Source organism: Mercenaria mercenaria, chromosome 17 (assembly GCF_021730395.1).
Source record: "Mercenaria mercenaria strain notata chromosome 17, MADL_Memer_1, whole genome shotgun sequence".
NCBI lineage: Eukaryota > Metazoa > Mollusca > Bivalvia > Venerida > Veneridae > Mercenaria > Mercenaria mercenaria.
In genome coordinates, this window is record NC_069377.1 from 35,290,261 (window position 1) to 35,418,430 (window position 128,170).

Sequence of the window (128,170 nt, forward strand, 5' to 3'; positions counted from 1 at the left end):
CTGTATAAAGTCTGTCCGTACTTGGATTTGGTGTTGTTAAATTGTCTGGTCCTTTTGGACTAAGAAATATTCTGAGACTGCCATTGTGTTGCTTGGTTTCTTTTAATGATTCCAAATGGCTCTCTTATGAATTTGTCACTAGTTGCGATTATATGGTTATATTATATAAATATCATATGGCAGCGTGTGTGACATAGATATTGTCAACCCGAGGGCAGAATGTCACCCGAGACGAAAGCCGAGGGGTGACATTCTATTTCGAGGGATGACACTGTCAATGTGACACACGCTGCAATATGATATTTATGTTACTATACCGAACAAAATTTAGTGCATAAAATGTTTTAAAATGTTTTTAATTCATTTAATTTAAATTTCATCTTTAGCGCGGTAATCGCCTGTGTACACGTTGAATAGTGACGTCACTACTATATGTATACAAGGGAGGCAATCATTTGGCTAAAAGATTGAAGCAGTTAATTGCCCTAATATGACATTCAAAATATCAGCGCGGTCACATGACCTGACAGTCACTTTCGCTTGGTCACGTGTGAGAAAGGTTAAAAATGTTTTCGATAGTCAAAATATCTCTTTCTCGGGTAATGGGATTTTATCATTGTAGACAAAAGAGAGGTATAATAAATTACATTACAGCCTTTTTGACAAATTGCAGATACAAATGTGACAAATATACCTTTGTCGGTCATTTTTTCGTTAAAGTCTAAAACAAACTTGGCTGTGCTGTCGCCAAACTGTATTCGATGAGCCTCAAAGCTGGTTATTTTTGCATTGGTTTCCAGTAGTATTTCTTGTGTATCTGCCTCGTCAATATCGGGAATATAATCGCTAATTAGCAAAATACTTCCTAACTCTGGAACGAAATTAATTGCAACATTGATATTCCAGTGCAGATGGTAGACGTTTTCCTGACATCTTTTTAATGAACTAAAACGATTTTCTTTTCTTTTCAGAAATTTCAGAATACATTTTCTAGTTTTCATAATCAGCACAAGACGCACATGATTTTAAGCGCCAATTGAATTGGTTTAAAAGTGTTTGGTTTAGACATAGCGAAGATCAATGGCTTCAAATTATCAGTAACAGTAAACTTGTTTTGGTTAAATATCTTATCAAAATTAACAATATATCTAAAAGCATTGATATTCTGTTTTCGAGGGATGGGGGCAGTGTTGGGATCCGGAGCCAAATAGTTAAGGTCACTTGCCCTTTACCGCTGTGGGTTCGAGAAATCACTTTTTGTATCATTCTTTCATTTGATGATTCAGTAGCTATCGAAGCGACTTGCGGAAGGTATAGATGTTCTATCCAGTGCCCGCTCGTGTAAGAAATAATGCAGGAAGGGGCACCTGGAGTCTTCCTCTAGCATCAAAATATGTAAACTCGCCATAAGACGACTGTGTTGGCGTAACTTTTAACACCCCCACCCACCCCCGCAAAAAAATGAATAAATGAATAAATAAATAAATAACACAACTCTGTTTTCGAAGTCCATTGGTAGCATACCCATCTGCTAAGCACTTCATTGTATTTTGTGACTCAAAAACACAATATCGAGCTAAAATTATAAACACTAGCCATAATAAATAAAAGACTAAAATAGTATCGTATATTCAGTAAATGATAATAGGGTAAAAATCTTACTTAATGCCAAATTTTACCTTGAACCAAAGTGAGTCCCTTTCCATGTATCACTTCGATCTGGCCGCTGCTGAATTCAATCAATAAATAGAGAGATCCAGGTTTGAGTTTAGCTTCGAAATGCTCTTCTTTTGTGGTTCTAACAGGGCTGACAACAAGATTGTGTGAAACCTTTTTTGCTTTGACATTCACACTGAAAGCAATTACAGAACTGAACGGGTATTCTTGTACAGCGCTCTTCCTCTTCCAAAGTGTTACTTCTTTCTCACCTATGTACAAGAATTAAATCTGTTGTATAAACAAGCATATATTGTCGCCTTTAGAACGCTATAATACCCAAATTTTACATTTGAAATTGCCATTTTTGCGTTTATCTCAAAGGAAGAAACTTTATTTATTACATGTTTTGCAGTGAATTATTGAAATATTAGAAAGCATTTTTTTTTTTTTTTTGTAATTTCACAACTTAAAAATAATAGATATACAACAATTGGCTAAAACCATTGAAGAAGTAATTAGATAAAACTCAAATGTGTTTGTTTTAAGCGAAAAATCAACATCTCTTATCGAGACACAACATCTTACAACTTTGATTCATGGCTATGCCACTCATCGAGCATTTTGCACCTGGTGTTCTCTCGGTGAAAGTATACCGATCTTACAATGAAACAAATATAGTCCTCAACGTATTTAAGTACATTCATTCAAGCTACTACCAAAATTACATTTTACATGAATCATACGATTTACCTGTATTCTTCCGAGATAATAGTTTGAGACACATGTAGCCATAAGTTGGTGATTTTCCTGCTATATTTTCATTTTCTATTTTCATGTTCCAGTGACAGTGGTATACTTCTCCGTTAACGATAGGCTCTCTGAAAAAATGAATAACTTTGGTTTTTAATCTATGACAGATACATCCCAAAAGAATTTTAATTCTAATTTAATTTAGTTTCAAATGGAAATTAAAGCAGCTCTCTGCATGTTTGAAAAACCGAACGTTATGGCGTACGGCATTCATCCGTAAAACATACAATTAAGTCCTTATCCGGCAAGCGTAAGCATAAATCAAAACACAAATAAATGACAACGCAAAATAACAACCTTTCTGTCTTTCAACAGATTCGATATATGAACAAATATGTAGACACGAGAAAGATATTTTTTGTTTGAATGTATTTTATCAGTACACCTTGATATTTTGCAATATCGTAGTTTAATTCAATTTTAAGTTTTAAATCGGAGTATGATAACTAACCATAACGCATTAGTAAAGTTTATACAAAAAAGGGTTCAAATTTTGCGCCCTTTGCCATAGCTCTTAAAATCAAATAACACACAAAACAAACAGAATTAACTCAAAATTATTTAGACTTTCATAAGCGTATTTTCGTCATGCTACCTGATAGCCATACGTTCCGTCATGTACAAATCAGAGGAGGCAAGAGGGCGACAAAGTCGTCCTTTTTTGTTTCCGTCTTTTTGGTGTTTTTGTTTCTATTGCCATTGTAATCACCAAAACCATGACATTAAAGTGATTTGATACTGAGTTTCTAGAAAAGGAGCGATACAGTAATAATGCAAATGTATAATAATTATATTTTGGATGTTAATTGCAACCAAAGTCATTCACATCGTCTTATTTGTCAAGGAAATATCAAAAAGCAAAGCAACGCTGTATATTGATGCCTCTACTAAAACTTATTCTGTGCCTGACCCTGGTGAACAAAACGATACAAGATACAGCAAAACCTGCAAAACCATCTGTAGTCTAAACTGCAGCAGCTAAACCAATGGTGCCACCCGTAGTTTAACATGTCCCAAAATATAAAACATATTTCGTCAAAAACGCATGTCAAATTCTAGTAAACATGGGGTGAGTCAAACACTAACTAAAATATTGGGTTGGAAAGGGATCTCATGGTCCCGTATAAACACGTAATCGCTTTATTCTTGACGAAAATCGGTTGACGAGAGAGGATGACGTCCATATTTTTTTTTACCATTTTAAACAAATAATATGAAATATCAGATCAAATTGCCCAGTGGAATGACTGTTGACTTAAAGCTACTTATAATAAAATTCTTATCAATAATTAAATCTAAACTTTATCTTGAAGATTTTGACCATTTTATAAAACAACTACTACAGCAAAACTTTTCTCAAGGGAGATATTAATGGTCAATTATTCTGTTATTTATTAATCATTAATCAAATTTCTATTCGTTTTATCTTCAAAACTTGAAATCCATGAATTCAGCTTCCTTCAAAACAACCGTTTTGGCCTAAACCACGATATTTCAACCAATGAAATAAAATGATTCCACAGTAATTGAATACCACCTTGTTTTGCATGTAGCAGTGTTTGGGTCTATGGCAATCACACCATCCTGATACGTGACTACAGGAAGCAGCATTAACTCTTCGACATCATCTATAAATATTTGGACAAATTTAAATGTAAAACATTCAATTTCATGCATGCATGAATCATTTATTTCTATTTGAAAATGCTCAAGTCAATTCTTCTGGAAAATAATGTGAAGTTGAAACAGTCTTGTGTACTTATAGATTTCATCATTGCCCTCTCTCTTTCTCTACATATAAGGACAATAAAGTTGGTAGTTTTGGTTTCCAAATATTGTTTTTATTCTTTTTTAAAGTATAATTTGCTATATCATTATATTTTCTACCTTAATCATATGATGTATGCACTTGTGTACTCAAATGTCTTCAGACAAATAAGTAAGTATTAAATACCGTTTTCAGTTAGCTTTGTTCTGATTTCTGGAATTCCGTACACATAGATAACATAAAGCCACAGGTTATCTTGTTCTTTAAAATTTCTGTATTCTCTCTCTTCATCTGGTGGCCCATAACATAAATGGTCAAACTCCGACTTGTACAGTATTCGGCTCGTTTCCTCTTGTCCAAGACCTTCTTCTGTCTCAAATACAGAGCCCTACAAGAGATATAATACATTCAGTACACCTAAAATATCGAACTGCCACATTTTCATTTAAGATCATTGTACTGTCAAGCAAGTTTATATTTCTCGGCTAATATATATGAGAAAACCCTGTATTAGTGGCATGATATAAATATTGCATAATCAGTACTTTAAAATACTGGAAAATTACTTCTTTTCTTATATTCATGCAGAAACTAGAAACAAGTATATATAGTAATACAGTTATCTAAGGGAAATCAAATTCTGCCATATTTTACAAAAAAATGTCATTTGTGTTTTCAAGGCAATGGAAATTTCAAAGCACGCATGCGTCATGAAAATACAGAAGTGTGTAGATAAAAAAATGTCCGTGATGAAACCAAAAATATACAGTTAAGTTATTTTTCAGTAAAATCATTTTAAACTGCAAAATATTCAAACGTATGATGTTTAGTAAGTGATATGCAAAATGTGTTAATTTAATGACTTGAAAAAGGCACGCAATTCACGGCGTCGCCATACTGCTTTCATGACGTTCTTAACGTCATGTTTCAAAATGTCTTCGGTGATTTACTTTAAATCATTTTTTCAAGTTTTATGGATCCTGCATTTTCTTGTCATTTAGCAACTCATTTCAATCAAGATGGCCATAGCTTAAATGACTTTAGCTTTATGCCTATTGATGTTATCCATGATGACATGAGGAGGCTTCTTAAAGAAATTTACCGGATTCATAAACTGGATACTGTTTTTCCAAAAGGAATGAATTCAAAAGTAATGTATTTTTTCTAAGTCTCTTCACCATGTTCACTTCACTGTGTTTCCTGTAATGTAACACCATACTGTGGTTTTCTTAATGTCAATAAGTACTGTAACAGTTTGTTCTGGTATTTTCTTCTCTTTTTTTCTTTTTTTTTTTTTTTTGTTTGTTTGTTTATAACACAATTTACCCAGTGATTTCGTATCTTTGTGGTCCTGTATTTGCTGTTAATATTATTATTTATTAACATTATTATTCTAAATAATGTTTATTATCATATTATGTGTTAAGTAAAACCACTATTAATGTTTGTCACAATATACTTCAGTACTTTAGATATATACATTATGTAAGCTATTGTACATTGTAATTTTTACGCCAAAATGTTTGTAACGTTACGTCATCTTTTATGACGTCATATATTCATGACGTTGTTTATTTCATATTATATTTGTTGACTTTCTGATGAAGGCAAAATATATTGTCGAAACGTTGAAGAAAAATAGGGTCTGCCTTGTAATTCTTCTGTTCTTTGGTTACTTAAAATCATTGTAACTCTTGTATAGTGAAGATAATTACTTCAAATTTTCAGATTTGAAAAATGACAGAATGTTCTTTATGAATCGTTTATTATTTCAATTTTGATTTATGTTACTGAAACAGGATTTCTCACGGAACGGACTTACTACATATTTTATCGTATACACGATAAACAACCAAAGTCTACAATTTTCTTCTCTGTATAACATGATGGAGTTTGAACCGAAGTTGTGTCTTTCTATACTTACTGAATATACATGTGTTATATCCGAATTCTACTTATACTTGCACTTTTATCTCCAGCTATGCCACTTATATTTTCAACACCATGCAAATTGAAGGAACTGAAGAAGCAATGGGTAGCTGTCTTAACAAAAGTGCTATTCAAACCTGCAAAATGTTTTCCGTTTCAGATGGATCTGTTGTGGTTAACCCTATCCTGATAACGCCGCCTCCACTACAAGAAATTCTCACTGTTCTTTTCTTGTTTAAAACAATTTTTCGGTTATAAACATATGTATTCGTAGGCACAATAAACTCCGTTGCGACTTTAATTGCTTTTGTGTTTTCTGCGTCAGGTACAATATCTCTTTGTGAAGAAACAATGTCGAGATGCACTGAAATAAAATAAGGTAGTTAACTTTTCTTTTTCGTTGCTTTGTTAGGTTAAATGTAGTTGATCCTTAGTGTCAGTGGGCAATTATCACGTGATAACGTTTCCTGGCATGGAGTTTGTGTATTCTTCGGACGTTAACGTAGCTTTCTTTTCCACAGAATGTCGATTTCGCATAAGGAGAAAAACGTAATCCAACGGACATTCCTTATTGTCATTCACAATTACGACGACAAAATATCTTTAGATCACATGGTGACATTTTCCAGTTTTATGGTGCAAAAGAACGTTACATGCCCCTTCTGGCAATTGTTCATGCTCAGACGGACATCGTTTGTAGAACCACTCATATTCCGTTAAGCAAAGCAGCTTGCTTCCTTACATGAAGAAATTTATATCCAAATAGTGAGGGTCAAGTTATTTGAAGATGGGGGCCTCAACCACTTACTCCAAGTCCAAAAACGTGAAATAACTACAACACATTTTTACACAAAACACGAATGTGCAAATCTATTATTCGATTTTTCAGTAGTAAAACAAAGTTGATAGGTTTAAGTCTTCAAGAATATTTATATATACATTCTTTGTATTTTATCAAAAATATATACTTGTAGAAACTGCATACCGGCTGATATATGCTGTTTTGTAGCAACTGATCCCATTATGACGGCACATTCAGGAGTGATACCGATCCTGTTGGAATAATATATGAATTGCTTACACTGCTGGGGCGTCGATGCAAACAAATAAATACATAACTGACAGGATTGCATTAAAGTAAATCGGTACAATAGAAGAAGTTACATTTGCATTTCTGTGTTTCAACAAAAAAAGGAATATAACTGCCAATATACACGCTTGTTACCTGTTACTTGTTACTTTCTGCTTAATTCCGTCAATAAATTCTGCAAATTACAATTAACACCAATGATGCGATTGGGTCGGAAAACCAACAGTGAAAATGTATCTCAATAAAGATGTTTGGTGGATATTTTACGTTCAAAGTGTTATTGATTAAACGGAACATCCAATGTTTTCTATAAGATCAAATGCAGTAAGACTGAGTCAGTTTATGCAATCATGTAGATTATGATATCATTTGTTAAAGTTCCTAGTATTGGAGTTACGAATACCTTAGTTCAGTTTGAGGTTATGGATACCTTTTGTTGAAGTTATATGTCCTCGTGTTGAGGTTATGAATACATCGTGTTTAGGTACTAATAAATACCTTATGTTGAGGTCATTAATACCACGCTTTGAGGTTATGTATACCTGGATTTGAGGTTGTGAATATCTTTTGTTGAGGGTATGAACACCCCATGTTGAGCTAATAGATACCATGTGATGAGGATGCAACTACACATGTGTACGTGACGCCATCCTATTATTTAACGCTGTAATATCTTAAATAAAAATACATTTCTATAACTATAAACTAACGTTAAATATTGTTCTTCCGCTTTTTTAATGAATTTACTGAAGTCCTTGTCTCGAACATACTTTTTATCAACAATACAAATAGTTTCAGATAAAGTAAAAAAAAGTGCATTGTATCTTAAAATGACATGAAATTGTATTTACCTTTGATTATGATTATGCAAAGCACATCATTGAACAATTCTCCACATCACATAACTGTCCCAATCCTTCAAATTATTTTTCAAATTGAGCAAAATGAAACTGTGCATCATTTATAATTTCAGATGTCAAAGAATAAGCGTTTGCTTAAAGAATAATGATATTTCTATTATGTGGTACTCTCTACAGTTGCGTCTTATTAATGAACAGCTTTTATGTCAGTTTGATAAGTGCATACGAGTGTGACATTTATCAGTAAAACATTAGCTGATGAATAATTTTCAACGGCACAGTTTATATTGTTTCTGTGTTATCTCTTGTATACTTTTTATTCATTTTCAACTGATAAAAGGCTTGAGAACTTCCGTATTAGACAAAACGCGTTGGTCTCTTACAATGATTTATAAAGCATTGTTAATGGTTGATTATAATCATATTTACATAAAAGCGTAATACTTGCACTTATAGCCAAGTCATGGTGTTCAATTATCAATATACTTCCAAATTATACTTAGAAGGGGACTTCGTGTCGTTTTGTTCAGACGGATTAAGATGTCTCCTTCCATATGGGATGACTCAACATTAAGCAAATAAAAGTTTATTTTGAATTATTGCATGATTATGTCTGGCGAAATTTTGTATAACTAGAAAAATGAAGAATAATGTATTTCAAGGTAGTAGACCCGTAATGACACTGCAACTTCTCTGTGACTGAAATTTTCATTCTCCGGCTTAAATTGCAATTCAATTTCCACAACTGTCCGTAAAAAAACAAATGAAGAATCGCAAAATCGAATATGCAGTAGCGTTAACCTCACTAATACCACGTTACCATACAAATCGCACGATCGTTTAAAAGAAATCTTACTTTTAATTTCAAATGTTCATTTTATCACCAACTATAGAGTTAAATCTCTGAGGATTGGTCAAAACAATTTTAATTCTTGAATTCTAATATCAAATGATGAAAAATAATTTATAGTTATCTTGATAAAAATATTCATAGTGGCAGTCTCTGACTTTAAGGGGAGATAACTCTGTTACGAGACTGGCGGATAACTCATGGACGCAACTTCATGCACTCGTCGTAAGCCGAATACTGTAATGAAACAGACGGCGTGTTTACATAGCATTCTTATTACAAAAGAAAGATTGATGTTCGGCGGAAGCTGCAGAGTTGGATTCAGTTGGGGACAGGACGGTTGTATCACCACTTCCGTACAGAACAAAAGACGAATATTGCTGAATATAGGACCTTTCAGTATCTTTGACACTAGAAAAAGTGAGAATCTACATATTTAGTTGCGACGTTTTTGATTAAATTCTTCTTTTCAGTATATCATATGAACTAACATTAACGAAAATAGGGCACAACATATAAGACTTCAGGCATTTATAATTTTACTTCATATTATGTTTTCTCCCCGTAAGGGTACAGCACAGGTGATTAATTCGTAGTTTCTATAAATCATTTTAAGGCTATCATATATTATTATACCTCACATAAAATGTCCAATGCAAATTTCCCATTAGTTTAACTTGAATAATATAACATATTCCCCATGAAATTTTATAACTCATGCGCAAAATCGTTATTTTCAATTTCTGCGCAGGTGATATGATCCGTAATTTCATATCACATGCGCAACAGTGTTATTTAGTTTCTCTTCGCATGTGATATTATTTTTTCTTATCACCCGTTGAGAGATTGATACTTTCGCATTGACTGAAAGACTGAGTCGATAAATGTTTGAACAGACGAGGCGCTTATATAATTATACTTTAGGATTAAATTACGCTTTTCTGGTGCTCTTGCATGTGCGAACCCGGCCGAATTTTCTTTTCTTTTATGCTACGTGCAAAATAGTTCGAAAATAACTTTTCATCCAATATCATCCTCGCCTCGGTCGATATTCATATATCTCGCGGTGAACATTTTTCATATCAACCTCTCAGGAATGCAATATTTATATAATGTTATTAATGAAGTGATTACATACTGGTCTTGTTATTTACCGAGGGTTGTCGTAACGGCCCAAGGCCGAAAGACGAGGTCCAATTCGACCGCTCGAGGACAAGCTGTAAGATTTGCTTTAAGGCAATTTTAAACATTCAGACTAAAATTTAAGGAAATTAAAAGATAGATTTATTTGTAGAAATGTGTGATGAATTTATTGAGATATTGCGATGCCTCCATAAAATAAGCAAGAAGAGGAACTTACCGTATAATTTTGGTATTTGATAGCTTTAATGTAAAACTGTTATAAGTGACTTCTCAGTATTGGTCGTCTTGTTTGAACAAAACGGACAGCTTGAATCCCTCAGTGTTTCTGTTTGTTTTTTTCGTATTTACCTTGACTTTCTCATATTGGTTCGGTTGAATTTTATATTAGTTTAATCTGTTTCATTTTATTTCTTCAATGCACCTTATATGTTGTCCAATACTTCGTAACGAGATTTTTTCCAATTAAATAGGTAGAAAAGGTTTCTCCGGTTTTAGAATCATGAGGCCAGCTGACTAGACTGAAAACTGACTGAGGAAATATGTCATTCCAGTGTTTATCGGTTTTCGGTGTTTTCCGGTGTTTCAATTGACAGCTATATGTAAAAAATATTGAACCAAACCTATTTCATCTTGTTTTTGTTTGTTTTAAGTGTCATGCCGACAACATTAAGGTTATATGGCGTGTTTCCCAGCTTTAAGTGATGCGGAAGACCCCTGGTGCTTCTCAGAACATTGTTTCTGGTATGAACGGGCCGGCTCTTTAGTAGAACCAACGGTCTTCTGTAAGCTAGCCAGATGATTTCCTCACATCAAAACTCCTACATCCCATTCGATGGGACAACTGATTAAAAATCAATTACTTTCACCATCCAGAACGAATACCATGTGTCCTCTTGTGAAAATTCACAAGAAGACCATGTTGATCCTAAATATTTCAACTGGTTGGCTTAACATGATTTTTGTTGCTAAGGTTATGATTTTATTTTAGTAAAGGAAAGCACTAGGAAAGATTGAAATTATTCTCATATTCAACAGTTTTAAACAAGGGAATTTTCAGTGTTCTTTATATAATTGTAAACCCTGCATATGATGGCCAAAGCTTAAATTACCGCCGTCTTTGGCAGACGTTCACATAAGGAACAAGGGAAGAAATTATACATAAATTGACTGTATGTTGTCATGTTACCTATTAAAAGTGTAAAATTACCCAGTTTGTGTTTTTGTGAAAGTTCATGACCTTTCCATCAGCAGAAAGTTAAAATTAATTCATTTTAATGCAGCCGTCCGACATTTCCAGTTAATAAAGATGCCTGTTCGTTTCAAGGTTTTTTCAATAATTTCAACTTCTGTTTCAATTAACTTCAATCTGCAGTTCGCAGAGGAATTATACTAAACTATACTTAGAGATATTAGAGGCTCTTAAAAATCTTACATGTTTTTATCATGTAAGTACAATTAATTTTCAGTACAATGTACTACATTGCATGAATGATAATTGGCTTGAATATTGTAGACAAATACAATAAACAGTTGTACTCAGGCAGTATCAAAAGAAAAATCAAGACATTTAAATGGGGAAAATAAAAGCAAACAACTTTTAGCTAAAAGTAGAAACGAAGTGATTTTGGGGTGAATACTTTTTATCAATCAGATATCAGTATAGTTATAACGTTAACAACAAACTTGACACAGGGCCTTAAAAGGACGATAAAGACCAAGTGTGGTGATGATTCTTCAGACAAATTGTTTAAAAGTGTTATTTATTATTTTTTTTTTAGTTCTTACCGCCCTAAAAATAGTCAAGTGGAACCATTTGAATAAATTTGAGCGAGTGTCCTAGCCTGCTTGTAGCCAACAGATCTTATATTGCCTTTCGAACACTCATCGGTGACTTTGGCTTCTTCCTTAATTCGGGGGCAACAGTTAGTTTTTGATTGTGTGGGCATGAGTCCCATATTTTTGGATGGACAGAAAACTACAAGCAATAAACAATATCCAAGATATAACATATACCGTTTTACTCAACAGTTATATATCACAGCAAAATACAGTGTAGTCACTACGATAAAGCGAAAGCGAATGCGGTGAATAAACATGAAGAAGGTACATGTCAACAATACAATAATATGGTGTAGTCACTACGATAAAGGGAAGGCGAATGCAATGATGCATTGCATTTATCAAAAACGGTAAGGGTCACAGATCAGTAAGAAATAGTCTAATATAATGCAACATACAGATTATTGGAGATACAGGGAATATTGCAGGGGTGTCGGCGATTATTGGGCAGACTGCATTTGTTATTTTCTTTGGACCAGTTACGTATTTATTACAACGGGTTGTAATGGAAGGAAAATCATGTCTGATTAATTTATAACGTTTGATATTAAACTTTGTACATGTAATACGATGACAAGCTTATACATGTATATGAATTAGTATGAGATAACTTGTCTAATGACACGGGGACCTTACAAGGATGCTACAAGGATGCTACAGAGCAGTTTGGTGAATATCTAACATGTGGTTCAAGAGGAAAAGGCGAATAAAGGTTATTCAAACTTAAACAGGTCAAGTGGCACCGCAATTTGAAAACAAAAATAGAGATGACACTACAAGGATGCTGCGACCCAGCAATGTGATGATCCATTAAGTGGTTCATCAGGAGATATCTCTGCTGCGCTTTAAATCAGTCAAGTGGAACCATTTGAAATAAAATTGTAGAATATGGATCTTACTAGGGTACTAGGGTAGTACAGATGAGTTTGATGATGAAATTTTAAATTGTTCTCGAAGAGAAGTCATTTCTTTTCTATTTTTACCTCTGGCGGGCCCTAAATTCAGGCAAGCGGAAATACTTGAACAAATTTAATAGAGGACATTAAAAGAGTGCTATAGATCATATTAGAACAATCCATCAGGTGATTGATGAGAAGTAGTGGTTTATAAAAAATAAATAGCATAATATGTCAGCTGATAATAATACATATTAGCAACAAAGATATAGACATTTCTTTGCCAATGAATCTGTTTTTTACTTAATAAACCTCAATAAAGCAATGACATCTATCCAACCAATTAATGCGAACGTTACTCTAAAAATAACAATCAAATCTTCCTTTTACCGAGGCTGCCAAGTAATGTGTTAATATTTCATTTATATTCAATCAAATATTCAGGGTAAGCCTGAGTGTCGTGAAATATAACAAATATTTCTGATTGTTTCAGTTTGTCCACTGCGCTGTCATAATAAACTTTGATATTATCAACAGTAAGGTCTTTCCTGACGGGAAGTACATGCATGTTGGAGTTGCCAACACAAGGCACTCCTACAAGAACTCTATTAAGAAACATTCTTTTGTTTCCATGCGCATCTGGAACAGCAAACCTATCGTTGTCAGAGTACGAAGAATGTGCAGCAAAGTAGGCTCCTCTCCCATACGCAAAAACTGAAAAATAAGGAAGACTGAGAAATCAATTTCATGGACACGAGATTTCATGGCTTCCGATGGATCTACTTTTCATATTTTATTTACTTCACAACAGCGGGTGTTAAGTGCTGTGTGGCTTCATCTTAGTGTTGTTATATTTTCTGGTCCTTCGGGATAATTGATTTCAACTCATTTAGATTTGAAGATTGAATATTGCTTAAACCAGTGCTAGGAGGCGTGGGCAGAGGCGCTTTTTCTATTACTGCTCATAAACAGACTCAATCAAACCGAGTCTGCAATTTTCACTGTTTGCCTTGTTCTCGGTGCTTCCGAGGGATCTACTTTTCAGATTTTATTTACTTCACAACAGCGAGTGTTAAGTGCTGTATGGCGACCGTAAAAAGTCGCCCCGACTTCATCTCAGTGTTGTTATACTCTATTGTCCTTCGGGATCATTGATTTCAACCCATTTAGATTTGAAGATTGAATACTGCTTAAACCGGTGCTAGGGGGCGTGGGCAGTGTTGCATTTTCCATTACTGCTCATGAAAAGACTTGATCCAACCGAGTCTGCAATTTTCACTGTTTGCCTTGTTCTCGGTGCTTCTGAGGGTTCTACTTTTCAGATTTGTTAAGCAGCTATGCCGTTTATGAATTCGTGCACTCCTATTTGTGAAGACAAAACGAATGGGAATTTTATGTACTTAAAAGGATTTTATTTTGTGGATTAATCCAGCCATGAAAACCATAAAATAGTCCCTTAAAAACTAATCATGATTTCACAGTAGCTCATTTGTGCAGATTACAACTTAAACTTTTATAATATGATTTCATCCTCTTCCATCGAATAGAACTGCTATACATCAACATGTGTCTGGCTTCAAGCAACGAACATGTCTCCTCCGATAATATATATTAAACGTATAAATATGTATGTACATTTCATGAGAAAATTTCTTGAAACTTGTCATTGTTTCCTGAGAAAGGCAGTTTCTGTAACGTCAAAAACCAGTAATCAAATAAGTATGAATTTATGAGACGACAGTTTTGACTGTATTACTAATCTTAAACTACCTTATTTTACTGATTTAATGGAATACTCAGCTATTGCTATAATATCATACATGTTGTAGCTATCGCACTACAATTCTCTTCTTTGTTTCCGTTGTATAAGAATATGACATGTGTGCTTGTTTGTGACTCTATGAAATACTTATTACTTTATTTATGGCATTTGAAATGCAAGCTTTACACAGAGAAATTCGTTTCAGTTAAACAAATACATTACGTGAATATTTGTATATTTATTCAAAGTTATTGCGAGATGAGCAAAAGCCTGCCCTTACATCCGATGAATATTATTTCTTTTTTCTTGACTTACTTAGAATCTCCATTGTGCTGCGTTGTTGCTATATTCATTTTGAATACAATGCTAGGGACATAATTTTTTATATTTTGAACTGTTTATGATGGTTACAAAAGCCATCTATAGCAACAACAAAAGTGCAAACAATTCTTTTAAACGTATATGTTTACATTATCAGAATTTGTGTTTCGTTTTACCTGAGGTAAAGCTTCGGTCATATCCGTTTTTGATAATTTTCGGAACGGTATTAATGTCCGTTCCATGCCACAGACGTCTTTCGTTTTGTGTTTTGAGATTTTGTTTTTGTAACTGTCGCATTTTCGTCTGATACTGCAGCCACAGGAATCTATTTTCCAGTCTAGTTATCTGTAAGTATAAAAATCTATTTGTTACACAATTTATGTGAGGTTCCGAACGAAAATGATCAGTAGTTAAGGAACTTGCTTTAGCTCGATTCTGACGAAAGCTTCAATCTGTTTTGAATCGCTTTAGTGTCTTTCTTGAAACATGAAACCTTGATTGTGACCCGTTGGTGCTCGAACCCACGAACCCCGACTTGAGTGACTGTCACCTCAACCAGACCCCGCTCCCCTTACTCATTCAAAACCAAAACAGAGGTCATTCAGAAACAGACAATGTTGCCTTTTCAAAGCAAAATACTACAGCACTGTATGTATGGATGTGAAAAAGATCGGCCCTTACACAATGTTGCATAGATTAAGTAGACTGAATAATCAACAGCAACAAAAATAAACATGAACAAAAATAAACATGAACAAGGGAACACAGCGGAAAAGTAATTGTCTTGGAACGCAATGCCTAAAAAACTTAATATAATAATCACTTGTTACTTACACTGACAATACTTTTTGATTTGCATCCTCCTTTGATGAACAAAAGTTTAACTTCATTAAATTCTGTTTCGCTCCCTTTCAACTGCACCTCGGCAAAGTCTTCATTTTTTTCTGTAATCGACCAGGTATGTGGCAAGGCAATCTCTGAATGAAAATTTAAAACACAAAACATATCAAATGTAGTAAAAAGGAATAATCTAAATCGTTTTTTACTTAAGTATAGTACAACATATCAGAAGAGGTACTATAAAACCTGTTATAACTCTGCCTGTGTTGAATAGTAACATCTGTAAATTAATGAATATAAGATTTTGTTTCAGTGATAAATGTAGTATCTTCACTAAAATACTGAGTGTTATTTCAATTTATCACGGAATAACTGAATTCTTAACGGTTTTTCTTTCCGTTACGTCCCGATATTTATGTTACTATTTTAAAAGAAATTTCGTTTTTATCGTGTCAGAACACCATTCCATGACCAAAATTTCACCACCTAATTAATGCTGGATTACTATAAATAAGTATGCATCTTCCATATACATAAAAAGAGTACCTACGTTTCCATGTGGTGTAGGCCGTTGACTACGAAACCCTCACCTCTACGGGTTTAACATGTAAGGAAATCCTTCGGCAGCGCAGAACGCAACCACCTCAAAAAATAGCAGACTCGGTTTGACTGCGACAAGACTGGTTAAGAAGCCAACAACTTCCTTGAGGAACGTTAGTATATACTAGCCCTGTCTGGGTATCTAACATTGTTTTAACTAATGCCCAGAAGGGCACCTATGGTATTCTCCCTGAAATGTCGCCATATGAAATTTGTTGTGCTGGTATGACTTAAATCAATAACCTTGATACCTTGCTGGGGTGTAGAGTCTCCTCGTACATAGACTCAGTGGTGTTGTATTTTCTGGTTCTTTGGGATCATGGAGTACATTCAATTTTTCTTTTCTATTAATAGAATTCAATTTAAGCCGGTGTTAGAGGGTGTTCGAGATGCTGTACATTTCATTACATCAGATGAACAAGTTCAGTCGAAACGAGTCTGCTATTATGCTATTTGGCTATATTTTATGCTTCCACAGAACCTTTGCAGAGACTTTGCTTTACATTCTATTTACAAACCATCTATTGACCTCTCCAAAAAGATTTCGTACAAATTTATTTTCAGATGAAATGAATGACTTCCGTTGTCCAGGTTTGAATGAAGTGCAAAACGCATTCTAACGCACAACGCTTTATAAGAAATGTGCATATTAATTTTGAAAAGTTGCAACTTGTATGTATCAAGATCATTTTTTATAATTCCAACACATTCAAATCCGATTTCATAAACTTTATTGTTCGTTACTCAAAACAAAACACTTCGAAAATTTCTGAATTACTGGTCAGGACCACATAAAGTCAGTGTTGCTTTTATACTTTTCTTCTTGAGCAAGAATTATCGCCGTTTTCAATTTAAGCGTGTTTTTTTTTATAAATATCATGATTTTCTGGGATTTCTTTTAATGTAATTTCGATTATGTCATTTGTTTCCGTTCCCAATAAAAACAACTCCAAGTGAAATTTTGATCGTTACTCATAAAATGTAGTAGCATTTCAACTGAAGTGTTTTGGCAATCATGCAAAAATGCTACCAGTGGCTATAGCCGTGGAGTTAATGTAATCATATCTTTCGGCCAATCAAAAGTCTTGTTACCAATAAAGTTGGAATGTATCTATATAAAGTATACGATAATGTCTTTATTATAACCTTGCAATAACTTTTACCTTTATCAATATTAGTTCTAAGATGGAGACGTCTTTTATCCGCTGGATTGTCAACAGGGTGTTCCGACATATCATCTATTATCATTTTATATTCTTTTTTCTTAGTACCATTGTAGTACTGGAAGTCCTGCCCATTAAGATAGCCCTCATGAATCAAGTAGTTGGACTCTGCATCTACCGGATGTGTCTTCCCATCGGCTGAAAAGAAACCGGATTCAGACTTCTTCAAATCCCGAGACCACAGGCAAAAAGCGCACAAGTTAGAAATTCAAACGCATTTAACTAATTTTCGAAATTATGCATGAGTATAATTATACTGTAGTAATGATTCTAGAAGGCATTTGCTGAGTTCATTGTCAACAGATAATAGTAAAACCTGTTTCGAAACCGAAGTTTCAGTTCACATTTCATCTTAATAATATATGGCATGTGTTTACGAATCGGATAGAATTATCCGTCCCGAGGGCACCTGTGCATTGGGCGGTAACGAAGCTATCCAATTCCTAAACACATGACTGACATTTCTTCTTGCATATCGTATACATATCAGCTGTTTATTCATAAGGTATTTTAAATCGAGAAGTATACTATAGAGAACGGAGGGAACTATCAAGGCACCTGGTTTTTTCGTATTTCACATTAACAATATATAATCAATGCATGAATCGCTAGTTGTCATTACCAGCACAAAATTAATCTGGCACGGGTGCCAGATGGGTTTTGCCGTCATGGGTAAAATCACCGGAAACACCAGTCCGGTGTGCAAGAATGTAGCGCAAACATGTAATACTTCTTTCTTACTTGTTTCTCTGATGAAAATTAGTTATTCAGTTTCGACTTTTCAAATTTAAAAGTTAGACATGAGTAAAAACAACACATTTTGTGATAACTTGTTTAGATAAAGAAACTTATTTAGCATGATGATTTTCTTAACAATGCAACTGTGTATACTGATAGCTTTTCCAACTATAAAAAAAGCGTGTGTTTTTTCCAAATCATGATCAGAAAGTAAAACCTTACAGAAGAAATGTATTTAAAATGTTACCGTCATCATATTACTGCAGTACAGATTCACGTTAACAAACTTTACCTTCTTAAATGTACCCCTGTAAAAACTGACAATAGTCAAAACGCTTAACCGTCATCACAGTACTAAAACAGATTAAACACAGACCTACAGAAATTTAAACTTGACCATCATCACTGTTTATACTGACACAATTTAAACTGTGCTCATATTAAATCCGTACAGACCGACGTCATATTAGCACTGCACAGGCTGACAATAATTCTAAACTTCGCTCTCATCACAGTACCGCTGTATAGAATGACATTAATGTTAAACCTAAGCATTACCATGGAAAGATTGTACAAACTGACACAAATTTGAACTTACTGCCATAAAGTGCCACTGTTAAAATTCACAGTCATCATAGTACCAATTTGAAGACTATGCTAATAAATCAACTTTACCGTCATCTTAATCTAACTGTACAATGTCAACTTTACCTACCTACCAGAGAGCTGTATTGGCTTATAATTATTCAAACTTCACCGTGATCATTGTATAACTGTAAAGACTAATAATAATTTAAGTTATATCGCCATAATAGTGCAAAGAATAGACTCACAATTATTAAACCTACACCGTTATCACTGTGGCACTGCAAAGACTGGCAATAATTTAAATTTACCGTCATCATACAGTCAGTGTACGAGGGTCCTACAAAAAGTTCTGTCACTAATGGGTGTCCGTAGTTTTACTTAAACGTGCCCGGGAACCTTTTAAAGCATACAAAGGCTGTGATAGTTATTTCTAACTTGCTAACAGGTAAAGAAACCTGGATGCACATGTTTGAGCCACAAAGAAGAGCTGATAATAAGAGAACCATAAGTTCGAAAAAGATGGTGTATGCAATTTTCTTCAATTTTAGTGGACCAGTCGTTCAAGAGCCTTGTCAATCTGATCATACAGTCACTGGACGATTCTACAAAAACTTTGTACTTGAGAAAGTGAAAAAGTTTTACAATAAGAAACGTCCAAGCAAAGAACGGTCAAAGGTGCATCTTATACACGACAACCCTCCTCTCACAAGAGCGATGTTGGCTTCTGAAAAGGCGGAAGTTGTAAACCGTCCGCCTTATTCAACTGACCTGAGTCCCTGTGACACTTTTAATTTCAAAGGCTTAAGAAAACGCATCCTGGAAAGAAGTTCTCTTGGCAGCGCCATTGATCAGTGTCTCAAACACATACTAAAAGTAAACTATTTATCTGCTTTTCGCGATTGGGTAAAATGGTTACAAAAATATGTTTCGGTACTGGGGGGGGGGGGGGTATACTTTGAAGGTTTGTAATAAAAACTATTTGACAAAATCGTAGCACTTAAGCATTCCAAACCCAATGACAGACCTCGTACATACTGACAATGATTAAAACTTTACCGTCATCATAGTACCACTGTACGTTCGCAGCCACTATCTTTTCATTCCTTTCCTTAAGACGCGACGTTGGAAATTCATGTTCTAATAATTTTACTGCTGCAAATTCACTGTCGTCAACTCGTTTCTTGAGTTCTGTTATTTTTACACATTTAGTTGATTTTTCGATATGTACGCTGACGCCAAATTCTTGCTCTAGTTTTTTCAGAGCCATTTCCTGAAAAGCAATTCATGGACTATAATATCATTCCGTTTTTCTTTTGTTTTCTTTCATTTTGTATCCATAAAGATTAAAATGAGAGTTTACTGAATTTATTGTGCGAAAAAATAAGAAGTATTTACTTGGTACATTTTTAAATTTTTCACAAATTTAGAAAAATATATTGTACATAAATTTAAATTTCACTAAAATCGTGTAATGGCATGGTATCATTTGATTTATTCAACTGCCTCAGCCCAATTCTAAACAGTCACAAAAATACAGATGTATGCCTAGAATTTAAAAATGAGTGGATTTTCTTATAAGGCAGGAAGATGATGATAGTAAACGGATAATTCTATTATCCCGTCATACTGCCGGAATTGAATTAAATTTTGATTTATATTTGAGCATATATCAGTAAAATATATTGTAATACTTTGAGAATTAAATTAAATTTGGTTTGATATTTGAGCATATATCGGTAAAAATTATATTAAAATTTAATCTGGTTTGATATTTGAGCAAGTCAATGTCCACTCTTCTATATCCTTATAAATGATATCTGATCATTTCATGAAAACATGTTTATTTTCGCGACTTTTTAGAATTAGTAGAGGTCGTACATGTATAAGAAATAAAATGATGTCTTTGTACTAATCAACTTGATTGTTTTGTTTGTTATCAACAATATATTGTTAAAATGTGCAATTAATTTGATAAATGTACTATTGAAATTATGACATGGCCACAAATATGCAGTAGACTTTAGAAGCTTCGGTTAGTATATTTTATAGACATTTTATTTGATATTGAAAAGTGGCATATCATATACTAATAAAAAGGACCTTTTACCTCGGAATTTGAAAGCATCTTTTCTCTAGCTAACTCTTTGAAAGAGACTTTCTTTGTAACGTACTCTTTGTCAACAATATCTTCCAGCTTTTTCTGAATGGCAATTCCGTTTGTTTGGGATACTATCTTCACGATCACTACATCATCTACCAGATGATTATGTATGTCAGATGTTGGAGGCGCAGCATTTCCTGCAATATTATTTTTATGAACTGAATTCGAAGCTGGCTGTAACTGTCTAGACAACTTACAAATTTTCATGTTGATTTGACCATAAAATGCTCAGTATTAGTGCACTTAATTATTTAACAAGTTTACACCGGGAAATGCATATGTGTTTAATTGTATTCAGCAGAATCATCTCTGAAAGCCGATATCATTTAGGCTACGCTTATCCATAGGGTGTGATCGTTTTGAAAAAAAAAACGCTGAATTTTACTGATTTTATATGTGACTGTTCACAAATGAAGCTATATGTTTGAAATATTTTGGTAGAACTTTTCTTGCTTGAAACTTATGATGAAATCTAGCAACAAACCTCCGCCATTTCTGTGTGAACTTCCGTTTTTATCATGGCCTGTCTTTTTGAAATATAATGGAACCTCATCTTGAAATATCTGTAAGTACAACATTCACCAGAATTAAAGCTTACGCCCACTTAGTAAGGGACTTAAATTAAATTAAGTTTTAAACTATATTTTTTTAATTAGTTAAAAACTTACATAGTTAAAACAGTTTAAGAAGTATTGAAATACTTGTTTATATCTGTAGAAAACTACTTAAGAATCCTATAGATAATTTTAATTCAACCATGGTGCGAATTATAAATTTCAGTCGTAAAACCAAAATAATTACCCTGCACAGGTTTTCAGCCATTGAATATACCACAATTGTTACATCTGTAAGAGAAGCATTTGTAAAATGACTTCCAATATCACAGACTGCATTTATCATTGAATGAGCAACTCCATCTGGTGGAAATCCCAGTCTACCAGTTCCAATCGTAGGAAAGGCAATCGTAGAGTATCCACTGTTTATAGCCTCAGTTAGACATGAAGTTACCATCTTGTACACGAACTATAAACATTCAATGGAAAGACATTCTTCTACAGTAAAATGTTTGTTTCTATAATTCATGTAACAAGACTGTGGACGAAAGAATTAGAAGCAAAGCAAATTTAAAAAGCATAGTACTAAATTTATTCTATCATTTATTCGTTTTCAAAAGGAACTAACATGTAAATTTGTTCATAGAGTAAAACATTTCTATGTCACTTGTTATACCGTCTAGATATTTTCCAGAATATTGTGACATCCTTATCGTTGACTAAAATGCCAAAATTAATAAATATTTAAAAAAATAAGTGCATATTGATCGTTTAGTAATGAATGCCGAAGTATATTCATAAAGTCACTACGGAATATAAGAGATTTGGGATAATGTATATTTACGCAATTTGTATATGACTACAAAAGATTATCTTTATCATTATTTTTTTTTGCATAATAATTTGATGTTTAAATTATTTTGCATTAAGATGAATGTATAGAAAATAGTTTTACAGATACGGGTTAATATATAAAAGGAATGTTACCTCATCTCCTTTTTTAGAGTCCCATTTGTTTGGTATTAGAACGTGATATATTTTATCACTGTTTAGATTCCCAGCTCCCGTAGCTCCTATCTGACCTTCTGAAATACTTCCGAGAGTTTTGCATTCTTGTAAAATGGTATTTCCTCCGGACTTCATCAAAGCATTCGCAACTGAACCTGTCAGATTTGGAAACTCCGAAGTCGTGCTTACAATAACATTTACCTAAAATAGACAATCTTATGCACAACTTATACTACATTTTCGAGTAAATTGCCTGATCGTGTGATCTTAACATAATGGGTACAAAATTATATTTTGATATTTATTTTGTTGGGCTTGACGAGTCACACCGACACACGCAATTTGGCAGAAGAAGACCATATACAGCTAGTTGCCTCTGGAGACATTTTTCAAACATTGGTGGGGGAGGATAAGTAGAACCATCTTTCCTTGAGATAGGTGAATGGCTTCCTCGCATGAAGAATTCTACCTCCAAGTGAGGTTTCGTACCAATAAGTAATTTGAAGTCAAAGCGAAATTAACGACTCGACCATGGAGGTCTATTTCAGATTTGAAAGTACATAATCTTTCTTTCCAGGCTGAAAAATAACTGCAAATTATATAATGTTCTCTGATGATTGTTTGTTAATCTATCAGCTTATTACAACTAAATACTGGGATATCAATGTATTTCTTTAAGAAAAATATCCATGCACGTGTAACATTTCATTTAGATAATCACATGACAAACATAAAGAAGACGCTTATCCCAAAAAAAGCATGATCATTCAAAATATACAAGCACATAATTTTAATAAAAGGTTATTGTTATAAAAAAAACTCAGAATATCAACCGATTGATGCGTTATATCCCCTTTCACAACATGCAGAGTGAGTCTATTTGTAAGTGGAATGTGGTATGGAAGACCGCCTGTAAACAAAAAGAAAAAATACATTAAGAACGTATTATATAACGTCTTTGTAAGTCTTAATATTATTCTTATTAATATGAAAGCAAAAAATGTAATATTTTATCGCAATATAGCCAATGCAATATAATCATTGCTGCGAGCTGCGGATCATTTGGTCATTAGTTGGTGCTACTGCTACTTCAGAAAATTATACACATAAAACCTAATAGTTCAACTGCCTGTTTTACTTGTTCAAACGCAACTCAATTTTTCGTTCTCTTTTTCCCCGTTTCCTGTTAAATTAAAGACTGAAACTATGACGTTAATAAAACAACAAAATCACAGTCTGCAAGTCAAGACTATTACGTCATAGCGTCAAACAACAAAGCGACGCGCTGGAAAAAAGGCAAATATTTGGTAGACGTCGTCATGTACGTATGGTTAAGAATCGGTTAAATATATATCAGACCGTAAAAATCAATGTCGTTTAGATACGTATAATTATATCGATCACTGCGGCATGAACTCAGAAAAAAAATTATTCAACAACAAAGTCACTGTTATTGGATATGCTATTTCTCCAATAGAGCAATTGTGGGGAATATCGACCCTTTAACCGATATTTGACTACTGTTATATAACACTTTATATTTTGCTATATGTAATACAAGAATATGAAAGAGGACTGTTCATTGGTTACTTTCATCAAATAGAATTAGTTGTAACAGGCATCCTGTAGGCATCATTTTAAGTGTTTGTCAACTACGTTTCGGGTGCTAATGTCGACTCTTTGCTTGTAATTTCGACCCCTTTGAAGATTTTTTTAAAAAAAAATAGAGCACAGAACAAAGAAACAACAAGGAAAAACATTTGAATCATTTGTTTTTAATTTACTACCTTGACGATCATAAATATCATTATTTCATTGTATATAAATCATCGGTATAAATATGATTTTAATTGTGATCCATAACATCATATCACCGTAGGGACATAATTGATAAGATTTTCGATTCTCATGGTTTCAGAGTGTATCTATCAGCCACAGACCTAACTTTATGAAGTGTGAATCATGAGTATATGGCCATAAATCCTAAAGGATCACGTCATACATTTTGGACACACGGAAATAAAGAGCTCCCGATCGATTGCGGGCATGTTCACAACCTCTGGATATTCAGTACATTTTATATGGTACCATGTACAACAAGATTCACATTCCATCCAAAGAGGTTTCTGGCCATTCTCAGATTTGCACACAGGACACAAGTTGGGGATGTCGTTCTCATCATCTAAGTCATCACTGTCATCATTACAATAAATGACAGTGTCTGACTCGGACGAACAGCTTGCTTTACGTTTCCTTGACTTTTTAGACTTTTCTATCCCGACGTGGACTAAATTGTAAAAATGGACGACGCTCTGCCATGCTTTCAGACAAACTTGCAACATGTACAGACGGACGGCACTCACCCACGCTTTCTGGCAAACTTGCAGCTTGTACAGACGGATGACACTCACTCACGCTTTCTGGCAAACTTGCAGCTTGTACAGACGGACGACACTCACTCGTGCTTTCTGGCAAACTTGCAGCTGGTACAGACGGACGACACTCACTCACGCTTTCTGGCAAACTTGCAGCTGGTACAGATGGACGACACTCACTCACGCCTTCTGGCAAACTTACAACTGGTAAAGACGGACGACGATCAGCCACGCTTTCTGACGAACTTGTTACCGGTAAAGTCGGACAACGTTCACTCACGCTTTCTGACGAACTTGCAAATGGTAACGACGGACTTGTAGTAGTGACAGTAGACGGACTTTTACATTTGCATTCGTGGTAGCCGCGGTTGCAACGGGTAAAGAGGGACTTATTTGAATTATACTTGGAATGGATCCCTCTCCTGCCTGTACACCTGGAGTATTGGCAGTAAAGGGAGTGACTACATTTACATACCTCCGAAATCAAGACTGGCTTCTGGTTGACTGTGGTCTGTTTCCTGCTCTTCTTCCTCATCTTGTACAATTTGTGCACGCTAGAAATGATTTAAACCATGTTAACATTGTATGCATTTTAACGATAATTATACTACATGCATTACATAGAATTACAAGTATATGTGTTAAAGTGTATTTTGCATTCGGCTTAAAACAGTACACAAATTAATACATATATAGCTTTACACAATTAAATGTGTACCACCCCGAAAAGCTGGAAGTGTTTTAACAGTTCACTGTTACTGCATTATATTTAAGTACATACACAATAAATGTATATACTTAGCAAAATTAAATACATTTGATTAAGATTTGGAGATAAAATATTTTATTTAGAAATGGACATCGGGTATCTCCAAAAAGTGAAAAATTACATTTTATGTTATAATCTAAGGTTTACCTTACATTGGCTGTTTACTACATATGCTTATCAAGTTTTGATTGCTGTAATCTTATAACTTACTCGTCTTCCCCATCTTAATCCCGGAGTGTATGGACGGGAAAGTTCCGAGCTCGAGTTGGGTCGTTTACTTTGGTCTTCTGTTTCATCTTTCACTATGTAATACAAAGCACAAAAAAAGCATTAACTAAGTTATAATACTTCTATCTGACCTTCTGATCCATCTAATCCGAAACCGGATTTTCTGCGAACTACGTCTGAACTGTTGTAAGATCCAAATATAAACATATATCAGTCTGAAGTTCTGTGAGGTTGGTATTGGGATCTTGGGACTCATGGTTTCAAAGTCTATCATACCTTCAATTTTCTGTCCATGTCTGAAGACAAACCATGGATCTTTCAAGGTCCCCAACGCTTCTGTGAACTTATCTACCACTGTCTTGGAACTGTCACATAGGACTACCTCCTTTATGACAGAACCTTTGGTCTTTATGAAATAAAAAAAGAAACACTTTTCACCTGTTTACTTCAGATTACTGAGCGCAATATCAATAACATTTTATGACATTTCCGATTGCCTTAAAGCAAGCGTATTATGTTATACTCAGTAAGGAATAAATATTACTGTACATCATAGATACAAATATATTCAGTACACAACCAAAAATGCATTTGACGAAGGGAATAATATCTTAATCATCCGGAGAATTCAGATATATCTAAGAATGATAATGTGCAAATAATTATTGTCTTCAATGATATTATTATATAACAGTAGCTCGATCTGGGATGCTGTATTCGGCTCGAGTGGATTTTGCCAGATCGGATCTCACGAGACGTGCATGCGCCGAGTGTGATCCGTCCTTGCAAAATCCGCGAGAGCCGAGTACAAAATCCTAGATCTAACTACTGTTGTAATGACCCTTTATTATATACCTCCATCTTTTTGTTTGCTTATTTGTATTCGAACGAAATGTTAAATGTTTTTGATGTTAAAATGAAATGAGTGATAGTTTTGAGTGCGCTATTTATATAACTGTGCCAGCTCATGCATATTAATGAAAGTCGTCCGGCAACATACAATACAGAAGGTACAATACCCGATTTTGGAAGGTACAATACGCGATTTTTTCAGCCTGTTCGTATTTCCTTGTGAATGCAGGCTGATTTTTGACAGAATTTATACAGATATATAATAAAACTATTTACATCTTTAACAAATTCTGTGACAGCTTCTACCATGTGTAACGTAACGTTTAGGTTCGATTGTTTTTCAGCACCACAAGCAATAGCCGACAGAGCTATTGTTGCCATTCCTTTATCGTGACATGTCTGAAACATGAAATCGTGAGAAAAAGTAACAACTGGCACGATATGTAATTAAGGCCTGAGTTTTTCGTGGACTTAGAAAACAAAAGAATTACAATAATTACTAAACAACCACAAAATTAAAATTCTATTTGCAAATACATGTGCTAGTGTAAAGAAATTTGCTGAGACGGGCGTATATTGAGATATTCTGGCACTCTTGTTCTCGTTGTTTTAAAAATGGTAAGTCACAGGAAACAGAAGTATTTATATTTCTTTAATCCCAGACAAAATATGATCGCAAATTCGACAAATAAGTAATAGTAATTTGTACGCCAATCGGAAGCTTTTTATTGTTTTTCATGTTGTTTTTCAACGGGACTGATGAATTGAAATAACAAACTTATTTTTGCTTAAAATTCGTTTACTGCTTGAGTAATAAATAACGGAACTACCGGAAATCGCTGTTAATATGCATCGAACCGAAAAAAACAACGAAAAAATACAAAAACATTTTTTTGAATTCATCCTCCCTTTCTTAAAGATAAAATATAGTCTTCTGGCTCATTGTAAATACCGTTCTCAGTATTCATATTGATTACCGGTTACTGGACCTCTAGACTCCGGGTCTAGAGGTCCGGTTACAGGACACCCTAGCCACTCCATTTTGTTATCTGTAAGCAATGTGAATTTTAGGATGTATAAAAATCTTATATTTCTTTTCAGAGTTGGCGGTATTAGCTGGGACAGGGGTGGCAAAATCAATTGTCTGACTTGCGCAGCTTTACCCAGAGCCAATAGGGACAAACAGAAGTTCATCACATTTTACAATATAACCATAAATATAACAATTTGAAAATCTTTGAGAAAACAGACGAATATATATGTCAAAAGATCAGATTGCACCATCCCTGCAGGGGCAGGAATTACTTAAAGGTATTTCCCGGTAATTTGTGTCCTTTATGATACTCTTATATTTGCAAAAAAAAAGAAAAATAGGTAGAATAACTGTTCAAATGATACCAGTTCAAAAGATATGGCTGTTTAATATGAGGAAACATTAAATATTAACTAAGTGATAATTAGTATTTGAATGCACACATGTATATGGGACATACTGTACACATACTTAGCACATATTATTTCACTGTTGAGGAATAGAATTTATATTAATTTCAAGATTCTCATTTTTATGCCCCCTTCGAGTTTGAAGAAGGTGGGGTATATTGTTTTGCAGGTGTCAGTCGGTCGGTCTGTCTGTCCGTAGATTAATCCATTTCCGGATGATAACTCTAGAATGCTTGGGCCTAGGATTATGGAAGTTGATAGAGAGGTTGGTCATGACAAGCAGATGACCCCTATTTATTTTGAGGTCAGTATGACAAAGGTCACTTTGACCCTGAACAGTTAATTGGTTTCCGGATGATAACTCATGAACGCTTGGGCCTAGGATCATGAAAGTGATAACTTGAGAACGATTAGGCCTAAGATCACAAAACTTAATAGGGAGGTTGATCATGATCAGCAGATGACTCCTACTGATTGCATCAATGGGGGCGTTTCGTGTTCTACGAGCTCTTGTTTTAAAATAAAATGGTTGGAGAAAAATAGGTATAACCATACATTTTCACTTTGTCATTTATAATGTATATAAATTTATTCTAATTACAGATAGATAAGCTAAAATATTGTATTTTCCAGTTCTACAACATGTCATTTAGTTTGCCTCTCCATAGTTTAATGTAAGAATGCTTCTTACATCATGTAGGAAGAGGTATGGGTTAAAGTTCCAGTGGAGAGTATTTTACTATAAAAAAGTTGTAGACTGGACCAAACATACCTGCTCAGCAAAAAAGTTACAACAGATGGAATGTAGAATTTATAGTCTTATCCAGAGATAAATAAATGCTGTCACTTTAAATAGATTTCCTAAAACAAAACAAATTAAAGACTTCAATATACCTATTTGACTGCAACCATGGTGATGTGCAGATAGAATTAAGACCTTATTCGCACAGATTATTTCCATAACAGATTTAACACATTTTCACTTAAACATCTACTGTTTAGAAACTACAAGTCGGAATCACACTAAACTTGGTTTGTTTGTAGAATCCTTATGTTATTACAGATAAGATATATCAAATTTTACCAAAAAATACAATGTACTACATGTATTTTCATTTAATAGGAAATACACGGTGCCTTTATACAGAGAAATTGTAGTACATTGCAAATTCATTGTTTAATTACCAGAAATTATATAGCAGATCTTAAGGTTATGCTTAGACATCGTCCATAATAACAGAACCTGTTCTGTATTTTTTTCTTGTTTGTATTATTGTTGTCTTTTTTAACATATTAATTTTGTTTCTTTCGTGTTTTTTTTCTTTGTGTACGGGGTGGGGTTGAGGGAAGTTCCAAGGTACACACCCAAAGAGTGATATCAACCCACATCACTGAAGGGCAAGTGATCCGTAACTACCCGCGAATAGAAGTCCTTTGCAGTCCACTATTTCAAACGTTATGCAAGACAATGAAACCGTGTGTAAAATTTGGATGGCATACCGGTATATACAATCACTGGAAGTTAGAATTACAAAAAGGATATTCAATATATTGACACGGTGAAATAGCCAAATATACACAATGAGCAGATGCAAAAGAAGATCTTTCGGCGACAAGGCATTAAATTTACTGCTATTTTCTGAAATCCTATGGATCAGCATGTTTGATAAAAACGAAGATACGGGTATTTTTATTACTATAGAAAATACACAAAAACGTTAAGTTTTGTTTTCAGATTATTTATTATAATATTACTATTGTAAATGTGTGTATCATAATATTCTTTTGTAAAAGATTTTATTGTACTTTTAAACAACAACGACATATAACTCTAAAACAAAATACCTGTAATATTTTCCTTAAAAGATTTTTGTGCTCTACTTCTTCTGACTTGCCACTGTCAATCTTAGGAGCAAAAGCATGCAAGACCTTTACACATCGAAGCTGGCCAGATCCAGTCATAATCACATCTCCGGCTATAAATCCACTGTCTAGATCATCTTCCGTGGCGAGTAAATTATCAGACCTATTATCTAACTGCTTCTTTAAACTTTTGCGTTTATGTAATTCTTGTAATAGTTGTTCTCTAATTTCCTCTCCACCTTAAGCAACAAGAATATACCAGTTAACTATAAATAAGCAACTTGCAGTTGTTTGTATGTGTTTTGGACTTCTCCGTCTTAAACAACAAGACGAAACCGGTTAACTATAAATAAGCGAAATGCAGTTGTTTTATGTGTTTGATACATGTATTGAACTGCAGTAATAATCTGTTCGATGAAATTGGATAAAGTTCATTAATAAATTAAGATATTGTAGGTATAAATAATTATCCAGATATTTGATCATTTGGACTAATTTTCTGTGCACATTCTAATTTAGGAAATTGGTCCTTACCAAATTCTATCACACGTTTTCCAAGGCCTCTTTCAAACGCAGTTTTATATCCGTTCGTGCTATGAACGATAGCAGCTGTTGTCTCTAATATGACATCACCTTGTTTTACCTGAATGGCTGTTCCTGATCGAGGCAAAATAGCTACGCCCGAAATTCTCTTAACAGCAAGACTATGCCCTATATCTAATTGTAACAGAAACTTTTCCTTGTTGGATAGGATTTTTAAGTCAACAAGATTTTGGACGACACTGGCAATCCAACTTTTCTTAATGTAAAACCAATGGCTACTAATATTCTTTATATCTTTTTCAATTTTCTCTTTCATCTGAGCAATATCTTCGGCTTTACCATGAAAGGTAAGTTCGCCAGTGACACATCCGTTACTGTCTTTCACAAATTCGACTTTGCCGCTGTACAGTTCTCTCTGGAATTCGTCAAGGTACTCAGCAATTTCTACTGGTAACCGGGGAATTACTGCATCATTTCCAAAATGTTTCAAGAAATTTTCGACTTCCAGTTTAGCAAATTTGGTCGTTACAGTTGTACCAATAATTCTAATGATTTGTTTGTTCTTCTGTTCTGAAATAATCGCTGTATCGGGATCTACAATGATCAAATGCTCATTTGCCCTTTTCACAAGTTCCTGCTTGAAATGTTTCCATTCATCTGTTTGCAACGCCGAGACAGAATCTTTGTTGACTGGTACTAAACATGTGTTGATGAGCTTTTCAACAATACCTAACATTTCCCTTTTTCTCTTGTCTTCAGTGACACCATTCCCTGTGAAGATCACCACAATGACGTTATTTTCAGATATTGAGAAGTTAGGATTCATCCGTACTTTACGAAATTCGTTCCTTAATAAATCTTGGCCACCTCTTTGCATGAATTCTGTTTGTTCTACACTTAAAGGCAGTTCTATAGTGCTAGTGTCAATGGCTAGTTTAAGTATTTTCCTATTCGCATCATGAACTTCATCTTTAGGGCCTTTGAGAGTGACCATTTCAGTATCCCTGTTCACTTTGAAAGACGTATATGGGCACTCAATTTTAACTTGGTCGAGTATTCCTTCTGCGTCTAACGCAAGGTACTTTTCCATTGCAACTTTAACTAGTTCCTGAATGTGTTCTTGAACCACAATAGGTTTTCTAGCTATGTCTGCGACATGTTGTAGTTTGTGAGAATCGGATCCAAATAATTTCACCTTCTTCTTTCTAAGGTTTTCTTCAAATTCAAATAAATACTCTTTTTGTAGGTTGCTTAATACATCAAGAATCGTTTCAACAGCATCATCACCTACATTAAAAGTTACCTCATGTATACATGTTCTAAAGTAGTTCAACACAAATGTCTTTGTTTTATCTTTCCAAACAGCTAGCTCTATCCCCTCCGATTTAGGGACACGACATTCCAAGGTTATCACTCCAATCTTATCATCTTCACTTTCAGCTTCTTCTTCTTCAAACTCGTCCACAAAGCTATCATCTTTGGTATTTGCTGCCCAATTTACATCTACTTCAACTGTTCTGTTTAAGCTAGCAATGAAAGCGTTCTTTTCCGAGTCCCTTTTCCGTATGAAGCTGTAAACCAAGCGTGCAATTAATATGCATTTATCTTTGAAAATATAGGTATATTGTATATCTACACAATGCATGTAGCTGCTACAACACCATTCGTCCTTTCTGATTAAATTTTCAACACCTACATTTGAAGTCTTCACGGCCGAGTGGTTTTGAATCACTAGCCCCTTACTACTGTTTAAAACGCTTGTTGCTTAGAGTGTAGAGGAAGTCATCTACATGGCCATCTAGTTAGAAGGTCTAACCCATGTAACTCCACGTGTCTGAAATAAGCTACTGGGGCACCTGGGGTCCTCTTCCACCTTTAAAAGCTTGAATGCCGTCATATGTCGAAGATGAATTGTGTCGATGTAAAACACTACCTCGATATCAAAAAGGGAAAGTTTCAACTAAAGCTAAATTTTAAATATTCAAACAATAAGCCAACTTTAGATAAGCTATTCAAGAAATGAGAAAAATAATGTAAACAACCTTTCGACGTCATTAGATTACAGAAATTAATAAAATCGTTAATGAAAAGGAAACGTTCTTACCGAAGTTTGTCCTTGTCCACTTTAAGTACTAAAGCAGATGTATCAAACACTGGTTTTTCGCCATTATTTACAGTTAAACCAAGTTCCTTAAACACTGGGAAAACATGAGCTTTTACATGTTCCCCACCTACGATGAAACTATGTGTCTTCATAGTCCAGATTTTTCTAGCGGCTGCAATTTATAAACATACTCATAACTAAGGAACAAAACTGATTATTGACATAGAAAACCTCTTTTTCACCTATCACGTAAAGAAAAGACGAACATTTATGATGTGTTGGTGTTAATGCTAAAGTATATTCAAACAAGTTTAGCTATTTGTAAAATCTAGTCAGAGGCCCGTCTCTGATGCTAATGTACAACATAACAAAGAATGAAAGGTTTTTGAAATACGTATAGGTATACAAGTTACTCAAAAAGAAAACAATTTTCATTTAGAAAGAGTCTCTTTGGCTTTATATATTGCAAAAGCTGGTTCTCAGCTTGCAAATGGATTGCAATTGCTCGCACAGAAAGCAAGGTAAACAAAGCCTCCATGGTATTCGAAAGCTATGGTCTTTCTCGTTGTTTTTAAAACAAACGTCTTATCCAAATACAGACACGTCGAGACGGGCAGGAAGAATCACCTTAAACAATCACTTTCTCATATTAGCGTTTAATTAAGTGTCAATCTTTTTATTAAGTCGTCTGTAATCATAATATATTTGATATGAGATCTTACTAACTTTCCTTGCTCCTATACTGAACAAGCCAACACCCTGGAATGATTTTGTCTTTTACTGTACTAACAATAACTCCTCCTCCTGCTTTTGTCCAAGAGAAATGTGATTCTATATCAAATTTCACAAGGTCTTCATCTATACCCTCGATATCATTAACCACTAGTTGAACTGTATCAGTCTCTTGTAACTGTTTAACTGGACAACTCAACTTTCGTTGCACAAGTGTTATGTCTGAGAAACAAACAAACATATTCTTCATTGATATGGCGGTACAAAGAATTGAAGACTATTTTTCGCTCAAGTTTTATTTGAACTAAAGAAGAAAAGTGCGCTCCAGAATACAAAGTGACATTGATGCACTATTTGTTGTGATAATGATTAACAAATAACTAATAGCATTGTTTTTGAACTTAAGTGTTACAAAGATACCTCTATCCGTCAGTTTTTCGTTAAACTCTAGTGCAAACTTGCCAGTGCTGTCACCAAATTGTATCCGATGAGGCTGAAAGCAGACAAGTTTTGAACTTGTTTCCAGTAATATTTCCCGAGCGTCTGCCTCGTCAATATCTGTCTTATAATCGCTAATCAGCAAAATACTTCCGACCTCTGAAACGAAATGATGTGAAAACAATTGATATTCTAATGTATAAGGTATACGTATTGCTGAAATCTCATTACTGAATTGGAAGTTTTTCTTCAGAAACTTTAGAATACATCTGCTACTTATTAATTGTATTGATAAATTTATATTTCTACATAATGGTAACCAATCAAACCATAACGGTTACCGTAAGGCAATTCAAATATAACTTTTAATATTATATTTGAAGGCAGGTAAAATCTGTCAAACGATTTCTTTTGGAAGCATAGAATAGAGATGGTAACTACCCAAGACAATCTAAGGGGAACAACTCTGAATTGACCAATAAAGTGAAGCTAACATAAATCATTGGTCAAAAGTTAAGGAAATATTAAATAGGTTCTTTTCCCCAACAACTGATCAGGCAGACAAAGCATGACCTACATTTGTTTAAAACATTTTCTTGTGGCTTAAACTGATAATAATTTTACAAGTTGTGCTGAGGCTCTGCTAGGAAGTTAAGTAGTGCATCAAAACAAAATAAAATAAAATAATGCATAAATTTCTTTCAAGAAATTTTACGACATTAAGAAACGTTAACTCAGATATTTAAGTTCTGGATTTTTAGCTAAAGTTATTTTTTGTTCTCAAAACTTGGTTTACACAAAATTAGATAATTAAAATGTAAAATGTATATCCAACAATTAGAACTTACATAAAAAAGTTAAATTGGTATCACATATATGTGTAATAACATAGGTAGACTGTTGTTATATTAATATCAATTAATCATTTTAGAAGTGTTTTTTACGCTTTACTCATTTTGAAGAATTTCTCTGACTGATCATGAGTGCTTTGCTGCAAATAGTGTGACACAAAAAGTTACTGTCATCAAATGTAGTTATCACGTTTTTTATTCAGGGTTGTTCCCTTTAGCTATAGGTTTTCTTGGGTAGGTACCATCTCTATATTATAGAACTTTAGGCAACATTAATTCAATATTTGCAATAGTATTTAGATATAAATAGTCCACTCAGCTTGTATAAACAATGATAGATAATTTAGATAATTTTTTTTTATTCTTTTACCTTGCGCTACTCTAAGTCCTTTCCCGTGGGTAACTTCAAGCTGACCACTACTAAATTCAATCACAAAGTACAGAGATTCAGGTTGGACTTCTTTTTCGAAATAATCTTTCTGCGTAGTACCAACAGAATTGATGAGTAGATTGTGTTCAACCTCATTTTCTTGGATGTTCAGACGAAAAGCAATTACAGAACTAAACGGGTACTCTAGGACAGCGCTCTTCCTCTCCCATAGTGTTTCTTCTTTCTCTACTGTACGCAAGAAAGTGTTTTGGTGAATGAAACAAACGCTAGTTAAAGCCTTAACACACTGAAATTCTCAAATTGTAACTAAAAGCGTATTCCATACGCAAAAAAAATCTCTTTTTTGACAGTAAAATGTATCTAAAACTTAGACGGACACATTAGACTAAATCGATCAGAGTTAAAATGTGTGTCAGTCCGCCGCTTAGCTCTGTGGGGAGAGCGCAGATTTACAGACCGCAGGATCAAGAGTCCGATGCCCGAGTGAGTCGTATGTTCTCCGTGTTATTTGATAAAAGGCATTGTGCCTGAAATCATTCGGTCTCTACCTACTGGTACTTTTTTTTGTTTCGTTTAACGTCGCGCCGACACAATCATAGGCCATATGGCGAGTTTCAGGCTTTGATGGTGGAGGAAGACCCCATGTGCCCCTCCGTGCATTATTTCATCACGAGCGGGCACCTGGATGGAACCACCGACCTTTCGTAAGCCAGTTGGATGGCTTCCTTACATGAAGAATTATACGCCCCAAGGCTCGAACCTCCTACTGGTATTGGTACAGAATTCAGGAATATTTGGAAATCCACCCGCCCTTACGTAACTGAAATAACATCAAAAACGGCGTTCAACCCAAAACAAACAAACATTTAAATGTATGCCAGATTCTAGCCTGGGAAGCCGTTGATAATATTTGTGCTTTGTCAGAAGAAATCATACATAATATGAAAACAAAATACAATAATTTACGAATATTCGAATTTGATTTTCATATTCGAATATTCGACCGATTTTCGAATATTCGAATATTCGAACATTCGTTCCCATCCCTAATAATATCTATGCATTAAAGATCGCACTTAATTTGCGCTAATTAGTGTTAATTGGCATTCATCGAGTTTCTGATATTGTCAATTTGCAGGTAGAAAAAAAGTTAGAAATTGTCAGACTGGATTCCCAGGCTAGCCAGATTCATAGATTTACCTGTGTCATTCTTCATTGATACTAGTCTTAGGCACATATAGCCATAAGTGGGTGCTTTCCCTGTGATATTTTCATTTTCCAATTTCATATTCCATCGGCAGTGGTAGATATCTCCTTTAACAACGGACTCCCTGAAAAAAGTAACCTCAAGTCAATTCAGAAAACGTTGACATTTCAACATTGCTGTCTCGTGTTTGGTATCTGAAAACAAAATGCCGTCAGAATTTACGCGAGAAAAGCGACAGCATGTGACGCGGGAGCCATCCGGTTATGGCAAATTGATGCAACTGTAGAAAACGTACATCTAGCTGATATTAAAAGTAATTTCCAAGTCATGCAAATAGGTTCATAAGCATAACATGCACACATTTGTATAAAAAATCTTCATATTAATACAATAACTTTTTCTATAATTATGCCATCTTGCAAGTATGATAAAACTAAATATTTAAATGAATGAATTAATAAATAAATAAAACTAACACGATTCTATTAGTTCATTCATTATTCATAAAGTCAAATGTCATAGCAGAGCGTAGGGAAAAAACACACACAAACAGGCAGTATTTAGTGAATATCGTGATAAATTGTCTTTCCTATGCCTATTACTTATCATATCACTCGGGCTGCCCCCTCATATCCCTCGGGATTCCTTCACATCTAAACTCGGAACAGTGATTTTGTTTTAGATATCACCTTATTTTGCAGACAGCAGTATTTGGGTTTATTGCAGTCGCTCTACTCTGATCTGTGACTAGAGGACACAGCTGTAAGTCCATGGCTTTATCTGTAATGAAAATGTAGTACATTAACAAACTCAAAAGTTCAAGCTCTTGCATGCATGGATCAATCTAGTACATGAATATTCACCATTCTGAACTTTATCACAATTACACCATTCTGAACTTTATCACAATTACACCATTCTAAACTTTATCACAATTACACCATTCTGAACTTTATGACAACTACACATTTCTGAACTTTATTACATATTACAGTTTAATAATTTTAAAAAGTTATGGAAGGAAGTCCCTAGGTGTCCCTTTGAGGCATTATTTCAGAAACCGAGCTGGCACGTGGGTAGAACCAAGAACATTTCTAAAAACAACTGGATGGCTTTTCCACTTGAAAGAATTTTACATTCTCAGGGACGTTTTGAACCCACAGCGGCTGAGAGCAATTTATTCGAAGTCAGCAGCCAAGGATGTCATTGTTATCAATGCGTATGGATTTAAGCTATATATACCACACTGGATAACCGGCTATCCTGACGCCCGCTGGAAATGTAACCCAGCTGTAAATCGGTAGGTAAAGTTTTTCATTTATTTCTATTAAAACGAAGCCAAGTCTTACAAATCAACTTGACAGTTTTGTCAAGGAATGACCATGGCTTACATTTACAATTTCTGGGCCAAATACGATTGTTATGTTTTGAGGTATTCGGTAACAATTTCTTCTGTTTGAAAAATCGAGCAAAAATCCAAAGTTTTGCGCTAATTGTTTTGTTTATGAACAACCTGTGAAAACTTTTATCACCTAGTTTAACAGATATGTCCTTTCGGAACACCTGTGTGAAGTTTCCGGCTTCTACGTTATTCCTGAAAAAGTATATTAGCCGTTAAATAGGCATGGTCGAGAAAAAAAGACTGTCGAAAACGGCCGCTGTATTTGAAATAGGCAGTCGTTGAAGTCAGCTGTCGGCTATCCGAGGTGAAATTACTATCTGTAGTAGCCCGGAGGCACCTGTAGTGGTTTTCTTCCACCATTCAAAAGCTGGCAAAATGGCAATATGTACTATATTGCTTCGGTGTAACTGCCAAAAAATATATGGTTGGCTTTCGCATGGCGGAAAAATGGCAAGAACTAGGTTAAAATTCAGCCCGGGCGTGAAGGAATGTAGTCCTAAAGCCTCTTGAAATGAAAGTACCATTTTTAAAAATAATTACGTTTCCGTCAAATCACTGCCAGTAATATTTTTACATACAAAAGTATTCAAAATCATCGGAGTTAATGGATAGTCTATAAATGTTAACATCCGAGTTCAGCGACAGCACTAGCGGCCGTTTTCGACAGTCCTTTTTTTTTTCGACCATGCCTATTTAACGGCGTGTATATTTTTTCAGGAATAACGTAGAACACGGATACTTCACACAGGTGTTCCGAAAGGACACATCTGTTAAACCAGATGATAAAAGTTTTCACAGGTTGTTCTTAAACAAAACAATTTGCATAAAACTTTGGAATTTTGCTCGATTTTTTCAAACTGAAGAAATTATTAGCGGATATCTCAAAACGTAACGATCGTATTTGGCCCAGAAATTGTAAATGTAAGCCATGGTCATTCCTTGACAAAACTGTCAAGTTGATTTGCAAGAATTGGCTTCGTTTTAATAGAAATAAATGAAAAACTTTACCTACCGATTTACAGCTGGGTTACATTTCCAGCTGGGTTACATTTCCAGCGGGCGTCAGGATAGCCGTTATCCAGTGTGTATACCACTTTCTATCAGTTGTGCCTTAATGTCGAGAACTCCGTACACATGGATAACATAAAGCCACAGGCTGTCTTGTTCACTACAACTTCCGTATTCCCTCTCTTCATTTGGTGGACCGTACCAGAAATGATCAAACTCGGACTTGTACAGTATTCGGCTAGTTTCCTCTTGTCCAAAACCCTCTTCTTTCTCAAATACAGAGCCCTGCAGAACATACTTTGTACATCTTAAAACTCGCAAATTGCGATCTGCAATATTGTTGTTAAGACCTTCCACAAAATAATTATATGCTTTTGAGTTTCCATGAGAGTTTTAATATATAATTTGCATGAAAACAAAAAGAGAAATACAACTATTTTGTTATAAATTGACAGCGGCATATATTAGTATAAGGTCAAGATAATTTGTTTAATGTCTAAAACATTTTATTACGTTAATACCTGATGTATTCAGTTACGTTCATATGGCATTTTTAAAAATTTGTAAGACAGTTACTTTATCTATGTTTTAAGTACTGCACTGAAAATTGATTGACTGAATAAGCTGATAGATGTAGTGTTGAAAAGACATTGATCAGAAAAGGCCTAAATTTTATTATACCTGTATATTATTATCAGAATGATTTTCATGAAGTTTATGTCTAAGGGGAAGGGGGAGGGATGTTGTGGTTGGTCATTATTTGCGTCATTCTGTTGCAAACAAGTTCCATTTGCGGAGCTAGTATACATGTTTTTTAATGTCGCATGCATAGGAGTAAATTTGAACTAACCTTCGTGTAAAGTTTGATGAAATCTGAGAACTCAGTCGTATGTATACATTTGTTATATCAAAAAAAAAACAATCAAAAAAAAAAGGATGCTATTCGATTAAAGATAACAGAGTATTTACAAAACATACCGTCACATCTGCGAAAAAAAAAGTGAATAGCTGCATTGACATAGAGAAACGCTAACTAATATCCAGTTTCAGCACCGATGTTACGAGTCTGTACAACCTATCTTCTACAAACATGCTAGCTTTTTTCAAACAGAGAGTAAAAAATATAGATCTGGAAAGTGAAACGAGAAATGGGCAGAGCTTTCTTTTAAATTAAACAAATTATCAAATGCTTACACAAACCTGTAAAATGTTAACAGTGTCAGATGGATTTGTCGTAGTTAACCCTATCCTGATAACGCCGCCTCCGCTGCAAGAAATGTCTATTTTCATATTCTTGTTTAAAACAGTTTTTGTGTTAGACACGTATGTATTTGTTGCCACATTAAACTCCGTGTTGTTTTTTATGACCTTTGTGTTTTCTGTGTCCTGTACAATATTGCTTTGTGACGGATCAAAATCCAGATGTGCTGAAAGAAAATGTGCTGATGGTTATTTTTTTTTTGTCGGCTTTGTCATGTTTGGTTGTGTTTGAGGTGCTCTGTGTTTCCGATAAATCTACCTTTACCTTTCACTTTAAAAAGTCAAGCCGTCACAACATATTTAGATCATATGGCGACTTCATTTCAACTTTTCCATTGTGGAGAAACCCTATGTGCCCTGCCGGGCTAATGTTCAAGCTCAGATGTTGGTAAAACCACCGACATTTCCGTAAGCAAGCTAGCTGGCCTCTTCACATGTAGAATGCTTATGCCGTTCTGTCCCTTCGACACTGAGGGCAAAGTGCTTTTAAATGTAGCGACCTTTACCACCCGAACTCAATTAATTTTAACGAGTAAAACTGAAGTGTGTCCGCATATCCATTTTAAAAGAAAAAAAATTTAATATAACACAAATGAGCACATGGTTACGGATTGTTCAGGAATAAAACAATTATTTGGTATAATTAAATTTGTGAAAAGATCTTTTAGAACGCAACCAAGGAACATAATAGTAGACTTGGTTTGACCGAGACTGCTCATGAGAGGAAATGAATTGTTAAACCACCACCACCACCACCGCTCTTCAGTCAGTAGCTTTTCAGTGAATACCCATTCGAATAATAAATGGTATTGCTCAAACTGAATGATGGACCAGTCTATTTTAGAAACTTAGCAGGCTACGGGTTGAAAGAAATTTATTCAAAACGGAAAAACTTATCACAAAAGTAAAACCTTCATACCTATTGATTTACCGGGTTTTGCTGCACCAGATCCCATTTTAAACCTTCGGAAGTTATGTGCACACCACACTTAGCCAGGTATGATTAGCAGTCTCCAGTCCGTCAGCTGAACTCGCTCATGACTCTAGTCTTGGTGGAATAATGTCTACACCATCTGGAGTGGACACAGAAGCAGAAATGCATTTTTTTTTGCATATTAGACAGGATTTTCTTAAGCTTTTGACGCTGCTGGAGAAATTAGTTTTACACCCCGTGGTGTAACAGGACTCTCTCGGGCTGTAATTTATGAATGAAAGTGTTAATTTATACGCTACTATAACAAAATAGTGCCTAACAAAAAGGCGTTCGTTTTACTCCAGTTAATTGAAAATTTATAAGTATCCTAATAATCATCGTGCAACTTTTGTAAAACATTTTTGTGACTATGCTTAATTTAGGTAAAGGTTATTAAAGGTTTAAACTTCATTTTATTTAAATATGAACTGAAACTGAACTTACCATCGATTATGGTTACGCCAGTTGGTACCATTTCGCAATTCGATACCTAACTGTCTCAGTTATGCAAACTATGATTCAACACCAGCTAAACAATAATTACCTATCAATTAAAATTTAAAATGCGTATGCTTCAAAAGGAGGTCAAATATACTATGTAATACAATGTACAGTTGCGTGTAAATATTGAATAGCTTGTTTTTGTTAGTTCGATGTTTAAATATATCTGTAACAATAAACCGTTGACAAACTTCCAAATGCACAGTTCATATTGTATTGGGGTTATTAGTAGACAAAGAAGTTTCAAAACTTCCGTATTAGACAAAGCGCATCGATCTTCTGTATTGACAGGGACTATTGGTTCTCCTATCAAACATTGTTAGCTGCCAATTAGCCTGTTTACACACACAAAAAAAACGATATATTAGTACGTAATGTCCCAATTGTTGCAATCAATACACAATGCACTGCCAAAATATACTTGTAGGGGGATTTTGAGCTGAATTAAGATGCGTTAGGATATCTCCTTGTGCACGCAATCATTAAAAAGCAGTGAAATTAAGTTAAAATTTATCTTGAACAATTGCAGAAAGTTCGGGGAAAATATTGTATAAGTAATGTTTAGGTTATGTCAAGTCAAATAAATGAGGTATACTAAGTTTACGGACCCGTAATGTCAGGCTCATCAACTTCCGCGTGACTGTGTTCTTGTAAAAATCATACGCAACAGTCACATGCCATCAACCGGATACTGTAATGGAAATTTATAACTGAAGCTCTCTATACATATCAACCGGATACTGTAAAGGAAATTTATAACTGAAGCTCTCTTTACATATTTAAAAAAAGAGGGATATAGAGCAGAATGTTAGGGGTAGGGACAAAGAGTAGTATAAACATGAACACACAAAACAAAAGACATTACATATAGTATATAATGCACTCTGCTTTGTTTTTCCCCTGAAGGGCGTGTCATACACGTAACATGTGACAGACAAGATTTCTGTAGCTAGCATGTTGTTTTTTATTGTTTTACATCGACTTTCCAGCTTTCGGTAGTGGAAGATGACCATAGGTGCTCCACAGCGCATTATTTCATCATAGGCGGGCACATGGGTAGAACCACCAACTTCTGTAAGCCAGCTGGATGGCTTCGTCACATGAAGAATTCAACGCCCAGAGCGAGGCTCTAACCCAGATCAGTGCGGAACAAGCGATTTAAAGTCACACTCCTAAATCACTCGGCCACGAAGGCCCCTTACGAATTTTGTAACAGTAATTTTGTCAAAATTTTTCATGCATACTTGATCGTGAATACTTGAACGTCATGTGCACTCTGTTGCTGGAAGGTAGCTGTCTCTAAGAACTCTATTCTATGTCATTTTATGTTGATTTAACATGTCAGTATTTTAAGCAAGTTTATTTATTCACGTCTTAAAATTATGTTTGTCTTAGAATGTGCTATTACGTTATTTATATTTGCAACCAATGTTTCATATGTCCGTTAAAAGCTAAACATACCTTAGGTCCCTTTTACCCAACCGGACCTAAATTTAACCCGTACGAAACTTCATGGAGACAAATATTCTGACCAATTTTCTTTAAGATTGGACCAAAAATGTAGCCCGAGTGTAAACAAGCATTTCTTTGATTTGACCTAGTGACCTAGTTTTTGACCCAACATGACCCAGATTACAACCCGTACATGATATCACAAAAACACACATTCTGACTAAGTTTCTTAAAGATTGGAGCAAAAAAGTGGCCTCTAGAGTGTAAACAAGCTTTTCCTTTGATTTTACGAAGTGACCTAGTTTTTGAACCTACATGACCCTGATTCGAAATCATAAAATACTTCATGATACCAAACATTCTGAACAATTTTTATGAAGACTGAATCAAAAATGTGGCCCATAGAATGTAAACTTTTTCTTTGATTTGACCTGGTGACCTAGTTTTTGATCCAACGTAACCCAGATAAAAATTCATCCAAGATTTCACGGAGACAAACATTCTGACCAAGTTTCATGCACATCCAGTGAAAAATGCAGCCCCTATTGCATACACAAGGTTTATCTTTGATTTGACCAGGTGACCTAGTTTTTGATCCAAGATGATCCATAATCAAACCTAACCTAAGATTTCATCAAGAAGATCAATCTGATCAAATTTCACAAATATCCACTGAAAAATGCAGCCTCTATTGCACACACAAAGTTTTTCTTTGATTTGACCTGGTGACCTAGTTTTTGATCCAACGTAACCCAGATAAAAATTCATCCAAGATTTCACGGAGACAAACATTCTGACCAAGTTTCATGCACATCCAGTGAAAAATGCAGCCCCTATTGCATACACAAGGTTTATCTTTGATTTGACCAGGTGACCTAGTTTTTGATCCAAGATGATCCATAATCAAACCTAACCTAAGATTTCATCAAGAAGATCAATCTGATCAAATTTCACAAATATCCACTGAAAAATGCAGCCTCTATTGCACAAAGTTTTTCTTTGATTTGACCGAGTGACCTAGTTTTTGATCCCAGATGACCCATATTCGAACTTACCTAGAGTTGATCAAGACAAACATTCTGACCAATTCTCATGAGTTTCAAACTTAAAATGTGGTCTCTTAGAGTGTTAACAAGCTTTTCCTTTGATCTGGCCTAATGACCTAGTTTATGATCTCACATGACCCAATTCGATCTTGGCCTAAAGATCATCAAAATAAACATTCTGATCATGTTTCATGAAGATAGGGTCATAAATGTGGCCTCTGAAGTGTTAACAAGCTTTTCCTTTGATTTGACCAGGCGACCTAGTTTTTGACCCCACATAACCCAGATTCAAACTTGGCCTAAAGATCATCAAGATAAACATTCTGACAAAGTTTCAAGAAGATAGGGTCATCAATGTGGCCTTTACAGACTAGAGTGTTAAGATTTTCCTTTATTCTGGCCTCATGACCCAGTTTCGAACTTAACCTAGAGATCATCAAGACAAATATTCTGACCAAGTTTCATAAAGATTGGGTCATAACTGTGGTCTCTAGAGTGTTAACAAGGCAAATGTTGACGGACAACGGACGACGCATGACAACGGACAATGACTGGTCACAGTAGCTCACCTTGAGCACTTCATGCTCTAGTGAGCTAAAAAAAGTATTGCTAAAAATCGTTTAGCTTTATACAAAACTGTTGAAACTGACAATCTCGCAGAGAAATTTCGTAACCGTAATTTTAATGGTCAAAGTGAAATTTTGGGTTTTCTGACGTTCCAATGCAACATTTTCTGAATAAAGCTCATTTTATAATAAAGTAAGAGTTGGATAAAACATCAAAGAAAATCTATCATTAATTGCAATTAACCCCTATAAACACACAAAGACATGCATACTTGAAATCATTTATTGTTTGCTTTAAGACATTTAAAGGAGGTCCATAATCAAATCTATTACAATCTGATTTTGAGTTGAGACGACACAATTTAGGTCAAATGGGGACCTTTCATGCTTTCATGATGGCGAAAGACCCATGTGCCCCTCCAAGCATTGTTTCAGGCTTGCGTGGGTACCTAGGTAGAACCAACGACCTCCCGTGAGACAGCTGGATAACTTGACACCCCAAATTAGGTTTCGAACTCACAGAAGTGCGGGGCATGTGATTCGAAAGCAACGACCTTAACCATTCAGCATTTGTGTCAGGCCTGTGAAAATAAAACTCACGACTAAGCTTTAGTCTGTGTGTCAGAGGTAAACAAAAGTTCAGCAGCTCTTATTCTGAAATAACACTGAACGAGTTCCATGTTACAAAAGGTCAATTTGCGGTAACAACAAAGAAGTACAAATACTGACAGCTTTTTACAGCCAATTCATGGCATTTAAAGACTTCAGTTGTGAAAGCTGATCATATCTATTTAAAACCCTTCACATGTAACCATTTTTTAAACTTATACATGTAATATGTACCTCTAGCAAAAACTATCTACATTCTACTCCTGATTTTCTGAGAAGTTCAGAAGAGACAAAAGATAATACTGAAAGAAGCATATTTTATACAACTGAATGAAATTAATTCCTGTAATAAAGGCATCTGGACATTTGACATTATATTAGTGTTTCCTTATATAGAATCATGTGCCCAGTGGTAACGTCATATATGACCTAAAAGTATAACACATATACTTTTCATGAAGGCCTGCCAGAGTTACTACTGTGAGAAATTTTAGTCCCCAGTATGCTGCAATCTTGACCTTTATCCTAATAACCCTAAAATCAACATGAGTGATCTATTGGCCACAGAAATTTATTTTACGAAGGCTGAAGGCTGTAGGCTCAAGCAATATTCAGTTACTAATCAGAAACTATTTTCAAATGCATTGTGACCTGACATTTATTGTACTGATACATGACAGCCATAGGTCCAAGCATTCTCTAGTAACTGACTGGAGACAAAGTAGTGAAAGACCAAAGGCCTGTCTAAAGGCCATGAGCAACCCAATATAATCTTTTTATCCAATATTGTCAGGGTTGGAGTAAAAATGTTCTCAAGTACAAAAAAACAATGGGAAAATCTAGGTAAATTAACACTACAACCAATGGTAAAAATATTTCAAATACATAACAATGAAATTCATTCACAAATCTTTCAATGTAATTCAACCATTTCCATCATCCTTTCTTCACACACATTTAAATGAAATTCAAATAAATAAATCGCATTTCAGAATTTTCAGGATATAGATTTATGTGTCATCAACATATAATTTCATGTGTCATCATTCGAAGCAGCCTGATAAGCTCTTTCTTGTGCAAGTTTTCTCGCCAAGTACCTGGCTCTTGCATCGTTCACTTGGCCATCAGTTGTCTTTCTAGCATATTTAGATTTTGGTTCCTCATTAGATATATCAGGCTTTGGATTTCCAGACTTTTTAAGGTCACCATCACTATTATCAATCCTGTCTCTCACTTTATCCCTTCCAGATCTAGACAAATTTTTGTCATGTTCATGTTGAGATCTTTCTTTTCCTTTGTCTGAATCGCTTCTGTCTGAACGTTTATCTCTATGTCGTTCTCTTGACTTTGACCTTTGTTTTGACCTCTCTCTTGATCTTGACCTTGGTTTCTTTCTTTCCCTTGACCTTGACCTATGTCTTCTTCTCTCTGGTGACTTGCGGTTTTCTTCTCTTCTTTCCCTTGACCTTGACCTTTTCCTATGTTTTTCATCTCTTTTTCTTATATCATTGGTTCTGTCTTTATTGCGTAAATCCTTTTCACTTTTGTCCCTGCCATCTGATTTGGACCCTTTTCTGTCACTTGAAGTTGACATATCTTTGTCTTTTCTATTGTCATTTTCAACACTGCTGTCACTACTATCACTTTCCTTTCTTTTCCGGTAATGTTTCTTTTTATGATCAGGTGACCTTGACCTATGCTTGTCATGTGATCTTGATGATTTTGCAGTTTTTGACCTTTGTTCAAGGTCACTGTCCGAGTCTGCTGATGAAGACGAAGATTTTGGTTCCTTTTTTACCTTAACTTTCTCTTCACTGAAATATAAATAAAAAAGTGTAACTTACATCATTCACTGTCTATTAAAATTAACTGTTAACAATTTCTAATGGCAGTGCTAAGGAAGTGGTAAAGTGCATGTCCGACCATAATACTTAGCTGACAGCTTATGGCATAATCACAACATCGTAAGCAAGTGTAAAACCTTTTGACCTTGTTTCTGACCATGTTTGATGGAGTGAAACCAAAATCGAAGTCACAAATGAACGAAAATGATATAAACCTTTGATAAAAGTGAAAAAGAAAATTGTGTAAAAATGTTTACAAAAATATTCATTTTGCAGGTTGTCACTGCAAAAATCTCAGTATCCTCACTTCAAGGTTTTTTATCCTCTCTTGAAGTGGATTTCTTTTTTATTTTGCAAGTTCCACATCAGTTTACAGGTCTTTAGGGAAGTAGTAGGAGGTTTGACAGAAAATTTAAAGATATTTGGAATTATCTCAGATCTGTCTACAAAACTGAATATTTCACTGGAAAACTGTATTGTAAATTTATTACTAAATATTTTCAAAAAAAAAAAAATATTAAAAAAATATGTGTGGATGTTACTTTTATGAATACTAAAACATATTTACATGGATTCAGCAACATATGGATTCAAAGCTGCATTTTTTCTCCAATTCTATGGCCCTGAATGGCTGGTTTCAATAGAAGATACTCTATCAAAATTGTATGTTTTTTAACAGGAATTATTTTTCGGCTAAAATATGCAGGGTAGTCCCATTAAAAATCTTCAGATTCCTAAACTTGAAGACCATTCTTGAAGTTCTACACATGATAACAAGAAGGTCTAAGTGGCTCACCTAAGGCGGACTTTGATCTCTTAACCTTGCTTCTGAGCAAGTTTGGAGAACGTCCATTAAACAGTCCATTTCTATTTTTTGCTATGATGACCCCAAAAAGCGTAACTGATTAGAGCATACTGGAAAGATACCCAACCAAGGGTGCTAAAGATCAACTATGGTCACTCCAACTTTTTTTCGAAACAAAAAGACAAAAGACAAAGACAAAACCGCACCTGTCATCCTCAGTTTTACTGACATCTTTGGTCTTCTCATGTAACAGATATCTATAGAATCCTGTCAAATCACTTTGCTTTGTGACATCCTGTTTTGCTGAAAAATTCATAGATTTATTAAATTTTCAATTGAAATATTTCATATCATGGGTTTTCAGTATTTTTTAAATATTATAATGATAATTTTGGTTTTATACATATCAAGTCGAGGGAGAAAGTTTTTCTAATTAGAAAGAAAGCATCTAAACTTCTACATCAAATTCTGTGTATCAAGGAGCATAATACTGGTGTGAGATTTATAAACCATGTAAGTTTGAAGCAAATTTATCATGTTTATTAAAAAATTTCAAAGAGTCAAGAAATCATAAGTGTATCAGAACTTAACTAAAAACCAGTTTTAAGGACACTAGGCAGGAGTAAAATGACTTTTTTGCAGTTTTTTGTTTTTAGTTGAATTCAACCCATGAGACCTGGTCTTCTATCACATGGCAAAAAAATGGATTTAAATGTTCAAATATAACATCTTTATCTGATGATTTTTTAGAATAAACAGTAACCCTTTGATTATGTTTACAATAGCACATTCTTAATAGAAACAGATGAGCTATAAAATTATTCATGTGTTAGTAATTTCCTTTTAAGTTTGAGGATACTGGGGTCACCCAAGGCTCTGTAGGGAGCGTTAATGGGAGTTTTATTGCCTTGATGTAACCCAGAATTAAATGGCTGATTTTCACCAGGTAAATATAACGGATTCTGACTGGCTGTCTTGGTCTGGAGGCGTAAATATTTGTTAGTAAGTGTGAATAATGAATAAACTGTCGACCAATTATTACATGAATTTGTACAATGAAATAGTCTGGTTTGCTGGCAGAAAAATAAGGGAAGTTCATGCTTTGATGAAGGTGGGGCCTAAGGATTTAATTCATATAATACATTTTCTTCTTTTTTTCGAAATAGAAATTCACAACTTAGTGGAGTGTTTGTGATTCAACTCCTTTATTTATGAAGGAAATTGCATTAAAATTGGCAGTCTGTTCTTTTGAAGGGTGTTCTATAAAAGTGTATCACAGATTTTTTATAAATGAACCCATTCTTGAATTATATCACTTTTAATTTATTGGAGAAGGAAACAGATACCCAAAATAATTGATTTGTCTGTAACTTTTTTTCTGACAATTTAATAGGGAAAATTTGTGATTCACTTTTAAAGTAGTTGTTTATTGGCCTCCCATATTGCACACAAAATTTTGGCTCATTTGAAGTAACGATGAGAGATTTGAACCTGTTTGAAGATAACAATTGACTTTTACATATTTTGTTTACCTTTAAAGAATCATGATGCATAAAATGCTATTAAAATAGTACCATGGTATAGTTCAATCTTTCATTTTCATTTTGGTATGCTACACATCATGTTTATTCTTAAGAAATGTGGAGAAAAATCATGTTAAAGCAGGTTACCCCTCTACTCGTGCTAGTGTCCTTAAACTTGACATCAAACTCTTGGTAAGTAGATAAGATTCTCCATAATCCTTTAGTGTAAAATCTTTCAATTTTATAGGCAGAAAAGTTCATGGTTTTGCCCAAAATGGCTATTTCATGGGAATATGAGTGGATTTAAATATACAAGAGGACCATGATGGTCCTGAATCGCTATCCTGTCCCCACATGAACTGAGTATGACGTCGTTTTTTCTATTATTTGACATAGTGACCTAGTTTTAGAGCTCATGTGACCTAGTTCTGAACTTGACCTAGATATCATCAAGGTGAACATTCTCACCAATTTTCATGAAAATCCATTGAAAAATATGGCCTCTAGAGAGGTCACAAGGTTTTTCTATGTTTAGACCTAGTGACCTAGTTTTTGACCGCAGTTGACCCGGTTTCAAACTTGATCTAGATATCATCAAGATGAACACTCAGACCAACTTTCATGCAGATCCCATGAAAAATATGGCCTCTACAGAGGTCACAAGGTTTTTCTATTATCTGACCAACTGACCTAGTTTTTGATCGCATGTAACCCAGTGTCGAAGTAGATCTAGATATCATCAAGATGAACATTCTGACCAATTTTCATGCAGATCCCATGAAAAATATGACCTCTACAGAGGTCACAAGGTTTTTCTATTATCTGACCTAATGACCTAGTTTTGGACCGCACGTGACCCAGTTTCAAACTTGACTTAGATATTATCAAGGTGAACATTCTGACCAATTTTCATGAAGATCCATTGAAAAATATGGCCTCTAGGGAGGTCACAAGGATTTTCTATTTTTAGATCTACTGACCTAGTTTTGGACCGCAGTTGACCCAGTTTCGAACTTGACCTAGATATCATCAAGATGAACATTCTGACCAATTTTCATGCAGATCCCATGAAAAATATGGCCTCTACAGAGGTCACAAGGTTTTTCTATTATTTGACCTACTGACCTAGTTTTGGATCGGACGTGACCCAGTTTCAAACTTGACCTAGACATCATCAAGATGAACATTCTAACCAATTTTCATGAAGATCCCATGAAAAATATGACCTCTAGAGAGGTCACAAGGATTTTCTATTATTTGACCTACTGACCTAGTTTTTGCATGCAGCTGACCCAGTTTTGAACTTGACCTAGATATTATCAAGGTGAACATTCTGACCAATTTTCATGAAGATCCATTGAAAAATATGGCCTCTAGAGAGGTCACAAGGATTTTCTATTATTTGACCTACTGACCTAGTTTTTGACCGCATGTGACCCAGTTTCGAACTTGACCTAGATATCATCAAGATGAATATTCTCACCAATTTTCATAAAGATCCAATGAAAAATGTGACCTCTAGAGTGGTCACAAGCAAAAGTTTACGCACGCACGGACGGGCGTTCCATGGACGCGGACCTTATCACACTCACCTTGTCCACTATGTGACATTAGCTAAAAATGGGAATCAATGATCCAATGAAAAATGTGACCTCTAGAGTGGTCACAAGCAAAAGTTTACGCACGCACGGACGGGCGGACGCATGGACGCCGGACGCTGCGCGATCACAAAAGCTCACCTTGTCACTATGTGACATGTGAGCTAAAAATGGGAATCATGTGTATTTATGGGGATTTATAAAACCACTAATTCCCCACAAATATTAATGATTTCATTGTAGCTGGGTTAACTTTATCAAGACTACAGCTGCATTTTGCATGAAGAACAAATGATAACTTGGTTGTGGTCCAGTTGTAACACTGTCTGACTACAAAACCAGGCATCTTGAGCTCAATCCCCATTCCTTCAACTTGAAAAATATCTAACATTTAGACAAAGGTCCCATATATGGGTGATTTAAACCTGGCATGCTAAAGAACCTGGGAAGCTTCTGGACTTGAATGTTTGGTTGTTTTCTTTTTAATGCCGATTTTCAACAGTATTTCAGTTATGTAACGGCGGACAGTTAACCTAACCAGTGTTCCTGGACTCTGTACCAGTACAAACCTGTTCTCAGTAAGTAACTGCCAACTTCCCCACATGAATCAGAGGTGGAGGACAAATGATTTCAAACACAATGTCTTTTATCAAATTGTCACAGAGAACATACACCTAGCCCAGCAAACTCATGAACCCGAAACCCGTAGATCTGTGCTCTCACTACTGAGCTAAGCAGGTTGGCATTTTTGAATTTGGAGCATCTTCTGTCTCTTTCACTATCCTCCACTGAAAATTACTACATGTAGCAGTCTTCTGAAGGAGTCCCCCATATGGGTTACAAGTGATGACTGTATATAAATTCAAACAAATATTCACTATAATACAATGTGGACAAACCTTCTAACTCAGCTTCTCGTCTTTCCCTCTCTTCCTCTGCCTGACGTTCCTCCATCTTCTTCTTGTATGCCGAGGTGACAAACACCTCTTTATCGGCAAACTCTTCTCCCTCGGCCTCCCGTTCCTTCTGTATCTTTCTCTCCTGTCTTCTCTCCTCATCTTTCTTTCTCTTCTCACTGGCTACAAGTAGCTGCTCTATGTAGCGTGGCTAGAAAATAAGGCATCCAGTTTCTACTTATCTGAACAGAAGCAAAATTTACTGACAAATTAATTTACCCCTTTTAATCATGCCATTATTTTACTTTATACAGGGATAAAAAAGAAAAAAAAGATAAAAAGAAAATTCTTTGCTTCACAATAAACTCTGAATACAATACGTACTCTAAAAACAGAATTATGCAAACTTTTATTAACCTAAATTTCTTAATACTAATGGACACACATTAAGACAGTACAAAATTAGCAAGATTGATACTAGATGCATAACATTTCTTACAATTTTACTACTATCAGAGTGGAATAAGGAAGTTGAAACCTACTGACTATCCAACTCTTCTTTACAATGACTATAATTGAGCCGCACCATGAGAAAACCAACATAGTGGATTTGCAACCAGCATGGATCCAGACCAGCCTGCACATCCGTGCAGTCTGGTCAGGCTCCATGCTGTTCACTTTCAAAGCCTATAGTAATTAGAGAAACTGTTAGCGAACAGCATGGATCCTGATCCGCGCAGTCTGGTATGGATCCATGCTGGTCGCAAACTCACTATGTTGGTTTTCTCATGGCACGGCTCAATTATGATTTGTTTGGATCTGTTTTGGGTTAAGCATTTTCAATATTAGTTCAGTTATGTTACGCCAGGCAGTAAACCTAGTCAGTGTTCCTGGATTCTGTATCAGTACCAAGCTGCTCTCTGCAAGTAACTTCTAACTTCTCCACACGAATCAGAGGTGGAGGACAAAATGACTTGCGACACAATGTTTTTTAACAAATCCTAATGGAGAACATACACCTCACGCAGTGATCAACCTCATGACCCTTGTAGATCTGCCCTTTCCCTACTGAGCTAAGCTGGTGGGCTATGACAACAGATACAAATTTTGAATAAAATGTGATTTACAATTACTAGAGAAAATTTCTTGACTGCCTGGATAGCAAATGTTATCAAGATGGATTCCACATCATAAGGGATATAAATAAGGAGCTGTTTTTTCAAAACACAAAAATTCTTTGCTTCACAATAAACTCTGAATACAATACGTACTCTAAAAACAGAATTATGCAAACTTTTATTAACCTAAATTTCTTAATACTAATGGACACACATTAAGACAGTACAAAATTAGCAAGATTGATACTAGATGCATAACATTTCTTACAATTTTACTACTATCAGAGTGGAATAAGGAAGTTGAAACCTACTGACTATCCAACTCTTCTTTACAATGACTATAATTGAGCCGCACCATGAGAAAACCAACATAGTGGATTTGCAACCAGCATGGATCCAGACCAGCCTGCACATCCGTGCAGTCTGGTCAGGCTCCATGCTGTTCACTTTCAAAGCCTATAGTAATTAGAGAAACTGTTAGCGAACAGCATGGATCCTGATCCGCGCAGTCTGGTATGGATCCATGCTGGTCGCAAACTCACTATGTTGGTTTTCTCATGGCACGGCTCAATTATGATTTGTTTGGATCTGTTTTGGGTTAAGCATTTTCAATATTAGTTCAGTTATGTTACGCCAGGCAGTAAACCTAGACAGTGTTCCTGGATTCTGTATCAGTACCAAGCTGCTCTCTGTAAGTAACTTCTAACTTCTCCACACGAATCAGAGGTGGAGGACAAAATGACTTGCGACACAATGTTTTTTAACAAATCCTAATGGAGAACATACACCTCACGCAGTGATCAACCTCATGACCCTTGTAGATCTGCCCTTTCCCTACTGAGCTAAGCTGGTGGGCTATGACAACAGATACAAATTTTGAATAAAATGTGATTTACAATTACTAGAGAAAATTTCTTGACTGCCTGGATAGCAAATGTTATCAAGATGGATTCCACATCATAAGGGATATAAATAAGGAGCTGTTTTTTCAAAACACAAAATCATTTGTTTACCATAATGAGACGACGTCTCAAGCGCAAGATCCAGACCCCTACCTCCAAGGTCAAGGTCACACTTAGAAGTCAAAGGTTAACAGGGTCTGTTTCGTGTCTGGTCCATAAGTCTGCCATTCATCAAGGGATTTTGAAATTACTTGGCATAAATGTTCTTCATAATGAGACGACATGTCTTGCGCAAGATGCAGACCCATAGCTCTAAGGTCAAGGTCACAATTAGAGGTAAAACGTTAACAGGGTCTGTTGCTTGTACAGTCCACAACTCTGACATCGATGAAGGGATTTTGAAATTACTTGGCATAAATGTTCCCTATAATGAGATGAGATGTCCCCTAGCTCCAAAGTCAAGGTCACACTGACAAGTCAAAGGTTTTTCTTGTCTGGTTCATATATCTGCCATTTATCAGGGGATTTGAAAATAATTTTAAATAAATGTTAATCATATCGAGAATGTCTCTCTCTTCGGTCAAGGTCACGAAATGATGTGTGATTTTTTACGCATACAGCTGCATCATTCTTGGGAATGCTTGGGGGGCATTCGTCACCAATAGTGACAGCTCTTGTTTAATATAAGGTTTTAAATTTGAAAGTGAAGTATATGAGCTTCAAAGTCATCTATATTTCAGTCAACCTGAGGTCTTGCCACAGATTGTTCCGAGTATGAACTAAATCCGGTCATTAATGTGGGCTGTAGGCAAGACAGTAAAATCTCATTCATAAAGATGGACAGAGAAACGGATGGACAGATCAGTCGCTGTACATGCATTCAAAGAAACTGAGTCTGCTTTTATTTTGCTTGATTCTGTTCCATGCTTCCAAAGGATCTTTTTATAGATTGTATTAAAATTTTACCTTGTTATCGATAACCTTCTTTGCTTTAGATTTCTCCTCTTTCTTCCCTGCCATTTGATCATATACACTGTCATACTCAAACACACTGGGGTCTTCTGCCAGGGCTTTATCAATGTCCAACTGGGTCTGAAATAATAGCAATGAATACTGTCATACTCAAACACACTGGGGTCTTCTGCCAGGGCTTTATCTATGTCTAGCTTGGTCTGAAATAATAGTAGTGAATACTGTCATACTCAAACACACTGGGGTCTTCTGCCAGAGCTTTATCTATGTCTAGCTGGGTCTGAAATTAGAAATAATAGTAATGAACACTGTCATACTCAAACACACTGGGGCTCTATCATGATAGAGATTTATCTATATTTAACCTTGAGCCTGTTGGCGGTAAATGATTCTGCCTTTGCAACCAGTGCTGACATAATTCATTGAAAATCTCTGCAAGAGTAATGCACGATGTGTCACACAATGTCATTGTGGCTAATGATGTAGAACAACTACTTTAAGTTTGACCCATATAAATTTAATAATAACTGAGATACTGTGAAAGTGCACAAACTTTAACCTAAAAAAATTCTATTAAAAGAAAAAAGGGGAAAAATTCATAAAAGTATTGGTGTGAGAATTAAGATCTTTGTGCCATATGATGTGGGTGATGTTGAGGAATAACTATTTGAAGTTTGAAGCAAATTCATCAAGTAATTACAGTGATAAAGAGAAAGTTCATAAAATGAAAGTGAACAAGCAAATTCGATGAATTGGTATCCCCCGCCGAAAGGGTTTGTGGTGAGGAATGGCAAAAAAAATATATCCGGCAAAAAGTTAAGGATGTTAATAAGAAGCAAATAATTTCATTTGTCAAAATCAATTTAACAGAAAACAAATGTTTAATTAAAGAGTACATAATAAATGTATGATACTTTGATCCTGACTAAAGAATTTATTTTGAATGGGATATGCTTACTGTAATAAGCTTAGCTTTTAAACTTAAATGCAGTTAATTGAAATATGAGCTTGAAGTTTAACTGGAACGAAATATTGTCTTTGAGTGGTTTGGCACCAGGTGTTGTTGTTTAACATGTACATTTGAACTTAAAAAAACAGATGTCCTTATGAGAACACTGGTAAGATATCTTGAACATGACTGAGGGCAAGGTTTGTGCAGTCACAACTTAACATGTTGAAGGTTTGAACATTTAAAAAAAAAAAAAAAAAAAAGGAATGGAAATATATATATGTATATATATTTATTTTTTAAGGGTGTGGGGGTGCGGGGGAACGGGAGAGGAAACAAAATTTCACATGTTGATTATAAATATTGATGGAAAATTAAAAATGAAAAACAAGAGGGTCATGATGACCCTGGATCGCTCACCAGAGTAATATGAGCTACATGTTTCTAATGTCAAACTGATGATTTTTAGAAATTTTTTGGAAGATTTTCCGATGTACAATCAAGTAACCCCTGGGGCGGGGCGAATTTTACCCCGGGGGTCATGATTTGAACAAAATTTGTAGAAGTCTACTAGGAAATGTTACATATCAAATATGTAAGATCTAGGCCTTCTGGTTTATTTTTAGCAAATTTATGAAGATTTCCCTATGTACAATCAAGTAACCCCTGGGGCTGGGTCAATTTGACCCTGGGGGGTCAAGATTTGAACCAGTTTGGTAGAGGTCCACTAGGCAATGCTACATGTCAAATATCTAAGCTCTAGGCCTTCTGGTTTATTTTTAGAAAATTTTGAAGATTTTTCTATGTACAATCAAGTAACCCCATGGGGCGGGGTCAATTTGACCCTGGGGGTCATGATTTGAACAAATTTTGTAGAAGTCTACTAGGCAATGCTACAAATCAAATATCTAAGATCTAGGCCTTCTAGTTTATTTTTAGAAATTTTTTGAAGATTTTCCTATGTAAAATCAAGTGACCCCTGGAGCGGGGTCAATTTTGACCCAGGGGTCATGATTTGAACAAATTTTGTAGAGGTCCACAAGCAATGCTACATGTGAAATATCTAAGCTCTAGGCCTTCTGGTTTATTTTAAGAAATTTTTTAATGATTTTCCAAAGTAAAATCAAGTGACCCCTGGGGCGGGGTCAATTTTGACCCCAGGGTTCATGATTTGAACAAATTTTGTAGAGGTCCACTAGGCAATACTACATGTGAAATATCTAAGCTCTAGGCCTTCTGGTTTATTTTTAGAAAATTTTGAAGATTTTTCTATGTACAATGAAGTAACCCCATGGGGCGGGGTCATTTTGACCCTGGGGGGTCATGATTGAAAATTTTTTGTAGAAGTCTATTAGGCAATGCTACAGGTCAAATACCTAAGATCTAGGCCTTCCGGTTTATTTTTAGAAAAATTTTGAAGATTTTCCTATGTAAAATCAAGTGACCCCTGGGGCAGGGTCAATTTTGACCCAAATAAATTTAATAATAACTGAGATAAATGGGGTCAAGATTTGAAAAAATTTTGTAGAGGTCCACTAGGCAATGCTACAGGTGAAATATCTAAGCTCTAGGCCTTCTGGTTTATTTTTAGAAAATTTTTGAAGATTTTCCTATGTAAAATCAAGTGACCCCTGGGGCGGGGTCAATTTTGACCCTGGGGTCATGATTTGAACAAATTTTGTAGAGGTCTACTAGGCAATGCTGCATGTGAAATACCTAAGCTCTAGGCCTTCTGGTTTATTTTTAGAAAATTTTTGAAGATTTTCCTATGTAAAATCAAGTGACCCATGGGGCGGGGTCAATTTTGACCCCGGGGTCATGATTTGAACAACTTTAGTAGAGGTCCACTAGGCAATGCTACAAGTCAAATATCTAAGCTCTAGGGCTTCTGGTTTTTGAGAAGAAGATTTTTAAAGATTTTCCTATGTAAAATCAAGTGACCCCTGGGGCGGGGTCAATTTTGACCCCGGGGTCACCCCGGGTGACCAAGGCAAGTGGGCGACCAGGTGTGGGTGCGCAACTTTGCATGTTTATAATAAATGTTCACAGAAAAGAATGAAAGAAATTTAATGAAATTCTGCCAAATGGCAAGTTTGTTATGTACAAATATGTGGATTTTTAGACAATTAAAGGGCAATAACTCTGCAGTTACAAAAGAAATCCATACGAAATTGTGTGTGCACAACCACATTATAGTGCTCTAAATTCTGTTAAAGTTTCATAGTTCAAGGTCAAATATATCAAAAGTTATGATGCAGAAATTGCCATATTTATAGTACCCTATATAGTTAACACTAGAAACTTCTAAGGGCCATAACTCTGGTGTTACTTGGGCAATCTGACTGAAACTTGACGGGCCGCAAGAACTCATAGTGGTGAACATGTTTATGAAGTTTTAAATAAATATTCCCAACCATTTCCTAGATATGGCTCCGGACGGACGGACGGACGGAAGGACGGACAGACGGACGGAAGGACGGACGGACAACGCCAAAACTATATCCCTCCGACTTTCGTCGGGGGATAATAAAAACTTTAATCAATGTGTGGACTTGAAAGAATGATAACACCTGGTCGAGTAGGAGTGGTCAAGCTAAAAATAAATCTGAAGTTTATCCTCAGACTATGCCACATCTCTGAAGAATGAGTATAGTTCAATATGAATGACACCTTAACTGCTTTTTCTGTTACTCCTTTCCATATGTCACGCCACCTAAACTGATATGATATCAAGATGTAATGACTTTTTGTTTGAACTGATTGAAATTCATACCTGTCTTTTAATGACATTTTTGCTGTTTGAGGTTGTCCCATACTTTGATGTAACACCTTGCTTTACTGATACCTACAAAGAAAACAAGAGGGCCATGATGGCCCTATATCGCTCACCTGTTATCATTGCACTTGAGGACAAGAAGGTCCTCAGAAAAAATATCTAAGTCCAAAGGACAGGAATGAAATTAAACCAAAAAGAAAAAAGAATTCTTACAAGGTACAGATATGTTAAAATACACCTAAAAATTGGACATACCATCCATGTTGTACCACAGAAAAGTGGTCTCAATTTTTCCCTACAGCCAATAATAAAAAAGTTACTAAAAACAAGCTATTTATAGTAATGTAAAATTTAATGGGAAGTAATTAAAAAAAAAAATGATTGTAAGTTAACATAAGAAGAATCTGCCAAATAAATCTGTTGACAAAAATGAAATTTCTGATCCGTATCTTCATTAGTTACGGAGATATACCCATTTTAATTTGAAATAAAGGGAGGTAATTTGACATAAAATCAGTCCACAGTTATTTACCCTCATTGACTCAGTCCAACTAATGACAATAATGAAATTTCAAATAAGTCCTATAAGTACTTACTGATATAAATCCATTTTGATTACAATCAGGGGAGGTAATCAGATATAAAATAACTCTGGAACTTACGAATGGATCTGATTTGTCATGGAATCCAAGATTTATTGTTGTTGAAGATATTTTGGAAGTTTGTATCAAATAAAACCATAAATGAAGTCTCTATATGGCTGCAAAAGCCAAAATAGCCAATTTTGGACCTTTAAGGGGCCATAACTCTGGAACCCATGAAGGAATCTGGCCAGTTCAAGAAAGGAACCAAGATCTTGTGGTGATATAAGTTTTGTGCAAGTTTGGTTAAAATCAAATCATAAATGAAGCTGCTATTGCGCAGACAAGGTCAAAATAGCTAATTCTGGCCCTTTCAGGGGCAATTACTCTGGAATTCATTACGGGATCTGGCCGGTTCAAGAAAGGAACCTAGATCTTATGGTGACACAAGTTTTGTGCAAGTTTGATTAAATTCAAATCATAAATGAAGCTGCTATTGTGCAGACAAGGTCAAAATAGCTAATTCTGGCCCTTTCAGGGGCCATCATTCTGGAACCCATAATGGAATCTGGCCAGTTCAAGAAAAGAATCAAGATCATATGGTGATACAAGTTGTGTGCAAGTTTGGTTAAAATAAAATCATAATTGAAGCTGCTACTGTGCAGACAAGGTCAAAATAGCTAATTCTGGCCCTTTCAGGGGCCATAACTCTGGAACCCATAATGGAATCTGACCAGTTCAAGAAAGGAATCAAGATCATATGGTGATACAAGTTGTGTGCCAGTTTGGTAAAAATCAAATTATAAATAAAGCTGCTATTGTGCAGACAAGGTCAAAATAGCTAATTTTGGCTCTTTCAGGGGCCATAACTCTGGAACCTGTAATGGGATCTGGCCAGTTCAAGAAAGGAACTGAGATCTTATGGTGATACAAGTTTTGTGGAAGTTTGGTTAAAATCAAATCATAAATGAAACCACTATCGTGCAGACAAGAAATTGTGGACGGACGACGGACGAAGGGCGATCACAAAAGCTCACCCTGTCACTATGTGACAGGTGAGCTAAAAAGTGTGTAAAAATGTTGAATACATGTACATTGAAAATAATTGCTTAACAAATTAACAGAAATACATTAACTACTGATGTTATACTCTATGCCATTTGGGAGTACCCCAACTGAGCATAATATGGCCTATAATATGAAGGCAAACTTACCACTCATTTACAGTAAATACTAGAATAAATTAAAACAAGAGCACCGCCTTGCGGGTGCTGACGCTCATCTGATTTTTTTTGTATAATAGAAATATTGTCCTACCCATGATTTTCTAAGTCTAAAAAGGGCCATCATTCTTGCAAAAAGCAGGATAGAGTTATGTTTCTTGATGTACAGTGTCCACTTATGATGGTGAAAAACTGTTGCAAGTTTTAAAGCAATAGCTTTGATAGTTTATGAGAAAAGTTGACTTAAACATAATATTCAACCAAGAAAATGATTTTTCTAAGTCCAAAAGGGGCAATAATTATTGCAAAATGCAGGATGGAGTTATGTTGCTTGCTGTACCGGGTCAGCTTATGATGGTGAACAAGAGTTGCAAGTTTTAATGCAATAGCTTTGATGGTTTAAGAGAAAAAGTTGACCTAAACATAAAACTTAACCAAGAAATCTGATATTTTCTAAGTACAAAAGGGGCCATAAATCTTGCAAAAAGCAGGATGGTGTTATGTTTCTTGCTGTACAGGGTCAGCTTATGATGGTGAACAAGTGTTGCAAGTTTTAAAGCAATAGCTTTGATAGTTTAGGATAAAAGCTGACCTAAACATAAAATTTAACCAAGAAAACAGATTTTCTAAGTCCAAAAGGGGCAATAATTCTTGCAAAAAGCAAGATGGAGTTATGTTTCTTGATGTACAGGGTCTGCTTATGATGGTGAACAAGTATTCCAAGTTTCAAAGCAATAGCTTTGATAGTTTAGGAGAAAAGTTGACCTAAACATAAAACTTAACCAAGAAATCTGATATTTTCTAAGTACAAAAGGGGCCATAAATCTTGCAGAAAGCAAGATGGAGTTATGTTTCTTGCTATACAGGGTCAGCTTATGATGGTGAACAACTATTCCAAGATCAAAGCAATAGCTTTGATAGTTTAGGAGAAAAGCTGACCTAAACATAAAACTTAACCAGGCAACGCCGACGCAGACGCCGACGCCGACGCCGACAACCGCTCAAGTGATGACAATAACTCATCATTTTTTTTCAAAAAATCAGATGAGCTAATAAGACATGTATGATGACTAAGACAGTCTTTACTGAAATAAGCTTAACATACTTAAGTTGGACATTCTATCTGCTTACATTATTCACTGTACAATATCTAGTGGATTAGCAAATTAATATTATTATTATTATACCAGATTTATATAGCACCCTTTTCATGATAAACACATTCAAAGACACTTTACATAGTGCAAAGGCAGCCACTCAGTGCGCCAAATTCAACCTCTACTAGTACAGACATAGAGTCACCGTGGTCTGACCAGAGGGACAGAGTGAGACAAAGCCCCCAGAACAGAGAGGGAGAAACCCTTTCAGATACAGGCCTGTCTGGCTAACTTAGCCTAACTCTTTGCGAAAAGACCTTTTGGTTTTTTAAGGTACCCAGTGTATAGCACTGATACACACGAAGCCATCTTTCCTGGGAAGAACCAATACTGGCCTCTTAGTTAGAGCATCTCAGAAATTTTCAATGCCTGGACCGGGATTCAAATCCCAGACCTCTGGATTGATAGTGAAGTGTGTTAAAGCTAGACCACCGGGCCACCCATGGCAACAGTAAATGTTTGGAATATATGCGTCGCTCTGACCATGAAGATATGGAAAACAAAACCCTTACTGAATACTACCCAACCTACTGTTTTAGAGCTTCTTATATAAAATGTACAGAAAATAACATAAATTTGAGCTCACTGACCTGTTCTATTTCCTCTGAATCATCACCAAATATGTTAGCGGCCTTGATTTCTGTTTTTTTCTTTACATTCCTTGGAATAAATAATCCATACCTGTAAATAAGAAATAAACGAGTCTGTAAATTTATACAGAAAAAAGATGACAGAGCTCTCTGAACATTATATATTACTTTAAGATGTTTGATCATACAAAAGGCTACTCTTTAGTGCCACTAATATACAGCCTAGTTATACAGGGTTTATATCTGGATTTGTGTTGTTGAAATAATGCACGGAGGGGCATCTGGGGTCTTCCTCCAACAACAAAGCTGGAAAGTCGTCATATGACCTATAGTTGTGTCGGTGTGACGTTAAACCCAAGAAAAATAAAATTTAAATAAAAATAAAAAGTTCCGGTTGTCCCATACGCACATATGTCCCCAAAACTTTTGTAACGTGACAACTGACATTTCTAGACCAATTTTAGTGCGACATTCACAAATTTTACGCGAGATTCCCATGATATCGCGGCCTCTGCAGAACCCTGGTGCCCATTTGATTTCGCATGATTTATTTGGATTTCTTCGGTCATTTACCTTTTGGAAAAAAGTGAATGTGTAAACACAGAATGAATGCTGTTATCTGTGAACCATTTAGATTCAAGTCTTACGAAGGTGAATATTGATAATAACAAGAGCTGTCTGATGACAGCGCGCTCAACTTCTCTCAGTGTTTGCCTCTGAATTAGAGCTTTGCCAGTAAAAACTTTATCCAAAATTTTAACATAAAAATTCTAAGTTAAAAAGGGGCATAAATCTGTCAAAATTCAAATCAGAGTTATGTGGATTGTTTCTCCTGGTGTAGACTGTGATAGTAAATAACTATTTTAAGTTTCAAGTCAATATCTCTGATAGTAAATAAATATTTTCACCTGAATATGTTTATTTTCTTTATTAACTAAGTTTCAAGTCAATAGCTTTGATAGTAACAGAGATTTAACTTCATGAAAGTTATCAAAAACTTTAACAAATGGCAATGCCGATGCAAGGGCAATAGCTAAAAATCTTACTTGATATCTAATTTACAACAAAGTTAACCCACAATATCTGGTAAAAAGAGGTCCCTACTCCTAGCCAATCCCTTACAGGCTTGTCTAGCAGTACTGATCCATACCAGCTGATTCTTAGAGGTACGGATCTGTCCGAGAGATACTTCCTTGCACAAAATCTAGTGGACCGACGACAAGACAATTGTAGATAAATGGCAGATCAACGTATTATAAGCTTAAAGACTATGGGTTGGCAAGCATGTTTTACCATCACATTATTTTATAAATTCATCATGTGATTTCCTCTATGAGACTATGTGTTGAATTGACAATTTCAAGAGTCTGCTACCCACATAAAATAAAAATCCTTGTAACCTTATTCTATCAATACTTCACATTTCACAGATGCTACACACATTTTCTGTAAATGACAATTTTTCTGTCATGCAGATGCCAGTGTTGTTTGTTTGTTCTTTTTTTTTACCATTACCCCACCCACATACACTAAAGTGCTTTACGTATCGTTTTCGTTTGTTGACACTACTGAAACGTTATATTCATTCATTATAAGCATATTCATGTGATTGAATTACGTAACATTATTTTGCATGAATATCTTTTTAAAAATATAACGCCAGAAAATTTGTAAAGTCGAGGAAAATAGAAATTTAAATCAAAACACAAACTTTTTATCGGGCGCAGCCATTTTGAAGGTACGGTGTAAACTTTATGCTGAATATTGATTGGCTTAAATAAAAACCAAAACAAACACGCCCACTTCGCAGAAAAAAAAGATGACAGAAGATAGCCCAACAACAGTAGTGAAACAACAGGATCTTGGTAAAATATTGTTATTGTACATGTTCTCTTAAAGGACTTTTTGGTGGATTTGATTTCAATCTTATATATCGACTGTAAATAACAGTGATAGAATCTACTCGGTGATTTTCCGGACAGCGTGATAACTTCACAGGTGGCAGTAACGTACCTAGGATACAGTATGGATCCGTGAGCCATATGCACTTAAATTTACTACAATTATAATGTTTTCATAGGGAAAAAAATGACAAAAAGCCATTTTGAAAAAAATTTTGCTCCTGTGACAATGAGCATGGGCTGGCTCATTGTCACAGGAGCAAAATTTTTTTCAAAATGGCTTTTTGTCATTTTTTTCCTATGAAAACATTATAATTGTAGTAAACTTAAGTGCATATGGCTCATGGATCCATACTGTATCCTAGGTACGTTACTGCCACCTGTGGATAACTTTTGACTGTCGCTGTCTCCGTCAGAGGGATGACAACTATAAAATAACAGATCGTAAAATAAGTCATCCCGATAAGCCAAATGAGTAAGGCTAACTCGGTGCATGATGTGCTCAAACAAGCCTTATTTGGCTTATCGTGATGACTTATTTTATGATCTGTTATTTTATATTTTCAGTATTTGCATATCATTTTAATATCATAATATTCAATTCCCTAAGAAGATATCTAAAATTGAAATTACCTTTGGTAACAAATCAGCAAAGATCGAAGTATAAAAAATATATTACATATTAAAAATCCTAGTTGAAATTAATAACTTCGTATATACTTTATTTCAGTTAGTACTACAAAAGTTTCCATTTTGAATTAGTTCACCTACCTGTGAACTGTATCCCAGTTTCATTTCGGAATCCAGTAAACGATGCTTTGAGGTACTGTAAATTGGGAAAATAATCGCGGGGGTTTATTTTCGTCATCAAAGCGACGAGTTGATTCAAAACTTGTGGCGTTATTTCCAATAAAATAATTAACTATGAAACGCGAAAGTAAGTTAGATATCTATCATATCGTGAAATGAAAATGGCACGAAAGTTACAGTCTACGTTATATACCATGACGTACGCAAAACGAAACTGCTAAGGTCCCTATCAATCTTTTTTGCAAAATGTTTTATATTACAAAAAGTATATTTTTAAAATTTTGCACATGTTGAGAAAATACATTTAAAATAATATATTTGTAAGCGATTGCTCGGGAGTAACATGTAGATGTATTCAACTTTCAATGAAATTGCCAAAGGCTATGTAATATTTTCATTCATTTTTCAACATTATACAAATATTCTAAATTAAGAAACGAATAAATTTCGTTGTAATTCAGGAAAATCGTGTCAATGAGCAAAATTACTTCTTTATCACACCATGTCTTAAATGTGCTAAATATTTCATCATGCATGTACACTGGCACGACTAATACGACGTATTAGACCTTCCTGAACATGAAGAAATAATTCAATATTAACCTTATAATGTATACTCGCACGTAACAATGCATGTGTAATTTTGTATTTTTTTCAAGAACGGATAGAGTTCGTAAAATGAATAAAATGATATCATCGCTTCATTCCATTTTGTAGAATTTTCAATACGTTATTAAAAACATTTCGTTCTGAACAGTAGTATAGGGGCCACTTTGGGGGCAAACAAACGGGCGCCATCTTGGATGACCTAGTTACTATAATTAGTAACTCATTTGCATATAAGAATTCATAATAAGTGCGCGTGTGCGGCGGCCATTTTGAATTCTAATGACGTATTTATGAAAATGCTTAGGAATGTCCTGTATACTTATCTAGGGCGTGTTCGCGCACATCGAGGGTCAGCCCTACAGGTCACAATAGCCTAAATAGTTTTCCCTACATATTCTATATAAAACTGACTTTTTTTCAAAGAGCTAGCAAACATAGCTAGACCCATTTCAGAGAACAAATCCTTTCCTCATTTTAAAAAGTTATGATAAAACTGATATAAAATGAAGAGAAAAGTAGGGGTCATGTATCTTCTAAGAGAGATTTCTCTGGTCACATTACTGTAAACTGACATCAAAATCACACTTCTGTGACCCGGAAGTACTACTCATACTAAAATTGAGCTTGACTTCACCGAATACAACCTGCTCTCCCACGTTTCCTACCAAAATGTCAACAATACATCCACAGTGAAATTTAAACAAAAACTAGCCTCAATTTAGACCTCTGTTAAGTGAAAAATTAGTATTCAAATACTTGACAGCCATTACGCGACTAGACCAGATGGCTCACACGCTGGTTCCTTTTAGTTTAGTTAGGCTCGGAGATAACACGAAAACAAAGCTATACGCATGCGTTATAAAGAACCTCTAGTATAAAAATCATTCGAAAGAAAATGTATAAAATAATTACGTACTGCTGACCAGTCATTAAAGCTATACGAGAATACCTATTTATAAATTGAAGTTATAAGACAAACTATTACCTACTCAACGGATGTAAACCCGTCGATATCCCACGCTAAAATGAACCAACGCTTTTAGAATACAGATTAATACCGTCGTTTCTAAACATAAAATAGCCAATCAGAAGGCAGGAAAACGAACCAATAAAACATCTCCAATAAAGTCGTTTTGACCAATGAAAACGTCGAAATTTTAACCAATCGACGCTCAATATTATTAACGAATGACATCGCGAATTCAGAAAGCGAATCGTATATAAGAGAGTGCACAGCCGTCATCCATTGGAATTCATACGGGTGACATGGAAAACTTTACCGTTAACACTTTCACCGGCGCAGACGAATTTTGCGGGGATACAGGATTTCAGACAGGCGTTCTCTTCCGCATCTTACCGTCAAATGACAGTAAGGTCTCCTCCTCATCCACTTCTCCTCCTCCTCCTCCTTCTCCTCCACTCCTCCTCCTCCTCATCCACTCCTCCTCCTCCGCTTCCTCCTTCCCCTCCTCCACTCCTCCTTCTCTCCTCCTCCTCCTCCTCCACTCCTCATCCACTTCTCCTCCTCCTCCTCCTCCTCCACTCCTCCTCCTCCTCTTCCTCCTCCTCCTCCTCCTCCTCCTCATCCTCCACTCATCCTCCACTCCTCCTCGTCCTTCACTCCCCTCCACTCCTCCTCCTCTACTCCTCCTCCTCCTCCACTCCTCCTCCTCCTCCTCCTCCTCTTCCCCCTCCTCCTCCTCCTCCTCCACTCCTCCTCCTCCTTCACTCCTCTTCCTCCTCCTCCTCCTTCACTCCTCCTCCTCCTTCACTCCTCCTCCTCCTCCACACCTCCTCCTCCTCCTCCTCCCTCCTCCTTCACTCCTCCTCCTCCTTCACTCCTCCTCCTCCTCCACACCTCCTCCTCCTCCCCTCCTCCTCCTCCTCCACACCTCCTCCTCCTCCTCCTCCCTCCTCCTTCACTCCTCCTCCTCCTTCACTCCTCCTCCTCCTCCACACCTCCTCCTCCTCCACTCCTCCTCCTCCTCATCCTCCACTCCTCCTCATCCTCCACTCCTCCTCCTCCACTTCCTCCTCCTCCTCCTCCTCCTCCATTCCTCCTCCTCCACTCCTCCTCCTCCTCCTCCTCTTCCTTCTCCTCTGCCCCAAGAAAGCGTAAGAATGGCAAATGGAATAAAGCAGTGTCTTTCTGATAAAAGATACTTACATCGGTTTCACAAATGCATCAGTGTCCTGTTTGCCATCAGTCTTTCTCTAGGATCGACAACATGCGGAGACATCAACGTTATGTCCACGGAAATGACGAAGCCACTGACAGTTTTTCACCGCCATTACAAGCATGGGACATCTCAAGAGAGACCACGTTTCAACATCCATTTTCTATGGTCGTTTCAGGACCAAGTGGTAGTGGAAAAACTGAATGGACAAGACAACTGTTATCATCAAGTCTTGTAAGACCTCAGCCTCAGCGTATCATATGGTGTTTTGGACAATGGCAACCATTGTATGATGAACTTCAGCGTGAAATTCCCCGGGATCGAATTTGTACACGGTATTCCAGACTACCTAAACGATTCCCAATATATAAATGTCAATCGAAGGAACCTGCTGGTCTTTGACGACTTGATGACTGAAGCTAAATGCGATCAAAGAATTGCTGATCTCTTTACCAAGGGCAGTCACCACAGGAACATATCTGTCCTATATCTCACCCAAAATTTGTTCCCTCAAGGTAAAGCTTGCAGAGATATCGCTTTGAATACGCAGTATCTGGTGCTATTTAATAATCCTATTGACAGACAACAAGTTGCTACATTGGCAAGAAGAATTTACCCTTCGTCTAGTAACATCTTTATGAAACGGTTTGAACGAGCGACATCAAGACCGCACGGTTATTTGGTAATAGACTTAAAATCGAGCACCCCAGAACAACACCGTTTACGCGATAACATTTTCGAGGCGAACAATCCAGAAAAGAGAAAACGAACGAATGATGAATATAAACAAGAAGACTATTTCAATGGAGAAGGATACTTATCTGACAAAAATGATGACAAGGATAAAGATGAGGAGGAGGATCATGATGACCATGATGATGATAGTGATGATGAAACAGAAAATAGAAATAATGACACAAGCTTTGTAAAGAAACGATCTTTGATCAAGGGACCTCCCGGTAAACGTAGAAAAGTTGAGATTATAGAAGAGCGATCACGCCGTGAGATATGGGATAAGCGTTTTCAGGGTCCTCTCAGACAATCTATTAAAGAACAATTCACAGCTAAAGTTAAAAACTATACGGAACAAGGGCTCTCTTTCGAAGAAGCTTACCGTCGCACCGCTAAGGACAAATTGCCTCAACTAAGAAAGAGACTGAGACAAAATTATGCCCGATTTCTAATTGATTTTTATGAGCTACAAAACGATCCTACTCAGCAGCAGATTCTACAGTCGGCTAAAAAACTAAGAAGTCAGCACGACATGACTGTCAAAGAATCTATTCGACAAGCCATTGCGCTTAGAAAAGACCTTTTTGTTGAGTTGTGGCCCGATCATGAAAGCAAAGAAGAATATTCAATGGATGATAATAAAGAAGCTAATGACGATCAGGAATCGGGCATAATTTTGTCTCAGTCTCTTTCTTAGTTGAGGCAATTTGTCCTTAGCGGTGCGACGGTAAGCTTCTTCGAAAGAGAGCCCTTGTTCCGTATAGTTTTTAACTTTAGCTCTGAATTGTTCTTTAATAGATTGTCTGAGAGGACCCTGAAAACGCTTATCCCATATCTCACGGCGTGATCGCTCTTCTATAATCTCAACTTTTCTACGTTTACCGGGAGGTCCCTCGATCAAAGATCGTTTCTTTACAAAGCTTGTGTCATTATTTCTATTTTCTGTTTCATCATCACTATCATCATCATGGTCATCATAATCCTCCTCCTCATCTTTATCCTTGTCATCATTTTTGTCAGATAAGTATCCTTCTCCATTGAAATAGTCTTCTTGTTTATATTCATCATTCGTTCGTTTTCTCTTTTCTGGATTGTTCGCCGCGAAAATGTTATCGCGTAAACGGTGTTGTTCTGGGGTGCTCGATTTTAAGTCTATTACCAAATAACCGTGCGGTCTTGATGTCGCTCGTTCAAACCGTTTCATAAAGATGTTACTAGACGAAGGGTAAATTCTTCTTGCCAATGTAGCAACTTGTTGTCTGTCAATAGGATTATTAAACAGCACCAGATACTGCGTATTCAAAGCGATATCTCTGCAAGCTTTACCTTGAGGGAACAAATTTTGGGTGAGATATAGGACAGATATGTTCCTGTGGTGACTGCCCTTGGTAAAGAGATCAGCAATTCTTTGATCGCATTTAGCTTCAGTCATCAAGTCGTCAAAGACCAGCAGGTTCCTTCGATTGACATTTATATATTGGGATTCGTTTAGGTAGTCTGGAATACCGTGTACAAATTCGATCCCGGGAATTTCACGCTGAAGTTCATCATACAATGGTTGCCATTGTCCAAAACACCATATGATACGCTGAGGCTGAGGTCTTACAAGACTTGATGATAACAGTTGTCTTGTCCATTCAGTTTTTCCACTACCACTTGGTCCTGAAACGACCATAGAAAATGGATGTTGAAACGTGGTCTCTCTTGAGATGTCCCATGCTTGTAATGGCGGTGAAAAACTGTCAGTGGCTTCGTCATTTCCGTGGACATAACGTTGATGTCTCCGCATGTTGTCGATCCTAGAGAAAGACTGATGGCAAACAGGACACTGATGCATTTGTGAAACCGATGTAAGTATCTTTTATCAGAAAGACACTGCTTTATTCCATTTGCCATTCTTACGCTTTCTTGGGGCAGAGGAGAAGGAAGAGGAGGAGGAGGAGGAGGAGGAGTGGAGGAGGAGGAATGGAGGAGGAGGAGGAGGAGGAGGAAGTGGAGGAGGAGGAGTGGAGGATGAGGAGGAGTGGAGGATGAGGAGGAGGAGGAGGTGTGGAGGAGGAGGAGGAGGAGGAGGAGTGAAGGAGTAGGAGGAGTGAAGGAGGAGGGAGGAGGAGGAGTGAAGGAGGAGGAGGAGGAGGAGGAGTGAAGGAGGAGGAGGAGTGGAGGAGGAGGAGGAGGAGGGGGAAGAGGAGGAGGAGGAGGAGGAGTGGGAGGAGGAGGAGGAGGAGGAGGAGGAGGAGGAGTGGAGGAGGAGGAGGAGTGGAGGAGGAGGAGGAGTGGAAAAGGAGAAGGAGGAGTGGAGGAGGAGGAGGAGGAGGAAGAGGAGGAGAAGGAGGAGGAGTGGATGAGGAGTGGAGGAGGAGGAGAGGAGGAGGAGGAGGAGAGAAGGAGGAGTGGAGGAGGGGGAGGAGGAAGCGGAGGAGGAGGAGTGGAGGAGGAGGAGGAGGAGTGGAGGAGAAGGAGGAGGAGGAGGAGAAGTGGATGAGGAGGAGACCTTACTGTCATTTGACGGTAAGATGCGGAAGAGAACGCCTGACTGAAATCCTGTATCCCCGCAAAATTCGTCTGCGCCGGTGAAAGTGTTAACGGTAAAGTTTTCCATGTCACCCGTATGAATTCCAATGGATGACGGCTGTGCACTCTCTTATATACGATTCGCTTTCTGAATTCGCGATGTCATTCGTTAATAATATTGAGTGTCGATTGGTTAAAATTTCGACGTTTTCATTGGTCAAAACGACTTTATTGGAGATGTTTTATTGGTTCGTTTTCCTGCCTTCTGATTGGCTATTTTATGTTTAGAAACGACGGTATTAATCTGTATTCTAAAAGCGTTGGTTCATTTTAGCGTGGGATATCGACGGGTTTACATCCGTTGAGTAGGTAATAGTTTGTCTTATAACTTCAATTTATAAATAGGTATTCTCGTATAGCTTTAATGACTGGTCAGCAGTACGTAATTATATAATACATTTTCTTTCGAATGATTTTTATACTAGAGGTTCTTTATAACGCATGCGTATAGCTTTGTTTTCGTGTTATCTCCGGGCCTAACTAAACTAAAAGGAACCAGCGTGTGAGCCATCTGGTCTAGTCGCGTAATGGCTGTCAAGTATTTGAATACTAATTTTTCGCTTAACAGAGGTCTAAATTGAGGCTAGTTTTTGTTTAAATTTCACTGTGGATGTATTGTTGACATTTTGGTAGGAAACATGGGAGAGCAGGTTGTATTCGGTGAAGTCAAGCTCAATTTTAGTATGAGTAGTACTTCCGGGTCACAGAAGTGTGATTTTGATGTCAGTTTACAGTAATGTGACCAGAGAAATCTCTCTTAGAAGATACATGACCCCTACTTTTCTCTTCATTTTATATCAGTTTTATCATAACTTTTTAAAATGAGGAAAGGATTTGTTCTCTGAAATGGGTCTAGCTATGTTTGCTAGCTCTTTGAAAAAAAGTCAGTTTTATATAGAATATGTAGGGAAAACTATTTAGGCTATTGTGACCTGTAGGGCTGACCCTCGATGTGCGCGAACACGCCCTAGATAAGTATACAGGACATTCCTAAGCATTTTCATAAATACGTCATTAGAATTCAAAATGGCCGCCGCACACGCGCACTTATTATGAATTCTTATATGCAAATGAGTTACTAATTATAGTAACTAGGTCATCCAAGATGGCGCCCGTTTGTTTGCCCCCAAAGTGGCCCCTATACTACTCTGAACGTTTAACAACATATAAAGGATTTTAAGAATGCTCTATTTGTAGGATGAAAGGCATTGCAAAACATATCGAAAGGGTGGAGGGTGGTTGTAGATGTTTCAATGTATATGTAGGGGTATCCGTGGTCGAGCGATTTAGGTCGCTGACCTCGAATCTCTTGTCTCTCACCATTGTGGTTTAGGGACCTCGCTTGGGGCGTTGAAGTATTTACTTTAGGAAGCCATCCATCCGGCTTATCGAAGGTCAGTGATTCTAAGAAGATGCCTGCACTGGACGAAATAATGCACGGAGGGGGCACCTGGGGTCATCCTCCACTACCTAAAGCTTGGACTGTAACTGTGTCGGTGTGACATTAAACCCCACAAAAAGTCTGCTTCCCTCCGACCTCTGACCGGACAGTTTTTCTTTTACACGGAGTTTCTTGTCTTGCGAAGGCACACTCACGGGAAAACTGCTGGCAATATAAAAATAAAAGCAGTATAATTATCATTTTCAGGTTTAACAATCGGTATCTCCTGCGCTCTCTTGCTGGTGTACTTGACTTTAGCTGTGATCGTGTACCGACCACGACGGAGACGCACAGAAGATCGAGCGCATTCTACATCCGACGATATATAGACGCTTACACCATGTACCAACCTTGAATAGGATATAAATGTCTGTCAAAGCCTGAAAGAACATCCTACCCATCCATCTTTCTGTGTGGCATATTGTGATGTTCAAATACTGAGGAGTTTGGATCGAATGATATACTAGTAATATTTAATCAAATTATGTGTTCATTGTCTTAAAGAACAAGTATGTGCATAAGGAATGGACTTCTAATCAACTTATTTAATTGCACGTGTATTCTATATACTATGCTGTCCATGGAATGAAATGACTATATTGGTATCGTTCTCATATCATGTATTTGCATCAAAAACATGCTGGTAGTATCTAACTGTGTATCTATCAAATGTTTGAATACTTCATGAAGAACATTGTCAGAAAGAATCGTTCTACTGCCATTTTTATTAAATTTAAGTTGCATGATGCACGCTTATGTTTTGAAACGAATGGAAAGAATCTGTACATATGGTAACTGTATTTTGTGCATTTGTAAATGACATTAAGCCGTTTCGCTTGAGGTAACAATATAGCGTTAGATTTTTTATAAAAGAGTTTTAACAAAATGTAACTTCTGCATAGTATATCTCCTGTGGCATTGACTTACTGGCTGCTGCGCGGAGAGAATACTTAGATTTAATTTGTAGAGACATTATACAGTTGCGAATTGTACAAAAGTATGACAGTGATAAAAATAATCATGTTTTAATATATATTTCGAATAACAGACATTAATGTATATGTACACTTTAAATATACAGAGTAAATCGTTTAATAAGTTATTTTGATTTTATTTCAGTCAATACTTTTTAAGAAATAACACGAAAATATACAATACAAAACACATATGAAACATAAACACGACCAGAACAACAATTTCAGGCCTGGTGAATTCCTTACAGCAGCCTAGGAGCACGTACACGAACGGAAGCCCCCTGTCCCCACTCCCCCCACCCCCACACACACACATTTGGCAACAAAAATGATTTTGCACAGAAATCTCAGCAATAAGGGAGGAAAACCTATTTCAGAGGGCATTCAGACGTACTGGTAAGAGTTGTATACGATTTCTAATTGTCAAGGGCGTTTTTGTTTTTGGCTGTCCAAATATTTTGTAGGAAAATAGGGTAAGGTTTGACTGGTCGCCCATCCTCCTAATCCCATCCACTTCAATTTTGAAATCGCCCTACGCCAGTGTCCTCCTTCAACATTAGGTGACTGAATTACAAAGCGAAATCCCTATAGTTTACACCATGAATCATTCAAGAATACATTTGTATTTTCATTTCAAATAACATATAAAAACAAGGCAAGGCAAAAATAACAGCTTTTGGGATAAATCCCATTGTTTGGTGATTAGAAGATAGAGAGAAATCCGCATATGTTACATGATGATACATTCGATCACCTTTTCGTGTTTTGATGTCAATTAATATTTCAGGGTTTACTTGAAAATGTTAATAGACAAAAATAAAAAAGGACAAAAATAATAACTGTTTGGCTTATTCCTAATTAGCCATTTGATACAAAATTTACAGAGTGAAGTCCACATCATTTAGAAAATTTAATTTTAGGGCGAAGTCCCTGGCCACTTATGGTAATTTGTTTACAAAGAAAATGCCAGGCAATTTGTTGATCAAATAACCATTTGTAATCAAACTACAGAGCGAAGTCCTTGCATATTGGTTATCGATTTGCCATTTTATGGTTAAAAATACATCTAGCAAAATCCTCGCAATATGGTTTTCAAATTGCTATTCTGAAATTAAATTACAGATGTGAAGTTCTTGCAATACGGTTATGAAATTGTTATTTTGAAATTAAAATACATCTAGCAAAGTCCTCGCAATTTGGATATAGAACTGCCAGTTTTTGATTTGATTACAGAGCGAAGTACTTGCAATATGGTTATCAAATTGATATTTTGTAATTTCAAAAATTAGAGCGAAGTTCTTGTAGCTTGATGATCATAATACTCAGCAAAGCCTGCTGCCAATTAAATTATAGTGCAAAGTCCTCGTAGTCTTCCCTACGTCTGTCTACTGCCCTCTTAACATGTGGCCTTGGTTTGTTCTGTACAGGGTCCTGATTCTCTTCCGCTTCTTCATCTTCACTTTCATGTTTACTATCTTCCTCTTCGTCAACGTCCTCGTACACTACTGCACTTGGTGGTCTTGACTGTTCATCGCCAGGCTCGTCACATTCTTCATACACTATTTCAGTTATACTTGTAGTATTACTTTCCGATTCAACAACAGACTCGGGAATCAATTTACTCCTCTCACTGTTGTGTTCTTCAGCCATGTCATCTAAATCACATTCGTCGTAAATCACTTCCGTTATGTCTTCTTCTAGCATTTCACCTGCTTTAGACTTAGTTTTATTCTCAGTCAAGTTAATCTCTGCTGCCATCTCTTCCTCTTCATGTTCTTCATGTATCGCATCAGAGTCTTGTAAGCTTCTCTGTTTGGATAATTTTTTACCAGAACTTATTTGCCTCTGAGTACTACACCTATCATGGGGCGCGACAACTGTGAAGGTTTTGCCATCAATCGTTTTATCCTTTAAGCTAATATGGTGATATTGACTGTCATTAACCAGTGCTGATCTGTGTTCTGAAAGATGTTCATTCAAAGCATTATACGTCTCCTCTTCATCCAGACTGTCCTGTCGGGTTAGTTTTCTCACTTGTTCAAAACTAGAATAGTGTTCAAGATCTTCTGGTTTCGTTTTGTGTGATTCAGTACGAGTTATGACGTCATAGTCCTCCTCGGAATCAGATTCCTTCCTCGTTGCTTCTTGCTGAAGTTTAATAACATCTTGAAAAGTGTTATATTCATTTGGAGCGGTTTCCGTTGTTATGACGTTATCTTGAGTAGAGTCATACAACTCTTCCGTTTGATGTGGTTTTCCTCCTTTTAAATGTTCACCATCGTTTGTATGTTCCTTTTTATCAGTGCCTTTGTCTGGAACACTGTACTCATCTTCTATATTGTCAGGCGTCATGTTTATTTCTGCGCATGCATGGGCACTATTTTCTACCATATGATTGCTATTCATGTTTTCCGGCGCTTTATTTACCTGTAAAACGTTGTTACTGGTCTGTCCACTGCTAGTTTCGTTTTCGAGTACGGCGTCTTCGTACATATTGACTTTTTGCTCAGATTTTTCAAGGGGTATAGTTTCCTTGTTACCTGAAATTCAAGGTTTTATTATATTCATTTCTGCTATTCATTCAAGTATTTGTAAAACTTCTGCTTTTTATTATGGAAAAAAGGGGGGAAACATTATTAATGACGGGTTAGATTCAAAAATGTTAAATCGGTAATTTTAACACCGTGATACTACTGTACATATATCACACACCAATCTCTGTGATAACAGACATACGAGCAATCTGACTGAAATACAGCTCCAATTAACGCTACGCACATAGGATCTGAAGACGTGCTATTGATAGCCTCGTTCTGACGACCCTTACGGTAGCCAGTCAAAGCCTACTTACAACATCCATTGACATCGTAGAAGTTTTAAAAAAATCTATATTTAGCCTGGGTTTTTCATATTTACAATTCTTATGGCGACCACATCGCGACTACGCCCGTGTTTTGAGAGAAAACATTTGTCATGGTTCGGACGTGGTCACGTAAGGTGTCAGACAGCCGGTTAACTCAGTCGGTAGGGCACTCGCCCTGTAAGTGAGACGTCCCATGTTCGAGCCCCGGACTGACTGCACATTTTTCGCACCCTTCGACATTCGACGCTATTTTGATGGTTCAGCCTTTGCTGAAAAAAATTGTCTGATTGGTTCAAATAAAAATAGATTTGCGAAAATAAAAATAGCAATATCGGAAATCCAAAATATACAGAAGACGAATGTGAATGTGTCATTCTCAGATCTTCGTTTAGAAGATCAAATACTTTAGTCAGATTGGACATAATAATAAATAATGATACTCCGTGTGTAGTTCCGTAATGTGGTTTTCAGCACATTATACAGCAACTTATTAGGAAAAAAATACCACATGAATGATAAAAATCGGTAGATTCAAAGTAAATATATAATCATTTGAGTGAGGTGTACTCAGGTATACTGGACCATAGCAAAAATAATTATAACTTAGGTTGTCCTGGGCATCCAGGGTCTCAGAATAATAGCATAACTTGACATGTAAAATAAAAAAAAATCTATCATTTTTCTATGAGGTACAGCAATTTGTGATGAGTTTGAGTTTGTTTTTAACTACTTATTGCGTTTTTCATTTTACAACACAACTAAACATCTAAACTCGAGGTTGATTCCATCTGGAATGAGTCTCGAGAGTGATTAATCTAAGTTGTAAGAACTTGTTTCGCAATGGAGAATTAAGAAATAAGTATCAATTTAAAATACAAGATTTTTTTTAACGATGAACGTCACACCTGACAAAATTGCAGTTTTATTGTACTCAATTTTCATTTTTCGAGTAAAAATATACACACTCCATTTAACACAGTTATCAATTTTTATCATTTTTTAAATTTTAGTTTTCAAATGTTTATGTGAAGATGATGATTTGTTTAAACTGAAAATTGAATCACAGTTCTAGCTGTTGAATAGCAGAATCAAAGAATTGCATAAATGTATTACAATCACGGGCACCACGCCATTAAAATACCTACTTTCCGCAGCGTTTTCTTTTTACTTTTTTTTTGTTATTGATGGCATGACACAGATAGGCAATAAAATAGTTTTGTCATAACACAAGAACTAGAAAAGTTATGAAGCATGGTATGGGAATTACATACACGAGCTGTAGCTGGGGTTTTCTTGAACACTGGCGTTGAGTAATTCTCTGTTCTTTTTGTCTCTAAAATAAAAATGAACGGACATTATACTTTTATTTGAAAACGTATTTTATTGTTTTTCTGTGTTAAATAATTGAAACAACAAACTTCCTCAACTTCCTCTGTCTTGTATATTGAATTTCCCTATATATATATATAGACCCCAACCTATATTTTCCTTTATATCGTTTATATACATTTTTATTTAGCTATATTTATGAATATGTAAAAATTGCCACCAAAAGAAATTGCACAATTTATCAAATTACCTCGTTGTTTTTTTTTAAATAGATAAGCCTGCGTTACGTAAGGCCAACAGAAATTGGAAATTCCAAATACAGATTTGTATTAGTTAAAGAACGATGTGCATATTCTTTTAACTTAAATCAGCTGTAACGTGTATCAAAATTCCTATACTAGTATATAAGAGAAAAAAACCTGCCGTCCCTTAAACCTTATGTTAGAATGACAGTTCAGAAAGCTTATGTATTACAAGAAATGCTGTTGTTTCAATCTCTAATAGCTCATTATTCAAGACAAGAATATTGTGTCAGATTCACATGTTTTACGGTAATATTAACATTTTACTGAGAAGTTTGTCAGTTTTAAGTTTACCTTTTTTGCGAAGTAATTCTCCGGCAGCAAAATGCTATAACAAGGGCGACAACCAGCAGCAACACAGATATCACTGCTATAACTATATACAATAAATTCTGTTCTATGAAGCTTTTTGGTTCCTTTATCTGTTTTACCGTCGCTGTTTCCTTGTTTTCTTAAATTTATAACCACACAGATTAATTTTTATAAAAAACGTAATGAAATGTGAAAATAGCAGAGCTTCTATGTATATTTTTACACGAGCTTTTTATCAAAAGAAACACATTTATATGAACGGTTACTTCAAAATCCTTGCTTATAGCCCGTTGTATAAGAACTGACAGTTTTCGTTTTTGTTAGAGTTTAATTAAACTGTTATAATTTATTATTCAACATAATATTTGTAACGAAAATAATAAAAAGTCTATTTAGAACAACAGAACAACACTTCTGTTCGAATTAGTTTCATCAGAGATCTTTAATTGGTTTCATTCATGAATATAAGTAGTTGAAAATCGGTGATTAAACCACAGTTTCTCCTCCGAAAATTTGAATAAAAGAACTACTTGATAAATTAATCATAGACTATTCTTTGATCTATGGTAGAAACAGTAAAATTTCTTTAACAAACCGTTTTCGCACGTTGGTCCTTCCCAGCCGTATTTGCACAGACAATTACCAGAGCTATCGCATGAACCATTACTGTTGCTATAGTTACCACACTGACATATCGACATGCAGTCGTTCCCGTAATACCCTTTGTCACATTCTAAACAAAACAAAATCGGAGAAATTTAAAAAAATCTAAATCTTTCCTTGGCTGAAAATATATCGAAAGGTTGAGAAAGGGTGTGTATTCTTTAACCATGTGTATCTGGCTTTTTCGCAGTTGCCAGAGATTGATTTTAAACGTTTAGGCTATGCGTAAGAGACCGTAACAAAATAAGGAGTGGCTGTGGATGAAATGTATTGCTTGTATATTGTAAGACCGCCGGGACACCACGGGGAAAACTCGTGCTGACTATGCAACTTCATTTGAAATACGTCATGTGACATATTTACACGACAAAAACTGCAAACTTTTTTTTAACTGGACACAATAGAGCTAAATACCCTCAGCACTATACATAAAAGTAGACAGACTACCCACCATCTGCATTTACCTTTTTACCATGCACGAAATCTACAGTTTTATTTACATACCTTCGGTACAGTTAACGCCTTTGCTATGGACACAGATGCACGTGCCATTAAAACGATCACAGTGTGTGGTTCCCGTGCACTTCTCGGAACAATTTTCTTCACAGTTTGGACCAAACAATCCAGGCGGGCATTCTGTAAAATATCAACATTTTTTATATATACAGAAATGATATTTTTCACAGTTGTTATCTCTTAGCACACTGTCGTTAATTGTTCGATAGTTCAAAATAACATGTTTATTAAAGGACTTTAAAGGTATACCAGACCTAAATTTAACGCAAACATGTAATTAACAAATTTATTGTGTATTAACAATTCTATGCATTATGCTTAAAATAATAAAAACTTATACATTTAAAGCTAATTGTATACTATCACTAAAAACTGAAAGTTTTTTTTATTAAATTAACAAACAACTATTACTAACTTGTATTTAGGAATACATCTCAGAAGAAACTACAGGATGAGATAGCTTCTTTCGTGTTTATGATAGCATGCTCACACTTATTTTGCAAGTCCTCGTGAATTAGTCGATGCATATCGTGTATTTTAGTACCCTGTTTATATTGGGAATCAAAAATTTCTTATTTGAAATTTTTGGTTTTTATTTCATCGGTGACAATTATCTGTAAAGTTTCTAACACAAGTGTACTATGATGTTATATTAGTACCTAAAACAAAACTGAATTTTTGTGAATGGGTAAATATCAAGTTGAACACTAAAAATGAATATATATCACGTACAAATATTCACAGATATACCAGAATTGACCTGAATGATTAGAACAAACCTTGTTCACATGTACTATTTGTCCAACCAGCCGGACACACGCACTGACCACTGGTACTACAAGACCTATTACTGTGACTAGTGTTACACTGGCAGTCCATTTCACAGTTCGGTCCATAATAGCCATCGTCACATTCTGAAAAAACCATCTACACCATTATTATGTAGCTTTGACATTTCTTTACTTTCGCATCAGCGTCTATGTATAGAACTCATTTCTGTCTTTTCATTAAAACATATTGAACTGATCGTTCTGTAGATAATTTAAGTTCAGCACTTACTGGTCCGAGAGCTCACGGACTTTTATTGCAACAATTGAGGCCAAAAGAAGTTTATACATTTTTGGGGGTAGGGTAAAGTTAACGACTAATAGTTTTTTCACTGATTAATTGCAGTAACTATCTGATTGTCAGCAAATGTATATATGTCAACCAATGTCAGCAAAATGAAATTCATCAAAAAGGAATGAAGGGCAAACTTGATATTTAAGGTCAAAGGTCAAATTTATGTACAAATCACAAAAATTGGCATATTTGGAATATATTTTTATTCGTAACAATTAGTTTGTTATCATAAGTCACTCAGTTTTACTTATGTAATGTGTATATAACAGCCGAAGTCAGAAATGCAAATCTTATTGCAAAACGTCAAAGTCAATCCTGATAATTGAAGGTCAAAGTTCATTTTCATGCAAAAATGTGAAAAATGTTACCTTTACTTTTTTTAATCTGTTTTATATGTATTCACATTATTAGTCACTGAAGTTAATTTGTTTTAATGTCTGTATGCCAGGCAAATGCAGCAGTGCAGATGTAACCCCAAAACTGCCAAGGGTAAAGCTTATATCAAAGGTCAAAGGTAAAATTTGTTTGAAAAATTGCATGAATAACTTCCTGTTTGACATATAAATGCTATTTCTAATCATTATTAGTAATTGCTCGTGATTTATTTTAATGTATATATGTCCCACAATATCAGTAATAAAGATACCGTCTGAAATCAGACAAGTTCAAATGTGATATTAAGGGTCAAAGGTCATTTTCATGTTAAAGAATGAAAAAATAGCTCCTTAACTATTCTTCTTGTTGATAATATTTCGTTGATATTTGTCATCGATATCAGTTCATTTTAATGTATAAATGTTAGGCGATGTCAAGTATGCACATATAATTTAAAAACATTCAAGGTCAACCATAATATCAAAGGTCAAAGTTAAAAAAGTGAGTAAAATGTTGCAATAATATCACCTGTTTGCAATAACTTTTATTGTTTAAGAGTTTTTGTTTTGTCATTTTAGTAACTGATTGTTGTTCATTTTAATGTATCTATGTCAGACGAAGTCATGGAAGAGAAAATAAGTCAAGGTCAAACCTGGTATTGGAGGTCAAGGGTCATTGTTTCTATAAAAATTCACAAAATTTACCATACTTACTCATTACTTTGATCAAAAATAGCTTGTTGTTATAATTCACTGTTAGCAATTTACTTTAATGTATACACGTCAAGCAAGGTCAGCAATGTAGGTCTTATTCTTATAAGTCAAAGGCAAACCTATTATCAAAGGTCAAAGGTCAAATTTGTGTAAGAATTCGCAAAATAACAACAATTTTGCAATGATTTTTCTTTATTGTGTAGGTTATTTTTGTGACTACTAGTAAAACTGATCAGTATTCATTTTAAAGTATATACAACTGACAATATTACTGATGAAATAATAATGAAAAATAAGTCAAGGTCAAACCTGACATTAAAGGTCAAAAGTCATTTTCATGTAAAAATTCAAAATACAGTATTTTTAATTTCTTCTTCGTTACAAATTATCTTGTCATTTTGTTCATTGAAAATAATTTTGTCTTATGTTTATTTGTAAATCAATGTCAGCAACGCAGATCTAAAAAACAGTGATTGGTAAAGGATATCAAAGGTTAAAGATGAAATTTGCGTGAAAGATCACAGAAAAAGCATTTTTGCATTACTTTTCATTGTTTAAAGGTATTTTGTTATTATTAATATTTTATGGTTATTCCTTGAAGTTTCATACATGTATATATATATGGGTCAATGTCAACAATGAAGATATTATAAATCATGAGTCTAGATCGGCCCTGATGTTAAAGTTTAAAATTCAGTTTTGGGTAATAAATTCAAAAGATAGCACTGTTATTTTATTTCTTTATTCAAACATATCTTGTTATAACTTGATGTTAATTCATTTTAATGTTAGCCTTTACTCACTAACGTCCTTACTGCCTTCCATCTTCTTATGCCGTTTTATATCTTATGATTAGATGCGGCAATGGACTGCACCGTATTCTGCAGGTCGCTGGCATCTCTCCACGGCTTGATCTCAAATGGGATGTCTGTTGGCCAAACATTCTGGCGTGCTTCTACCAGACAGGAACAGCTTTGCAGAATGTGAAACGGTGTTTGTTTTTCTGATCCACGCTAACATTTAGCTTTCTCTGCAACTCCCAGCTTCTTCACGTGTTTTCTCAGGCCACAGTCTTCAGTACGCAGACGGAAGAAAGTTAATTGGCTGTTTAGCTTGTGTAGACAGTCCTGTCTTGGCAGGTAACCTCCATGTATGTTCTTCCAGTCTGACGCAAAGCTGTTCTTTCATAGAGTCTGAGCTTCTCTGTATAAAGTTGGAGGTTGGGGCTGTATTTGTCTGGTTGCTGTCTTTGCAAGTTTGGGCGCAGCTTCATTTCTAGCTATGCCCAAATGTGCAGGAATCCATCGAAATGCTACATTGTTGCTCTCAGGCAGGAGATTGATGTTTTTCAACAGCTGTCTGATTAAGTTGTCTGATGGAACTGCTGAGAGAGCCTGAAAAGCTGACTTGGGGTCTGTTAGGAAAATATTGTCCCTTTTCTCCTCGCTCATACAGTTTGAGTGTCGCCGATATGAGGGCTTGCATCTGGATCTGTTGTTGGAGCATCTCTTGCCGACTGGATGAGAGAGTACGAAGGAGGAGCTGTCTGAAAATTTGATGTAGGCACCACTCCCAGTTTTCTGAACTGCCTTTTCCACTGATCCATCGGTATATGCTTGGATCCAAGAGTGTGCTGGATAGCGGTTATTGGTCATTTCTAGTGTAAGAGATTATTGGTAAGCCTGATGTTGCTTTCCCTTTTCTTCTACTACTGGCACCTCCAATCTGATCTGTGGAGCACATTGTCTGGGAACCCATTCATTGGGTTCGAGCGGCTCTGCCTCTGTGTCCAGTGCTGTTGCTTTCCCTTTTTGCGGTTTTTTTGACGATATGGTTAAGACTCTTTTCAGTCTGTTCCTGGTTCTGCTCTTTAGTTTTGAGTGGAGTGGTAGTCTCTTTGCCTTCTCTGCCTGCGCAAAAGCTTTGTACTCTCGTCTTGTCTCTTATGGCTCAGGGTTGACTGTCTTTTCCATTTATTTTATTGGAGTTGTCTCACTGCCCCAGGATTATCCTCAGACCTGAAATTTAACCTTGTCCAGTTTATTGATCGCGGCCGATGAGGAAAATATTTCATGATGGACCTGTCAGTTCTTTACTTATGGGTGAAACAGGTCTCATAAGCGTAAATACGACTAGCTTCTACTGATTATAAAACATACCGTACGATTTGTTGTGAATCAACTGTTGTTGTACTTTTAGTAGTTCAACCGCCACCCTTGTTTAAGAGCAACATTTAAAAAAACACGTTTTTTTTCATCCTCAAGTAATAAGTAAGTAGACTTGCCCAGTTTAATCAATCTAGACGCATAATCTACATAGAGCACTTACTTCACCCGATTTACATTCGGAACATTTTTTTGCGTTTCGGGCTTTATCGTATGTTTAACATGGGATTTTTTAACCGTCCAAAGATGTTGGAAATGTTTGTCTCATTGTTTATTTTTTTTTTTTTAATAAAAATGTTACTGCTTTCAGTGTCTACCACTTTTTTCCACCCTTGCCTGAAAAAAAAGTAATGAGTTTGTACACTGTTCAGACAATTGTGCTCTGTTGAAATTTAACCAAACACAAGTTTACCTGCATAAACAGAAAGCATGATATATCACCATGCGCGGATCCAGATGGGGGGGTGGGGACCGGGAGTCCGGACCCCGTCTGGAAAATCTTTAGAAAGGAAAAAAGACAAGAAGGAAAGAAAATGTTTTTCGAAAAAGGCAACATTAGGACTGCATGTAAAGTATATGCGGCTGCTGCTACATACGACCCCGACATAATTCATATTATTTAAAAGAAACTAAGAATTTTACCTTCAAGAAAGCTTGATTTTATCATTTTCGCAAATTTAACAGGTTAGTCCATAAAACTGTCCCAGAATGCAAAAAATGAAGTGCCAAATTGCAAAATTTCCAGGGCGGGTGGGGGGTGGGGGCAGGGGATCGGACCCCCTCTGAGAAAATTGGCTGTGTCCGTGCATGGTCACTATACCTGTCCAGTACTGGACATTATAGTAAACGCTTCATTCCTGCACAAATGACAATTTCGCAACTTCTGTCCGGTTTGTACAAATTTCTGGCCGCGATAAACCATTTGACTTGTCTTTACTGGTTTTGGAAGCAGTTACCCATGAGGTTGATGCGTACTCTGCTATGGACCGTACGTTGCCTGTGTAGACTTGCAGAGGATCTTTGCATTTACTCCCCAACTTGTTCCAGCCATTTATTTTTCATAATGGCGAGTTTTTTTCAAGGCCCTATACTTTGACCTTCAATGTCAGATTTGACCTTGACTAATTTTTCATTATTATTTCAAGAATGATATCATCTGTTATATATACTTTAAAATGAATAATAATTTGTTAATAATTTTGAAATACCACCAAAAAATAATGAAAAATCATTGCAAAAATACTGTTTTTTTTTTTGGCTAATTTTCACGCAAATTTGACCTTTGACCTTTGATAATAGGTTTGGCTTTGGCTTATTTGGATAAGACCTTCATTCCTGACATTGCTTGACATGTATACATTAAAATGAATTGCTAACAGAAAATTCTAACAAGCGCTATTATTTTTTAACAAAGTAATAAGTAAGTATGCTACAAGTTGATCTTTTACACAAAAATGACCCCTGACCTTTAATACCAGGTTCGACCTTGACTTATTTTCTCTTTCATGACATCGTCTGATATATATATACAGTAAAATGAACAACGATCAGTTACTAAAATGACAAAACAAATACTTTCAAACAATAAAAATTATTACAAACAGGTGATATTATTGCAACATTTTACTCATTTTTTTGACCTTTGACCTTTGAAATTATGGTTGACCTTGAATGTTTTGAAATAATATGTGCATACCAAACATCGCTTACATTTGATACATTAAAATGAACTGATATTGTTAATTAATATCGACAAAATATCATTAACAAGAAGAAAAGTTAAAGAGCTATTTTTTCATTCTTTTACTTGAAAATGACCTTTGACCCTTAATATCACATTTGAACTTGTCTGATTTTTGACGATATCTTTATTGCTGACATTGTTGGACATATATACGTTAAAATAAATCACGAGCAATTAAAAATAATGATCAGAAATAGCATTTATATTTCAAACAGGAAACTATTCATGCAATTTTTCAAACAAATTTGACCTTTGACCTTTGATATATGCTTTACCGTTGGCAGTTTTGGGGTTACCTGTGCACTGCTGACTTTGCCTGACATAGAAACATTAAAATGAATTAACTTCAGTGACTAGCAATGTGAAAACATATTAAAAACGTTAGAAAAAGTAAATGTAACATTTTTCATATTTTTGCATGAAAATGAACTTTGACCTTCAATTATCAGGGTTGACTTTGACGTTTTGCAATAAGATTTGCATTTCTGACTTTGACTGATATATACTCATTACATATATAAAGCTGAGTGACTTATGGTAACAAACTAATTTTTAAGAATAAAAATAAATTCCAAATATGCCAATTTTTGTGATTTGTACATAAATTTGACCTTTGACCTTAAATATCAAGTCTGCCCTTCATTCCTTTTTGATGAATTTCATTTTGCTGACATTGGTTGACATATATATATTTACTGACAATCATATAGCTACTTTAAGTAAACAGTGAAAATACTAATAGACGTAAACTTTACCCTACCCCCTAAATTTTTACAAGTGAGTTTCACCTCCCCTATCACAAACATAAGTGAACAAAATATAGATAGGCACGGCTTTGACACTTAAGAAATGGGTTTTCATGGAGGATATGAAATATTGTTTCAAAAAATGTATAAACTTCTTTTGGCCTCAATTGTTGCAATAAAAGTCCGTGAGCTCTCGGACCATACACATTGCAACATGTTGATATCACAACAGAAAGAAAAGAATTTTGTACCTTCAGAACAGTTTACTCCCTTCCGGCTGATACAAATGCAAGAGCCGTTGAACGGATTACAATACGTGGTACCCGTGCATTTGGCAGAACATTTGTCATTGCAGTTTTTTCCATACCATCCAGCTGGACATTCTGTTAAAATGGAAAAGTCATGGTCCGAGTAATAACAGGTTTACCTTTTTACGGCTTATTCTCGGAAACTGTATTTAAAGGGCCATAACCTCAACATAAAATCAAGTATGTGTGTACCTCACGCCAGTTGTGTAGACCGAAAATGACATTCGTTAAAATATATCACCGACGACCTCTTTTTAGTGAGTTTTAGAAATATCTACATAAGAAACAGATTGTAACTGCAACTTACAATCTTATAAAAGGGCATGGTATATATATGTGCTAGTGGATAAAAATAATCATTTGGCCAAAAAGGTCGTAAGTAGCCGATACCACCTTTTAATTAATATTAAAGCGTTGTACAGTGACGTAACAATCGGTACTGTGAATATTTAAAAACTGAAAGTTGCATTATGGAAACAGTCTGAGCGAGAGCTCTGTTAAACAAAATAAAACATATTTACGGAAGTTCCGAGGGAGTGATCAAGTCGTTGATATTTGTTATCTCGTTGCCACGAGATAATTAACTTGCGGCTGATTTTCCACGAGTTACTGTCGTGGCCACGAGATAAAAAAAAACGCACTCTTTTCCCATTCGGAGCTCTTAACAGTACTCAAAGTATAGCATAGAATATTCAATACCTTCACTACAGTCCCACATGTAACCATTCCGACAGAGGCATTCACCGGTGACTCTATCACATGATTCCGCATGGTCTTTTTTACACGTGCAGTTCTCATTACAGTCAATACCAAACGTGAAGCCTTCGCATTCTGAATAAAGGCAAATGCAGCATAATGTATTACAAAAAAAAAAACAATTTAAATATTAGTTTACATCAGAACGCAATATGATTTCTCGTCATGCATCATGCACACTAGTTGGATTTTAATAGAATAGATCTATATTCTTTTTATTTGTAAAATAAAAGAAAAGTTTCATGATATTTCATACCCTGAGAACAATTGTTCCCTTTCCAGCCAGGTTTGCACGTACACTCTCCAGTCACATGATCACATGTTTCGTTTTCATTACACGAGCACTTTTCTTTGCATTGTAGCCCATATGTCTCATTGGCGCATTCTGTGAATGTAGAACAAATATTTCTTAGGTCGTATCACGTTTTGAATTTCCGGTGAATGATTAAGAACCAAAAAATATTCAGTTCTTTCCAAAATCGGTTATGTTATGATTCAATGGAATAGTTTCCAACATCTACCAGAAAGGAAGAATTCTTATATCTTAATATCAGGTATGAGTTTCATATATTTTTTCTCAATTTAGCATACCTTTATCGCAACTATCGCCTACCCATCCTGGTGATGTACAATTACACAAGCCATTTCTTCTATTGCACGTGCTGTTATTCTTACATGCGCACTCGTTTGTACAATTACTTCCAAAGAAGCCCTCCTCACATTCTGCGTAAGTAATAAGAAGTTATCCATAAAATTATGGTCGTTCATTTAAAGTAAACTAAGTACTCCAAATAATTCGACAACATACTGTATAGTGTTAAACTCTTAAAAATCACCCCCACCCCCTTTCAACAGGGTGGCCCGCTCACGTGACTTCTCGGTATCGCACACACGGGGAGAATCGCTCGATTGCTTTTGTTTCCTTATCTCTTGACAGATTGTAATGAAATAAAAAGCACTGGCGAATTTTGGCGAAGTGTTTGAAGACAGCAATGATATTTGCCAAGGACAGAACTCGTTTTATCTGTCTTCAACGCTTTTTATTTCATATTAAAGTCCGTCATGTAACAAGGTAATTAGAAATCAAAATGTTGTAGTGCATGTCAATTTGTGGGAATATGGGCCGCCGTGAGAAAATTATTGAGAAATATAGAGACCTATCCCACATTGTAGATTGAAGTGAGTTATCGTAATTTCCCATGTATCTCTTTCCAGACACGCGACTGGAAAAAATTATGACGTCATAAATATGGCGGCTTAAGAAAAAATGAAAAAACGTAGGCTGCTGAATAATTACAGGTGACAACGTCTTTGAAAACTATGTTATGATTGCAAAATTGATATATTTAGTGAAGGTAATGTTTATTCTAGCAGATAAAACACTTTTATGGAAAAGGATGGAATTCATATGTTTAAAATGAAAAACAAATATCCATAAATATAAAAAATGACGAAAACGACTGAATAACGATATTAAGTGAGCAAATGTCTGTTTAATGGCGCAGTATGTTCGATTTAAAATAGAAATAGTCTGATAATCTATCACTACAATAGTCGATTAGCATAATTATATGTATCTATATATCCTTGTTATCTGTATCAGTGTGTCAGTTCAGCTTAATGCCCCGACACTGTGGTCAGAACTCAAAATCAATAGAAAAAATACCTGTTACAATTTTAAGAATGCTTTTTCTAATGCATTTACAGCTTGTTGTAAACTATTTTGTAGTGCAAATTCTCCTATTGAAATTGATAAATCCAGTCAATTAATACATACTTCCCAGTAAAACTAAGTTAAAGACATCTACGAAAGGAATCATCAGAAGATTTCTCTAAGAATGTTTTTGTCCAGCATACTAGTGGTCTATGATGTCATCGTCGTTTAGCGCTACAGTATATTTATGTTTTGCAGAAGAAAATTTATAATACTAAAAACTACACCTTGAGTCCTTTCAGTGAACAGGATTTGGTCACTAATCACATCCCTTCATTTGTATTTTCAAGCAAAGCTCGCATATATGATCAGCAATATTATTTTCGATTCCTTAATTGCATATACAATTAGATTATGCTCGTTTCATAGATAATCTAACCTCTAATACATGTACCACTTCTAATTTATTAAATCGTATAACTTCATGTCGAACTGATATTTACCTCATGTAAAAAAAAGATATTGCGACAAAGTATATGCAGATTCTGAAAAAAAAACCTTCCCAGAAAAATTAAAATCCAGCAATTACAGAGTGTGCTTTCCGTCGTTTCATATGATTCCTTTACTCTTTATACCTATTTACCACATAATCCAATGAATTACAAAAAAACTGCTTTCATTAAACGCCTTTTCGTGTGTATTTAATTTCAGTTAAGCCTTTTTCTGCTTGTAACATTGCTAAAAATAAGTTCCATGTGAACGTGTGAGTCAGATTGTCAAAGCATCTCCGTATTAAACGATGTCCGGTAAGGGAATGCAGTTTTCCGAGAGATAATAAGTAATCCATGAGAACTACTTCTACCTAGCTTGTCGTATGATTTAGAAAACGTTAAACATAGTTATATGTGGCTACTATATGAAAAATAATTCACGCATTCTTGATGAAGTTTTCAAATACAAACAATCAGTTGTTGCTCGAATAATTGACATTTTTTTATGTCAGGGAGGTGTAGTTATTAAATGAAACTAACAATTCAAAGACTACAATACTGCATCGCTTGGGATTGATATATCTCCATATCTTAAATTGATTTACACATTCAAGTTTATTTACTGGAGTTTTTCTCTATTCAGATGGGGATGTTCCCCATACAATCTTCTGCAAGTATATCAGCTTAGATAACTATCTGTTACTAGATACGTAGTTTGTCACAATCAGCTAAAGGTCATGTTGTTTGTCGGTTATATGCGACGTTTAATAACTACACTTTCCTTAACTTTTATATAATCTTCATATATTTGCAAGAGCGACTTTCAAGAATTCAATGAACGTTATCAATATGTCCTTTTGCAGATATACTCCTATTATCAAGTGCAAGAATATTCTACTAAATTTCACGATTGTAATTCAGACTTATGTGGGTTATTTTTTTTTAAAGTTTAATAGCAATTTAAAAACACTTCGATTACTAAGTGCATCAAAACAGTAGTTAACACAAGTATCAATTTTAATGAAAATTTTCACAAATGATGAAATGTTTTATCATATGCGGTTCTGACCCTCTTATTTGGAGATATGTTGCATATTCGGTGTTCATTCTTTTGTCAGCTTGATGCTACACTTTCCTCTTTGATCGTGACCAACGAAAGAGGTGGACCACGCCATGACTGGTGGTTCTTAAAGGCCATTGGGACTGAGTTGCTTTGATATTTTTCTACTTTCCTGATTTGTCGGATCCTTAATAATGTTCTGCTGGTATTCTGCTTTCTGTAACGGCATGGAGAACATGCGCAAATGATTTGTTAAAAGCTTTAAAAAGATTCCTTGAATGTATAGAACGCAAATAATCAAGATAATAGAAGACTTGGTTTGACTAAGTTTGTTCCTGAGAGGTTTAGAAAGGTGAAAAAAAAAATCTCATGCCCTTTAGCACCAGCTTAAGCTGAATTGTATTATAATGATATTAAACGAACTTCATAATACTAAAGGACCAGAGGCTATTTACGTATTTAATGTAAATATTTACTCGATCATTTTTTTGTGTTTCAATTAATAGTGTGCCCTCAGTCTGAATAAGACACTCAGCAGTTCGGGGATTAAGTTTACGTATAATGTTCTATAACATTGGAATATGGTGGAGAGATAGAGTGTGAGCATTATTGCCAAACTACTGTTTAAGCACACCAGCATTGCTTTGCAACTGACCGTTCCAAGGCTTTGCCGCACTACGTTCCTTTATATTACGTTTTAAGCTTTCTGTCTATTGGCTTTACTTAGTTCATGTATTTATCATGTTCTTACCTATACATGCATTGCTGCAGAGTTTTACGGTTCAAAGATGCGTTGCATTAAGATGAATCAGAGTTTATCACAAATCGGATCTGTTGAGAAATATTTTCAGTTTCAGAGAAAGAATGATGAAAGAAAGAAAATGAAATGATTATCCCATGCCCCTGATGCCCCTACTCCTACAATTAGCTAAACATAATTACGGAAAGCCCATAATAAACGTTTAAATGCAGGTTTGATAAATAATATTGTTTATAGATACTTTTGTTATCGCGGAGCTGAAGACGAATTAAGTAAAACGCTTTCAGTGTTGATGTCAAGTTTGAATGCATATGATTAACCAGTAATTCTGAGTAATTAAGTCGACTATTATGAATCTAACTTCAAGAAAATATCTGTTAAATTTCCACCGGCATAGTCGTCTTGATCGTACTTAAATCTTGTTTAAATAAAATTGCAAACAATGCATGTAATACGCACATGTTCTAATAATAACAGCATAGACAATTACTTGTGCCGCCATTGATTTGTATTGCATTTTCGACAAAATCCTTTCCTTCTACATGTAGGTACTGATTAAAACCAGATATTAATAACGTATTTTACCTTATTGTATGTTATATTTCTTGTAACGTTTGGAAATAATCTTATTTCAGATTTAACGCCATAAGATTAGTCGAAAATATTTTATTTCAAGAGGTAGAAGCGATATGTAAAAATGCATTGTAAATTAGGTGGGTGGGGTACAAAATAAACAACTAAAATAACTTAAATATACTTTCTACTGAGAAAGTGCAAAAATAATATATTTGATATGTCCAACTGCCTTGTTTAATAACATCATATTCGATATTATAAGCAATTTTACTAATATTTTCAATCATTATTCAGCAGTATTATTTTCGTAAACGGTCGCCATATTGATGACGTCATTTCCTGATCCAGTCGCAGTCCCCAGAAGAGATACATACATATTATTTTGTCTTGGACCAAGGAATAATTTGGTATACCTAGCTATATTTCTCAACTACTTTCGAGCGGGATTACGGATGGCCATGGACTATTGCACGGACAGAGCGATTTTCCACACGTGTAAGAAAACCGGAAAGTCACGTGGGTTCGCCATCCTGTTTAAACCACATATTAGATACAACAGTGTTATTATAATAGTAACTCGATCTGGGATGCTGTATTCGGCTCTTGTGGATTTTTGACAGACCGGATCTCACGAGGCGCGCAAACGCCGAGTGTGATCAGACCTTGCAAAATCCGCGAGAGCTGAATACAAAATCCCAGATCTAGCTACTGTTAAAATAAACCTTTTATTATATACCTCCACCTTATTTTTTGTTGTTTTGTTGTTGAACGAAACTTTAATGTTTATTGACGTTAAAATGGAACTAAGTGAAGTTTTTACTTGCCCTAGAACTGTGTCAGGTCATGCATATTAATGAAAGTAGTCCGGCAACATACTTTTTTACTGCCTTTTCATATTTAATTGTGAAATTTGTACATAATGCTACGGAAGGGCATTAATGCCAGGAGCGTTTTATTTATTAACTCGAAATTTCGAGATACCAACTCGAAATTTCGACTAAGTAACTCGGAATTTTGAGATACTTTACTCGAAATTCCGAAATATTTACCCGAAATTTTGACTTAGTAACTCGAAATTTCCAGTTAACATACACCTTTCACTAACGCTCTGCCGCAGAATGCAAATAGGCATAAAATAAACATTTATAAATGCCGTTCTTTCCGGTGTATAAACATATTAAATTAAGTTCAAATATCAGAATTATTAAAAGTTAAATCAAATTAGGTACGTACCGTCCGTACAATTCTTTCCAGTAAAACCTGCAGGGCACAGACACGTGCCAGAGTTTTTATCACAAAACAGTTCTTGGTTAGAACAGAGGCAATTCTGTGTGCAATTTTCGCCGTATTTACCCTTTTTACAGCCTGAAATTTAGAAACGAAATGAAAAAAAATAGCAAACATAAATATACGTACTCTAAATGACTTTTGAAGCCATAACACAGTCAATCAGAAAATAATGACTGTGTACATGTATGTTTATTATGCACTTACTGAACGGCTTTCCGGACAATATTTAGTAAAAACTGTTGAAAGTGGTCCGAAGGAGTACTGACCAGCAAGCCATTCAATAAGTGGTTTATTACATTACATTAAGTAGTTACAGTAACAGTTTATTTTTCCCTTCAAGTGTTGACTTGAAATTTAATGTTGAATTAAAAACCGGTCAATAGATCATAAACCGGCAATTTATATAAGGAGTCAAGTAATGGTTATACATGTTATGAAGTGAGAGACCCTATTTAAAAATATATCTCAGCACAGATAATGAACGTAGATATGGTAATGTAACTAGTTTCATCATATGATGAATAGTAATTCAATCTGATTTCTGCAGAAAATTGTATTTCGGTGGTTCTTCACAGGCGCCCGTTCATGGTGAAATAATGCACAGAGTGGCACCTGGTATTCTTGTACCATCAAAGCTGGAAAGTCGCCATATCAGTGTGGCTACTACGTTATCGGTCACGTGTTTTTTTGAATTTTTTTTTGTTTTTTGTTGTTGTTTTTTTTGCTACGACAGGCAGCGAAAAACATCAACAAAGCATCTCGAGGGCTTGGCGCAAAACTATTGTATCTTGTTCTTTATTTATATACACTTGCAATAGTTTTGCACCAAGCCCTCGATCTATAAATCCAGGTAATAAATTTGTCCCTGCACATATATGGGACTTACTCGGGGCAAAGGCGCTTAAATGGTTCTATTCCCAGTACTTATTACCATTTTCCACAGTAAAACCGTTTTCAAGCTATTGAGTGACAATCGTACTGGCTACGGCAATGAAACACAATTCAATTTTCCGTAATAGTATATGCCACAGCGTTACTGCAGGCAACAGACATACTATATTTGGCTGGTCATTACATTCAGTATACATGAACCATTAAAATTTCTTTGAAATGTGCTATTTGTACTAAAATAATGAAATGAAAAATAATGCTGTGACGTAGAGCAAGTAAAAAAGATTCTGTGACAGGCAGCTATTTCGAAAGCAATGGTAATGTATACTGTCAAAATCAAAATGTTACCATCACCAACCAAACGTATAAAAAATTTTATATGTAACAATATAAATTATGTCATAAAACAGCTTGTATTTTACAAGTAAATATAAACAGGCAGAAAAAAATTCGTTTTGACCCTTTTTGTGTTGTATCATACTACAAACAAGACTTAAGTTGCTCCAATGATACTGTGAAGCTAGCTTAAAAATATTTCCTTATTATATTTATTATATGAAAAAAGCTGTACATATTTCCTGTTATATGGAATGTCTACAATGAATAATTGAGATCGCTAGTACCGTATTACCTTCAGAGCAATTCTGACCGATTTTAATGTATCCATGGCAACATTCAAGGGTATCATTCACCTTTGGGACTTGACGATAAATTGTCTTCGTAACAAACTTCATTCTGAAATAAATGATTATATTAATAAAGAAAAAAACTACGATATTTACGAAGCATTAATGGTTTAAGGTTTTTATGGAATTTTGGTAAACCGAATGTGATGGCTTAACGTTTTTTATCCACATAAACTGGGATAGAACCTAGAAGGAAATGTCAAGGGGTACGGATCCGTACCTCTAGAATCAGATTCTAGAGGTACGGATCCAAACCTGTAGACAATCCTGTCAAGGTTTGTCTACGAAATGTACGATGGTGATAACGCGACAGTACGATGGTGATAACGCGACAGTACGATGATGATAACTCGATAGTACGATGGTGATTACGCGATAGTACGATGATCGAAATAGCGAAATCACGATACTACGATAACGAAAACGCGATATCACGATATTACAATGGTGAAAAAATGAAAACACGATAGTATAGACCTTTTTACGATGCTATCGGTCGCTATGCTATTTCCCGGATGTTTTGTTTGCGCTCTTTACGTGTGGTAAAAAAACCCATAAAGGTATCATTATATTACGAATTGTTTTGCCACAATAATGATTATTTTAATCAAGTAATATATTATACAGCTGCAGAATACTTTGATTAAAGATATGTATGCTATTAATCACATCGTACCTGAAAACCCGGCTTTATTCTTATTTTCATCCGAAAAGAACAAGCATTCCCCAGTCTATTTCCACACATCATACAAATATGAAACTTGTTCATTACATTAAAAGGTGTCATATTTTCTTTCATTTGATCTTGTTTTTTTTTTCTACAGCTTCAAAAAGTTGTTGTATATATTTTTATCAGACTTGGACGACATCTGTCATGAATTATCAGGGGACGCGACTCCTTGTCACTGACGTTGCTGTTTTAAGTAATTATACCGGAAATTATTACGTACAAAATGTATCTGTTATCCAAATGACATGATGAAACATAGGTCACCTTGGTTATCAAGACCCTAGCATTATTTCGAGGATGTCACCTGTTTAGAGTCATATATGGTCCATTTTCTGTCCAGTTTGCCAGGAACCTACATCCCAGCCAGCATGACTATATCGGTCCGATATAGGTATAATGTCGGAATGTCGGCAAAATGTGCCGATGTAGGGCCGACCTCGGGCCGTTGTGAGTGAGTGAGTTAGGTTTTACGGCGAATCGACACAAAATGATCATATATCGCCGAGATCAGACCGTTTGAACTGCCGCAAAATATTAAAATCGGTAGATCGACATCAATCGGTGTAACTATTTCGTAAGTCGGATTGACATCGGGCCGATATTGGATTCTCTAATATAACTATATTTTTCAAAATATTATTGATAAACGTGAAAAGTAATCTAATTGTTTATGTGTGCTAATTTATTAAGCAAATATGATGTATGCCAGAATTAATCAAACTAGGTTCCAAACAAAATTTGTAGACGATATTTATCAAATTTTTATATGTAGTAAAGGGAGGTTATAATTAAGATGCATTTTTATTTCATGTAGAATGCCACCGTAGATATATTTATATTTACAAAACAAAAAAAATATGTTTAAAATTCTTATTGAACAATTTTGATAGTGTTAAGAACTTGATATACAGAAAACTTACGTAACTGTATAAACATGTAGTATATAGTTGTGAAAAATATTATATCAATAAAATCAAATAACCATCATACACATGATGCGAGACACATCTGCTCTCAAGTAAATTACTCTGAGAATTTATAAAGTGTATATTTGAAGAAAACTTTGACGAAGCACTGCGTGTCACACAATTTCGCGACAACGATATGATCTGCCAATATTGGGCCGATATCATTTTGATGTTGGCCAAATATCGTTTGCCAATGTCGGACCGATGTCATTATGATGTTGGCCCGATATCGTCTGCCGACGTCGGGCCGACATCATTCCTATTTGCAGCCGATATTGAAGCCGATATCGGGCCGTTATAGACAACGACGTCGGTTTGATATCGGGCCGTTATAGAATGCTGGCTGGGATACTGTATAGCATATATATAATACCCTAATAATATACCTATAGCGTATAAACGAGAGGTTTGGAACTATAATCGCGGTAATTTTGATGAACTTAATAATTTGATTCAAAATACTGACTGGTTATTTTTAAATTCAAATTCGATAGATGTGGCATGTGAATCTTTTACAAACGTTTTTATCGAATTAGCTAAACAATGTATTCCGACATCTTGTTACAATAAGACCACACGATAGACCATGGTATGACTCCGAAATTCGCAGAGCTTCAAGAAAACGTGACCGTTTAAAGAAAAAAGCTCTGCAGACTAAAAGTGTATCTGATTGGAATTCTTTTAAGCGCATTAGAAACAAGGTAAACAACTTAAAGGTATATTAGACCCAAATTTCATATTTGAAAACATGAAAAAAATACTACCAGTAGTTTATGTAAACATAGAATAAACAAATTTATGTGTATTAACACTAACGAATTTGGTTAATAATAGTACGCACTGTATACATGTACAGCTGAAAGCAGTATGTGTGTACTATCATAAAAAAACTGGAAGTTTTTTTACACAATCAACTGTTACTACATGGCATTTGATTATGAATGTAGCTCAATATAGACAATTTATTTATATATTTAGTGAAGTGGAATATATTTGATGAGGATTATTTGCATTTGAAGTGAATATCTTAATATAAAATATTTCAATGAAAGATGAGCAGAATACATCTTTAAAGCATCATGCTAAGGAACGTTTTTATAACAATTTAGAATTTTCTTTGGAGGAAACAAAATCGACCAGTCCAAAGTTTTATTGGAAAACAGTAAAAACGCTTATTAAAAACAATAGTAGTGCCAGCAACAATAATATACCAACATTTGTTGTCGAAAATAATAGAGATGATATTACTATACCAATGATAACGAAAAGGCAAACTGTTTTAATGAGTATTTTTCCTCTGTGTCAAGAGTTGATGATTCTAATACACATTTACCTAACTTTATGTTAAAAACAAATTCTACCTTACATATATCTCCTATAACTGAAAGTGAAATTGCTGACATTATATCTTCATTATTAACTAATAAAGCTGTAGGTCCGGACCATATAAGTCATAGGTTACTTAAAGAAACACGTTTAACAGTTGCAAAACCTCTTAGTATCATATTTAACAGATATGTTCATGAAGGTGTTTATCCCAGTGCTTGGAAACTTGCTAAAGTAATGCCCCTTTTCAAAAAAGGAATAAAAAATAATCCATCGAATTACAGACCTATTTCCTTAATAAGTTGTGTCGAAAAAGTCATGGAAAGAGTAATTTTTAAACATATCTATAACCATTTATACTCCAATAATTTGATCTATTCGCTACAGTCTGGCTTTTTACCTGGTCATTCAACTGTCTTTCAGCTAGTAGATATGTATCACCAACTACGTGAATCTTTTGACGAGAGAAAATCAACTTGCATTGTTTTCTGTGATATATCTAAAGCATTTGATAGAGTTTGGCACCGTGGTCTTCTTTTTAAACTTAAGCAATACGGCCTAGATGATACACTACTTAGTTGGTTTGAGAGTTATCTTTTGAATCGCAAACAGTCTGTCTTTGTTGGTAGTGAAATCTCGAGGATACTCCCACTAAATGCTGGCGTTCCACAGGGCTCGGTCCTTGGGCCTCTACTTTTTTTAATCTATGTAAACGACATAGCTGAAAATCTTTTAAGCATTACCCGTTTGTTTGCAGATGACAGCTCTGTAGGACCACATTCGTAACAGATCGCATTTGTAACAGGTGTTACAAATGCGATCGCATATGTAACACGTGTTACAAATGAGATCGCATACGTAACAGAAATCAAGCACATATGTAACAATTTTTGTGACGAATGTGATCGATGCCGATTTTTGATGTGACATCTGATCACATTTGTTACATGTCATTTTCAATCGGAAAAATGAACAGAAAAGTGCATTTTTACATCTGAAACACATTTGTAACATGTTTTAGCTCATTGTACGAAGTGACAAAGTAAGCTATTGCGATGATCCGTCCGTTCTCATTTTTCTTGCGAATATGACAGAGACAACATTTATCATTTGATTTTGACAAAACTTGCACAGAACTTAATATAGATCTATATCTCGGTTCCTTTCGAAAACCAGCCATATCACCTTATTCGTCTAGGAGTTATGGCCCCTGGAATGGCAATAATTACTGATTTTAGCCTTGTGAACCCGATTAAGACCACATGTTTTGTTATTTTGACTCAATATGCATACAACTTGTATATCTATAAGATCTCGGTTCCTTTCAAAGACAACCGTATTGCACCATTTATTTGACTTCGAGTTATGGCCCCTGATTTGGTAAAAAATGCTGCTTGTGAACACAGTGGAGACTACATTTATTATTTGATTTTCATTAAACTTATATAGGATATCACTTCCTTGAACACAATAGAGGCCATATTTATTATTTCATTTAATAACCAAACTTGTAGAGAAGTTATATATCTATAACATCTCGGTTCCTTACGAAAACCAGCTATATAGCAACATTTTTGCTGGAGTTATGGTCCCTTAAATGACAAAATTTGCTGATTTTAGCATTGTGAACATGACAGAGATCACATTTATGATTTGATTATGACCAAGCTTGCCTAGAAATTATATATCGTAGGAATTATATATCTTTTTTCCTCGAAGAGTAGCCATATCACGCTATTTGTCTTAAGAATTATGACCCCTAAAATGGCAAAATCACAGATTTAATAACATGTACAGTGTAGTATTACTCATGTGAGCGATAGTGGGCCATGACGACCCTCTTGTTGATAGAGGGATTTTTCCGGTCTTGGTACTGGTTGGTTATCTGGCAATTAAACTTGGCATGAATACCGAACGGTTATCATGACTGGTCTGTTCATAGTACTTCATGTACATGTCACTTACAAATTTCCCATATAGGTTTTGGTTTGTAAGATTTCATTTTTATTAAATACATGAATACATGTATATGAATATGTATGATTAAAGGGGTAAGATACACCACATGCAATCCCTGTTCAACTTTTTTAATCGGCAATTCGCTGGTTGTATCGCTTCAACAACAAATAAAGTGATCGAAAATCAAGATCAAGGCAGTCTCAACTAGCATAGAAAGTCTTGTTAAAGCTGAACACTGGGTATATATACATCTACATAATATATTATACTTAAAAATAGTGACTAGCTTGACTATTCGAGGACTGCTAATGGCTATTGTTCTGATCCTGATGTCGTCGGTGTCCGCGGGTTCGCTGCAAGATAGGGTTTTCGTTTTGTTTATCTTTGTCAATTCGCATTACTTTAAACATAAAAAACTTAAACTGACGACAAACGAAATATGTCCAACTTAAAACCCTGACGTGAAGTTTATTGGATTATATTTACTATGAGAGTTTTCTTGCCAGGCCTGGTGTCTGCATTCGTATTGAAACACTCTTATTTTGTATCTCTATAGGAACGGCACGAGTAACTCCGAAACTGTATTACCTAAATACTGTTGAAAACAGGCGCTCTGAATCCAACAAACAAAGATAATGTTCATCAAAACCATTCTACAGGGTCCCAAAATTTGAGACGTTTGCAGTAATAGGTGTAATATGATCATTACAGATTGTCAATAAATGGTGGTTATTTGTACCAAAGTATTTGGAAATCTGACTAAAGCGGGTTATGATCCGGGCACAAACATTTATATTACAACACAAATCTAAGTTCAAAGCTGTAAACTTGTTCTTGGATTTATACATGTAGCAACAAGGATCATGATCTCAACACACCTTCTATCCATGCTGATCATTTGTACCAAATAATTTGAAAATCTGACTTTGAATGGGCAAGTTATACCAAGGACATGAACTTATATATATAACTGCACGAACGCACAGCCTCCTCTATTTCCCGGCGGGATTATAATAAAAGAAGGCCTATTACATGTACCTCACAGACGGACTCAGTGGGGTGAGGGTAATTAGAAAATAAGGTGTATTCACTTAAAATCCCAGAGACATTAGTTCGCAGCACAAGGTCGGGCCCTCCTAGACTTAAGGCTAACGACTCGGTCCATGACAAGTTGTATATAATATGTCCCGTGACATAGCAACTTCCTGTTTGTCACCCAACTTGAAACAGCTCTGGATGACGAAAGACAGCTACAAATGTATGTCGCCACCGGGTTCGAACCAGTGACCTGGGCATGTGGGTCTACATTTCAGCAAGTCGAGGTAACAGTAGAAGTAGCTGAAGTTGTAATCATATTAAAGTGGTAGTGGCTATGGATGCAGAAATGATTATAAAAATGAGCCACGTCACGGAAAAATTGGCATTCGGACATTTTCGTGAATTTCCGAAAAGTCTAGACCTGTGCATTTATGCATCTGAATCAGGGTCAGAAAATTTCATATTCAGGTAGAATAAGCCTTCTTTGAAATAACAGCGAACGGTGTGGGCCATGATCAGACTGCGCGGATGCGCAGGCTGATCTGGGCCCACACTGGTTGCAAAGCCTCGAAGATTCCCGAAGGCCCATTTTCTCATGATGAGGCTCAAATAATTTTATGATGTCATTGACCTCGACGACGACGACGATAACTTGTGATATGCTTATGGCAGTCATTTAATGATGTTGCGATGACAACCAACTCATTGAACATTTGCAGTATAAAACTCAACATGATACATATGTGCTTCTCATGTCAACCCCCATGTTGGACAAACACATTCGTAACACATTTTACCTGTTACGAATGCGATCGCATACGTACGAAATCTGTTACAAATGCGATCTGTTACAAATGTGGTTCTACACAGCTCCTTCGCTGTAACTTCTTATGATGTGAATTACATAGAATCTGTATTAAATAGTGATCTAACCACAATTATCCCGTGGTCCAAACAGTGGTTAGTTGATTTTAATCCTACCAAAACTGAAGTAATGTTTTTTTTTCTAATCTACAAGTAAAGCCATCTCTTTATTTTAATGGTATTTTACTAGATTATGTTGATTTTCATAAACATTTAGGTTTAACTTTATCGTCCGATCTTAAATGGCACGAGCATATTAGCCACATAGAAAAGTCTGCATCGAAAGTTCTGAGTTCTATGAGAGCACTAAAATTCAAGTTAAAAAGATCTACTCTAAATCAAATTTATATTTCATATATGAGGCCTATATTAGAGTATGCATCTATCGTTTGGGATGGATGCACAGTACAACAAAAACAATCCTTAGAAAAATTACAATATGAAGCGGCGCGTATAGTTACAGGATTAACCAGGTCTGTCTCAATATAAAATTTAGTTCAAGAAATAGGATGGGTCTCCTTAGAGGACAGACGAAATATTCAAAAGCTTATTACAGTTTATAAAGCTAAAAATAGTCTACTCCCTGAATTCTTGTCAAATATTTTTCCTCCTATTGTAGCAGAGATATCTATAATTACCCTTTGAGAAACAATGATAACTATGTAACAATAGCTCGAAGAACTCAGATTTATAGTCACTCATTTATACCGTCATCTACCGATCTATGGAATTCACTTGATATAAATATTAGAAATTCTGAATCCCTTAATATATTTAAATCAAGGCTAAAAGATTTGTTCAAAGCACCAACAATCCCCAAATACTTTTTTGATTGGTAAAAGACTGCCCTCAATATTACATGCAAGGTTAAGAAACCGATGCAGTAATCTGAATAACGATTTATACAGAAACCATTTAAGAGATAATCCCAGTTGTGACTGTGGGTATCCCATCGAGAATGCTGAACATTATTTCTTTCAGTGTATGAAATTTAGAGAACAATGAATCGACCTATTTCACGAAACCAGAACTTTTCATCCTTTAAATGACACACTGCTATTATTTGGATCTGACATGTACTCAGACGAAAGCAATTCAATAATTACTTTGGCGGTGCATAAATTTATCATAAATTCTAATCGTTTTCAGTGAGAATAGCTGTGACTTGTAATTTCTACCAGTACCAAACATTTGATATTGATTATTAATCAAACCTCAACTTATCGCAAACGAATACAGTTACTCCTGCCCTTGCCTAACTTCTGGGAAATAGATCCATGAGGAAAAAATAGCAATATCAACATCATATATAACATTAAACTAGCTATATTTTTCTTTTTTAGTTTCAGTCAAATTTTGGTCTTTTCTTCATTCAATCTTTTGTAATACATGATATAATTGTTTATTTCGTAAAAGTAATTAATTCTATGTCATAGTTAATTTTCAAGGGAAGTTTACTAATGTTGGCAGAACTTGTGGCCCGACCCTATTGCTATAATTCAATCGATTGTTAATATCCATATTAATATGTTGCTGTAATGATATAAATACATGTATTATAAGCAATAAAATATGTTTAAACTAAACCTACATATTGTAAGAATTACTTACAATCTCTTTCAGTGTGTGTACGAGTGTAATGCCCTTCTAGTAAGAACGCACTCGGATTAATATATCACGTGGTGGGGCAGTTTTGTAAATAAAAAATAAACATTTCATGTGCTATCTAATATTTTAAGATCTTTAAGAATATACTTTGGAACTTCATGAAGATTTCCTTTTAAAACGATGTAAATTTAGTTATAAAAAATCTAAATTCCTCAGATCTGGATCAAATCAAGGACTTAATTACATGCGGAAGGAAAATACCTAATATATATCTCTAATTTTTATCTCTTATGTTTACATGCTGGATCATTTTCATATAGAAAATGTATCATGCGCAGAAGTCATTAACCTTTAATTAATAGAATAATTATGATAAACTTGAATTCCGCAAAAAATAGTACATCGTCTAACAACAGATAAAGAATGTAGGTGTAGAACACCGCCACCCGCCCCCTCTCTATTAAATCTGACCGCTGCATTCACCATCCCAACCACTTTGATATTGTCAAATAAAAACTTTAAAATTTAAAGAATCAATTGAAATAAAAACATAACAATTTTAAGCTTATAATTATCTTTTTAAATACGGAATGAATTGATCCCCATTTTCTACATCAGTTGGAATCAATATGTAATCCTGAAATCCATGCTTCAACTTCTCTTAATTGAACATTTTATTTTCAGTATCGACTTTTAATCATATTACTAGTATCATGTAAGCTAATTGCGCCAGGTGGTAAGTTCTGTGAGATCATATGTCAGGAAATCAAACACAAGCTTTTCCAATTCATGGAAAATATCTTCCTTTTTTTCTCTCTCTCTCTTAACATTAACTTGTTGAGATGAAAGATCAAAATTGCTAAAAAATAGTTAATTGCCTGTTCATTATGAATCGAAAATCATCAATTATAATGCGCATTAGTTAATTAAAGTATTTCATTTTGAGCAAGTCAATTGTGGGTTTGCAAAGATCTACATATATTTTCTTTTGTCTTGCGGTGGTAATTTACTATAAAATAGACATAATATGAATGAAGACACCGCCTAGCATGGGGATTTATCTTTTATATATCCACCTACAAGGAAATATTCAGCAAGTTTACATTTAATAGCATCATACCTCTTACAGCGAATATTATACTTTGCAAAAATTTACGGGGAGCCGCGACGATGACATCATTCACCGCGTTCTCACACTGGCTTTAGTTTTTGTTTGTTTGTTTGGACTCCACGCAGAATCTTGTCGGCCTTTACACTTCCTTACTGTTTTAAAAGTTTTTTTTCAGTTGCATGTACAGTTTTCTTTACGAAAAAGAAGTAAAAGAATCACGTTGGCGCGGTTTACGAATTTCGGTGACTGATTCGGGGTGGTTGGATGTTCATGCAGACAACCAGTCTGCGACGTGTACATAAACCGGAACCGGAAAACATTGAAAAAATTGCCTCAGTATATGCAAACAACAAAGACGAATAACTATATACGGACGTTACCGTCTCGGGGATTTTCATCCCCGGCGCTTCGCGCCGTGGATAAATCCCCTTTTATTGATCTTATAGATTGAAATTCGATATAACTTTAACGCAGTTTATATTGTGCGGTCATGTCTTTTTTGCACTACGTAGAATGCGCATGCGCGAAAATTTACACTCTTTGCTAGGAAATAGCTATCTGTCAAATTAGTTGAGTGCCAATTTCGAAAGATCTAGACAGGTTGGACAAAAGTACCAAATTTTGTAAAGCGATAGCTTGGGACAATATAAGACTTTTGGCTGTAAGGGCCAAGGTCACAGCTTATTGGAATTCTATTTTTAGAACATTCAAAATGGCCGCCATTTAAACAAATAGCTATTTTAGTAAAAGTTAGTTTTTATCTTATTCTTGATACATATTTATATGTAAACTGATTCATACTTACTCTTAGTGTCAAGTGATGCATTTTTATAAAGTAAGGTCATGCCACATAACGGCCTGTCCGTACATTCGTCCGTACGTACGTTTAAAATGTCTTCTTTTTTAAAACCGTAAGATTTTACAAACATACATCATGAGTCCTGTAATGTGCTGCTTGATCTCGATTGATCTAGATGTGATAGATATGTGTAAAGACTACTTTTTTGTATAAGATATGTTTCATTTTGTTTCGTTCGTCTGTCTGTCTGTCCGTCTGTCGCAAAATCGTGTCCGCTCTGTACTTTATTCATACCGAGACCACGGTAGCTTGGGACAATATAAGACTTTTGGCATTAAGGGCAAAGTTCACAACAGTAGCTTGGAGCACTATAAGACTTTTGGCTGTAAGGGCTAAGGTCACAGCTCTTTGGAATTCTATCTTTAGAACATTCAAAAGGCCGCCATTAAATCAAATAGCTATTTTAGTAAAAGTTAATTTTTATCTTATTCTTGATACATAATTATGTGTAAACTAATTCATATTTACTGTTAGGGTCAAGTGATATATAATCATAAAGTTAGGTCATGCTACATAACGGTATGTCTTTATATTCGTCCGTACGTACGTTAAAAATGTCATCTTTTTTAAAAATATACGCTTTTACGTGTATGCATCATAAGCCCTGTGACGCGCTGCTTGATCTCGATTGATCTAGAAGTGATAAATATGTGTAACGACTAAATTTTTGTAGAAGATATGTTCCATTTTGTTTCGTTCGTCCGTCTGTCTTTCTGTCTGTCTGTCTGTCTGTCGCAAAATCGTGTCCACTCTGTATTTGTAGTCATAATGAGACCACATGTGGAACGCAACATAAGTTTTATATTACTGTTGAACATTGTAGACCAAATGATATAAAGGCAGCATTTCATGTCCGCTAGGGCCTCAAATGACAAAACTATGTAGATGCCAATTCCATTCATATACTGGGAGACATGGTTCATTTTCATTTATGGTTCTTTTGCATCATATACATGTATCTAATAATAAGCTTTGCTCTTTGGTTTTGGTAGTTTTAGCATCGCATTAACACAACTCTAGGTCATACGGCGACTAAATAAGCTTTGTGATAAGCTTTGTAATTTCCATAATAGAACACATATTACATAATTATATTTACATAAAATCTCTATATTCAGATAGTTTTATTTTGATATTGCAAAGTATCAATATTTGATCATATCTATATGCATGTATCTTGAAAAGCTTTATTGTAATGGAAAGTTAAAACGTTTCTTTAATGATTATGTCTTTATTTACTGGATTATTGTTATAATTTATCATTTAGAGATGTTTACATGATTTATATGCACCGCTTACTTCATCTTTTGCATGAACAAATAGTTACCTCAAACAAATTTAACCTTACTTGCAACTGAAAGCTTTGACCACACAGGACATTTTTCCTGTTCAAATCATCAAACCGACGTCTTCTGGTTTGATACTTTTCATGTTTATCCCGGTCACATATCATGTCAGAGCCTTCTGGTACTAGAACATTTTTGTTGGGATAAGTCACTTGTTAAGAAACTATAGGTAAGGGAAGCGGTTGTCTAGAGTTTAAGGTGTCGGCTGCTCAACCCAGAGTTTGATACCGACATGGATCATAACCAAGCCTTCTCAAATGACACCAGTACTCGATTTTCCAGGGAAAGGATTCGAGTGTGGTTCAGATAAGCTTCTAGCTTTCATCACAATTGAGATTAAAGATAAATTAGTATAAACTAAAAAGCTATAGATATTCATATAGAAAAGAGATGGGATAGATGTATGCACATGCATTTTGTGATCACAATGATTTTTTTTTTTTAAAAGCCTCTTCTTTTATATAGACATTCTCTTCTGTATGGTGATTAAAAGCCAAAAGGAGATATAGATAGATATAGAATGCTGACATTTATAACTAAAATCTCCCAAATAATTATAGATTATATCATCAGAAGTATATGCACCTTTATGACATATTCCTTATGAATAAATGGAAATACTATGCAACAAAATTGTAAAGCATAATGAAACAATCAAAGCCTTGCTTGCAGCATACATGTATTGCCTTTTAAATACTTGGAAATTTACCACTTAGATTAATGACCACAATTCCTTCTTAAACGACAACAACATGTCTTAATAGATTGAAAGCAGCATACACAATCTGCATCAGCAATAAAAGAAATGGAAGAAACTATTTTCCCTTTATCTTCAATGTTAATTTAGTATGTTTTCATCACACTGGCTTAAAATGGCATTGTTCGGGCAATTAGCTAATTTACTTCAGATATAGGCCTACTTAAATTAATGATTGATCTATACATAATTCATTTATAAGCATAGCATTCTTTCTCAACAAGTAAAATACATAAGCGGTTATACAGTTATTATCATTACATTGATTAATAAAGCAACTTGCAGTTAATAATGCTCTGAAATGACCTTACACCGAACTCTCTAACCTTGAAATAACCCCGATAGTATGCATTAAAAACTTTGCCATAAGATAACACATTTGTTATAGATAATATAGGTACATGTAGCAAATGGTGCTCTCTATACAAGACATTAAGAAATAGGTACATGTATCAAACATGATTTTGAATAGAGATTAAGAAAATGTTTCCCTAAACCATCTTTAACACTTGTTCAACATGCCTAAAGTACTTTTCAGTAGGATATTTTGTCACGCCTGTTTAGGTGAACTTCACTGTGTTAAAATTCCATAATGTTAAAATCCGATACAGCAACTCTCAAAAACAAAGAGAATATGCATAATTACGTGATTGGAAAAGCACTTCTTTCAGTACTGCACATGTATTTATCCTTTTACATAAAAGAAAGGTAATAAAAAATAATGGACTCAGTATTACTTTATACTTTGTGAATCATACTTTAAATACCTTTGAAAAATATGTCATTAATAAAGTATCAAAAATAAGACTTAACAAGTTATTAATATATTTTATGTTCATAACAGCACATGCGGCAGTCACATTTATTTTAAATAAACAAAGCCATAATAGCCCTTTAAGCAGTTAAAACAAATCGTTTCTATACATTTTTTTTTTTTGCATTTTAACAGGGTATTTCAGGAACAGTCACTTGAATATTACAAAAAGGAATAGGCATTTAACAATTCATAGAAAAAGATAATTTCAAAAATCTTTAAAAAAAAACTCAGATTTAGCCAAAACAGCTGTTCTGAGATAATATTATATGAATTTTGCGACGGACGGACGGACAGACGGACGGAACAAATAATAACATGCTTCACCTAAAAGTTGGTGAAACACTTTTTTTCAGCTGCACCAATACATAATTAAAGTCAAGTTGCACATTACGGGGCTCATCTTATAGTTATAACCACAAGTATACTGTTTATAAACGGCATTTTTGACGTACAGACAGACGGATTTACAGACAGAGGGGTTTAAGAGATATACAGCGGACACAAAATGGAAGGCTCAAACCTTTGACCTTGAGTTGTGACCTTGACTTTGAGCCGGCCTGGCTGACTCATGGGTTCTGCACATCGTCTTGATGAGGTGATCATTTGACCCAAGTTTTATAATATTCCTTCTAGGGGTTTAGGAGATATAGAGCGGACACAAAATGGCAGGCTCAAACCTTTGACCTTGAGTTGTGACCTTGACCTTGAACCGACAAGGCTGACTCATGGGTTCTGCACATCGTCTTGATGAGGTGATCATTTGACCCAAGTTTCATGAAAATCCTTCAAGGGGTTTAGGAGATATGGACCGGACACGATTTTGTTACGGACGGACGGACGGAAGGACGGACGCAGACCATTCCTATAATCCCTCCGCCACGGCGGGGGATTAATTAAACGACAGGAAATGTAAACATGTGAAATATTCGTAATGGTCATTGACAATGCGCGGAAAACATAAATACTAAATAATCATTATTATACGCCCGAAGGGACGTATTATGTTATGACGCTGGTGTCCGTCTGTCTGTCCGTCCGTCTGTCCGTTAGCAATTTCGTGTCCGCTCTGTAACTCTTGAACCCCTTGAAGGATTTCAAGGAAACTTTACACAAATGTTCACCACACCGAGACGATGTGCAGAGCGCATGTTTTGGATGTCTTGCTTCAAGGTCAAGGTCACACTTAGGAGTCAAAGGTCATATCACTTTGTTTCGTGTCCGCTCTGTAACTCTTGAACCCCTTGAAGGATTTCAAAGAAACTTGACACAAATGTTAATCACACCAAGACGATGTGCAGAGCGCATGTTCCGGATGACTTGCTTCAAGGTCAATGTCACACTTAGGGGTCAAAAGTCATATCAGTTTGTTTCGTGTCCGCTCTGTAACTCTTGAACCCCTTGAAGGATTACAAAGAAACTTGACACAAATGTTCACCACACCAAGACGATGTGCAGAGCGCATCTTCCGGATGACTCGCTTCAAGGTCAAGGTCACACTTAAGGGTCAAAGGTCATATATGACTTAGCTTTGTGTATATTGCTCTGCATTGTAGTGCTCTTGTTTTTATTTGGCAGATCTCTTTTTTGTACTTATAATAATTTTTTTTGAATTACTTCCCTTTTATGTTACTATAAATAGCTTATTTTGAAACTTTTTTATTATTGGCCGTAGGGAAAAACCGAGACCACTTTTCTGTGGTACAACATGGATGGTACCTCCAATTTTAAGGTGTATTTTTACATATCTATACCTGATAAGGATTTTTTGTAGACTTTGAATATTTATTTTTTTTGTGGACTTAGATTTGGTTTTTTTTTTGAAGTTATCCTTTTGTTGTTCCAGTCCTTTGGGGCTACAACAGTCAAGTTCTTAAAATTTTGCTCCCATCCTATGATGTAAGCCTTCGGGCGTATATTGCCCCGCTTGGCGGCGCTCTTGTTATAAATTGTGACAATGTGTGTCAAAACACAATTCAAGATCACTTTGTCTAATCTATTTTGTGCTAGTTCGATTCCTCGTTATTTATTTGGTGTTCCTCGGTTATTAAGGTTCAAATGAAAATGAAAATGTTAAGAACGGGGTGAATGCTGGTATCTATGAAAAATTTAGATTCAAGTTTTAGTTGAATATTGGTTAAATGTTATTTGATTGTTCATTTGCAACAAAACATAAGATGTATATAACACACAGCATCTGGAAAAAGGAGGTCCGTATCCCCAGACAACCCTAATAGGATTGTCTACGGGTACGGATCCATACCTCTAGAATCAGATTCAAGAGGTACGGATCCGTACCCCTAGACACTTCCAACCTAGAACCCGATAAGGACGCAGACGAAAACGTCAAACAAGCGCCGAAAAAAAGACAAATGTTAAATGATAAATCTCGTGGGAATATAAGATATTTCTTTCTTTCTAAAGCAGATTTGTTTCGCGTGAAATCATTCCAAATAGATCTAATGTCATACGATCAGCTCTCAACTGCTTAACCGGAAGTTAATATGTTTTGAAGACACTGGCATACGGTTTACACACATATACTCATTAAACGGACGAAGCAGCCTGCCAGGCCTTTCTTATAGACCACATCATAGAAAAAAATATAAATTTGCACTTCTGTTGCTTTTCGTTAAAATAAGGTCTAACGAATGCGTTCAGAAATGAGACATGGATGTGGTCCTTTTTCAGTATAACACCAACCTATTTGTTGTTGTTGTCGTTGTTGTTGTCTAAATAGTTCAATTGTTGATATCAATCTGATTCAAAATTGCGCAACTACATAGGGCATTTTTTTTAAAAAAGTCTGAAAATAAGGAACATTCTGAATAGTCAGTTTATACAGATAATTTATCAATGTTCTTATCAAAAAAGTTTAAAAGTTTAATTTCAACAAATCATTCATGAATATTTTTTTCATAAATGTGCATCAGTTGCGTATATACATACATACATACATACATACATACATTCATAGTACGTACGTACATAGCCTACAGTTTAAACCCGGTATCTCGATTCGATCGAGCGTTTTACTTCGACATAGCCGAAATTCGACGTAAAATAATATTTTGTGCTCGTGTTATCGGGACGAGACTTTAAAATGTCTTCGAGATAAGCCAGTACGAGATAACGAGTTTCAACTGCAGCAGGCTTGGTGCAAATAGAAAACAATTATACTGAACCTGTATTTCGTGTTGCATCTGTCTCTGGTAATCCATCCCCAAACATGTTCAAAAAAATTACAACTGGCTTTTTTGGCTGTAACTATTGCTGTTGTCACTGTATATGATTCGTTCACAAGTATGCTAGAAACAGGAAACATTAAATCTGTGTTTCACGTGTGTATATATATATAGTAAAAAGAATATGCACACAAAAAGCTGTTTGGCGCCATCGGTAACTCATATGGACGACTTCTCCACAAGAATGTAAGCAAATTTAGTGGAAGGATATATGGTGATACGGAAGACGCCCCAATTCCAGAAATTGTTTCTTTTTTATGCCAGATGAAAAGACCCTAGTTACAGGTCTCTTATCCTAATGTTAGCATATTTTAGTGGAAACTTTATTCTTTTTTTTTCAGGGAAGTATAAGACAAATAATTGGTGCTTGAATGAAATCGCTATTTGCTATAGCAGTAATCTACGTTGAGCGCAAAAAATAGGTTATAATTAATAACTTAATAAGAATCATTTCACTTGAATTTTGTCTACGATGATACGACTGTCTGTGTCTAAATAGTGTTGTAACACAATTTTAAACGTTATGCGTCACGGGAGTGAGAAACAAGTTTTTGTTTAAAGACCCGCCACGACCTAGTGACCTACTTTTTCACCCACAAAAACTTCATGAAAATCATTCTTATAATACAGGTAATATACAGCTATACTACAAGTTTTCAGGTGGACAATTTAGGCCCTTTCTGAGTAAATGTGTTTTCAGAACTTCATCTGCAAACTTATCAGTCAATCTCTTCTCAGCATAGTTTTAAGGATGTAGATGTATAACTATCTTACACTGTAGAAACAAAATGCGATTAAATTTTAACTAAATGCACTGATTTATGCACATATTGCTACATTAATTCAATAAAATGTTAAGACATTAAACACATTGTCTTGGCCTAATATATGTCACTGTCAATTTGAAACTAATATTGTTCATGCAAATATCATGGAAATACAAAAGAATACAGTTATTTTGTGGTGCGTCTTTAAGGCTGGCCCAAACTTTCTAGATACTGGATTTACTTACATGCATGTGTGTTTCAAATATTTGATTTATTTCTTGTATCTCTAAATGAATAAAGGAAAACTGACAGGTACAGAACTTACTAATTACGTTTCATATAGTGTTTCTGATTGCCGTCGCAAATTTCTTGACCAGCTGACTGTTTAGAGCAGAGCAGCGTCAACAGCGTCACAAAAATATACAAGATGTGCCTGCAATAATACAAAAACAACGCAGACATTGTAAGTATTTTACTGAGTAACTCCGTTTCATGGCAATAATTTTGGATCCGTTTTCATCGACTTCAAAAGACTGACAGTTAGGCTTAAGAATAGCAAAATTCAAGTTTTCATAATTTTGTTCAAAGCAGTTCTACCAATGAAATTTTGCAGAGCTGTCTATGACTATGGAATGAATATTCATGTTATTAATAAGTTTCATTACTATCTGTGCTAATTTAAGAATGACAGAGAAAAAAGAAAATTAAACATTTTAACGTGTTGATGAATTCGGACCCTGGTTATATATCAAAAGCAGTACTGGCCAACAACAGAGTCAATATTGGTGAAGGTATTTAAACAAAAATCGAACGATTTAAAGGGAAATAATCACAATCAACGTGTATATATTAAGGGCCATGGTTAAGCATGTTTACTTTTGCTTAAATCGAGTCTTAAAATTAAAACACGAAGATAAAAAGAAAGTTGTGTGAATACTAGTACTCAGTTTTAATCTTAGAACTTCTTAGGTTTTGCCTAACCTAATATAAGATTTGGTAGTCAGTGCCGATATCCGCATTCTTGTAGTTTTAAAGGTGCGTGTCATCAGAACCTTGTTTTTGTTAGTCTTCTGTAAGATGTATAGAAAATACTCATGTTATAGTTACGCAACAGAAATCAACAACAGCAGATAAGGAATAAAGCTGGTGTGAGGGATGTTGCACATTTCACAAAATCTGCTATTTGTTTGCTTCAAAACTGTATATGTACTTCCAAACTATCTCTTGAAAAATGATCGCTCAAAGGGAGACTCAGTGTGACCCCCCCCCCCCCCCCCAGTGCATTACTGTAGGTACGCGAGTGGTATATAGCGGCCTTCTGTAATCTAATGCACGTTACTATATCTTTGATTAAAGTTTTTATTCTTCAAGTTTGATGTTCATTTAGACATGCTCCTTTAAGTATTGAAACGTGTATCTAGGCCTATATCAGGTGACGATCGGACCCAAATACCCGAGATAACCATTTCTTTGACTGCGGGTTTCCCAATCCCACAGTAGCTTGTAAAATGCAGCATGTATACCACTCTCTTATTAAAATGAGCCGCACCATAAGAAAACCAACATAGTGCATTTGCGACCAGCATGGATCCAGATCAGCGCGCATCTGCGCAGTCTGGTAAGGATCCATTTTATTCGACGAAGGTTTCTCTAATTCCAATAGGCTTTGAAAGCGAACAGCATAGATCCTGACCAAACTGCGCGGATGCGCAAGCTGGTCTGGATCCATGCTGGTCACAAATGCACTATATGTTGGTTTTCTCATGGTGCGGCTCATTTAATAAAGATGCTTCTAGTGCTTAAAACTTCCGTGATAGTAGATAAAATCATGATGTTAACTTATTTGCTGACTTCCTAGTCATTCATAAGGTTTCAAGTTAAATTATTGTATTTGATCCAGATAAACCTGAAAAGAACAAAAAAGTATACATTTTTCTAAAGTATAGTATCATACACTTATCGAATGGTTGTCAGTCAGTAACCAAAACTATTGCCCGGGGCTCGTAGGACCGAAGACTAATACTAGTTTCCATTTTCACCGGCAAGTCATTCAATAAGTGTTTTATTACGTCAGAAATAAATTATCATATTATTTAGTCCAGCGAAATTTGGTGTTGAACTGTTGACCGGTCAATAGCACAAGCTATGGATCGGCGATTTATTTATGGAGTCATGTCTAAAGATAGAATAGGAATCTTCAAACATCAACATTCCTTTGGCTCCTTTTAACACTGAGATACTCGGACTGGGCTCCTCAATCATCAAAACAGGAAGTCCACCAACTGAAAACCAAGAAAACACTTACCCAGAGCACTTCATATCTTTAAATTCCTTAATCCAGCTTAGGTGCAGTTATGTTGTGTCCAACACTAATATAGGGATATACCCTCTATAAATTAGAATAACGTCAGATGTGTTCTTTTATGGATATTTGACACAGTGAAAATGTATACATTGTAAGATATCGGATGTTTATTTCTTCCGGGATCTTTAAATAGTATGAGATCACGGTGTTAAACGAATGCGTTTAGCAACTTGTTTGAAGTAGTATTAGGCATGCGATTGCATTTACAGGTTTAAATAGTCTCGTATTTCTTTCGATAATTCACAAAGGTCCAGCAATATATCAACGTTTAATCTGCACGAGTTTAAAAAGCAGTAAATTCCCCCTTTTACATGATTGCGATCTTCGAAGTTTACATAACATGTGCTGCTTTTCTACTAAAAGTCTCCTACGCATGGCATTGTAACTCCAACGTAACGCTAAAAATCTCCTACGCATGGTATTGTAACTCCAAGGTAACACTAAAAAATATCCTACGCATGGTATTGTAACTCCTACGTGGCACTAAAAGTGTCCTACGCATGGCATTGTAACTTCTACGTAACACTAAAAAAATCTACTACGCATGGCATTGTAACTCCTACGTTACACTAAGTCTCCTACGCATTGCATTGTAACTCCTACGTAACACTAAAAAATCTCCTAGGCATGACATAGTAACTCCAACGTAACACTAAAAAATCTCTTACGCATGGCATTGCAACTCCTACGTAACACTAAAAGTGCCCTACGCATGGCATTGTAACTTCTACGTAAAACTAAAATATCTCCTAGGCACGGCATTGGAACTAAAAAATCTCCTACGCATGGCATTGTAACTTCTACGAAGTACATATGAACTTCTACGCATGATTAAAAACTTCTACGTATGACATAGTAACGTCTATGTAGCAAGTACTTTCAAACTCCCACGCATTTAATAATAACTCTTGCACAGCAACTCATTATTTAGTAAGTATCATGTAGGAGTGTGTAAATCGCACTTCGGTGTTACAATGTCATACGCAGGTGTTACTATGTCATACTTTGAATTTACTAGGTTGTACTTCGCACGTTAGAGTTAGTAAGATATAAGTATGAGTCATTGTGACATGCGTTGTAATTAGTCAAAGAAGCGCCACGGAATAACTGTATTCGGTTGTATTTCCGTGATGGTTTGCAGAAATCTAAATAACTAGTCAAAATATTATGCGGAAGAAAATGCATTTAACCATGTTAACGTTTAAATATTTATCTTAACAAAGTATATGAAGTACCACACTTGCTTCTACCGGGTAAGATAGTTATTTAACTATATTGAAAAAAGATTGACTGAATAAGTTTGCAGGTGATGTTGTTAAACACATTTATTCAGATGGGTGCCTGGTTGTCAAAATGATTTTCATAAAGTTCGTGTCGAAGTAAAAAGTAGGTCACTAGGTCGCGGTGGGTCTTTAAAGATATCCAATGTCCTAGCTTCTTCCGCTAAAATATTGTATCATTAGATATTTTCTTCAAACGTACAAAACCCTCATCAAACGTATTTTACTTTACTAAATATTTCAATTAATTGTGTATGAAGAGCTTAATTTAGAACTAAATTTCGCGCAGTAACACTCGTTTAGTAGAAGAACTTCCATTTTTTACCAGTAGTAAAGAAGTATTCTGTTTTCTATACATATATTAGTTTTGTATTATTTTATACCTCATCTGCAGTGCTGTTACTACACATAAACATGTTAATTTTATGCTTACTTAAACTTTTTGTAGAAACTGTTCATATTTTCAAATAAGAAATTTGGGTCTGGTACACCCTTGAGGGATACATAGGGGATAATAAGTCCTACGTAGGAATGAGTATTTTTTGTTTGTTATAAAGTCACCCCGACACAATGTAGGTCATATTTTGTCGACTTGTTGACTTTACTACTCGGCCACAGATGACACCTTTGAGTTAGTAAGTCGTATGTATGAGTTAGTAAGTCGTATGTATGAGTTACTAAATCGTATGTGGGAGTAAGTAAGTCGTACGACTCCATTTGCTACCTCTGCTGGTACACGGACGCTTCCAAACATACGACATAGAAGAAAAAATCCGCAAAGAAAACAGAATACGAAAAAGCAAGTTGGTATCTTTTACGAGATAACTGCATTCAAATATCATATCATCGCAACAATGGTAACCGAATCGTCCGGCGTCTTTCGTTATAATGACCTAATTAAGACGCCGGTCAAATTTATGTCATACATTACCACCATCATTATCATCATTTTCAGACATTGCCTCAATGTAGAAGAGTATACTCGCGATTTGTTCAAAATACTGTGCAGGCGCCAGTCGTAAAGGACAACTATTTACATCTAAAAGACTAAAAGCCTCTCTTTGTACACTGTTTAAAAAACTGATAAAACAAAAACTGGCGTTTAGACTGTGTTGATGTTTCCAGAACAGCCATAAAAGCCCTCCAGCGTCGGTTTCAAAAGACGACAGCGGCAGGGAAAAAGTTGTGTTTAGGCAGATTTGCTACAGCTAGGAGATTTGCTTGTACTGTTGGTTGTGGATTCTGGTAGATCTTGATTGCCTTAGAGGAGGATCATGAATAATATCAACAAGATTATGCCTAATTTTGTAAAGCATGGTTATTCTGGACATGTTGCGTCTGTGCTGAAGTCTGTTTCATTGGAGATCTTGCAACATATTTGAGACTGCACTTGTTCAGTGATAGTCGATTTTGACGAACCTTGCAGCTCGTCGCGGAATCATTTCCAGCTGGCTGATGAGGCTGTCAGCATGTGTGATGGTGACTCCGAGATATTAAGCGCCTGCTGTAGGATTCAGCCGGGTACCATTTATAAGTGTGTTGCATTTCCTTCTGGTAGAATTCTTTTTTGTGAAATGTATGTTGTTTGTTTGTTGTTTTGTTGCTGTTGTTTTTTAAAGGCCCATTCCGTCACAGCTAGCTGTCATTACACATCAATCAGAAGGGAAAAAGTCTTATTTTGATTGACATTGCGGAAAGAAAGGACACTTGCAATATCAGTGGAATTGTGATACTATTGGAATAGTTTGTGACATCTTAAAAACTGTGTATAATATGTGCCATTTTTTATCCTGTTTGATGATCATTTTATTTATTTATTTATTTATTTATTTATTTATTTATTTATTTATTTATTTATTAGTCTAAGACATTTCATTGTCTCGAAAAAGGTTCCGGAATGGCTGATCTGTATTTAGAATTAATAGTCCATATTGGAGAAGTCTTTCTTCGTGTACGATAAATTGTACCTCACAGTGTCATTAATTAGCAGCTATCTCGTGAAGTTAATTTTTCTTTATCTTTTGTTTCGATATAATTAAGTTTTCCCACGGGAGTCGATTTACTTTAAATAACCTACTTTTTCTTCTTTTCATACTTGTATGTATATTAGATCTATATCTTTTAGAACACTTATTGTGGTCTCAAACCCTCATGCGTTAAAGTTAATTCTAACACGATCCGATTCATTTTCCTATTAAAGAAAGAAGGCAGAAAACAGTGAATTATTATACAACAAATCACTGTTCTGACGTCACAATTATTACGTCATGGCGCCAAACGGCATAGCGGCGCGCTGGAAAAGAAACCGATTGAAAACGGGCAAATATTTAATGAATGTCGTCAAGGATGTACTTAAAAATCCTTGGTAACGTGTTAGAATCGAAATAATATATCTCATTTAGTGATTTGCTCTTGAATAAATTATTGTTTGTCGTTCAGATGCGTATTATTATATCACTCGGGCTGCGCCTTCGTGATATAATTCTTCGCATCTGAACTCCAAACAATGATTTATTCAACGACAAATCACTGGATGAGATATATTATTTCTTAAACGTACGAGGTAGCCCTAACGACCACGTGTTAGCCATGATGTTATAGCCATACTATATGGAATTACTACATTTACCAATTACTCTTGGTGAATAGTCACCGCTTATCAAGTGAATAGTAATACAAACTGTTATAGATCTAATATGCTAATATGCTTGTCTCTGTTAAAATACGCTTACACTAGAACGACGTCACGTTAACGTGCAATGACGTCAATGTTACTATATTCTATCTACTGTTTTAGATTAAGGGCATATTAGAATCGAAATAATTTATAGCAAAACCGTGTTTTAACACTATTTAGAGAAGTCTTCCTACAGTGTCATTAATTAGCAGCTATCTCGTGAAGTTAATTTTTCTTCTGCGCTCTCGTGAAATTATTACGCTCGACGTATAACCGCCCATCGTGCATAAATAGTGATAAAACACTCCTTTGCTATAAATTATTTCTTAAATTTAAGATCTTTTGTTTGCTTAGCTGAGTTCTTAGTCTCTAATGATATTTGGAATCCAAAAGAAAAGTATTCGCTGCGAGCAGGGTTCGAACCTGCGCGGGCAATGCCCATTGGATTTCAAGTCCAACGCCTTAACCACTCGGCCATCACAGCTCGATGCTAAGGTAGTGTTGTTTATAAAGTATATACTTTACAGTCGCAACTACATATTCCTAATTCAGTTAAAAGTATTTTCTTTCGTTATATTTTTATGCTTTAATAAATTCATCTCAATGTCAATAGTTTTATTCTTTCATTTTCACATCCTATTAACTATACAAATATTTTCTAGACGATGTCCTAAGCGGAAATATCATTTTGGTTTACCTGCACGCATGCGCAGTAAATGTTTTCAAAATACACAGGTGAAAATAAAAAGAAAATAACGCTGATTTTCATTGCAGCAGTGAAATGAAATCAAATTGAACAAATGTAAGCTTTACATATGCAACAATTTCGTTAAACTGAAGCCTTGTCGTATACTTCATTATCAGGGAAGCGTAAATTCTGAAGATATTTCAGTAATTTGACAAAAAAATTGGCACAGGTGAGTCATGTTGGAGTAGGAAATGATCCCGAAAAAGATGTTACGTTATAAGTAACAATTAGGAAACAAGGCCAGGTGCTCTATTTTCTAAATAAGGCCCAGTAGTGTCATCAATGTTGATGTCCGTCAATATATGTATATCCTGGCTGAAGGGGTATACTGGTTTCAGGTTGTCTGTCTGTCCGTAGACGCAATCTACATCTACATCTACATGATACTTCCAACAATCATTAACGATTATGACTGGAAGGCGCTTGTCTGGGCAGTGTTAAAAATGAGAAAACTCATTAGGTGCAAAGAATAAAAATTACTACAGGTGCTAAGTTAAAAAACATAGTGAAGGAAGTTACTGCAGATGTACAGTGGCCAGCCGCTCAGCAAATATGTTGAGGCTGGGGCTGGACTGTACATATTGGGGAAGGCCATTCCATAGTCTGATTGTACGGGGGAAGAAGGAATTCATGTGGTATTGAGTACGGGACTGTGGAATTAGGTAGTTCAGGTTTCTGGTCGGAGTTAGATGGTTATGGTCGACGCATACATGATTTGTTCAGATTTTGTAAAAATAGATGAGAGAAGATTGTATGCGCCGTTGTTCTAAAGTTTGCCAGTTTAGGGTGTTAATCATCTGGGTTACACTGCTTGTATAGTTATAGTCGTTAAAGATAAACCGTGCAGCTGATCTTTGCACTTTTTCGACTTTGTATGAGAGGGACTTTTGCCAGGGGTGCCAGATGGATGAGCAATACTCGAGTTGTGGACGGACATAGGTGTTATAGGCTTTCTCTTTGACCTTTTTTTTTGTTGTCTGAACATTTCTTTTGATGAATTTAAGAGAGTTGTTTGCTTTAGAGGAAATAGTATTAATATGTTCAGACCAGTTTAAGTCTTTAGTTAGTGTAACACCTAAGTATTTAGCGGTATCGGTAGATTTCAGTTCCTTGTCATGCAGGGTGTAAGGAAACATGACAGGGTTTCGTTTGCGAGTAATTCTCAGCACCTCACACTTGTCTGGATTGAATTCCATTGACCAGTCCTGTTCCCACTTTTCAAGGGCGTACAAATCTTTTTGTAGTGTTTGGGCATCAGATGAGGACTTGACTGTAAGGTATACTATGGTATCATCTGCAAACAGTCTGGCCTTACTTCTAATAGAATCTGGTAGGTCATTAATGTAAGCCAGAAAGAGACAGGGCCCTAGGACGGATCCCTGAGGGACACCGGACAGGACAGGCAGGGTGTCAGAAGTGCAGCCGTCTACAACTACTCTTTGGGTTCGACCCTTCAGAAATGACTTTATCCACTGTGATACCAGAGGGTGGACACCCAGCTCATTAAGTTTAAATATCAATTTATTGTGATCAACCTTGTCGAATGCTTTACTAAAATCCATTACTATTACATCTGTTTGTTGACCTTGCTCAAGGTTGTCGTAAACTTCTTGTGTAAAGCTGATCAGTTGTGATTCACAGCTATGCTTAGATCTGAAGCCATGCTGGTACTGGCTTAAGAGGTCATTATTGTCAAAATGTGACATGATGTTGGAGACTAGAATGTGTTCCAATAATTTGGAAGCTATGCAGGTGAGAGATATTGGCCTGTAGTTACTGGCCTTGGATTTCGGGCCTTTCTTATAAACAGGGGCGACAACTGCACTTCTCCAATCTGGCGGGACACAGCCAGTTTCCAGGGATGACCTAAATATAATTGTAAGGATGGGCGCTATCTCGTGGTGTAGCTCTTTTAGAACTCTTGGTGAGAGTTCATCTGGGCCAGAGTCATACCGATACAATATTGTATGAAAAATATAAATAGGCTATTTATCAGGTCAATTCAAATGTTCTAAATTTTAAGATTTTTTTCTTTAAACATGTTAAATTAGTTTATTTATTTTAATTACTGTGGCAACTTAAATGCCCCATATTTCTGGTCACCTCGTAACTCTATTCTTATATTAATAAGCAGTTTTAAAAAAACACAGTTGGTAGGATTAGTATGTTTCGCATAAGATTTTATATTCATATATAACAGCCTTTCTTATTATGATATAATGGTAGCCGTTTTACATTTTGTTAACATACCCTTGTTACATAATGATAGTTGGTTAATTAAAGCTCTTTTAAGGGCTTATGTTATTTGTAAATACTGTTTGAAGAAGTTTGTGTTATGACTTATATATATTATTTTTTATAGAAAAGTTCAAAACGGAAATGGCAGCACATCCACCATCTTACACACCAACACATTCCCCCGATGTGTACACTCTTGCAACTTCAAAACAAGTCCTCGTAAGCAAAGACCCGGTGTATGTACGCAAGGATGTTGTCAATGGCAACTACATTGGAAGACAGCCAGAAAACTACATGTTAATATCAATATTGTTATGTGTGTTGAACCCTCTTTGTGGACCAATTGCTCTTATATTTGCAAGTAAGTTCTTCAGCATGTTTACTATATTGTATAGATCACTTAATGTTAATGATATAACTAAACATCACGGCCATTGCTGAGGGAGGCTCTTTTAGATGACTATTTGGTATATACAATCAATGCCTTTCTTAGCAACTGTAAAATATACACAAAAGCAGACAGGACTTCCATCCCCAAGGTGTTTTTTCAAATGTTTTGACAAAATTTTGTCAGGATTCATCATAGTGGGGACATTGCCTTTTGATGGTGGAGAATAATTCTATTGAGTTGTGTTCGATGACTGAAATATCGTTGCAAATGGCATTAAAGCCATACAAGATGTTAATATGATATGACTATTAAAGAGAAAATCTCCTCAGTTTGTCATGATAATTAACTGTATTATTTGTACTGAATTTTTATCTGCTCAGGATCGAAACATGTCTGCCTGACCGAAGAATGAAATATGGTTATCTTTTACTACTGTTCAGTCTGTAATAAACGGTATTTTCCACCAAGTTCTGGGAGATGAAAAATTTTTTTTTTTTTTACTGTCCCAAGATTAAATTTAAAAAATGAGATTTATCCTGTTTATAGTAAAAATATCCCAAATTTTAGGGAAATAGATATATGCATAATTCTACAATCATTGTAGCATGAATTTACACAGTTTGGTCAATACATTATTAACATAATTATAATCATTTATTTACCGTGCTTTGTTTCAGTCATGTCAGATCGAGCATACAGACGGGCGGACATTAGATATGCACAGAAGTGGGGAAGCTACGCAATTACGTCATGCATGTGTATATTCATCTTTACCGTGATCCTTTACATTGCCATCGCGTTTGCCGTAAGTCCTATAGGAATAAACGGAGGACACAGTTTGGGGGCATAGAACTAATTTGTCCAACACAGTTTTGGGGCATAGAACACTAATTTGTCCAACACAGATTTGAACCAATATTGTAAACTAGATTTGTACTAGCTCAACTTCACCTAGGACTAATGCCTGCTATATTCATTTTTTACTCAATACATAAAAAAAAAGCAAGCATGGGTAATGGATACAAAAACAGGTACAGATTTGTTGAAACGTTTAGAAGATAAACTAGTAACATCTCAAGTCATTTAAATTGTGTATATAGAAACATTTTTCACATATCAGAAATTTTAACAGGGATTTTAAATATTTGATGCATTAAGGTTGTGTTCTTATTGTTATGTCATAAAATAAGGTCTTTTAGTTTTTACATTTTTTTGTTCGTGTTCAAAATGTAATTTACAAAAGCAACATAATGATTTCTTAAAGTTAATTCTGTTTTTGAACACTCCTGAAAAACTGTTAGAGATAGCCTTACGTTTAGATGCGGTAGTTTAAGAGATCTGATATTAGAAATCACTTATAATCCAGTATCACCTGTCTGCATGCTTATACTTGTTTCATCATTCAGCAAACTGTAAACAGGCATGTTAATATTCAAAAGTCTTAAAAGAAATTAAATGTGCTAATCACAGTCAATTATAATTATAAACACTTTTTATGCCACTTTTATTCTTCTCAGTAGTGTTGTGTTAAGTCTTCAATTAGGGTACTAAGGCAACGGACACTTCTTAAAAAAAAATGTTTGAGAACATGCATGTCAGGTCACAGAGTCATGGCCAGAATTAATTACTTCAAAATAACTATAAAAAAAGCAGTGCTCTTCATCTATCATTTGTGCAATTTGAAAACAGAGCTGTTCATGGTTACTTGAGAACTATAATACGTGTAACATAAAACACAAAAGTAATGGGCAATGCAGCATTGTACCACACTTGTTATTTGTGGCATAATTTTGTAATATAATTGAAATTTGATTGATAGATCTATCAATGTACTGTAAATGAAATCCATAGTGGACACATAATGAGGGTTGATATTGGCACATACTGTATGGCTTAAAACCAGTTTCAGTTTTTTCAGGGCATATATTACACTGGCGTAATTATCTATAGGAAAGATAAAACAAACTGCTTTTTATTACACGACTCCTTATTTAAATGGCTGGTCCACAGTTTGTGCTACTGACCAGTCCATAGTTCAACACGGGTTTCCTAGGCTGATGTCGTATTTTGAGAAAAAATCAACTTTGAAATTCATTTCAAATGTCATATAATATTGACTATATTGACCAGCAAGCCATTCAATAAGACTATACACTTTATTATAACATTGCTTTTCTCAGATTGACCGAAACAAATTGTTGTAAAACTCTACAATATATGAAGATTTATACATGTTTGAGCTAAAAATATTGTTAATAAGTACATACTTGACAACAACGCGTTTCCTCTTATTTTCAAGTACTTGAATGCAAACAAAGCAGTAAATATGAGAATTCTCAGAATGTATTAGTAATCATGGAAAATTGTTGCAACTGAAATTGGAGTAAATTGTTTAAAATTGAATTTTAGAGTGACAAATAATTCTGTCTAAAACAAGATATAGAATTCTAGAGCTTTGTAATGCTTATATGATTTCTTTCAGTCCAATTTTTAGAGTGTTAAGTAATTATTACTTTTTTTAACTCTAGCAATATTTAAAATGCACTTTATCTTAAACCATTTAAAATGACAGCTAATCTTCAACCATATTTAATTTTGTCAAGGGTGGAGTCATGTCATGCCATATTTAATTTTGTCAAGGGTGGAGTCGTGTAATACAAGTAGGTAGTATGCATATGACACATAATATGTGTTAACTTTCCCTGAGTCATTTGAAAAAGGATGTTGGAGTGGGAAATATTATCTTAATGAAAAAATTTCAAGGAAGTATATTATAACACTTTAAATTATTTGTAAACAGTTTTTTTTTCAATGAGGTAACAAGTTTGTATTAAATGTGGTTACATCAGAAGAAAATTATCAGTTTGTATCATATTTGGTGGTTAATAAATGCCTTGTACCAGGGAAAAAAATATACTGAAAGAAACAAGAAATGCAAGATGCAGTATTGTGTTATTTACGTCATATGAGTTTAATATGACAATTCACGTATCCTACTGCATCATATTTTTGTCTAAAATCCTGGCCTTGTACATTTATACTTTTCTAAACTTGTTTGTTCTTCTTAAAACTTTGTAATGTTTTTAGGGCCTCAGTTGTTTATTATTTTTACACACAACAGAGAACACGTCATAACTTAAAAAACTCTAGTTACGTTTTAAACTTAACTGTTTTTGTGAGAAGTTTGTAAACTATATCTTTGACTGTTCTAAAAGTTACCATACATGTTCACATTTCAATTAATATTAAAGACATCGCTAACACCTTAGAGGAAAATATGGTGTGCTAGCTATAAATATGATACATATCTGAAATATACACAAGATTGCATAATACATTTCAAGTTCAATCTTTCAGTAACTATATTCTAATTATTATAAATAGTAACACAACATTCTTTTTCTTCATACTTTGTTAATCACCAAATTTTAGTCCATTTTTAGCTCATCTGATTTTTTGAAAAAAAATGATGAGTTATTGTCATCACTTGAGCGGTTGTCGGCGTCGGCGTCGGCGTCTGCGTCGGCGTTGCCTGGTTAAGTTTTATGTTTAGGTCAGCTTTTCTCCTAAACTATCAAAGCTATTGCTTTGAAACTTGGAATACTTGTTCACCATCATAAGCTGACCCTGTATAGCAAGAAACATAACTCCATCTTGCTTTTTGCAAGATTTATGGCCCCTTTTGTACTTAGAAAATATCAGATTTCTTGGTTAAGTTTTATGTTTAGGTCAACTTTTCTCCTAAACTATCAAAGCTATTGCTTTGAAACTTGGAATACTTGTTCACCATCATAAGCAGACCCTGTACATCAAGAAACATAACTCCATCTTGCTTTTTGCAAGATTTATTGCCCCCTTTTGGACTTAGAAAATCAGTTTTCTTGGTTAAGTTTTATGTTTAGGTCAGCTTTTATCCTAAACTATCAAAGCTATTGCTTTAAAACTTGCAACACTTGTTCACCATCATAAGTTGACCCTGTACAGCAGGAAACATAACTCCGTCCTGCTTTTTGCAAGATTTATGGCCCCTTTTGTACTTAGAAAATATCAGATTTCTTGGTTAAGTTTTATGTTTAGGTCAACTTTTCTCCTAAACTATCAAAGCTATTGCTTTGAAACTTGGAATACTTGTTCACCATCATAAGCAGACCCTGTACATCAAGAAACATAACTCCATCTTGCTTTTTGCAAGATTTATTGCCCCTTTTGGACTTAGAAAATCAGTTTTCTTGGTTAAGTTTTATGTTTAGGTCAGCTTTTATCCTAAACTATCAAAGCTATTGCTTTAAAACTTGCAACACTTGTTCACCATCATAAGTTGACCCTGTACAGCAAGAAACATAACTCCGTCCTGCTTTTTGCAAGATTTATGGCCCTTTTGGACTTAGAAAATATCAGATTTCTTGGTTAAGTTTTATGTTTAGGTCAACTTTTTCTCTTAAACTATCAAAGCTATTGCTTTGAAACTTGCAACACTTGTTCACCATCATAAGCTGACCCTGTACAGCAAGCAACATAACTCCATCCTGCATTTTGCAATAATTATTGCCCCTTTTGGACTTAGAAAATCATTTTCTTGGTTGAGTATTATGTTTAAGTCAACTTTTCTCATAAACTATCAAAGCTATTGCTTTAAAACTTGCAACAGTTTTTCACCATCATAAGTGGACACTGTACATCAAGAAACATAACTCTATCCTGCTTTTTGCAAGAATGATGGCCCTTTTTAGACTTAGAAAATCATGGGTAGGACAATATTTCTATTACACAAAAAAAATCAGATGAGCGTCAGCACCCGCAAGGCGGTGCTCTTGTTAAACATGCCATAGGGTAGTTTTAATTTTATATTGCAGACAAACAAACTTCATACCTCATGCATTTCTGCCCTGTGGCTCTATATATACAAATTTAATTTTTTACTATTTTACTTTCTAAATGTATATAATTATATCATGTAATATGTTGTAAATAGTTTTATTAAGAATGTCTATACCATTGTATAAAGGAAATAAGATTTTATTGTAAATTTTATCTTTCAGTATTGTGTCTTATTTTATGACTTCCTGTCAGAAAAAAACATACTTGTGCAACTTGTGGTATTCAGAACCTAGTGACTCTTTTTAATGCTAATCCTTTTGAGAAAAAAATGACAAGATGAGCCGCGCCATGAGAAAACCAACATAGTAGGTTTGCGACCACCATGGATCCAGACCAGACTGCGCATCTGCGCAGTCTGGTCAGGATCCATGCTGTTCGCTTTCAACGCATATAGCAATTACAGAAACCGTTAGCGAACCCATTAGTTGACCCCACATGACCCAGATTCAAACTTGATTGAGAGGTCATCAAAAGAAACATTCTGACCAAGTGTCAAACAGGTTGGATCACAACTGGGGCCTCTAGAGTGTTCACAAGCTTTTCCTATATGGCCTACTGACCTAGTTTTTGACCCCACACGACCCAGTTTCAAACTTAACTAGAAATCATCAAGACAAACATTCTGACTAAGTTTCATAAAGACTGAGTCCCAACTTGGGCCTCTAGAGTGTTCACAAGCTTTTCCTTTAATTTGACCTAGTGACCTAGTTTTCTGACCCCACATGACCCAGTTTTAAACTTGTTTTAGAGATCATCAAGACAAAGATTCTGATAAAGGTTCACAAAGAGTGAGTTACAACTGTGGCCTCTAGAGTGTTCACAAGCTTTTCCTTTGATTTGACCTTGTGACCTAGTTTTTGACTCAATATGACCCAGTTTCGAACTTGACCTAGAAATCATCAAGACAAACATTCTGACCAAGTTTCATAAAGATTTGGTCACAACTGTGGCCTCTAGAATGTTCACAAGCTTTTTCCTATGATCTGGCCTACTGACCTAGTGTTTGTCTCCACATGACCCAGTTTAGAACTTCACCTAGCTGTCATCAAGGCAAACATTCTGACCAAGTGTCATAAAGATTGGGTCACAACTGTGGTCTATAAAGATTATTCACAAGCTTTTCCTATAAGATGGCCTCTGGACCTAGTTTTTGACCCACATGACCCAGTTTTGAACTTAACCTAGAAATCATCAAGACGAACATTTTGGTCAAGTTCATAAAGATTGAGTCACAACTGTGGCCTCTAGAGTGTTCACAAGCTTTTGATTTGACCTGGTGACCTAGTTTTTGACCCAGTTTCATAAAGATTGAGTCACAACTGTTGCCTCTAGAGTGTTCACAAGCTTTTCCTTTGATTTGACCGGGTGACCTAGTTTTTGATCCCACATGACCCAGATTCGAACTTGATCTAGAGATCATCAAGACAAACATTCTGACCAAGTTTCGTAAAGATTAGGTCTTAACTGTGGCCTCA

At 35.4% G+C, this 128,170-nt stretch overlaps 3 protein-coding genes, 1 long non-coding RNA gene and 1 other non-coding gene across 9 annotated transcripts; 1 reads left to right on the forward strand and 4 right to left on the reverse strand.

Moving 5' to 3' along the window:
- Nucleotides 1-13,210: 13,210 nt before the first annotated feature.
- LOC123536453 (protein mono-ADP-ribosyltransferase PARP14-like) lies at nucleotides 13,211-41,756 on the reverse strand. 4 transcript variants are annotated; one of them, XM_053527672.1, is made up of 26 exons: nucleotides 41,523-41,754; nucleotides 41,025-41,300; nucleotides 40,046-40,272; nucleotides 38,929-39,130; nucleotides 37,125-37,215; nucleotides 36,429-36,559; nucleotides 35,208-35,453; nucleotides 33,969-34,145; nucleotides 33,543-33,770; nucleotides 32,817-32,988; nucleotides 30,704-32,283; nucleotides 30,152-30,408; nucleotides 27,140-27,262; nucleotides 26,288-26,417; nucleotides 25,994-26,085; nucleotides 25,490-25,568; nucleotides 23,473-23,549; nucleotides 22,619-22,840; nucleotides 21,879-22,100; nucleotides 21,562-21,640; nucleotides 21,024-21,214; nucleotides 19,973-20,186; nucleotides 17,531-17,728; nucleotides 15,762-15,904; nucleotides 15,104-15,272; nucleotides 13,211-13,558 (listed from the first exon to the last, which is right to left on the reverse strand). In XM_053527672.1, exons 2-26 carry the CDS (start codon nucleotides 41,059-41,061, stop codon nucleotides 13,263-13,265), a joined length of 5,583 nt encoding a protein of 1,860 aa, XP_053383647.1. In that variant the 5' UTR covers nucleotides 41,062-41,300; nucleotides 41,523-41,754; the 3' UTR covers nucleotides 13,211-13,262. The 4 variants fall into 4 exon arrangements, with proteins under 4 accessions (XP_053383647.1, XP_053383646.1, XP_053383645.1 ...); XM_053527671.1 differs by having other exon boundaries at nucleotides 35,208-35,456; nucleotides 41,025-41,178; nucleotides 41,523-41,753; XM_053527670.1 differs by having other exon boundaries at nucleotides 35,208-35,456; nucleotides 41,523-41,753.
- A 3,156-nt stretch (nucleotides 41,757-44,912) lies between these two features.
- On the reverse strand, nucleotides 44,913-63,938 carry LOC123537238 (nuclear speckle splicing regulatory protein 1-like). Its single transcript, XM_045320889.2, has 7 exons — nucleotides 63,898-63,938; nucleotides 62,187-62,277; nucleotides 58,633-58,704; nucleotides 54,905-55,030; nucleotides 51,922-52,129; nucleotides 48,108-48,204; nucleotides 44,913-47,066 (listed from the first exon to the last, which is right to left on the reverse strand). Exons 1-7 carry the CDS (start codon nucleotides 63,915-63,917, stop codon nucleotides 46,286-46,288), a joined length of 1,395 nt encoding a protein of 464 aa, XP_045176824.2. The 5' UTR covers nucleotides 63,918-63,938; the 3' UTR covers nucleotides 44,913-46,285.
- A 10-nt stretch (nucleotides 63,939-63,948) lies between these two features.
- On the forward strand, nucleotides 63,949-74,058 carry LOC128549910 (uncharacterized). Its single transcript, XR_008367999.1, has 2 exons — nucleotides 63,949-64,051; nucleotides 72,638-74,058. It is a non-coding gene; the product is annotated as an uncharacterized LOC128549910 (long non-coding RNA).
- On the reverse strand, nucleotides 73,449-114,663 carry LOC123537237 (multiple epidermal growth factor-like domains protein 10). 2 transcript variants are annotated; one of them, XM_045320888.2, is made up of 16 exons: nucleotides 114,424-114,663; nucleotides 113,100-113,188; nucleotides 112,444-112,551; nucleotides 111,292-111,414; nucleotides 94,672-94,775; nucleotides 93,093-93,224; nucleotides 87,910-88,041; nucleotides 87,575-87,703; nucleotides 87,262-87,393; nucleotides 86,506-86,637; nucleotides 80,169-80,303; nucleotides 79,378-79,509; nucleotides 78,806-78,943; nucleotides 78,193-78,349; nucleotides 77,539-77,600; nucleotides 73,449-75,944 (listed from the first exon to the last, which is right to left on the reverse strand). In XM_045320888.2, exons 2-16 carry the CDS (start codon nucleotides 113,162-113,164, stop codon nucleotides 74,752-74,754), a joined length of 2,874 nt encoding a protein of 957 aa, XP_045176823.2. In that variant the 5' UTR covers nucleotides 113,165-113,188; nucleotides 114,424-114,663; the 3' UTR covers nucleotides 73,449-74,751. The 2 variants fall into 2 exon arrangements, with proteins under 2 accessions (XP_045176823.2, XP_053383650.1); XM_053527675.1 differs by lacking the exon at nucleotides 113,100-113,188 and having other exon boundaries at nucleotides 114,424-114,662.
- A 4,179-nt stretch (nucleotides 114,664-118,842) lies between these two features.
- On the reverse strand, nucleotides 118,843-118,924 carry Trnas-uga (transfer RNA serine (anticodon UGA)). Its single transcript has one exon. It is a non-coding gene; the product is annotated as a tRNA-Ser (tRNA).
- Nucleotides 118,925-128,170: the final 9,246 nt, after the last annotated feature.

What these genes read in the sequence shown, in the direction of transcription:
- LOC123536453 (XM_053527671.1), bottom strand. Translation starts at nt 41,061, where the DNA reads ATGGGATCTGGTGCAGCAAAACCCGGTAAATCAATAG. An exon ending in GGGATATAACGCATCAATCG is followed by an intron (nt 22,841 to 23,472) that starts GTTGATATTCTG and finishes TGTCTATTTTAG; the next exon opens with GTAAATGTTATTGTAAGCAC. An exon ending in TAGAACTAATATTGATAAAG is followed by an intron (nt 15,905 to 17,530) that starts GTAAAAGTTATT and finishes ATTTTCATTCAG; the next exon opens with AGATTGCCTTGCCACATACC.
- LOC123537238 (XM_045320889.2), bottom strand. Translation starts at nt 63,917, where the DNA reads ATGGCTGCGCCCGATAAAAA. An exon ending in ATTCAGAGGAAATAGAACAG is followed by an intron (nt 58,705 to 62,186) that starts GTCAGTGAGCTC and finishes TTTTCTTTGTAG; the next exon opens with GTATCAGTAAAGCAAGGTGT. An exon ending in AGAAGGTTATCGATAACAAG is followed by an intron (nt 52,130 to 54,904) that starts GTAAAATTTTAA and finishes CTTATTTTCTAG; the next exon opens with CCACGCTACATAGAGCAGCT.
- LOC123537237 (XM_045320888.2), bottom strand. Translation starts at nt 113,164, where the DNA reads ATGACACGCACCTTTAAAACTACAAGAATGCGGATATCGGCACTGACT. An exon ending in AGGGAACAATTGTTCTCAGG is followed by an intron (nt 87,394 to 87,574) that starts GTATGAAATATC and finishes GCCTTTATTCAG; the next exon opens with AATGCGAAGGCTTCACGTTT. An exon ending in AAACCCCAGCTACAGCTCGT is followed by an intron (nt 75,945 to 77,538) that starts GTATGTAATTCC and finishes CTTGAATTTCAG; the next exon opens with GTAACAAGGAAACTATACCC.